The 135836-nt window shown below is 39.9% G+C and overlaps 5 protein-coding genes and 1 long non-coding RNA gene across 8 annotated transcripts; 4 read left to right on the plus strand and 2 right to left on the minus strand.

Moving 5' to 3' along the window:
* Positions 1-34739: 34739 nt before the first annotated feature.
* LOC307022567 (transmembrane protein 53-A-like) lies at positions 34740-38402 on the minus strand. Its single transcript, XM_079655398.1, has 3 exons — positions 38244-38402; positions 36957-37615; positions 34740-35431 (listed from the first exon to the last, which is right to left on the minus strand). Exons 1-3 carry the CDS (start codon positions 38267-38269, stop codon positions 35070-35072), a joined length of 1047 nt encoding a protein of 348 aa, XP_079511524.1. The 5' UTR covers positions 38270-38402; the 3' UTR covers positions 34740-35069.
* A 12132-nt stretch (positions 38403-50534) lies between these two features.
* prrt4b (proline rich transmembrane protein 4b) lies at positions 50535-74397 on the plus strand. The gene is made up of 4 exons (XM_079655395.1): positions 50535-50641; positions 57231-58432; positions 64296-64409; positions 70009-74397. Exons 2-4 carry the CDS (start codon positions 57322-57324, stop codon positions 72060-72062), a joined length of 3279 nt encoding a protein of 1092 aa, XP_079511521.1. The 5' UTR covers positions 50535-50641; positions 57231-57321; the 3' UTR covers positions 72063-74397.
* impdh1b (IMP (inosine 5'-monophosphate) dehydrogenase 1b) lies at positions 72844-90213 on the minus strand. 2 transcript variants are annotated; one of them, XM_079655396.1, is made up of 16 exons: positions 90031-90213; positions 87492-87590; positions 87232-87309; positions 82192-82240; positions 80586-80687; positions 80401-80475; positions 78217-78423; positions 78034-78121; positions 77750-77949; positions 77238-77328; positions 77011-77106; positions 76429-76572; positions 76107-76251; positions 75882-76025; positions 75708-75791; positions 72844-74950 (listed from the first exon to the last, which is right to left on the minus strand). In XM_079655396.1, exons 2-16 carry the CDS (start codon positions 87587-87589, stop codon positions 74929-74931), a joined length of 1623 nt encoding a protein of 540 aa, XP_079511522.1. In that variant the 5' UTR covers position 87590; positions 90031-90213; the 3' UTR covers positions 72844-74928. The 2 variants fall into 2 exon arrangements, with proteins under 2 accessions (XP_079511522.1, XP_079511523.1); XM_079655397.1 differs by lacking the exon at positions 87232-87309 and having other exon boundaries at positions 90031-90210.
* An 8331-nt stretch (positions 90214-98544) lies between these two features.
* On the plus strand, positions 98545-100473 carry LOC307022432. Its single transcript, XR_013803391.1, has 2 exons — positions 98545-98800; positions 99889-100473. It is a non-coding gene; the product is annotated as an uncharacterized lncRNA (long non-coding RNA).
* Positions 100474-103337: 2864 nt separating this feature from the next.
* On the plus strand, positions 103338-113357 carry LOC307021223 (sortilin). Its single transcript, XM_079653143.1, has 21 exons — positions 103338-103831; positions 104321-104383; positions 104694-104770; positions 104872-104968; positions 105346-105513; positions 105823-105896; positions 106121-106167; positions 106553-106689; positions 106783-106866; positions 107870-107930; positions 109434-109586; positions 110073-110170; positions 110292-110391; positions 110505-110679; positions 110764-110957; positions 111331-111523; positions 111616-111729; positions 111808-111955; positions 112049-112155; positions 112239-112356; positions 112466-113357. Exons 1-21 carry the CDS (start codon positions 103574-103576, stop codon positions 112478-112480), a joined length of 2481 nt encoding a protein of 826 aa, XP_079509269.1. The 5' UTR covers positions 103338-103573; the 3' UTR covers positions 112481-113357.
* Positions 113358-113584: 227 nt separating this feature from the next.
* On the plus strand, positions 113585-119039 carry fam3c (FAM3 metabolism regulating signaling molecule C). 2 transcript variants are annotated; one of them, XM_079653144.1, is made up of 10 exons: positions 113585-113683; positions 114387-114438; positions 114550-114654; positions 114958-114984; positions 115344-115467; positions 116501-116559; positions 116766-116816; positions 116899-116983; positions 117077-117203; positions 118286-119039. In XM_079653144.1, exons 2-10 carry the CDS (start codon positions 114423-114425, stop codon positions 118373-118375), a joined length of 684 nt encoding a protein of 227 aa, XP_079509270.1. In that variant the 5' UTR covers positions 113585-113683; positions 114387-114422; the 3' UTR covers positions 118376-119039. The 2 variants fall into 2 exon arrangements, with proteins under 2 accessions (XP_079509270.1, XP_079509271.1); XM_079653145.1 differs by having other exon boundaries at positions 113607-113692.
* The last annotated feature ends 16797 nt before the right edge of the window (positions 119040-135836 follow it).

Consider the following 135836-nt stretch of genomic DNA (forward strand, 5'->3'; position numbering starts at 1 on the left):
ACGCAGGCATCCCAGCCGCCGCCATCCCATCATGCAATCTAATTGCTAAAAGGAATGTGAGCTTTTCATAGAAATTGAATCAAGCCTACGTAGGTTTCTCTCATGCAGCTCAACAGAATCTTTGGGTACTCGTTAATGAGAAGTGCAATAGCACTCTGCAGCTAATGCTCGCATCAAAGTCAACTGCTATGATAGCTGACTGTGACTAAACAAGAAGAGATTGCCAAGCATTATTCATCATTGAGCTAGAGTGTAAGCGTATCCATAAGGGATCCATGAGAACCTTATTAAATGATGCAATAAGACTCAAATTAACCACTTAGCTACTTCATTTTGGGTGTTTATTAAAGAAATCAAAAGCTTCTGCTAATGTTGCACTAGGCTAGTTAATCAGGCAAGGAATTATTCACTGCAATTATTACCATCCAAATGTGTACTTATAACCGATCAGAGCACATTCTTGTGAGAATTACACCAAACAAATAAGTGAAGCGAAGCCAAATCAAGTTGTAAAAGCTTGCATAATACCATATCAAATGTAGGGCCATCTGCAAATACCTTAGGTTGAGTTTAAAACGCAGAAGAACAATCCTGCCATATAATCTTCTAATGCAGAGATGCTACAGAGTAAATCCCTCACAGGCTCAGACTGAGAATGTATTCTTCTGTTTACCTCTGATTGTGCAATTAAGCCGCATATTAAAAAAGGGAGAAGAAACTTACATGTATGCATAAATAAAGTACTACAATATATAAACAGCTCAAGGGGCTACACTGCACATGTGCCTAGACTGTACAATGGGCTGGGTTTTTCTACTTGCTGAAACAGAGCAGTTGCATAAGCACAGTGTGCTGTTTGTTATCTGTGTTTCATTATTGTAATGAACCAGTGTATTATGAGCTGAGGCTGGATGGGTAGTGACCCTCGCTGCGGTGAGCGCTCGGGTGTTGGAAAGAAGAGAGGCTGTTTCTGGGTCACCAGCTGCCAACGTTTTCTGCAAACACAGCACTGCTAGACCTCACCAGCTGTTTTCTCTCTCCGTCTCTACCCCTTCCAACTTCCTCTCGTTCTCTCTGTGTGTTTTCTCTTTTCCCGTTCTCACTACATGTTTCTGTACGCCGTTCCCAGATGCTTGCCTGCGGCTGGAGGGAAATTAGCTGTCTCCTCTCTTACGACAGCCGTACTACTGAGTGTCATTTTGTTTGCATATTCATAGAAAAGAGATAAGTGGGAGTTAGGCAGGTCTTAAACATTAGGAAATATTGATCATTAGGGAAGGCGGGGGGAACAGGGGCTCATCCTCCCTTTGATTTTGGCTGTGGTGGTATAAAGGAGGAAGGGTAAATCATACACTCAAAGAAAAATTTGATTACTCTCTACCGTCTGATTCATTTAATTACCACTCCATGACCTTCAAATGAAGGGGAATGGAAAGAGGGAGGGGGGAAATCAAGAAATATAAAAAGAAGGATAAAAAAGAGGACAAGAGAGGAAGAAGAGAACGGACAGAGCAAGAATGCAAATGAGAGTGGGAAAAGATTAATTGGACAACAGTGATAATGCTAATCCTACAGTAGTTAAATATGCATAAATTGGATTTAATCCATGGGGCGGCAAAAGCGTGCCATTTAGACTTCATGCTTCTGTTTGAAATGCTAATGCTTGCAGTTTGTGTGGCAATGTGTGCCTACCTTTTTTGTGCTGTTGTGGGCCTTGTGTCTTTTATTCTATCCTAAAACATTCATGTTTTTTTTTCCTCTACAAAAGGACATGAAAAGGATTTGAGAGTGCAACTGTTTTGACTCATGAATATGGTAAACAGTGTGTAAAAGAAGGTGTGAAGAGAGAAGTGAGTTCTCGAATCAGAAGTCAAATGTTTTTGTTGCGTAATTGCGATTAAAAAGCGTCCTCCATGACTGATGAGAGGGCTTTGCCAGTTCTCGCAGGCCTGCACTCCAAATTATATCTTGATCAATATGTTCTGAGCTCCGAGCTAATCTCTTTATAGTCCGCACGTTCACTTTTTTTCTCCAACTTTGTGTTTTGGAGATAAAAGATCAAACAAAGTCTGTTACGGGGATTTACGAGCGGAGGTCACACAAACAGATATCCACGGCACACACTTACAACTTAAAGTAAACTCTCATGTGCTAAGATTCACTAAAGTCCAGCTAACCCACAGAGGAATGGCTTCACTGACACATATGATAAAGCCGTACAAAATGATGTGAGGCATTTGATACGTTTGCGCTCTACGCGGACACACACATGGAAAGAGGAGATAGTAACACTTAAAGGCAATGCCGCTGGATAACTTGAATTTAAAAACAAGAGATCAATCAGGTCAAATGTTATGATTTCACACACGCGCTTTGAACCAAGGCTGGGAGAAAATGTTAAGCACTCTGACAGCTGCCAATATGCCCTTGAACACACTTCACACTCAGTTCAGTGAATCTACGGGGAACGGTAACAGCAAAGTACAGCAGCCCCAGCTCGCCAAGCCTCCACTGTTCAACAAAGAAAGGAAGAACTTTGGTCTTCAGCAAGTCAATATCTTCTGAAGCTCAATCACGTCCGAGCTCTCTGATCCTGAGTAACCCTGAATATATATATTGAGATTTCCCAAGGCAGTGCACTATGGCTGTCCTTTTTTGTGTATTAAAAGTTTCGGACTAAGTTTTATCTTACTCGTCTTAAATCTTTAAAGGAAGACATCAACCTAAAAGCCCCTGGATGCATTCATTGTGACTTTAGTGACGTGTGTTTAGTGTGAGCAGAATGATTGTGTTTGTTTAGCCCAAGAGAGAAGGATAGAGGTGAATGTATAGGAGATAAAACATAGGTTCATGATGATAAAGGCCAGACGTGTGTCCTTTCGAAACTGATAAGCAGAATTGAAATAAAACGTGTTGTCGTGTCGTCAGCGGGCCGTCCGGCCGTTCTGTGATTCTGCAGAACACACAGATGGCCAGTCCGCCCTTACCCTGTATTCCACCGGCGGTGCAGACGGACCCGGTGGAATACAGGGTCTACCGCGTTTAGGAGCCGTTAAGCAGAACCGAAATGGTGTATTTTGTATGGGTACCCGCCGGTACCCGGCATTTTCTTATCAGTTCTCATCTGGAACCGAGTTTCGGTTCCCAACCCTACCTCTAATCTCTACTAGAATAAGATAAGTGTGCATGTTTGGGTGTTTTAACACTCCTGTAATGTACCTAATCTTGATATCCTTTTCATTACAGAGCTGGGAAAATGGTGTATTGATTAGATTCCGATCCGTGCACGTCCAATTTTGACTGACTTTAGTTCTAATGTTAATGTTAATTTGACTTCAACCCATAAGTAATTATTGAAATGAACTCTAAAATGTTCTCAAGATTATGGATTAGTGTTCCACATTTATTCCACTAATTTGTTTTACAATTAGGCCAAAGGTAAAGAGAGACATTGATGACCTTGTGTCCCTTTTGTTGGTAAGTGGTTCCATTTGGTCTATGGCCTTGGACGGCTTCACTAAAAGTCACCCAGTTCTGCCCTGCTAGAGTCCGGCGGAGTGCAGTCACAGAGATGCTATGGCTGCTTTACATCACATTAATGGTCTGGTCCGAGAATGGACACCATTTACAGTTTGTTTTTTAAGGCTTCATACTGATATGCAGAGGATACCTGTATGTTGGCGAGCTGGTAAAAAACCCTACTATTGTTAAAATAGGCTTAATGTCAGGGGCCTCTTAATGTCTAGTTCTACATGTATTCACATTATATAGACAATGTTTCCACCTAGTAAAGTTAAAGGCTGCACGAAACTCAGGCTACAATACAACCATTCTGTTCTGTGCTAACAAGTCAATTGATAGATTCTCATTCTACATAAAAACAATTAGCTTTTATTGTTTCTAATGATAACGTCACCTTAAGTCAGGGGTCGGCAACCCCTGGCACGCGTGCCAGCATTGGCACGCGGCACCGTAACCAGTGGCACACTAGGAATAAGTGGAATAAGTGTGCAAAATATTTAAATTAATTTTCGGATCCTGAATGCCAGAGCGCGTCTCCCCGTTACTTGCAGAAGGAAGCCATGCACGTAAGGCAGCCCCGCTCTCTTTATCTCCAGGTGACTTTCTGCCGCTTTCCTCCGTGGTGCAGTGCTGATCGTTTCACCACGGAGGAAAGCACTTCACTAATTGCAGTACCCATAAGGAGCTGTACAAATGACGCAGTTTTTGCATGGCTGTGTTTATTTAGTTGAAATCTGCTCATATCTCATCGAAATAATATGCTACAAAGGGGCGGACTGACCATCTGTGTGTTGAACTTTCCTGTCGGCTCCCAGACCGTAGTCGAGGAGGGCAGAAGCAACAAGCTTCAGGTTCAATAACCCACTTTAGCTTAAATGACTGGAGAGAGGCGAGCTCTACTGGGAGGACGTTGCATTTATTTAGCTGTTCTTCTGTTTCACAAAATACATCACAGACCTGTTTTTCTGCTTTCCCGTTTCACTTCCAGAAACATACACACGTTCCCTCACTGTCGCTCTACCATTCACAAACACACATGCACAAGCCGCACCCCTCTCAATCTCTCAGGGACAGCGATCTCATCTCACTCTGCATGACCCTAATATCATAACTTGTGTGTTCTGGAGAATCACAGAAGGGAGGATCGTCCTTATCATTATGCCGTGTAAACCAATTATTTAAATGTGTTTGTTAAAATCGGCATCATGTAAGTTGCGCTGACAGGTCCACACACTGCTTCCCCGCAGCGAGGCTCCCTCAACCCCCCCCCCCCCCCCGTTGATAATTATCGATTGTTGGCACGCTGATAACATTTTTTTTTTTAAATGGCACTTCATATCAAAAAGGTTGCCGACCCCTGCCTTAAGTGGAGGAATGCAAACCTGTTTTCAAATGTAAGGTTTTGATTTTGTTTGACATTTCTCAGTAGTAAAATTACTTTTGCGACACATTTATCGCAAGAAGTGTAGCAAAAGTCAAGGCCGCAGATTCGTCGATTTATACTGCCACAGAGCAGATTCGTGAAGTTGTAATGACTGATTTGAGAGGTTGTAATAACCAACTAGATTTTTTTCAATTTTTTTTTTTTGTTCAAGTTCATTTTTCACAAGCTTTTTTTTTTCTTCTGTGACTTCAAATTTGGTTCACAGATACGTGGATATTTTATACAAGTGTAAATGTATGCAAACAAGCTCAGATTTTTTTTCTGCAAGTGCTCACATCAGGTTTTACATGCTCTCACATTTTGCAACATATCTACCTTCATACTCAAATTAGAGAAGTATAATTTAAAGAAATTGATATTTTATATTCAACATTAGATAAACACAGAAGAACCCTTTCCAAGTACCATAAGTAGATGTTCAGGTAAGTATGGCTAATAAGAATAATTGATAGACTTAATTTGGTACAGATCAGTTGTAGCATTTACGAATTAAAGTATGAATTAAAGTTTCAGGAATGTTTAATCCTTCCTTTCCAGGTTTTTACAAAAGTCTTTGAATATTTGCCAAACTTTTCCTTTTCAGATTTTGAACAATGTACTTAACTAAAATGAATGTATTGATTTGACTAAGACTAAGTGCCTTACTCTTGACTAAAGCGTAATGAAGTAAACGTAAAAGTAATCCTAAAAATTGAAGACACTGCAATTTTGCAGATAACAGATTGTCAAGGCTGTACCCGAATATTCGACTATTCGAATATTCGTTCGTTGGCCAACTATTCGGGTTTCAATTTCATTATTCGAATATTCGTTTTTTTATTTTTTTTGAAAAAAATATTTTCTCCCAAAAAAAATATTTTTTTCTAAATGTATGCTATTAATAAAGGTGAATTGCCATATTCTTATACTATATTTATACTTTTGAATTGCACTCTTAAAATGCGGGAATATATACAATCTCAGCCTGTGCTCCTGACATCGCGTTCACTCACAGTCACGAACGCAAACGGCACGCTTCACCTCGCTTCACCTCGTTTCACCCACAAAATGCCGAAGACTTCAGCTGTGTGGGACCATTTTAAATTGGACGACGGTAAGAAGAATATGTGCCAAATATGCGATAAAAAACTGGCCTACCACGGTGGCACAACAACTCTGAAAAGTCACCTGGATGCTGTAAGTAGTAGCCTAGCTTAGCTTAGCTGTTGTCAAGTTGCCATGATGAAGCTGATTTATCAGTAAAGTTACACATGATAAAAACGTGCACTTACTTTGCTTGGAAAATAGTTGCAAGCAAGCAAGCCAATTGTTTTTTATATTAGTTTTTTAATTTTATCCGAATAGTGAAAATAATAGGAGTAATGTGGGAACATCTGGGGCTAAGGCAATTATTGGCATAAAGTTGAGTAGCTCATAGGTGCATCCGGTGCATCCCCACGCATCCCAGCCATCAACATCCTCAACAGTACAGCAGACCCTACAGTTACCCTACAGAGGACAAATTTAGTTTTAATGTTTGCTAGTACTGAGACACAATAAATAAATATAAATCGTAATAGTATGCTCTTTCTGCGCTTCTGCTTAACAGCGTGTTGTCAGGTGTCTCGGATTCGGAGCGTGTTATGAAACCTTTTTGAAAAAAAATGTTATAAAAAATAAATACAAATCTCTCCGCACCGAATATTCGCTGCTGATTACTACCGAATATCCGGAGCCCGAAAAATGGTATTCGGGACAGCCCTAATCACCACTGTGAATTGTATACAGTACCTTAACTGTGAATTGTATACCTTAGCTGGATATCTTATGATCCTAAGTTTAAAATGCTTTTGACTAGTGATTGCCTTGAAGTAAATCTTTAAGCTGCAAGCTGGTTTTGATTTTATAGTTTGATAAGTCATTAACTAATGAGTAAATGTTAAAACATATTAGTTTAAAATAAATGTTTTTGTTATTATGTATCTGTGATTTTATGTGTTCATTATTATGCTTTTGACAAAAGATGCTCCAAACACTGACGAGAGATGATTTTTCTATTATGATTGGCTGTATCAATCATTGTGATTGAATGTTTTCAATCGTATTCTACTTTGTGATGTAATTGATGTACCTGAGACCACACTCAAATCTGAAGACGCCTATTGACCAAATTATTATTAGACTAATGTTTTAAGGCTATCAAAATTGATAAAAGGAGAGGAACTGTTGGGGAATAATTCTCCTAGATATCCACCTTTTGCCCTTTGACGTTTATGACCAACCCTGACGTCTGTTATCTCCCTTAAGGAAGGGGCTGCTTCAGCCATATGTTGTTGTTCCCAGTTTATGACCGGGCAACTCTCGGTCACAAATGGTTTATTGTTGTGGGTACGCTGGAACACTTCCTTCTTGGGGTTTGTGGACTCCAAGGTGTGAAATCTTCGAGGCCATAGGCGTCAGACGCAAGTAATTCAGTCTTCCCAGCTGTTTAGTCTATCTCCCCAAATATGTTGATTACTCTCTCAGAACTAGTTAAAAGGTCTATCGAGAGAGAGGCTCTTCAGAATTGACATGGCAACTCTACCGTGAAGTCAGAACCTCTGACTCTTTGACTTGTTTTGTGAATTCTCCGGCCAAAGCTCCTAAATAAACCCATCCGTGTTTGACATCAAAGCTCCAGCTCTCCCTGTGTCTCCTTTGAGTTGGTGACTCCTCCTGCATTGCTACACAGAAGTTTCCCCCACAAAACATTCCTAAATATTTCAAATTTTGGAACCCGTTTCCATCAAAAGGACAAGCTTTCGACATTCTTGTGCACAAATACTTCCTGAGCTAGCAAAGGTTACAGCTCAGATGGAGAAGATGTTGTTAATGTTTACAACTCATGCTCACCTCAACGCTGAAAAATGAGGCCGGTATGGTTCAATAGAAGAACGAGTTCATTCATGAGACTACTCACAACAAGGTCTGTTGACTATCTTGAGTATCTGATTTCTGGAAATAGAAACTGCTGTTGAAAACAAGTTAAGTACCATCTGGTTCCATTACATTCAAGAGATCGATACAGAGCACTACAAGGGGGAATCCGTCGATCTGAGGCTGCACTGTACCTTTAACTAAAGAGGTATCCCTTTCAAATCCACTTCATCATGCCATTTCCATTTGCTCCACTTAATCACAAAAGCTACTTTAAAGAAGCTATAATAAATGTATTTCAATTATGTGAATTGTAAGAGTGATGTAAAGAATGAGAGCTGTGTTCCTCAGAAAACATCATGTACTGAACGTTTCCCTGACTGCTGTGTAATGTTGCTAGGCACACATAGAGTACTGCAGCAAATGGCAGTGACAACCACTACTTTGCAAATGAATTAAGGCATCACAGGAACAAACCAGGACCTTCTGTAATAGCTATTGTAAAGTGGAAAAGACTTTAGACAAATCAGTCCGTGTGAGAACAGCATGAGGACAGGAAGAAATGACAAAATCACACAGATGAAGAATAGGAACTAACATGAAAGTTCTGATGTAACAGGAAGGATGAGGGAAGGTTGGAATTAGGGAAAGACGTGGAGGATGAACTGTCAAAACCACATATGCTCCGTCACCATGAAATCCACTCTCTCACCAGCTCCCTTTACCGCTTTATCAAAGTTTAGCCTGAGCGATGCCCATTTTTTTCATAAAAGTGCCACTTTTTATATAAAGCTCCTAATGCTGTGCTCTAAGAATCATTTCTAATGTATTCTCAGCAGCCCTGCTCTGCCAGCCAAGGCTATTACAGGAAAGTCAGGATGATGTGCTGTCAGAAACCAGAGAAATAGATGTCATCCGCAGCAATAAGCTGTAATAACTACCGTCAAATTATTTTCAGGGCCTAAGTCACTTTTCCCTCATCTCCACTTTGGCCCTGGCGCCTCTTTTGCAGTGTATCAAAAGCTTATTATCATAATTGCATAACTACCCATATAGCATTTGAGATGTTGAATTGAGGCAATATGCCTCTTCTCATCATTAACATACAAGGAGAAGACTCCCCTAGTGCACACAAATCCTCCTCTTCATGTATTTTCTCTAGCATACATGTGGTTCTGCAGTGTTCACGTGCACAGTCCGCATGTACTGTACAGCAGGCACTTAATGACTGTACTGACTCTGCTTGGCATTTACATTTGCCTCTTTTCCTCAAGAGGATGATTCAGGTGTGTTTGTAAAGGAGGATTAGTGAGGGTGGAGAGGAAGACACTGACAGAGGGAGAAAGAGGGAGACCGAGCACTTGGCTGTGTTTAGGGTGTCTCACTCTAGTTAAAGTGACATTTTGGTGAGATGTGCACTTTCCAAAAGCCCTGTGGGGGTGCAAGGGGCATGCCCAGCCATGCCAGCCCTCTCTGTGCAGTCACACTGTACCCTGACACTAAGCACAGCAGGCAGCCAAGGCCATGTGCCCAAACACATTATACTCTTCCCTATCCAACACTTGAATTAAAACACATTCATTTTATAATACCTGACATAAATCTAATATACACACACGGACCTTTATCTGCTGCACAGTGAGATTATACAATTGTGTCTAGCGCTGCACGATACATTTGTTTGTGCATCGTCACTGCAATTTGCAAAAGTGGGATTGCAGGCTGTGCAAAGTCAAGTAAGTTCAATTAGCTCAACACGTCATGATACAGCTTCATTGCTGCTACGACACTTCTCATTTTCCAAGACTAATCTACAAGAGGAGTATGTCTAACAGAACACAATTTCCTCAGATTTAAGGGTTCTGGGAACTGAGAGTTTGTGGGTAGCGAGTGACATGTAAGCTCTGCAAACCACTAAACGCGCTTCTTATTAATCAATTCATCAAACAACCAAAGCAGGCCTCGCTGTTCATCAACCGCCGGCTGAAAATGAGCAGGGAACAGCAGAAAAGCACGGAAAAGAGTAGAAAAAAAGATCTTTGAAGGATGATCCAATAGTTCCCTTTGATGATGAAATAAATGGATATGTCCATCCCTACTATAAACACATTTGTATGGAAATATTTTGGCAAGAGAAAGGATGATGTTGAGAAAAAACAGAAACTTTGTTGGCCTGTAGTGAAAAGTCCTGTTGTCTTCATATGGTAATGTACTGTATAGTAGTGCTGCTCGATTATGGCAAAAATCTTAATCTCGATTATTTGGGTCGATAACAGTAATTGCGATTATTAAATGTGATTATTCATTGACTTTGAAAAAACAATTTTGAACAGTATGTTTTTAACTGTTGATTACCCTGAACTTTCAGTATCATTCAACTGAAAACCCTCCCAAAAAAAAAAGTATTAAAAAAAAAAAAAAGTAATAATAAAAAAATAATCGTTTTATTTCGATTACGTTATTTTCGTAATCGTTGCAAGCCATAATCGTAATCGCGATTAAAATACGATTAATTGAGCAGCCCTACTTTATAGTGCAGGGACATGTCTCTTTATGCCCTCTGGAAGTCAAAGTGAGCACTTTCATAGAGACAGCAACCACATAATGAAGGCTTTATAAGCACAGCCAGCTCCCTTTGTTCTGCATACGACCCATAAGGTCCCGACCCATGGTGACTGCAAAGTGATGTGATTGAACAGGACAGTGGTTTCATGGAGGGATTGAGTGAGAATATTGTGTGTTCTGAACTTTGACACTCTGTTATAGAATCATCTAGGGTGGATTTAGATGGGCTGCAAGGCTACAAAGGGCTTCCATTCCCTATGATACACAGCAGGCTGCAGTATTGACTGAAAACAACATTACTTGGTGCGCACAATACACACAACAATCAGCCAGTTTACAACTCTGGGCGCTAAGGGGGGCAGTATGAGGCAACACAGGTTGGGGTTAATGTTACAGCTGCGCTCCACTACCCTGCCAACAGCATTGGTAAACAAACTGCAGATAAACTGTAGCTACTCACACTCAGAAATTATGAAAAACGATTTAGATGTATTTCTGTGTATGTACAGATTAAGTGCCGATGCTATTTTGTGCTACAGGAGGGCACAAGGTATTAAGCTACTGTATGTCAGTGTCTACAGCTAATCTATTCAATTAGCTATGGTGACATTAATGTTGGAAACTGTAGCATTAGCGCCAGTCAGTTGGTGCCAATCAAAGCACATTTGCATTTCAGTTGCACGAGCCCCACTTTTAACGACCACACTGAACTTGAACGTACAAGCGAGGCATCAGGTGAGCTTTAAAACACAACAAGCGGCGGCAAGGCAGGTTCATCCATCACAACAAGGTGATTTCTCTTTTTTTTTTATATAATCAAAGCCACAGGAGCTGGTTTGGAGCCAAGCATATGTGCTGTGCTGTAAACAAGAGATTTTATTATCAACAGCTAATAAAGCCTAGGTCATTGGAAGGCACATAACGTGCAGGGTAATTTGTTCCCAACATGATAAATGGGAATACCATTAGAACAAGCTATGCATACAAGGGTATTTGATTTCACACAGACTTGGCCCTCTTATGGGACTCAAAAGGCAGAGTACTGAGGGAACCTGTCTAAAAGCCTCAGTGCTCTGAGAAAATGCATGCAAGTGCACAACCCATCAGAGTGAGCCCATTCATCCTTATGGGGCTCTGGGGCCTTTTCACCTGCTCAGTATGGTAAGTGTCACGTTATGTTTTACTGAATGAAGACTAGCCGACAGGTGCTATGTTAAGAAGAGCAGCTTAGGCTAACTCTGCAATGCTTTGGATGGTCTCTGTGGAACACAATAGCCAGCTACTGTTAAAGAAAGAAAGCCAGACGGTTCTCAATGGCTTGTGTTATCCGGAAGAACCTGCGGCTTCAAGAGCAAGAATGCCCTTTTGGGTAAAGTACAGTTTTACATTTTGAACACTGCTTATTCATTTCCTTGCCCTTCTCATATCTGTGTGATAAATAAGAAGCGTAGCTCATCACAAAGACTGGAAACTCGATGAAATAGCTATAGCCTAACGCTGCATAAGCTTAACAAAATGCACTATTACAGCTCACAAATCAACACCTACAATCTCATTTGTATAATCTGTGAAAGAAGTGTAAAGGCTTGGCCAGTCTGAACATTCAAAAGGAAAGCTTTGGTCCTCTTGTGGGAGTCACATTTGCACACTATGGCCGCTTCCTGTCCTCCATCCTTTTACCTCACAGCTGGCAGGGCTGATATCCCATGACAGCGCAGGGGTACAGAGAAATGATGAATGTATTTGCAGCTCAGCCCAGGAGACGTCCTCGATATTGGTGAGCACTGTGGCTGGCGGAGCAGCAGTCGGCACGGTGCCCGTTCTGGGCCAGCCTCTCAAGGTTTGGCTCCTCAGAGGGACGGAGTGATGGGTCTGGGATCGTCAGGGAACGTGGTGCAGTTTATCAAAGATGAATGGCTGCATTCTGGTTTTCCAGCTCTTGATCCATTACACTGCTGACTAGTTTAATCTTCAATGACAGAGAGTTACTAACAGAGTATTGATGCTCTGATACGATCTTATCATGCAGTGTTTTGACAGAGTTCCAGAAACCCTCTCCTGACATGTTTTTTACAGGGAGCTGGGAAGAATTGTGTTCTGGAAAAAGCACTGCTGCTCGCTTTGATCTTGGCAAAAAATGTGTGATTGGTCTGCCATTTTCGACAACAGCTTCCTGCTCATAAGTGGAAATATGAGTAATCAAAATGCGTCTGTCCTTCCCAAAAACGCATAAAGATCACAAGGCTGATGATGAAGACGACACTATCATAATTGAATCCTTTTAATCCAAACAGTAAAAATCAGATGTTGCAGCATTTTAAGCAGTGCAACTCTAGATAATGCTTTACACTTCAGTTCCTGTTTGTTTACTGTGTGTTCACTGTGTTTAATTTAGAGACAAACATATCTTTCAAATCCCCAAATTGTGTTCTTCAACAAAGTGTCGGAGTGTATAAACGTCAACAACAACTTTTTATGCCTGACTGAGATAGAATTTGAATGACACTATTCATGCCGTTACATCACAACGGCGTCTTGTGTAACCTACATGAAAGCTTCTAACAAATACTCTCAGGAAAACAGAACAAGCACGGGGAAAAGAATCAAGCCCAATCACCTCCAGTGTTAACTGCTCTGCAAGGACATTGCTAGGCTATGACCATCTTCTTAACGCTAATGGAAATACTTCTATGGTTCAACAAGCACAATCAAATACAGAGCGCTATCAACCTTGCAGACCAGGAATGTTCAATTTGTGCTTCTTCCCCTTGTTCTTTTCTTTACATAAGAGACTGAAGTGTATATACTGCATTCACACACACACTGGTCTAAGACCCTAGAGACACGCAGCACCCTTTTCTCTCTCCCTCGTTTTCTAATCCTGGCAATTAGCGGGAAATAATTAATGATAAAAAATGAAAAAGTTGAGGGGCAGGGAGCCTTGAAGATAGAGTTCTGCACCATAAGCATTCATTTCCCCCTCTCAAGGTCCTCAAGGTCCACTGCTCTCTGGCTCTGATCCTCGTACAGCTACTGGGGGAGGGACTGAACAAAGGCCTATTTGATATCAGCTAGCCCTCCGTCACTCGATTTACCTCTCGCCTCCTTTGTTTGTAGTTTCCTGTTTGTGCATACAACTTATATACTCCCATCTTCTTTCTCAATATCTTTCTCACCCCCTTAACAACAATGCTTTGGCCTGCAATCTTAGGGTCCATCTGAAACTACTTTGAAGGTTACAAGAGTCATCTGCTGCACCCCCACCCAAGTAAGGTTTTGTTTGATTGCCTCCCTGTGAAATGAATACAACTAGCTATCAACAACCTGGTATACATAAGAGGCCAGTTAGATGTGTAGCTGTGTGATGCAGCTGAACCTTGGTCCTGCAGTGCAGCGATGGAGCTGTGAGTGGTGGGGGGAACGGGGAGGTCGTGACCTTGTGAAGTCACTCCGGGGCCACACACAGGCGTAATGCGGCCGTGTGATCAGAGAGAAAATGCAACGTCATCGCAGTCTCTGGAGCGACTGTGATGTGATGTCTGAACAGGCTTTTTAAAATTATGTGCAGCTGTTTGTGAACATTTAGATTATCCCCAAGGAAATAAATATTCATGTTAATATGTAGTTCAGTTTGCATTTGTAAGTGCACACATGCATGTACAACAGACAGACAGACAAACAGCTGAAATAAAGGAGAGAGAAAAAAAAAACACTCCTGAGCACTCCTGCCCCCTGGTGGCCGTTTGCAGTTTCATCTTCCTGACCGTGTGAGAAGGCTGTGCTGTCTCAGTGAAAGAGGGACCGCTGTGAGAATAGTCTGGGGGTTTCGGCTTATTGCACCACTTCTTCCTCCTGAAGGGTGGCTTTGATCTTCGCACACATTTAAATTCCAAACACGCTAAAAAATACCTAGGGGTGGTACTGCTCATTCATTCATAAACACAGAGACTGGGATTTAGATCTTGAATTACAGGAAGGAGTAGGCATCATTTCATAATACTCTTGCAAGCTAATTATATTTCATTAGGTAGACATGTTCTTATGCTTCGAGTCTCACTTTGAATATTACAATATAGAGGTGTTTTAGTGCCATTGGCAGTGATCATTTAGTACAAATCTGGAGTACGCAGATACACCAGTTCTTTAACAAGCTCCTCAGATTTACTTTCTTATCATGTCTTTTTGGACACATCGGTTTTTTTCATCTAATCTAAACCACTGTACACTTTACAGAAATACAGTGCGATAACACTGATGAGCCAGTGTAAGACTACAATAAAGTACAGAAGGCAGGGAAGGATTATGACACCGTTTTGGAAACGCTTTATGAAAAACCTGTAGAAAAGTATATGATCAGATGGTTCAGAGATAACACTGTGACCGCAGTTTATGGTTTTGGCCAGCAGATGGCATCAGCAGTTAGTGCACTGTATTGTGGTGCAGTGCTATCACCCCCCTTGGTCAGAGTTCATAGTGAGGCAACTGCATTTGGGAAATATGATAGTAACCTACTTTTGTCATGCTGACCATGTCATTCTAAGTCCCAGATTTCATGAAACAAAACACATGCAAGCACACTTGGATCCCTTTAACTCAGTCTCCATCCGTCTCTACTTCAACTTTCAACTGCTAACACTCCCACACACATGCATCCCTGTCAAAGCCTGTGTGTGTGACTGAAAGAAAGAAAGAAGGGAAAATCGAGAGATCATTAATACACATGCTAAGGAGCATGGTCAAACTTGTCGGGGGGGATCAATAAAAACATCAGAGAGAGGAAGAGGAAGATTAGATATTGACTGAGGTAATGGGGTGAGGAAAAATTGCATTTGGCTAACTGGTGTTTTCATCTAGCATAATGTGGCCAGTCTAAATGGAGGGAGTATTTTTGCTTTGAACTTTTAAATATAATGCAGACTCATCATCAACATTAAGAGTGTAAGAAGTATTTAAATAAGGGGACTGCACAATCACTGGCATATAACACAGAAAACGGTAAACATTTTCCTTAAATGGATTTATAAATGTTTAACACTGGCACCATTAATGAAATAATACCCATTTAAAAAAGCCAAAGAATGCTCATTGGCTGGCATACACATGAATTTGTTACAATAAGAATTATTGTTCTTTTGGGGGGAGTTTATGCCCATGTGCCCTCCATTGTTCGTCACCCAAACTGTATCAGAAATCTGAAAATGTTGTGAAAGATACCAACTATCATTCTTTTTCTTATAGCCTCTTTGTCTTCAGGCTGTTTCTGACCTCTGACTCCCAAGTCACAGGAACACATCATCTAGTCATCTTGTTTACTGCCAACAAGATCGTCATCCCTGCTACAGTGACACCACAAAGCTCAAACTTTCCTATAAGACAAGAAGCAGCACTTTGCCAACTCATGGTCAAGCTCACAAATACAAAGATTAGAAAACAAGATGACACATGATAAGAGTCACAAGTAATATGAATGCACTCCCATGGTATTATACAAAGGAAGCTAGTCGTAAAACAGATACCGACATCAAACAGAAAGTTGCCCTTTCAGTTACAATACTGATGACAGCATACTATGCTAATATTTCACTTCTTGCAGTGAAAAAGTCAAAGCATCATAATCAAAACAACACCTCTCTCCACAACAAAAACAAACTAGGATTTATCATGGCTGGGAAAAGTGGTTATTACCCTAATATTTACATTGCTGCCAACATAAAAAAACAAAAGCAAACAATGAAAATAAATATAAAGTATCTACATACTTGACTTGTTACCTGGGCAGGTCCTCCATCAACGTTTTGCTGCAGTCATTGTGCAGGAGTCATTCATCCTACCATTTTGTACTGTATGTGAGAGTATTTGTTTCACCATCTAAAATAAATAAACAACGTTAAGTAAATAAGAGAATACAATACAATGGTATTTTATTCGCACAATATTTAGACTTGCTTTGCATGCTACTTTAAAAAATGCGTACCGGATATGTTTTGGCCTATATAGCTACAACTTAGTACACTTTAGCTAGCACAGTGCCGTCGACTTTAGCTTTAAGTGCGTAGTTACATGTGGCGTAACTTACAGTGTATACTGGAAAATGGGCTAAAGCTCACGCTAGCTTTGCTAACAAGTATAGCCATTATGTTGGGGTAACGTTAGCTTAAGTTAGCTAAAAGGTCGACACTTAGGTTGCTAAATAAGTCTGACATTTAGCATATTCTAGACGTAGGCTAATAGTAGTGCTAACCAATATGAAGTTCTAAAACCATAGCGTATCGTTGTATTTATACAATGGAACTATGGTGGACAAGGACATGTTATCTTATATTTATATGAACTTCATAATTTACCTGTCTTTGGCATTGCTGGTGGTGTTGTTTTGAATGTTGCTTGATAATATGCACTCACTTGGTCCTGGCAAACGGTTTAAATGGTCACTTCATACAAAATGTAATCTAACTTTCTCCTGGTTATAAAATATTAAGCAAAAAGCCTGAATAAATGACAAGAGAACCAAATGGAGATGCATTCACACAGGTGCATTGCACAACTAAGAAATTAACTGCCGTGCCCAGCTCTGTATAAAGAGGATTGAATATCATTAACACACACTAGTTTATTTGTATGTAGCTCTTTGGTATTTGAAGCATATGACCTGGGCCTATTTTGTTTTTAAATATAATATTGCACATTTAGCCCAAGTAGGCTTTTTTCGGTTATGCACACAGCTTACATATTTGTGTTTTGATAAACAAGTAGCCTAGCTTAGCCATGCCTATTGGCAGCATGTTAATAGGAAAAAAAGTAGGCCTTTTTGTATTGATGTAAGTGTTGTACTTTATACCTACCTATTTGTCTTTGAATCGTATAAAAACCAAAATTCCTTTATAAGAGAATTTGCCAACTTGGAGTGTGTTTGCACACATCAGCACTGTTGTAAGGTCTACACAACACCTACATTTGTTTTAGATTATCCTAAAAAAACTCATGGGGATACCAAATAAAGTCAAATTAAATGTGTGATTTTGTCAGCAGATATGTGGAGGGCCTTGAGAGACTGTAGGCCTGGCTCCACAGGTTCTCTACACAGCTTGTATTAACAGGCGTTTTGCCTACCTATAACCAGGAAGTGGTGACAGCACTTTGTTGAAATTCATCAATCAGTTATCTGCTGGTGTTGGTATTCAAACAGACCACAGGGTCACTCGTCATTGATCACTCTTCTTTGTGCAGCTACAGGAACAGGTCTCTCTGAGATTAACAATGCCTTGGAAAAAATAGAAAGAGCATGGATTATGAAAACACAAAAATGTATCTTGAAAACCAAAAGGCAAAAGGGTGTTGACTGTTTGGGTTTGTTTTATTATAATCCGTATGGTTATTGTTAAGTTCGCGTCTCTGCAGGTGTATTCTTGAAGCCTAGCTTGTTTTATTTGGCTAGGTAAAAGCTTTGGCAAAAACTCTGGAAACAGTGAATATATTTTAAGCAGATTGACATTGGGAATATTTAAGGTGAACAGTCCCCTAAAAGGGATGGTAAAACTATTTATTTATTTTGTCAAATTACCTTGGCAAAGATTGGCCATTAGCCATTGCAATCATCTCACGATACTGATGCAAACGATGTTGTTACTTTTTACCCCACTACATTTTTAACACTCAATGTTTGAGTCATTTGTTTGAGATAAAAACTGGACAATATAATAGTTTATAAGGTATTACATTGAAAAGTGGCGTTCTGCAATTTGAGTACTTTACTTCTCATACTTTATGCTTTAGCTAATAATAATTCTGTTCTTTCAGAAAGCAACGTTGACTTCAAAATGTTTACCTGCGATGGAGTATTTTAAGACCAAAGTGTTTCTTCATTTACTTAAGTAACATATCTGAGTACTTTTTCTAACAATAGTTATTATTTATTTCGAGCAACGTAATGCTGTCTAATGCTGGTAAATGTATCTCTAGGGTTAAAGAACTTACTTGCATAATATTTATTTTCTATTTAAAGGTGGGGTAGGTAATTTTGGAGAAACCAGCTTGAGTGCGCTAGAATTTGAAAATACACAGCCGGAAAAAATCTGCTACTTCCTTACAGAGCCCCTCCTCCAACACACACGAACACGCACATGACCAATGAGGGCACGAGATAAGTTTGTGCATAGATGGAAAGCTGACAGGCAGGTAGGCCATCCAGTTATTTTAGCCGGGCCGGCTAAAATGATTGGTCGTGCTTTTTACAGTACTACGGCTTCCACAGATGACATTTTTTTTATGGATTTCTTAAGATATTCATTGCTATCGGGATGATAAGAGCATTCCATGGAATATAACAAAAAGTGTATCTCAAGCTGGTTTCTCAAACTTACCTACCCCACCTTTAATATTCATTATGCAAACACATTGTCCTTGTATAAGCTTTTCAACAGGTACAATTGTTTGATCACTTAGCATTCTTTGATCACACTTTTTACAACGTATACACATTTCAAATTTCCAACAGTTTTCAAAAAGAATGTAAACATGACTTTAGTGCTCTGGGTCCATAGTCGCAGGAAGCCACTCTGTGTGGACAGCTCACTTTAAAACCATCCTCCTGCTTCATTTCCTAAGGCCATCTTCCTGTGTCTAGTTTTGAGACTTTTATTGTTTCAGTTTTGAACTTGCATATTCCCTCAAATGGAAATATGAACCCTTAACCACATTGTATAGAACCACAAGGTTTCAGATGCTCTGCTACGCTATAGAAGACTCTCTTTAAGAGTTCACGCAACAAAAATGTCAGAAAAATGCTATCTTGAAAGGATTAGCTACTGTATGAGAATGTTATTGTCTATATGGGAACCCTACATTTGAAAACTCTTGCAAGATGTTTAAGGTTATCATTGACCCTAAAAGGTTATGGATAGGTCCTTAGGCAGTTAATCTCGCCAGACTTTTTGCCATGTTCAAAAATGAAGGCTTGCCATCTAGATTTTAAAATCACAGATATGTGCCAATGACATCAGGGCTCAACAATAAGGTTTGGGCTATGAGCAAGTCAAAGGTCAGGTTGGCTATATAGTTAATCTACTGTAGCATCCCAAAAAGTAAGTAAGTAAAAGCATGCTGTCAAAGTTTATGAGCTGAAGATTAAGCAAACATTTTGTGTCGTGTGGCCGATAACCCAGATCAATTGAATACATTAATATAAAATAATGTGTTTGATAACTGCAAATAAATATAACACTCTCTATATGCACTAGTGAAAATGTATCAAGTTAAGAAAAAAACTTTGAAGCTTTGACGTGATTTTGAATTTCAGAAATATCATATAGTGCTAAAATCGCACATAATAAGACTCCTTTATTTCAATACAATGTTAATTTATGGCACTTTGGGATCCAAACTGTAGCTTTCCATATTACATTTAGAGTATTATATTTAAAGATAAAGTAAAATAACCTGTCAGAAAATCACGATCTCTAGAAAGCTTATAATCTCACAAAAAAAAAATATATTCTATATTATATCAATGAATACTATGGATATATACACACTGATGCACACTGATATTTAAGGGAATAAAAGATGAGGGTTACAAATAAAAAAATAACTTACATACGGCTTTATTTTTAAATACCCCATGAAAAATTAAAAATATTTCTGCATGGTTCAATGATGTGTGTGTTGAGATGGAGCTCAGCAGTGAAGGGTAACCAGAGAGAAAGGGGTGTGTGCATTTGTTTGTGTGCGAGTGTCAGCGAGAGTGGTGAGGGGGGGTCAGAAGATTATAGATTGATAGAAAGAAATATTTGCCAAAAACAGCCCCCAACTACCCCTTGCCCCAGCCCCCTCCCCCCTGCCTGGGGTTTGAATTAATGTGTTTCTATTTTTGGCTCTCCCGTGTTTCCAGGGGAAACCTAATGACGCAATGACGTCAATGCAGGTCACCAGCAAGAAGCAGACTGGAGGAATTGAGTGGCTTCCATTAGAGGTTTTGCAGCATTTTCCAGAGAGGAGGGAGGAGGACAAAATGGATTAAGATTAAGAAATGCACAGAAATAAAATAAATATAGACCGAAATGAATGGGAGGCAATGCGACTGACGTCTGGGAAGAGAGAGGATGGAGGGAGGGTGAGAGGGTGGAAGTGGAGGGGTGGCGGTAGCGGTGGTGGGGGGGCCCTACTGCTGCATATCAATGGGTGCCGTTCAAATTCCCAGGGATTATTGGAGGGAAAAAGGGGGGGAAGAGAAAAATGATGCGCGCTTCCTCGGATCGGTGATGACTGGGTGAGCCCATTCTATTTTTATTATTTCCTCTTTGCTTATTGTTGGAGTGAGTAAAAACAACAACCTGCGATCCTGTTTTCTTGGTTATGTTGCCAGAGAGCCATTGAGAAATTCATCCCCGAGTTTTGACTGTGAAGCGTGAGTGGCCAGTGTTTTCTCCGGAGAGACGTGTTGGTGTGTGAATATAGAGGAGCGGAAAAAAAATATTCAACTAATAGTGTCTCCGTGTTGACTTCCACGGAGTTGATTGCAATTCTTTATCATTAACCGCAGCGGTGGACGTGCTCCGTCTGCAGCCCGGTTATACCAAGCAATACCAATTCTGCATCCATCGCTATATAGAGAATGTGCGCGGAGGGCAAATTCATAGTGCTATAATTGCACATTTGGAAGACTATCCGTAATCCAAAAAATGTTAGTTACCCCATTAAGCGATTACTTGTAAGCATCGTCGTGCAACTGCAATCACTCAACAGCTTACATCATGTAGGATAACATGTAAACGATTCAGTAAAGTTTCATTAACATCGAGCTATCTATAGAAATGGAGACGGTTGATCATTATTTGCCAAGAAGAGGCTACTTTTCACTGCCGGGCGGTTGTGTGTGTGTGTGTGTGTGTGTGTGTGAGGAGGGGGGGGGGGCAGTCGTGCGCGTGGAAGAAGTAACGTTATTTCTTTTGGCGTGGAATACCGAAGATTAGCCCGTTAGTACGCGCACATGCACGAACACATATTGCCCACTAGGCAGGCTTTCAATGGCAACAAGTGCCAATTCATGCACGATCAATTCATGTTCAACTGCACACCCCGTCGTGACGCCCCGAAAAAGAGATTTAATATGGTTGTGAGAGTTGCTTTATTGAATCGTTTAGTTTTTCTGGTTGTTTCTGTCACCTTCCATGTAAATATTCCATACTCCCTTCTTTCCACAAACTGGGCTCCAGTGCAGGGCGTTCACCACGCACGCAGCCGGAGCTGGCTCCAGCACCGCGGACAGCTCAGTGTCTTTCAGGACAGTGAGAACGTGTTGTTCAGAACCACGGAGAGTGCGCTGCCTACATCCATCGCCTTTAGGCCGATGAGTAGATGCCATGCCATCGTTTTTAAGACTGATCGCGCTTTTCTGTAATGATGGACCTACCCAAGTAACTTATTTTAGACGGGTTAAGGGCCTGTATAACTGATACTGCGAAAATAAAGCCCGCTTGAGCCCTCACAGATAAATAACTAATCCAAACCCACAATCTTCCATCACAAAGTAAGCTTAATATGGGGAAATTTACGACACATTTAGAGAAAGAGCAATAGGGGATGTGACACTTTTTTCCCCCCACATATGACGCATGTGGTGAGGTAAGTGTGGCAGATGCCTACGTGTGCAGAAGGTCCAGTCTGCTGGTCCCTATCCGCTCTGGGCTTGACGTAACAACCATTTACACGCATAGGCCCCATCGTCCAGATGTGGTCGTGTGCTCTGCAATACATGCAACAAAAGCCTTTTAAAGAAAACCCTCTTTTTTATGATGAACTTGTTCTTTACTGGAGCGTGACATTTCATGGTGTAGGGCTGCACGTTGAGTGGATTTACACTCGCAGTGTAGCGTTTGATGCTGGTGCTTTTTCTAGATTTGAGTTAAGAGTTACTGTGGATCCTCGTTCTAAATGCTGATTTCTAGATTCATCATTTGAGACACGGTTTACGGAAAATAAATAAATAAATATAGCTCCAAAAAACAGATGTTTGTTGTAATGATGCAGGTTGCCACAAAAAGATTGCATGTGTAATTGCATGCTTATTCTCACAATGGTGTTTCTTCACTGTTACAAAACACAGGATATTCCTTTTCAAAAAATTGCCCTAAATTAAGAAACAAATGTCATCAGTTTTTTAATATAAAACTATGATGACAATGTAAACCTTATGAGAAGCACACCAAAGACACTAAACACACCCAGTAAAAGAGGAACATACAAATGGTGACGCCAATGACTTAATACAGTCTGAACATGTGTTAAAAGAGGATTGAATTGCTTTGTGGTTAAAGAATTGTCGGCATGTGAGAGGATATAAAGACTATATGAAATGCTTCCTCACACCATGTGTGTAACCTCTATACAGCATAAAGACTGATTCTGGGCCTTTAGCGTACACGTTGAGGTGGTGTGTTTGCAGGACATTATTTGTTATGATTTGCTTGATATGTGTGGCATGAAATGGGGTTGAAAGCAACTACCTGTGTCACTGGACTCACAGTTTTCTTCATACAGCGTGGTGCACTGCATACTGGCTCGTGATGGGGGCGGTGCATGTGGTAATTAAATGTTTGATACTTCCTGTTTTGCCTGTAGGACAGTTTGAGTTCATCACAAAAGGTAATAACTACTTACAAGCCTTTTTTTTGTTGATTTCTCAAAAGATTGACATTTCGATTAGTAATAAATTCAAGCCATTTGTCATGTTTTCCTTCTAACTGTGTCAGCTCGATGAGGTGTGGATGTTGTAATTGAATATTTGTGGTTTTGTTGCTGTAAGCAACCTTTCAGAGTTTCTAAATAGATATGTGATTTTGTCTTAAAGCTAATGGAGCTGAGTTTTGAAATATCTGCATTCAGTTTGAGATTTTTTGCTGGTGCTGTATTTTAAATACTTGAACTATACTGGAGGAAAAGTGGAATAAATTGTTAATCGAATGTTGTTCAAGAAGTCCAGATGCACCTGCAGTCCACTACAACAGTCAGATAGATCAAGGAAACTTTTTCACATAACTGGTATGCTGTCTTCCATATTTGCAAATACTGTATATTGATTTCTTCGGAGAAAGTCAATTCAAAGGAGATGAATTTTTGTGGAATATTTTTCATTTGATACCAGAGCCTATTCTCAGATCGTCTCCTGCCACAGCCGGTGCAGTTAGAGTTTGAATGTGGTGAAGGTGGAGGGCACTACGTCACATCGAGGGGTTTAACACCCGAGGCAAGAAAGAGCCTCACTCCTTTAAGGACCGGACTGTACCAGCTCACTGCTGTGTAGATAAGATCAGGTATGGTCCACAGGTTGTGTCTCATCAGGTGAGAGGACGGGGGGGAGACGTCAGCTGTACCCTAAAGTCACTTTGGCTCTGTGTTTGCAGATGGGGACATCATTTATCACATATAAGATCTAAAAAATACATCAAATATAACCTGACCTCTGGAGAATTCGGGTCTCACTCACAAATTGAGGGAATAATCAAATTGATTATGATGTCTTTGTCCAATGATTTATTTTAATATTTTTGAATGGAGAATCTGAGCAGCTCATATATTGATACTCACATCAACAACAATGTTATTTTTGCAGTTTCAAACATTTGCACTGTAATCTACTGTATGAAATCCTCATATTGTGTTAACCTGAAAGATCGCTAAAAATACATTTACGTATGTTAAATGTGAAGATAACACTTTAAAGGTGCAGTTATTCAGAAACACTGAAGTGAACCTCCAAACTGTTTCACTGCCAGCTATCGTCTTTTTTTTAAGTTAAGACCAAAATCTATCGCTGATTGAACCCTGATCGAATGTAACACCCTTTAGGACCACTCATTGTATTTCAGTAAGATACTGGTGCAAAAACACACGGTATATATCTGCAGGATAGCAGCTGATTGTGTTTCAACAATGTAGTCAAACCAAAAATCTAAATTCTCATTATGATTTCATTCAGCCAAAAGTCTCCTCTGATAAACATGATACATGAATTCAGATTGTGAGTCCAATTAATAATCAATAATATGCCACAGTTCTTGCATTAAAGTCTTGTTTCTATCATGACATGTCTTGTTTTTCCTGAAGTAGCAGTATTCAGAGTCTCTACATTTTGTCAGAGTAATCTCAGAGTAAAACATAGCCTTTTGGCTCACTAGAGAAAGAGTTCAAGCCTTTTCAAAGTGTGTGGCATCAGATGTGCTAATGGCTCTGTTTCTTTCTCTAGATGCTGAGGAGGTCACCACAACATGATGAAGTCCATTTCTTTTGTCCTTTGTGGGTCTTTTTGCGGTCTGGGCTTGCTGTTCCTAAGGCAGTAGCCAGGAAGCCCTTACCCCAAAAAGTATCTGCACTGGACTCTGGCATCTGAACCAGGAGTCACCTTTCCTCCCCCCGTCCCACCCCCTGATGGTGCAGTGAGTATCTCTCATCACTGTGGGTGTTTCAGAGTGAGGCCGCTACTCATTTGTGGCGTACACAAAGCACTCGGAAGTGATCATTCACAATCCGACATGTTCATTTAAAGCATTTGAGAGGCATAATACAGGCTGTGGCAGAAAAAATTTCTTGATCTCCAATCTGATTCCAGAGTCTTATTACGGTTAGAAACATATAGCAGGTAACCCTAACATCATAATGAACCTCCGGGGAAACACCTGTAGTATTTACTTTTGCCAATTTGAACTTACATTCACCACAGTGCACATCAAGGGAAGTGTCATTAAGCTGCGGACAAAGAAGGAAATCTGTTGTAAATATATGAAATAAATGGGGCGAAGTCTGCGAGCTAGTTCAGGCAGTCAACTCGAGCGCTTATGCTGCATTCATACATAACGCCCCTTGCCACTCTACAACCAACCACACAGAGTCTCCTTAATATGCCGCCCTATTTAACCTGACAGATATCTCTCCATGCATTGCTTGCTGCTGCTTTGCTGCAGCTAACCCTACGTCGCTGCTGCTTGCCTGCCCCACCACCACCCCAGCTTCCACCTGTAGGCTCTGGGGGTTAGATATTTAATCATCACTCATCGTGCTATGTTTATCTGTGGAGTGATGAGGCCCGAGCCTAGACGCCAAACTCAACTATATGCTGCTTCTAATAAACATGTTAAAGAAACACGTGAGTGGTCTGACTGAACTATTGTCACAGAGGAATCCATGTAGAAGCGTTAATCCTTTTCCAGTTCATACCAATAACAATAATAACGACAAATGAGCAGGTACAGACATAGACATGCAGATAAGTTGGTGAGAATGTGAGGGACTCAAGATGTGGATTTGAAAAGAAGGCTTAATTTCCAAAATCATGAATACCTGGACATTAAAACACTTCAACAGGCCATATTCATGATTTAATTTTGTATATGTTTTATTGATTTTTCCCTTATCTCTGATTTGTCTGAAGTGTGTGAAAATAACTGATGTAAATACTCCCTGATGCTTTCCACATCCCCATTACTTCAAAGGACTAATTGCTCATCAATGTGTGCAATTGCATATAATGTTGTATTTAAAAGTAGACACTTTCAAAATAAAAAGTAAATCATGGTAGATATAGTGTTATCTCTTTCATTTAAAAATGAAATCCTTATCAATGGAATTGGTACAGCCATTTGTAGAAATACCTCAAGAAGACGCATACAAAGGCTGCACAGTGAACAAATGCACTGGAGGAAAATGAACGTGTATCTCTGACGCATGTGTTACGTGATTATTAACGCAACCCGTGAGCCTTCACAATGTGGTTTTCTACGTGAAATCCTGAGGCGGTTCTCGTGCGCTGACGAGGTCACTTACTGTAACCGCATGACGTCATCGCTCAGAGACAGCTCACATGCATCTGTAAGATACATTTAGGAGATTGTTCAGATGAGTAGCGTCCCTTTCTTTCCATCTCAGCATCCTTTCAACTTGTCTCTCTTTTATCAGATGTTTCCCTCTTCTCCTGACTGTTTATTTGTTTAATCCATGTTCTGTTGTGTTTTATTAAAATTCCTTCTCTGCCATCTGATTGTTCATTATTGTGAGCTCGACATTTCCTCTTAAGTGTTGTGAATTTTTAAATAAAGACTCAATAAAATGAAGATAAGATTGTATTTTCTTATTGTCTGTGAAATATAAACCTTTCTTTCTATAGTTGTAGAGCTTTACACACAAAACATATTAATAAATACACAATTACACAAATGCAAACGATTGAAATTATAACCAGTGAAAACATTTACAAATTGAGTGTGATTTATACATTTCAATAATTGCTTCACATAAATAACATGTTAGTCTACAGCTGCTACTAAATCAAATACAAAAGGACAATGCACAGACTATTTACATCTTAGAGTAAAACTGCTTAACTAAATCTCTAAATCTCACTCCTCATGGGTGGGTTACAGTATCAAACTACTACCAGGGACATGTTTTCCAGTAGACCGGGCATCTGCATCCAATAACTGACCTAACAAATGTCTGACTGACCTTCAGAGTCCATCCATAGTGTCCCATTTGAAACACAGCGTCCCACAATTTGTGTGTCACACATCGCCCTGGGAAATAGGCCAGTGCCTCATCCCTGTCATCAGATAGAGACGTGCGGTTGGTGGATGCACTTTTTCTGCAGATTCAAACTATGCAATGTGTCAAAACAAGCAAGAAGATCATTTTTGTGAAGGAAAATACATTCAATTAAACATGAAGAGCTGTGAGCGAACACCACAGGAAGACATCTACTGGAGATCCATCGTAGTTCAAGGATATAAATAAGAAAGGAAGAATGGCCTACAGTGCTAACACATGCTCAACACAAACTGAGGGATCTCTGGGTGACTATAGCTCTCCAGAGGATGTTTTGGGAACTGCAACCAAGAGCACACGGCAGCTCAGAAAAAACATCTAATTGGTTCAGGAAATAACTGAAGTGTTCCAGTATGCTTTTCACAAACTGGACACAGAATGTAAAGCAGGTTTATCAATTAAATATGATATTCTGGTCATCTGTTCCCTGTGACGCATTCACAACAAAGTCACGGTAAAACTGTGATTATTCCATGCCTCATTTGGTGTCAACAAAACATCCCGCTGGACAAGATCGCTATTCTTGGCTTTTGGACTTTAAGAAATATGGTCTGTTTTTTGGTTATTTGTAGGTCTGGCAACAATGTTGTGTTTCCATTCACTGAGTTTTGTTACTGCTAAGAGCAACCACTTCTTTACATGAAAATGACACTTAAAACATGGTGTCGTGGTGTTCAGATCTTCGTCGTTTTACAAGCTCCACATTGGGTTTTGGTGAAAATAATATATAACTGCCATTGATTTTGACTTTGTGTATTTCTTCAACACTGCAGCTGTCACTTCTATAAGGGGTATACATACAATTCAAGACAGGTCTAGATTGAAATGTATTTCTTGTTTACTTTTCAGAAACCCTGTTTGAATATGAAAAGTGCAAACACTTGAGGTCGAGGTAACACTTAACTCAGTAGTTTATTTATTACATTTACACAAAAGACAAATCAAGTTATTAGAATTCATCTTGAGGTCGGACGATGTCTCAAACTCTCATAATCCATCCAGCAGTCAAGATATATCCCTAAGAAATAAAAAAAATAGTAAAGATATTAGTAAAAATGTGTAGAAATATTAGGTAAATACTAGTAAGAATATTAGTAAAAATACTAACCTTGTTTTGGTGCAAAATGAGACGTTAGTGTATCACCAAAGTCTAAAAACGGCTCTATTATGATTTTTTTGTTATCCCTTTCCTGTATCAGTTGATAAGAAGAAGAAGAAGAAGAAGAAGAAGAAGAAGAAGAAGAAGAAGAAGAAGAAGAAGAAGAAGAAGATGATTGCATTTTTGGAGAGGTCTAGAGCGGTTGGTCCGGCGCCAAAGGTCAGTTAGGTGCCCAGGGGGTGACCTGCACCTCTCCAGCAGCTACCAGCCCACACTCTGTTTTTCTTTTGGTCCGATCAGGATGTGAACCGGCAACCCTTCAGTTCCAGGTCCCTACAGAATGGTATGCATTGGCTGGAAAATAAATAAAAGATTAGTGATATCATGGAAGACATATACCAATTGTTTTCCAAGATTCCAAGGAACATACACTTTGACAATTAATCACTGAGCTAATCAAAAGTGTGTGTCATATCTTACCCTGAAGGAGCTTTAGAATCCTAAGTATTAAACCACAGCTATTTCCTGTGCCGATAAGTCATCACTCAACAAGTTGTTCTATGGTTAAAAAGACAATTAAAAGGAGGTCCATTCCCTTTGTATTCTTACTGGAATTGACCAAAGACGTCATTCCCATTCATTTCTCCATTCTAGTTTCCATCAGTATTTCCGTGCAGAGGGCCCATCTGGATTATGACACTGTTTGTTTTGGCAAAGTACACGTCATGATTCTTCCACAAAACTATTGACGTCGATTTAAGTTCTTGGAATACTGTGCCACTGAGTCACTGAGTTTAAAAGGGGGGGGGATAAGAAGGTAAAGACAAGAACAATGAGCTTAAAAAGAATAGGTGTAATACCATAGTCATCTCAGTGATTGAAAAACATAATTCATCCATTAAAAAAAGATAGTTGTGTGAAAAAAAGACGTTGTTGTTTCCCTCAGAAGAAAACACATTTAGAAATGTACCGAAAATAACTAGGACCTAAAATTAGCCAATGGTTCCATGTTTCAGCTAATGTACCGTTCAAATAAGTATATTAGGTGTAATTATTAACAACAGACCTGCAAACACAAAATGTCTTGAAGGCTCAATCAATCAATCAATCAATCAATCAATCAATCAATCAATCAATGTTTATTTATATAGCCCAATATCACAAATGTTACATTTGTCTCAGTGGTCTTCACAGTTTGTACAGAATATCAGTATGACAATACGACACCCTCTGTCCTTAGACCCTCACATCGTACAAGGAAACACTTCCAGAGAAAACCCACAGTTTAAAGGGGAACATGGGAGAAACCTCAGGGAGAGCATCAGAGGAGGGATCCCTCTCCCAGGACGGACGGACGTGCAATAGATGCCGTGTGTAAATCGAAGAGATAATACATTTACAACATAGGTAGACCAAATGTTTGGAAATCCATGTGTCTGTAATAAGAAAATGAATCCACGAGGATGAGGCTTAAGAATGAGTGTTGCCACACTTCCTGCCTAACAACCACTAATTACCATTCCCTTAAAACAAAATGAGGAAGGTGCATCCTCCAAAACACGTTACTCAAACTCTTAAAAGATTGCCAGGCCCAGGAAAAAGCCAGAGCACTAAGACTCCTGGATGTTGCCAATCATTGCTTCCATGGATGTTATGGCATAACACACAGGAAGTGAAGTAAATCAATACTCATAGAGGGAGGGCCTTTTTTCTGACGTGGATGTTTCTATACGACACGTGTCGCGCATGAAGCAGCCTCTGACAACAATAAACATTCCTGAAATATTTAGTAAAATGGTCAAATGTATTCTTATCCTACTCGTATACGTAATTAGACAGAACTGGAGAAACACACCATAAAACAGCAGTACTACTAGTAACATTAGTTATACATGTCGGAAAAGTGTAAGGAACGACATTCAATTAGACAATTCCTTTCACAGTTCTTCATTCCACGCATATCTCAAAAATATGATCAATGCTTTCAGAGACACAGAGGACTGTTAAAGATGGTCATAAACAAGTGCAAAACTTAAAAGATTGTACCTGAGTTTAAAATAGCTTTATTTCCTGATTCTTTATTGCTCCATTTTGTGATTCACATTATCTATTTTGTTATTTGTGCACAAAAGGTCTTAGGGTGTTTGCACTGCATGTTAGTTCAAGCTACAATCTACTCACACATGAAACAGTACAAACATATTTAAATGACAGTTAAATACACATCCTTTTTTAATTAGGGTTAGAATAATAGACAATTTTAAATAGTCTTTTATCATTGTTATATTTGGTTTTTTATATATATCTTTTTATTGGTCTTGACTTAATTTGACCATTTTATTATTATTCTCATTCATTATTTCATTTGTATTATTATTGTCTTATTTGGATTATATTTTCATGTTATTTTTATTATTTAATGGGTATTTATATTTTATCCTATTTATTGATTTGGTCTTATATTATTTTACAGAGAGGGATCACCATTTCATTGTGTTTTTTATCATACCTTTTACAGTAAGTGTTATATCATGTGTTTTGTTTTGTTTATTGCTGCATGTAAAACTGGTTGGGTTTTACATTTTGATTTGTGCCTTTTTAAAGCACATTGAGTTGCACCTGATGCATGAAAAGTGCTATACAAATAAAGCTTATTATTATTATTAGATTGAGCTTTAACAACAAAAACAGGCTTACATCAGCAGACGTGTGTATCAAGTGAAATCACCTTACATGATTTAGTGTGTTAACTTCCTGTATGACGAGATGTTGACCTGGAAGGCTCAGGTTCAGGTTTGAGTCAGGGGAGGAGAGAGGAGGGAATTAGGAATGCATCCAGAGACTATTTCAATGGGGGAAACCTGCAAAGCAGCATGTGCCATCTCACTATCATCCAGTGTTACAGGAGCAAAACCACCAGTGGGAAAACAAAAGGTAAGATTATATTATAGTTTACAGTTTATGAGACAATTATTGAGAGGATAGAAACTCTTTAATAAATGTATAATCTATTTTTAATAATGAATGTATATTTAAAAAATGTGATTTGAAATGCATGAATTTGAGTTTTATTTTGGTGTCTTTATTTATATAACTGATTCTTTTTATAGGATGTACATCTTCCTGGCTCTTCTTTATGTCTCTTTGGCGGCTCCTGGGTGCTCAAGATTTCTAACAAAGAGAAACTCCACCAGAAATAGTATACAAAGCATCATAACCATAGCTAAGATAACCCTGGTCCACATCAAGATGGTAAGGACAAAGGTTTGCTTGCAGTTATAAAAGTGGAATCTAATAAGTGTGCTTCAAGAAACATGTGGAATATTTATCCTGCTTCAGAAAGTTTAGGCATAAAATGACATGTTCTCCTTGTTTTTCTTTAGTTTCCATTGGATCCACAGATAGAAACCAGCACTCCTTCCATAGAGGGACTGACTAGTATCTGCCATGACCTCGGACATTAAGAAAATGAGCTGTAGAACCCTTTCACAGATGTCGTTGTCGGCCAGATTGTGGCTGATGTCTCCAGTTTGGAGGGAAGGGTTCGTTCCTTCGCCCTGACTATGGACTGTCCCATCCAGGCACGACCCAGAGGAGAGACTTCCAACACCAACTTCCCCGACAGCCGGCTCCAGCTGACTCTGACCAAGGTGCAGCGCTACCTGGATGAGTTTCTTCTCCAAGAGGACAAACTCAAGGTCTGCTGAGAAATCCACACTTCTATCAAACGTATGCAACGTATGGGGGGTCAGCTCCAGCTCATGCAAAGACAGAGCCGGAGTGAAACAAAATGAGGCATGGCTAAAATGCATGATCTGTTTGGTATTTTGAAAAATAAAACTTATAAATATACCTTATATAGGTATGGCCCTACAATATATTATTCAAATATAGCATGATAGGTCCCCTTTAAAGTTACTTTTGAGGAAAAGTATACGCAAAACTATTTGATGATTGTGCAATGTGAATGTTGTTTGTGATAACAATGTTTGTATAAAATAAAAGAAGACCTAAATTCAAACAAAAAGAGTTGGGTCTCATTTTGATTGAGTGTACTTATAATATATGGTATGGTTAAGGAGTTATATGACATGAATACCATTGGAAATAATTAAGACTATTCAAACTATATTTTCATTGAATTATTAATGAATAATTCAATGAAAATACAATTCGATGATATGAATGTTAAATGAAAGGTGGATTCAAATATAATAAAAGCAGTGTGAACTACTTGTACCCTGTGGTAAAACAATTTTGCATTGATTTTGACTCATAAATTCTTCGAGGCTTTCATCAAAAAACATTATATAAATATATCCAGATAAAATAGAAAAAGCATTACAATCCCAAGGGTTGTTCCTTCTCTTATAGTGTAGGAATAGCCTACAAATCTGAATCTGCAAGAAAGGAGACTGCTGGCTTGTCATACAAAAATCTGAAATGTATTTTTCTTTTTACATTTTAGTTAAATACATACACTAATACTGGCAAGTTAGCGTGAAAGTAATGAAAATAAAAGGTGGTGTGTCTTTCAAATAGAGGTGGGGGAAGTACTCAGATCTTGTGGTTACTGTGAGTATAATTGGAAGTACTAAAGTGTAGGAATAGTCCTGCATTCAAAATGCTACCCCACTGAAAGTACAAAAGTATTGGCACATAGTCCTACATATACTTAAAGTACCAACATTAAAAGTAGTCATTCTGCAGATTGGACCATTTCAGAATAATATACAGTATATGATATGTTTTATAATTATTGATGCATTAAAGCACATGTGTCAAACTCAAGGCCCGGCGGCCAAATCAGGCCCGTGGTGGATTTAATTTCTGCCCGCAGGATAATTTTGAATTACTATTAGATCTGGCCCGCCGGTATATTGCACGCACACCTTCACTCAATCCTGAGGGCTTCCTCCGCTCAGAGCCTGACCCCAAACATTGATGAACTTGCACCCAAGATGAGATGCCAAGTATCAGCCTTGAACTAGCATCACAGAGCATCAAACTGAGTTTAAATGGATGTTTCTTTTGCACTTTTTTTCTTGAAACAACAGGGCATGTTTGGTTTTTTCTTTGAGGGAAATTGTTTTTTTGAAGCTGTTGTTAGCCTGTGGAAAAATGTAATCACAAGAAATGACTGGAAAAGCTGCAGAAAGAGCCATAAGAAATTAATGCAACTGATTATTTAATGTTTAATGTTGTTTTTATAGGCAATAATTTAAGCTTTGTTAGTTCCAGGTTTAATATGTGCAATAAGTTAATTTCAATAAGTTTTGCAATAAACATTGAACCAGACCGGCCCTCGACTAGTACTGATTTTTTTATTTTGGCCCACTGTGTGGCAGGAGTTTGACACCCGTGCATTAAAGTGTTATCAAAGCTGGCAAAGGTGCAGCTAATTTTAATGAATTTGTATACTGCAGGGTAGCCTGTGAATTTACTCCAGGTGTAACTAAAGTCTGATTTAAGAGTTGATTATATTTCACATGGCCTATTTATTAAAATCTGTAAAGTAACTAAAGGTAGTAAAAAAAAATGGGTGGAGTAAAAGTTAACAATTTACCTCTGAACTGTAGTGGGGTAGGAGTAGCCTACAAAGTAGTCAAGTACAAGTAGGCCTACCTAACAATTCTATTTACTTTTTACTGAGTAAATGTACTTAGTTAATTTACACCACTGCTTTCAAACGGTTATTTATTCACGGTCTATCAAGTGTAACCCTTTGAGTGAATGTCTGTTAAATATCCAACCTAAAACTAATGTCATCTTGGTTTAGTCAACAACATGCTAGCTAAAAACCAGCAGACATTTTTAGCTAGCATGCTGCTCCACGTCATATAGTTGTCTACGTCACTTAACACTGTCTTTAGACATCCATGCTAGCTCATCATAGCAAGCAGCAACCATAATCTACATTTATGTCTTTAATATAACACCACCAGTTAGTATGAGTGCTGACGATACACTCGAAACGCACATCTCTCCACAGGTTCATCCGGGCCTCACATTAAATGCAGAAATCCACTTGCAATACCAGTGTTTCAACAGCAGATGTCGCCATTTCCTACTGTATCATATGCTTGGAAAAGGTGAACCACAACACAAGCGCTTTAAGTGCTTCAGAAGGCCTACCCAAAACCCTTACGTTAAAAGTTTACAATTCTGCAATAATCTGAACACTCACCTTTCTTCTATACAACTGGAACTGGTTGCAGTGTCGGCCATGTTTCCATCACCTGCTTGCTTCAAATTCACTTTTTAAATCCAGTTCAGGTAGTAATGGATACACCTTCCTGCTGCCAGCTGACAATCCATTGCTGCCTTATCTCCCTGGCCTTCAGGCTCTAGCCCTTTCTTGATCCCCCGGCTTCCTTTATTTTTTGTTTGTCTGTTTGTTTTGTTTGTCCACCATGTACAGCGACCTTGGGTCCCTTGAAAGGCGCTATATAAATATCATTTATTATTACTATTATTAGCTGTCCTACATCATGCCTGTTGAAAATGGCTTGCTGCCTGACCTATTATCCCTCAAGTAACAAAATCCCACCATGCACTGACTATCTAAAGCTGCCTTTACCTTTCATATACATTGGTGTCGGGAAATAAAACACGGGTGACGAGAGGTTAGGAACAATGCAATGCACATTTTAACTTTATTTCTAAATATTATCTTACATTTTGTGCAAAAACCTGGTCTCTGATATCAATGTGCAAACACAGGTCGTTAAAGAACACTTCTTGTGCAAAGCAAGCATCTCATGACAAAAGGCTACTCAATCAATAGTTAAATAGTGCATATCAATTTAAATATATCCTTAAATAAAATCTAAACTAAACAATACAGAATGCTTTACAAGGAGTCAAAATGATCTGTTAAGTTATACTAGTAAATCATGCTACAGCTTTAAGATAAAAGGATCAAAGAGCATTGTCTTTGAATACATAAAAAGCAGTTTACATTTTTGCTTTGAGGGAGGAAATAGGCAGCAAGTTCAAGAATTTCTCCAGCGTGGACAGGTAGTCTTCTCGGTGGCATCGCAAGTGGGCTGCATGTTTGGACTCCTTCCACTTCATGCTCTCCACAGTCATACCCCTCCTCTTCCATCGGTCCATTAACGTTTCCATGTCAGCCGAGTTGCACAGGGCGTCGTTTTCACTGAAGAAGAAAAGTGCTGGCGCAGTAATCGGGATGTCTTGGAAAACTTGGATGCTTTTTTTGTAGAGGTCTGCTGTGTGGGTTTTAAAGAGCCAGAAGTAAAGCATAGCGATGTTTTTGACAAAGCTCTCTAAACGCGGCACGAGAGTCTTGCCGAGGCCTGAAAATAGAGAAAGTAAAACATCAAGAGGGTTAATATTTAATAATAAGTGGTATTATTACATAAATATATACAACATATTACTGTATGTGGCGAGGTTTCAAACTTCAATACTGCTGAAGGTTATGGGCCACAGCTGAAATGCTTTCTAGTGTTTTTTTGGTTTTCTTACATTTCTGAAGAATTTGCCACATTTAAAGTATGCTGAATTAGCCATTAGTGGTCCCTGTTTACAATGGTTGAACACGCAACCACCACTGGGTTACGTTGAAACTGAAAAAAACTTAAAGGTCCCATATCATGCTTTTCCGGTTATTACCCGTCCCCTTGTTTGTAATGTACTGTAGCTTTTTCTGCATGTAAATGGTCTGGAGAGTCACAAACCCTCAAAGTACACCCTGCAGGAAGTAAAACTCTAACACAGAAAATACCTGTCTATGCTGCCCCAGAACGCCTCGTTGGAGATTTTTCTTATTCCATTTTTTTCTTCCTGGTCATAGTGACGTACCGGTCATGACGTAACGGCTCCGAGCTCCTCACACACACACACACACACACTCACACTCACTCACTCACTCAGCCTTATCTTTTCTCAGCCGTGGTACTCCGCGCAGCTTCACCAGCACAAACACACACTCACCCAGCCTTATCTTTTCTCAGCCACACACAGCTGTGAGTGTGTGTGTGTGCTCAGGCTGAGTTCCGCAGTGTCTCGCTGTCTCGCAGACCCCACACAGCAACCAGGAAAGAACACCAGTAATCCAGCTCACACTGTCCGCTCCTCGAGCCTCAAAGGGCGGAGCAGCGAACCCCGCAACGTCCCGCCAACACGGCACCCAGACCCCACGCAGCATTCAGCATTGGGGTCATCTGTTTGTCATTACTGGTGTCATGTTCTGGTTGCTAACAAACGCCATTGTAACACATAATCACTGATGTTCCGCTGTAACGGTGGTGGACTCATCAGAACAGAGTCGGCGAGCTGACCAATCAGTCCACAGTGGGCTCATAGGGACGGGGGGGGGACGGGGGGGGGGCAGGAGCTCCAACAAGCCGTTTAGGATAGAGAGTGAATACACATACTAGATGAGATTGGGATTTTGGAACATTGAACAATGTAAATCTATTCTAGTAGACCTCAACAATGGAATTATGATCAATAGAAATGGCCATGAAATGGGACCTTTAAAAATGTGAAATGTGTGGGTAAGTTCTGAAACCTTTTCTACAATTTTAAGGCCGATTTTGAAGAGATTATGATATACTGACATATTTAAAGTCATACTAAAGTTTGAAATAACATGTTGAGTCTGTTTTAAAATATGCCTAAATCGTAAAAAAATATGAACACCATGTCCAAATATTATAACTGAACTGATGAATGTATAAACCGTTTGCACACACTCTAGGCAGCACAGACACGAGCAGCCACAAATAATTCCTGGTCAGCTGACAAGTTAATTATTTAAAGATCTGACTGGCATATCCCACGAAAAGTAACCTGAGGAGAGGGACACTCACTCACCTATCGCCATATTCTCCAGACTCCCAACCACCAGGCTGTCATAGATATGTCCTATCACCCTCTTGGCCAGGCCTGCATGTTTTTCCTCTCCCTCAGCAATGTGGGTGAGTGTCTGTGTGAAAGTATAGCCCCCGATGGAGGAGGCATGGACCAGCACCGCCCTCCCTGCAAACTGAGGCTCCTCCAGAACCTTCAAAACCTCCATCCCGTAGTCTAGCCCCCACCGAGGCCACAGGAAGTGCATCACACTGCTCTGGACCAGCAGGACATCCAGGCCCCGGTCCACGTAAAGGTCCCGGTACCTGGCCACTGCCACTTTCCGGGCACCGAGCCAGGAGAAGAAAAGAAGAAGGGGCCGGGCAGTGGATTCAGATTGTGATTGGGTGTTTTGGGAGGAGGCAGATGTGTGTGAAGGAGAATCTGAGAGCAATGGAGAGGATGAGGAGGGGTCTGCGGGGGAGGGGTCACTGAGGGGCTGAGTTGAGGGTGATGGGGTAGAAATAGGGCAGTGTGCAGTGTGCAATTGAGATTCTTTGGCAGCAGATAATTTCTGTTCCTCTGCCCCCGAGAGTGGAGCAAAATAATAAGTTATGCCCTTGCTGATCCTCCTGGCAACGAACTTTCCTCCGTCGACGTGATCAGACGGGCATATGTCACCCCTAAAGAGATATCAGAAATCAGAAAACCTTTATTGGAATGGGTAATATGCATTGTTACAGCAAAGGGACAGTGCAGATAATAGGCACAAATAAAACAAGACAATCATTAAATATAAGCACATGTTGATGAATAAACTCAAATATGTAGGCTTCACATCCACGGTAACATTTTATAAAAGATTAAAACAACTGTCAATTTTAAAGAATTCCCACACAAATGGTTATTTTGTAATTAACTTACGATTTCACTACACATCCTCCTGAGAATCAGAACATTAAATATTGCAGTTTTGTTTGGCATCGACAAAAAACTAAATATAATTTTATTTTTCAATAATGTCACTGATCTCCTATGTGACACGTCTGCTACATCCATGATCTTCATGAGTTTTTCATTTTGCCTGGGGGGAAAGGTTAAAATAGATCTGCTTTAAAACGTTTCAACTACAACTACCAATGGCGATGCAACAGGAGAAATAGTCCTCGCTGATTATAAATGCGTATTGCAAAAATCATAAGCGGTTCTCGTTTTTTTTAGGCGGATGTAGAACACCATCAGCTTCGTCCTTTTTATTTAAATGCTCATGCAAGTTGCCCTTGATATCAAAGCAGAATATAATCGTGTTACCCAGAGGAGAGCAGCCGGTTTCCCATTCTGCGGAGTTACAATGTCCCGGGCAGCCCTGGTGCTCCTGTTCGCCTGAAAATGAGTTCGGTCGGCCGGTCAAATCTTCCGCGGAGGAGCCAGCTCGGTGACGTATGAGTATGAGCTGCTTCTTCTTCTTCGTGTGGTTGGTGCTGTTTTATTGGTGGTTGACAAACAACGACATGCTGCTTTACCGCCACCGTCTGGTGTCTGGTAGATTGGGACAGTAGCACCAGAGTAGCACTAATAGAAAAAAACAATAAGAACTTAAGAATGAATTCAAACTACCTGATGCTTCAGTCTGTGCTTTAATACACTCTAAAAGTATGTCGTAGCCTCCTAAAAGTAGCTGCCTCTTTTGAAATATGATAAGCATATTGTTTTAATCCAATAGTACCATAGCAAAATATCAGTCATTTTAACTTTGCATCATGTCTGCTAATGTTGTCCATCAGTTATTTTGAATTCCACGTCTGTGTCTTTACCCAAAACATAGCAATACAGAGTTATTTAGGCTAAGATAGTAAACATTTTATTAGTGGAGCTTAAACAGAGCTTACGCTTATGCTATTCAAATTTCACAGGGCCTCGTGTTCGGAAAAAGATATTACTGTGGCCATACCCTCATGAAGTCACATTGGCCTGACTACCCTTCATCTAAACAGGGAAACATAATAAGGTCATGTACCATATTTGTTATGACCTACTGATAACTGACTGCAATACAAGTTAGTGCCACTAGATGGAGCTAGAGACTAACGCAGAGGATTTGATGACTTCCAAAGTCACTTTTTGGGCCTCGTGGTGTTCATAAGTCTTAATTCACATCCTTCCCTCGAGAAATGTTAAGAATTAGATAGTAGAATTCATTTTGTAAAATTAAATGCATTCCAGAAATGCAATATATTTGCTATCTCCTTATTATTATCTTTAGCTGCCCAACTACTCAAACTCAAAGATTTATGTAAACTTTGACCCTGCTAACTATTTCTAGGATATGTCTTTTTTTTAAACTGCCTTTAAGACATGTATATTTTATTGTCTCAGAATTCCTCAAAGATTGATAATTATAAAAAGATAATATTCTATAATTCCACTTTGTAAAGTGCCATACTTGATCAAATGTATTTTCGCCTGTTATTCTTTTACCTTAGTTGTATCTGTTATGTCAATTTCTACTATTGTAAAGAGCAAAAGAAAAACAAAAAATCCTATTTTATAAAGGTTATTGCATAATTATATAATAAATCGGCCATGTCTTCATCCATTTTCCTTTTTTATTTAAAACGTACCATTTGAACCTGAGATACTGATTGCATAATCTGATGTTTACAGTTCTTTTAGATCATTTCAACCAGCAAATGACTTTTTAGCTGCTGTAAACACGTCCCCTTGTCCACATTTGGATGGCTCAGTGGGAAGACACCAAACCAGCAAACTGGAAACATTAGGCACATCAACCTGTTTGTGATGTACCTATCTTATCCCTGATGCTTTTTTTGAGCTCCAGATTGAACTTTAAATCCCCTTTAGAATCCGAAATATGTTCTTTTTAGACAGAATCACATACAGTATATTAAATGTATCTGAATGTAAGAATATGAATCTTGAGTGAGGTAATTAAACCATCAATCAATCAATCAATCAATGTTTATTTATATAGCCCAATATCACAAATGTTACATTTGTCTCAGTGGACTTCACAGTTTGTACAGAATATCAGTATGACAATAAACAGGCTTTTATGGCTGTACCATTCTATCAGCTGTACAATTTCTACAGTTCTTTTGTATCATTTTATACACATTTTCCCATTAGCAATTCATATTATTCCTAACCTTGGGATTTCCACTTGAGTTTAAAATAAGGTTTAAAAAGGTTTGGCAGCGCAGCATGAGTTTTCAGAGTTATGTTATTTGCATTACGCTTACATGCATGTTACTGTTTTTCTTTGTGGCCTTCAAACCACAAAAATGTCTTCACTGAAATCAGCGTCACTTCATCAGTACTGCTGGCTGTAAATGTGAACCACGGTTGTCATGACAGTGTTTTGTGTACACTAGGTGACTGCAAAATGGCTGCCATAGTTGTGATCAGGTCTTTCCATTATTTCACATACAGGCAGCAGAGGCAGTTTAAGGTCAGCACATTCACTCACTTTCTCTTTTTCCCTGGATATATTTTCTGCAGTCATTCCAGTTGGGACTTGACTTGCTTGTATCCTAGTTATGTGTTGTCCACGTAAACATAAGGTTGTTTTTTAGAAACCTGCACACACATTAAATACACATTTTGAGGAACCTTCTGGCTGTATTCTGTTAGAAACCAATAATTAAACAATCATATCCAGGTTTCTGATCTGGCCTGGTCAACTCTTTATATTAGCAGTTAGTCAACAAAACTAAACATTTAAAGGTAACCAAGCTGTATTTTCTTAATGCATCCACATATTCACCATGGTTGCTAACTTTATCAAAACTAAGAGCTGAAATAGAGCTAAGGGGAACTGCGAAGTCTGTTGACCCCTTTTACTTTCCAGTTGTTAGCAGGGTTAGGAGGGTTACTTTAAAATGTAATACATTACAACTAGCTTTCTGAAACAAATCTTATCTTACAATAGACAAGACAATAGATAGAGGTAATAGAGGTAATGTAAACCTAAAAAGAAGAAACCAAGATATTTAGGATAAAATGTGTTCTACATTTAGGCAAAACATACAGAGCATAAACAAGTGTTTTAGTTTAATATATATTTAAAATAAAGAATAGCCTAAATGAAAACCTAAAACAAAATTCAGACAGTATACGTCTACCTACAATATATTCATCATTATTGATACATTACAAAAATGTACTTTTTTTGTCATCCGCCTCTCCCCAAGCCTGATTGTAAGCATAAACATATTTATCCAGGTTTAGTTTCAATAGTGTGATTAGTGTGTGTGTGTGTGTGTGTGTGTGTGTGTGTGTGTGTGTGTGTGTGTGTGTGTGTGTGTGTGTGTGTGTGTGTGTGTGTGTGTGTGTGTGTGTGTGCGTGCGTGCGTGCGTGCGTGCGTGCATGTGTGCGTGTACAACAGTAAAAGCCGGACGTTTTCTCTGCCTGGCTCAGCATGATTACTTTCGGGTTCAGTCTAGCAGGAAAAAGTTTTAAAACTCAACCCTGGCCTTAGAGGCCACGTGCTTGTGTTACCCTCAGCACTGACCCCCCTCTCTACCCCCACCATTAACATTAACCTATTTAGGACCCCCCCCCCCCCCCTCATCCCTGCTGATCCTCTATACATTTCCCCTTATCAAAACGCTCTCTCCTAGGAAGAGAAAGCCTCCATCACTCTCTTCTGACCCCCTCTCAGCCCCTCCCCCATATTGCTGCCGCACAAAACCCCAGCCTTTCCTTTTTGCATTGTTTCACTGTGTCCCCTATTGTCCGAGTAAAGAGAGAAAATAGGGAGGGGGGGGCAGAGAAGAAAAAGAGGGGAGGAGGGGAGAATGTGCCCTCTCTGTTCTCTGGGCGGGGGTCAACCCACATCAGGGTGTGGAAATTCCATTTCCTGCTTTTCTCCAAGACTTTTCCTTTTACTCGTCTCTTTCCTTATCTCTGTTAGATATTCTCCTGGTATTATGTGCCGTTCTAACCTGATAAAACACACAGAGCATGTCTGAAGCATTAAGACACACACAGGATTTACTTTAATTTCATTTTAGTTTGTAGGGGCAGGTGGCAATAACACCATTTCAGGCAATCACAACAAAACCATCTGAATAGGTATTTCTTTACCCAAACTACAACTCCAGCAATTTGCAAGTTTATGGTTACTCATGTTTTCAAGGCCTACCGAATTGTAATGAACCAAGAGCAAAACACTCTGGAGTTCTGCTTTTATCCAGCGTATTTTTTCCTTGCGTTCTTCAATGCTTTAAACGTCTGACATTTATGGTTAAGGAGGTAAAGGGCGCAACTCCATCGGCTTAATTTCTACATAATGGACTTATATAGTATAATATAGTACTTTGTGAATCTACATGAGGCATTAATTTAAAGCGACATGTTTTGCAAGGAAGTACATTTAATCCCAATATTCACTCTCCTTTTAGCTCTAATTCGGTCTCCACCATCTCCTTAAGCATATGTTATTTAGTCTACAGAGGCGTACAGCCTTTCACTAAAAACACTGGATACAACATATTGATTACAGATAAATATACAATATACATTTTCCTGAACAAGCAAGAGGCAAATGACACAACACCAAGCATGTTCATCCAGCATTTCTTTATCCCTCTTTCTACTTCCCCCCTTTCATCCATCTCCATCCATCTTTCACCCTTCTCCATGTGAAGTGATTTGCATTCATAACATGCTTAGTGCTGATGGAGCTGATGTGTGACACCTGTCCTCTGAGGGAGGAGCTTTTTTTAATCACATCAATCTTCCTTATTGGTATGGAAACCATGTCTAATCCCCAGTTGGTACACAGACTAATGTATTAAACATACAGTCATTGATTACATATGGCAAGCCAACATCTTAGAGGACCCCCCTCAAACAAAATCCCATTTCAAACCTCTGGCTGCCATTTTGTATTTTGAACAAACTTATTCTATTCCTAATGTAGGTGTATCACATGTTTGGAGGGAACTTAATTGGCAAGAAAAACAAGATAAATTCACAATCAAATGTCACTATTATATAATAATGCTACTGTCTGTGTTTAAAAGCCACCAAAGCTAACAATACAGCAAGCTAGTAGCTAAGACGATGCAGGAAATCCAGAGGCATATTGACTGGGGACAAAGATAAAGCCACTGGGAATATGTACATTTGTCTCAAACATATGAAAAGTTATTTATACAATTAAAATGACAATATATTTACTAATTAGGTTTTTAAAACGTCCATGGCCTCCTATACTCTGAAAATGTCACACCATTCGAGGGCAGCAATGTTTAACTGCATATATATATGGAACGAATACCATGGCACTATCAAATATTCCAGCCCAGTCTAACAAAAAAACGTTTAATATCTACGTTGATCCAGAGGGCAAGACATACTATGTTCACAAGTAACCCTCTCAAAACGTGACATGGCTACAAGCGAAGATGGCATTATTTGTATCTGTGTATCCCTCCAAAAAATACCGATGATTTCTCCACCAAGGTCATCTCTGATCCTCATCTAACAGCCATATCAAATCTGCAGGGAAAGCTGTCTGGGAACACATTCATAAAAACACGCCAGTAGTTACACACACACAGCCCACGTTATCAAGTGTGTATTGGATTTTTCCCCCAGTCAGATTTTCTTCATAGATTTTTTTAAAGGTTAGATTTACACCGTGACTGCTGCCATGCCATACATACAGAGATCAATTCATAACGCTACTCAGTCAGTATTTACAGTGAATGGTTATTACTGTATGTGAAACCTGAAACTTCATTAACAAGTATTCATTGATGTTAACAAATGGTAGAAGAAAGGCATGTGACTACAGACAGACAGTTAAAAAAAGATAACCCTTTTTAGCCTAAGTATACAATAAATTGGGTTCCTGAGCTTGCTATTGTATTTTCCTTTCAGATTAGAGGTCCAGTAAACTATTGATAGAGTCTATTGTTTTGTTTCTCTTTGACCTTCACTATCTGCCATTGTCCAGCACTTTCCGTTAGCTAGAGTTGGCAGAATGTACATGGAGAGGACATTAGTGTGAAATCACACACACACACGCACCCACCCACCCACCCACCCACCCACACACACACACACACACACACACACACACACACACACACACACACACACACACACACACACACACACACACACACACACACACACACACACACACACACACACACACACACACACACACACACACACACACACACACACACACACACACACACACACACACACACACACACACACACACACACACACACACACACACAGAATGCTTAGTATTCTCTGGGCGACTGCAATCAGCTTCACAGTGTCCTCAAGACGTCAGACAGACCTGAGAAACCAAGAAAGGTTCCTTTAACACACTGCAGTCCAGGGTCATTCGGCACACTGAAAACACAGGAATATGTGTAAATGTGCACGATACAATCCACGTGGGATGTCTTAAATTAGAAGTGGAAGTGTTCAGTATTCCTGCCGGATAGTAAAACATAAATACTTATAGCAGGTGAAAAGCAGTGGAAACAAATAAGCTAGTGTCATTAGAGCTGCAACTAATGATTATTTCCTGATTGATAAAATGTCAGTGAGTACTGTGGACACTTTTGATAACGTTTTCCCGTAGGTCAAAGTTATGTGTTCAGATCATGGTTCAGATGCTTTGTTGTGTCAGAGTAACAATCCAAGACCCAAAGATGATGAATGATATAAATAAGCCAAGTAACAAATCCATACACTCTAAAAATGAATTCAGGCGACCTTTCACCTCCACTTAATTAAATGCACGGTTGCAAGATCAAAATGTGAGTTCATTGATTTAGCTAAACATTTTAAGTTGCAAAAATGTATTTATAAGTTGTGTTGACGTAATAATGTTGGTAATTACATCAACTTAATATTGTGTCTAATTTGAACTCTGATTTCTGCGTTAATTGACTTAAAACAAAATTCAAGTTGTAGTAAGTAATGCATTTGGCTCGATAACTTAATTGTTCTACACCTTGAGTTAAGGATTTCAAGTCCACTCCCGCTCAACATGCCTGGACAAGTTCCGACAGTTAAGACAAATATACAAAGGACATTTTAAGGTGAGTGTCATCTTTTGTCATTCAAATACAGATAGCCTTGTAGTTGCACTGTAGGCAAATTGCTGTTTGACCAAAATTAGCAGCCTTTGAACTGTGAATAGTTCTGTGAGAGGATACAAAGTAGTAGAGGCTAATGTGAGAATAAAAATACTTTGGTTACTATTGTGATATCGCTTTTTATTAAGAATGAATCTCGGTGAAGCAGATCAAGGACATGCTTCTTGAGGTAGGATTGTTATTTAGAGTTGTCATTGAAATGCAAGTTGTTGGCAGTCACCCATTCAGAACATATTAATTTAGGTCATATCCCTTTTTTTCCTTTTTCAAAAATAACACCATACAATTGAAGTACGCAGAGAACTATAGCTATCCGCTGCCTTGTCGTGTACCTTGGAGAAAAGGAAGAAGACCTTTTCAAGGAGTTTAGCGACGTAATTAAAAATCTTGAAATAACATAAAATCCATGGGCACAGTGTAAAAACACAGGACAAAAGCACTGCTCTCTGTCAGTTACATTTTGAAGCATATTGCACTTTTGGCCACACACATATCAATAATATCTTAGCAAAGTTCAGCATGGATAGGTGTTGACAGCAATGGCATGGGAAAAGGATTGTGTAAAATTTGAAAAGTGGCTTCTGCTCTTCACTTAACCAGTTCATATATTGTATGGAACCTGCAAAAAAGATGAGAAGACAAACTAAATCTTGCACGGTTGTGATTGACCAAATCTGTCCACATGCATTTAAACACTAGGCAAAGTACTCAAAACCACCTCTGTGTGTCTTTAGGACCACATTGCCATGATGACACACACATGCAGACTCAATAGGTGAAAACAATACCAGCGTTGCTTTAGCAGCTGGTAATAATGGCTCTGAATTCGCTAAGAGTGAAAGTTTAAAAAGTATGCAATTACCTAATTCATTATCTCTTATGCGCTAACCTATTATTTATTGTGCTTCAAAAGGACATGAATATCGCCTTCATCAGTGACCGGTCTACCCCAGGATCTGACCATACGATGGCAACCATCGTGGTGGAGGGAAACAAATGAATGAGCAAGCATTCTGCGTTAAATGTGTTCATACTGTTTGAAATAATGACTGTCGGCAGTGTAAACATTTTTGTTACTTATTTTGTTAAATTGATGTGTGTGATCTGCAGATTGGTTCCATTGAGAGTTTGTTTCTGTAGCTTTACAAAAACTTTACAGATTTTACATATTTGGCACTGGTTTTAAATATGCAAAGGCCTCTAACTTCGATGTGATGGCAGCATTTATTTGCTGTGTCCCCATTTCCCATGGTAATATGGCTAATGTGTTTATTTATTATTTGCGGGGCAATTTAAATTTGTGTTATTTATCTTTTTTTTCAAGATTTAAATGAAGCTCAGCGCAAGTTCTTTCAGGAAAACTGGGTGTATATACATTCACTCCGCAGCTGCATATAATCAGCTCATCACAGGCGTTCTCTTTAACCTATTACATTTCACCTCATTCTCCAGCAGCCAATCAACGTGCTGCAGCCAAACTATAAAATGGTTCTCCTTTGTGATTTCAGGTGTTCATGCACCTTATCATATGGCATGTGTCAATAAATGTTCAAACTAAATGAATGATTGAAACATCATGTGTTGAAATAAACAACTGCAGTTCAAAATAAAAAGTGAATTGCCTAATATTTTTGTTGTGGAATCAATTAATTTCTTTCTTTAAAAGGCAAAAACATAAATAAGCTAAGAAAAAAAACTATTGAATACAATATATTTGGAGCAACTTAAAGGTGACCTATCATGCAAAATGCACTTTTGTACGTCTTTGATACATGAATATGTGTCCCCGATGTTCCAGGGAACTCACCAAGTGTCAGAAAACACAACCCTCTCTATTTTCCTCCATACCCAAATCTCTTAAAAAGGGGCTGCAACGGATCTGATACAAACTGATCCAGATTTGAACACTTCTGTGACGTCACAGAAGTGGCGCTACGGCTATTGGGCCAACTCCACCAATCAGGAAGAGACAGCCACGGACATTGCCGTTTGAAAGCGCTGGAGACGCTGTAGTACATATGCCAGGCCTGTAGATGGTGCTGTTCTCACAGAATCAGCCCATGCAAAGACAGTGTTAAATGGAGCGAAATGAGGAATGGCTAAAATGCATGATCTATTTGGTATTTTGAAAAATAAAAAGTATAAATATGCCTTATATAGGTATATTCATACACTATATTATTCAAATATAGCATGATAGGTCCACTTTAATTTATAAATGGTTGTCAATGGTGTTTACAATGATGGTAATTAAGTACATACAACTTAAAATTCCTTTTAAATCATATGGTAAAACTAGTCGGAACAACTTAATCTTTTGAGTAATCAACTTCAAAACTAGTGTTTGTAATACCAATTATTAAGTAAGTGGTAATTAAAAACACCTCTGATATTAGAGGAAAAGCCTTCTCCCCTGACTCAAATAACTTGGCTGCTTTAAGACAATTTCATTAGAAGTTGTCTTAACTCAATAAACATTGACGCAAACTGTTGCGTTGATTTTCTTTGTTGAGCCAAAGCATTTGTTTTTAGAGTGTATTCGAGGGACTGAAATCATGAATGTTGAACCAGCTCAGTGATTAATACTATGTACCACGTATACTCCCAGATGCCATAAACTTGGCTCGATTATGAAAAAACATAAGCAGATCTTATGATCAGACCCAACATTATACTTAAAGACAGCTTTGGAATGCTAATGTCAAATCAATAACAGATACACAGTCCCTGATAAAAAAAAAAGTGTGCTCAAGGTGACAATAGGGTGAAAGGGGCATTTCTGGCTCAAATGATAAATCAATGAACAAAATAGTTGCAGGTTAATTGTCTGTCATTTATTTGTAGAATAATGTATCTATTTTTGTTTACATTAATTGCCATTTTATTATATTTGGTGGTGTATCCATTTTGGGTTTTAAAGGACAAGTTACAATTCTATGAATATATGACACACTTGTGGGTAAATACATGTGTACAGATCATGATAAATGAAGTATATTGTATAACATATATTTATTATTACTCTATTATCTTCCAGTTTTTTCATACATGTGTTCTATACAAAGACAAAAAAAGACTTATGAGTAAACAGTATGAGGATATGAATAAACAAAGACTGACCCTGGCCTAGACTAAAGATCCTTAATTAGAACAAACATCTATGTTGCTAAATCTGTCCTGAGGCGCAGTTTAAAGACCATCCTATGTTTGTCCCAAATATATATCCTACTAAGAGGATTTCCATCTGTCCTGAGAAGGAGAATTGATTTCACCTTTCATATTCCTCCCCGCAGTCTGGATGGAAGCCCTTGTGTCTAAAGTTATTGCAAAAATGATTCAATTTCTTTTATCGCATGAAACCAGGCTTGAAACAAACCTTCTCTAATATATAATGTCTAAATTCTTCATAGCTAGACGTCTTCTGTATCGATCCCTAATACATCTCTGCTTTTGAAGGTCAGGATAATAGAGCATGCATCCAATCTGAATCCTATCATTGTGTATAAAAATATAACATACACAGGTAGAAGAAGCTGCCATGTAGCAAGAAAACAAGTCTTTTATCTCACCAGGGTAAGAGTAAAGGTGGTAAGAATAGCAAGGACACTCAAGGTCAAATATGTTATTAAGGAGATGTTGCCTGCGCTGGCAGGACTGAGCTGAGCTGGGTGGGGGGGGCTTCATCACATGCAGGACCGCTCAGCCACTGTTCAGGAAATGATGTTTCCTTAGGCTGAGAGTTCTCTGATTGTTTCTATATTTAGGTAATTCCTGGGGATCATAGAGACAAAGATCTGGGGAATATATGTGCACAATAATAACCCCCAGCATCAATTGTATACCTCAGATCGACGGAGATAAGTCATTGTTTGTGTCAAACTGTATCAAAGGTGAATCTCTTCAACCTCGAGTAAATAGCTGGATGACGTGAGTAGTTCTGTGCCTCGGAAAGCCAGGATGGAAACTAATAAAACAGATGGTTTAAAGGAGAAATGGGTCCTGTTTTGGTAGTTTTGGCAGCCCCATGTCATTAGGAATTGTGCTGATATTGGAAAATTCTGTTCCATACGATTATAACCAACTTTTAGTGCCAAAACAGGAAGTTGTTGTGCCAGATACACAGCATGGTGGAATACTGTATAAGCTACTTTCATGCATCAGATGAGTGTTTTCTCTCTAAGATAAACATTTATATAAACTGTAACCGTAGCCTTTCCCTAACCTTAACCAAGGTACATTTACCAAAACCAAGATTATCCACTTATCTCAGTAACCCGTCACAGATATTGCAGAAGGAGTGACTGAATATCATTCTGGGTTGTACACCTATGTTGATGTGGATGATGTCAATACCTGACCCAAGTTGTTATAAATTAAAATAAACCATTAAAGTTTGTCTTAAAGGTCCCATGTCATGGTTTTCCGGTTATTAACGATCCCCTTGTGTGTTATGTTGCTTTTTATGCATGTAAACGGTCTGCAGAGTCACAAACCCTCAAAGTACACCCTGTAGCGAGTACAACTCTAACACAGAAAAGACCTGTCTTTGCTGCCCCAGAACGCCTCGTTGGAGATTTCTCTTTTTCCATTGTTTACTTCTTGGGTAAAGTGACGTATTTCGGGTATAGTGACGTAAAATCCGCAGAGCCGTTACGTTTGGACCAATCCGCGGACTTCCTCACACACACACACTCGGCGGGACGTTGCGAGGCTCGCTGCTGCGAGGAGCGGGACATTGAGCTGGCTCACTGGTGTGGGGTCGGCGAGACAGCGAGACACCGCGGAACTCAGCCTGGGCACACACAAAAACTCCCAGCCAGGCTGCGGGTGTGTGTGCCCAGGCTGGGTTTCGCTGTCTCGCAGGCGGCTACTGGGCTCACAGGGTGGGGGGGGGGGCAGGAGCTCCAACAAGCCGTTTAGGACAGAGAGTGAATACACATACTATACAGAGATGCTGTATGAGAAAAAAATGTGATTTTGGAGAATTGCACAACGTAAATGTATTTTAGTATACCTCAACAATGGAATTATGATCAGTAGAAATGGCCATGACATGGGACCTTTAATATCAGGATTTTTTCCTGCGGAGTGGATTTGTTTGCAGAGCCAAAATGTCAACATCAGCATTCTGGTTGTATAGGGTCAAATATAGTACTTGGAAACAGCTGCATTCAGACTCAACCAGCTGACAGCGGGTGTGCAGATGTGTGAAAGCTGAAAATTGTAACATTCAGCATGTGTGTTTGCCTGACACTGTTTTTCAGTGTCCGCAACACCGGGCGATCTCCGCTAATGAACAATCTGCTCGCTGAGGTGTGACCAAAGGCATTGTAATGGGAGCCACACAGTGGACTACTGATGCAGTGAGAGAGAGAGGGAGAGAGAGAGGAAGAGAGAGAGAGTGGGAGGGAGGGAGGGAGGGAGGGAGGGAGGGAGACTGGAACTCAATTCCACACAGACGAACGTACACTGGCTCAGTGAGACGGTCTCCTCTGCAGAACACACACACACAGCTGGCTCTGGATTGTGATTCTTATTCCCTTCATCTGCAGGTACGTTTCATCTGTCTCTCTGCATGTGTGTGTTAAACAGCTGCTCTGCATCTACTGTAAGAATAGGGATTTGGGGTCTGACTCGAATATGCATGCTGTTACACGCTGAGAAACACAATGTAGCTGCAGCTATAGGTAAACCCACTGACACACACTTACATGTATTTCCTTACAAACATGTAATGTGGTTGATCTAAATTCATTGATACACATTTGAAACAGGGATCAGAGGAATCTATTGGCAAAACTAAAATGTGTACATTGGGTGTTCTATATGTTAAATATGTCATCTGGATAACCCATCTGTAATTTTGGATAACACATCTTTAATTTTCACGTTATTCCTATTGGATTATGCAATCATATCCATCCATGTTAGCATAAGGATGTACGGAATGTTTTGATGTCAGCAAAACAGTCAAATGCTCTTGCAGGCATTGGTTGTTTATGTGTGTGTGTGTCTGTTTATTTGTGTGTGTGACTGGCCATTTGCATGTGAGTGCAGCACACTCCCACAAGCGGAACAGCGGAGCCCGAAAGGTGCTGAAATCCCAGGGATTAGCAAGACGTCTTTGGCTTCTTCAGCTGTCACCATGGCAAAGGCAGCCAGTGGAACGCCTGTGTTTGAGAGCGTCTCTTGTAATCAGGCATTCATAAGCTATAGGGCTAACACAAGCATTAGCTCGCCACTATTAATGTCATTCTAAAGCATACATGGGAATATGTTTGATCAGTGCTCAAAGCGGGGGTTCAAAGAGGTGGAGTATATGAGGCATGGAAAGTGTAAGGAGAGCCCAACTGAACCAAGAAAAAGGAAAAATGGAGAGAATCAACAAGTTTCTGACCGCACTGTTGATGTTACTGGAGGAGTTTTGCATGTGGAAATGGGATTTGTAAGAGTGCATGTAAGAGAATCAAAGAAGATTAGAATAGAAAGGCATTCATCTTGTTCGTAAATAGCGTGACTCAGGATGTTTGGTTGGAAAGCTTACCTGTTGGAGTCGTGCCTGTGATGCTGCTTATTTGACCAGAGGTGTCTATTATTGGACACAAAAGCAGCAATAACTAGAGAATGCAATTCCTGAAGAAATTGCTAGGGGGAATGCTTTATGCTGAAATATAATGTGTAAGAAGAAAGTGAATAATCAGGAATATTTGGATGACTGAATGGTTTCCATATGAATGAATATTAAGTTAAAAAGTAGCATGAAACTCCAAATGTATAAATAATGTTAAAGATGTAAGGCTTTGAATGTAGAATGTTATTTGTAGGAAAAGTTGAAAATGCAAAAATAAATGGTGAAATAGTAACATTCGGCAAATTTTATTTTCAAAAACCAGAACATTGGGGAAAAAAACTATATAAAACGTTTCAAATCAATTACTTACAAATTATATTCAGTAAAAACATGAGTGAAAATCTGTCAAACAATACATGAAAAAAACTATATAAAACTGTTTGAATCAATTACTAACAAATATATTCTGTAAAACCACAAAGTGAAAAGGTGAACAAAAATAAAGTAATTTTTGTGAAAGAACAAGTGATAAAACAACTATATACAGAAACTATTGTTCATTTGACACTTTAAAGTTCAACTGTTTAGGGAGAGATTAAGTTAGCTAGCAGCCTAGCAGCGTTAGCCCGTTAGCGCAATGCTAATGGGCTAAGACTGGATACGCTGCTAAGAAGCCGTTTCCTTTAATGTGTAAATGAATATCAGTTCTCACGCCAATAAACAGTCTATGAACAAACTCAAACGGTGTGTTTACTTTTAAAAAGAGTTCATTTGACACTTTAAACTTCAGGTGTTTATGGATATATGAATTTAACTAGCAGTAGTCAGAGCAGAATAAATCTCCCGGGTTTGGTGTGACGCATCTGCTAATATTGATGCGTTCAAGGACACTCAGAAATGCTAAAGTTACCGATGAAGAGCGCTGGAAAAGAGACTAAATTAGAGCATTTTTTATATTTATGTTATATATTTGTTTAATAATAGAATTTGTTCACAGTGTACAAATGTGAGTGGTCAGGATCCATTATCAAAAACACCGTCATGCATAAAGACTGACATGCAGAAAGAGCCTTGAACCATGTCAGTTGGAGTGATGACATCATCGTGTTCCATTACACAGGTGTTTGTATTTGAGCTAATGAGGCGTCCAGAGATCAAAGGTTTCCATTGTTCTGGATGAGAGATAAACCTCTTACATGTGAACGTTTTGTGGAAGAACCGTAACAGATATCTGTGAAATTTCAAAACGTGAAGCATGTCAAGGAGGTTGAGTATCTGAAGTGTAATTTTTGTGTACTTTCGGGTTAATAATGTGGCCTTTTTGGCAGTTTAACTAAAGGTGTGCGGCTGCTGCTGTGAGGAAATATCTGCCTGAAATTACAATGGGCTTTAATGGAGACATGTTGAACGTTTTTGTCACTTCACGCTCTCAAGAGGCACTTTGTTTAATTATTTTTGCTTAATTATTTGTCATTTTTCAAGCTAAGGGATGTTTTCCTACGTTTGTCATGAAAAATTATGTCTCAGGAATGTAGGGTTTGGGAATTATGGCAGTTTAAAAAAAATATATGAAGGCAAATTTCAAACTGTCCTCCACTCTAACTCTGACATCACGCACTCTGCCTTAACGAGCTGCACAATGTTAAAGTTCAGATGTTAAAAATGTGATGAATTATGTGATGTATCTCTGGAATTATGAAAGTTATGAATGAGAAAAGTAATAGCCATCGATTCCCAACCGAGCTGAACGTTTTGATGTTTGAACGGAGTTTCTGCGATGTTAAATGCGGGAGAAGAAGCGCGGCAAAATAAGTCGGCGGAATAATAAACTTTTCGTGCGTAGAAGAACAGTTAGTTGGAATGCTGTTAACAGCATTCCCACTAAATTACCAGGGACTATTGACTGAAGCTGGCTGCATGATGTCTGTGTGGGGGTCTGTTACAACGCAGTGAGGGTATATGAGAGAGAAACCACTTGAAAATGGTGCCAAACAGTTCACTTGGATGGGGAATGATGTAACACAAACAGCAGTGAGAGAAATGTTACCAAGACAGATATAAGAGTGCAAGATCCTCCTAAAGATGTTCAAAACTGTGGATCTATTCCTTTAAAATGTGCGAAACAACACATGTCTGCTCTTGTTTTTGGACAAACTAGCCAGTGGAAATGTAATATCGCAAAATATGGAGGCCAATAATACGAGGGATTCATTTTAAATTACATTATTGATATTGCGTGTAAAATCTCTAATCAATCTTTATTGATATGAACAGTGTAGTGTTATCAGTAACAATGAAGTTAATGACCTGTTAAATGATTACTGGGACTGAAAGAAAACAAATAATACTGTAGTTCTGTCTTTGAGGACATTTATCATCTTAAATTCATGTTTTCTTCTTGGTGGTTTCTGCCCTGGCCGTATTGACGCCTACATGGATTGATAGATGGATAGTCCGACACTTGGGCGCTATATTAAGCTCTTAAACACTTCATAAAGCTCTTCAAATGTACTGCTTTACGCACAAATAAACCCCTGCTGGCTTATAGCGGCCAGTCAGATTGAATTCCTGCAAAATTGACATCCCTGCGTAGCGTCAAAGTCAGGAGAGGACAACGGGAACAAAACGTTGACTCCTTAGATGGGAGATAGAGCATTGAGATGTTAAGGAGCTGCAATCCAACAGCACGTGGGAGGATGTAAATACAAGTGCACCTACAGATTACCATAGGGATAATTCTAGAGTGAGAAGTAGTGCTTGTAAATATGCATGCCCACACAGAGCATTCAGAAAACTGTCTCCCCAAACAGCAGCCATTTGCAGGGAGGTGAATTACTCCATTATCCTGGACGGTGCCATTGATTCACACGCTTATAGCAAGTTTGTTGAGTAGTAATGACATGGTCACACCGTCACACCGTCAATCCGTCTCCAATTGTGACTCCCCTCAGTGGAGAGCCTCTCCATTTCAATCACTCAGGAGCGACACTCTTATTCAGTCCTACACCTTTCCGTTTCTCTCCTTTTCCATTCTCAGGCAATCCAATTTTCATCTTTCTTTCTCGTTAGATTTACTACAGTGGCCTTAATATGCTCTCACAGGGGCTTGCAACTCTGCCCTCGGACTCATTTAGAAAAGAGGATTTTCCATAGAGAAATATGTTACAGCAGGTGGGAAGCTGATTGAGAACAAGATGGCTGATGGTCCTCGGAGAAGTGAGAGAGCTGGGGCTTCTCACAAACCCACACACACACACAGACTCAATTGGAAGGCAGGAGTCTGTTTACAGAGTTAATGAAAGAGGCTCTGGCATCAAACTGAAATGAGCATTAGGGAGACTGCAGCAGAGTTGACTCTCCTTGACGACCGATGCCTCAACTGCATGTCAATACGGAGTCTTTGTCTCTCTTTCTCTCCTCTATTGCCCTTGTATTTTGCTCTCTGCCTTTCTCTCTACTACAGTGTCTTTGTCAGGAACAGCCAAATAAACGCCAGTGAAATAATAGAGAGGACTTGTAAATTCCCAACTGACACTTTTTATAGTTCCTTTCCACTTGCTCAAACCAGACGATGCTTCAACCAGGAGGCTTGTTTTTGATGTGGTGACGAGGGGTGTCAAGAAAGTTAAGTGGCTATCACTGTACATCTTGTGTTAGCTTCACTGCTAGTAATGTTATCAATTAATGCAGTTCTAATGGAGTAGTGGGACATACAGTAGCTAATGGTAGAACACCCTTCAAAAGTGATATATGCTCATGATTATTAATGTAAGGATATTCTTTATTGGGGCTTTAATAGATAATTATAATGTTATGATCAATAGTTGGATTAAATTCTAACAACTACAGGCGGATAATCTTTGATAAAGTGCCAGGATAAGATGAGTAAGCCCTCGCCAAAATAACAAAATAACTTGAATCTAATTTAAAAAAAAGTAATAAAAAGCAATGTAAATGCTTATGTTAGTGGAAAGAATGGGATCGACACATCCTAAAACTGTTGTTGAAAATTAAATGTCCTGAACTTGTAAAAGTGATACTGGAGTGAAATGTGAGAATGTTAGCAAGACAAAACTATTCCCTCTGTTTAAATAATTGATCAGTTGTGCATCAGATCGACAAAAAGGCAATCAAGGATAAAAGATCATTTCCCCCAAGCTTCAAAACTAATTATAATGTTTCTATAAATAAACTTGGTTACTCAACAAGACATCTTTCCCTTTTGCTTTAAAGGCAGCTTTTAATAGTGTATTGGCCATTATGTAAGCAATCATAAGTAGCTGGCAACATGTCTTGAAAAAGGGAATAAAGTGTGCATGTGTGGGTGTGTGTGCCTTCCACAGAACAGTACATGTGTGCGAACCAGTATACATGCTCTAACATGCAGAGTCAGATCTAAATTAATTTACAATCATATCTCTGTACGCATCAAATGTGACCAGGTGCGGGCTGGTTGGTGCAAGCTTGAGGTCGGAGCCTATGGGTCGGAGTTATCCAAAGACAACCTTACTTCATTGGAAGCTGGTTTTCATGTTGTTTAGTCAAAATGCTAAAACTGGAGAGTGTGTGGGAAGCTTTACGTTTGACCGCCCACAGGCTTCATATCTCAGCATCTGACTGTGCAATGGCTAGTTTCATCCCTCTAGGTGGGAACAGAGGGGGAGATGGCAGGCAAAGATTCTGCAAGCAAGAGTCTCTGATGGTAGGGACTGATTGATCTTGTTGATGGATACAAAATAAAAAGCTATAACTTAGAGGAAGATAGAGAGAACTGGCGTGGACTAGGTCATAAATAAACTTGTCAGAGAAGAACAGAAGATGGAAAGTGTAAAATGACACTCATAAAGAGAGCATGATAGAGAAGCAGGAGAGAACTTCACTGATGGCAGATTTCAGTGAATATTGATGTTTTATTTGCCCTCCCACACAAACAGATCTTTCCTTCCGCTTTAAAGAACAAATAAATCCGAGATTGAAAGAGAACAAGGCCGGAGCTGGGGGTTAGGGTGGAGGGAGTGGGGGGTGTAAGTACAGCTAAGGCATACAGGTTGTTGTTCTCACAGGGGAAATTCCTTTGGTGCTCCAGTTCTTTCACTGAGGCAACAGACTAGTGATTTTGAACCTCTCTGAGCTCCTCTCTGTGTCTTATGTTGGCAACCCGGACCCTAATTCTTTACTAACCTCCCCCCCTACCCTACACACACATTATTTATTGACCACTCCTCACTGAGTACTATACATTACGATGGTAGTCTTTTAAGTTTCAGTCTTCTAATTGGTCAGTCCTTGTAGCCGCCCAAACACAGCAAGACAGCATGACATAAATACTGACCTCCACATAACGGGACACCACTAATTGTGGGGTGTCTATAATACCAAAGTCTTGTTGTGATTTGAGGAGGGTAAGATATTGTTTTAGCTTGTTAACTTAGGCAGCGTGTGATGGCTGGCATAGTTTCTATGCTTGATTTACTTCAGCTGAGAAAGCAGGTCGCAGTTTTCATCAAATGTAGCTGCCTGAGAGTGAATAAAGTGTGTCACCAAGTGTCCTGTGTGTTCTTGTCTTTTAGGCCATTTTGCCGGAGAGCCAGCCAAACCCGCCTCAGGGAGCAGGGGAATGGAGAACACCATGTGAACGTTCCGTACGCCACTGTCGCCAGCATGCTTCGCCTCCTCCGGACCTTGGCTTTTTGCTTCTGGTGTTTTTTGCTACTTCACAAGCAGGCTGTGGCTGACGAAGAGGGCCTTTGGGGAACAACGGCATCAAGTGAAGACCCACCTTTAAAAAAAACAAGCTCCTACTGGTGGGCCCCATCTCTGCCAAAGCTTGATTTGATTCCCTCACTACCCGAACTACCCAAGCTACCCTCACTACTCAAACTACCCTCACTACCCTCACTACCCTTCCATATTCCTTACTTATCCGGGAACAGGGACAGTAAGGATGAGGCTGCCGCGTTGACCACAACCGCCAAAAGTCTGACAGAACCAATCGATCCCTCGCAAGACAACTCGGGTTCAGGCGAAGGGAGTATTCTTGAATCCTCTGATCCACCCATCACTTCCACTCAGAGGTTCCTAACCAGCGTGACACAGATAAGAACGGACTCACTTCCCACAGGGACATCAGATTCTCCACACAGCAGCGTAGCGCAGAGCCACAATGACACTCTTGTTTCAGACTCCTACTCTCCCACAAGCAGTTCTATCAGAAACACTCTGTTCACCAACAGTCCCACCAGCACAAGCACTCCTGGACAAAATGCAACATCGAGGGGCACCCCACCAGCAGCAGGGCCCAGCATGGGTGCCACTACGCAACACCTCCCAGAGGAACACACTGATAAAGAGGAGGCGGAAGATTTTACAGGAAAGATATATTTGACGATAGCTCCAGAAACCACAGTACCCACTGTGTTGACATGGGCAGAAGTCCAAACCACAACAACAACCCCAGGACTGGTGGAGACCACACTGACAAGCACACACTCTCTGAGGCATATCACTCCCGCTACATCCTCAGAAACCACGTTTGTCAGAAAACCACTAGACTCCACTGTTGGTGTTACCCTCCATGCTGGAGAGGCCACGATGACAGAAACTCTACCCACCGAAAGTGAGGCTTACCTGGACTCCTCTGAGACCAGGTTGGGGCCCACTGAGGACCAGCCGGGGGTAATCACCACTGCCAATGGGATCGATCACAAATTAGTGCCAAAATCCATAACAAGCACAACCCAGAGCCAAAGGGTTAACTTCTCAACAGCAGGAGGTAAGCAAAGTTAAACAAATCAATGGAGGCTGGATTGACTCTATAGATGTGATCAATCATTGGAAGGCAGGTTTTAGGTGTTCAATAGCTGGCTATCAAAAGGCTACTAGCAGTTTGGTTCGATCAATGACATTTCTGACATGGTGCGTGGTCAAAGGGCCGACATCAGCATAAATCTAGATCTTCTTGAAACCCTGTGAAATTGGTGAGTCTAGAATCAACATTTACATGATTGTAAACAATGATTATGTGTTGGAATTTCTGTTTGCGTTGCTTGGACAGAGATTCTTAAAGGTAGAGTTTGATATGTGTTATTACTAGGAGGAGGATTTATTGGATGGATATTTATTTAGGCTACTAATCCTGTGGGAAAACAATTTTAGCAACATGACGGCTTTCAGGAATGGAAGTTAATCCAAAACATAGCAATCAAAACCATCAAAATGCATTCATCTTTTATTGTATTTCCAATTCTTGCTTCCCACATACTTTGAACTATTTATTAAAATAGTTATGGCATCAAAGCCTGTTGTGCAAGGCTTCTTTGAGTGATGTGTTATTGTTCACTTAGTAAAATGATCAGTGAGTCATTTGTACCGAACTGTTAACTATGAATTTAACAGTGTATGATGAGTTTTAAAGCCACAAATACAATCCAACATTGCTTAAAACCATTACTTCACTGAATGGAAGGAGAGGGTATTGGATTGAAATACCGCTCAATGGGGGTTTTGTTCCTCACAGAGCATTAAAATGGGAAGATGATGATCTAAAATAGCTTCTGGTAGCCAGTAGGTTCCAGGAGTCTTTGACACGACATTGAGGCAGTACCTCTTTCTTCAAGGCCCATCCCCCAGCACTGGTGGCAGTCTGGTGTCTGTATGCCTAATGAGCCTTCAGAGGAAGGGCCTCCTCCAGGTACAGATGCATTTATCATGTAGGGTCAAAGGTCGGGCAGGAAAATGATGAGTCGATTATTCTAAGCCTGAGAGACTGTGTCCGTATGATAAAAGCATGATTGTTTGGAGGATGTTTACACAGAGTAGTGTCTGCAATATGTAGGGCATATTGGTATTTTCTGGGTGCCTATAAATTAGCTTTTGCCACCAAATGGTCCATTTATATCAGTTCACATACATATGATCAAATCTAACAGATAGTGCCTAAACCATAGTGCAAAAACAATAACGGACCAATACAATTATATGAAATAAACAAAGTGATCCCCAAGTTTGCCATTCAAAATAAAAAACTATATTTTTACAGTTGTAAACCCAAAACGGAATCACATATTTTCAAAGCCTATTTGTCAATATTTTAAATAACGCTTAGCTTATTGCTAGAAAATATATCTTGGAATGATCGATTTAGTAGTTCATCTGGAGCCTTCAATCATATGACAATATCTTTCTCTGCGGACAAAGTCCCTGTCTCATATGCGATACGTTAAAAAGCTTGAGAAAAGCTAGAAAATATACATTGATATGAGATCGTCAATTTGAGTTTCAGAGGTCAACTTTAAGACATCCGCTTTTAGAGACTTATAGATAGCAATCTATTCTTCACAATAAGTAAAGTAACATTAACAGTTAATTTGCTTTAAAAAACAGGTTGGAGGGGAATATTTTCTCCCAGTGCTGGAATGCAAGCTTTTGAGATCTCCCACTCGGCTTTACTCTGATTGTTTTAAAACTTGTGATGTTTTGTCTACCCAGTGTTGTGTCTGCACTTGTTTTCAGCTGTGGCATACAGGAAAGACAAGGGGTTGGGGCTGGTGGGGGGGAGGGCTGCTGTGGCCGTGTATCAGTATTCCAAGCGCACACTCAGCGAAATCACCTCCTCTCCAGTGGGACCATCGGCTCGCCAGTCGCTGTTCATGGATGCTGAACATGCTTCTCGCCATTTAGTCTAGTCCCTCCCCGTTCCCCTCATCTGCTATTTTTTGCCTCTGTACAAACACACATCCCTGTCACTTTTTTCCCAAGGACAGACGGCTATGGCTGCTCTGAAGGGTGAAAATGTCCTGACAGGGATAAGGGAAGCTTCTAGTCAGCCATGTAGAAATGAAACCCATTAAAAATATGGTGCATTTACACATCGTAGTAGTCTGCTTGGTATGGACTCTTACAGTGTTTAAACACTCCCACCTTGCCAAAGGACATAGGAGGAGACGATTATGAAAATGAAAGCGTGGCACCCCTGCATTATCATACATTATCCAAAAGTGAGCATTCTGTATGTGTGCTGTGATGTATTTTAAGCTGCACAGGGTGAATCACTCCCCTGCTGGAGGTGTGGAACATCTTCATCACGCAAACAGGTTTTCATTGATCGAGAGGGTGTTCACCATGTGGCGATGCCCTTGAGAATGCTGTCAGGTATCTAAAAAAACAAAAACAGCTCTGCATCTGTTTCCAGTCCTCCACTAAAGGACAACTGATAGCAAGGGCAATAATGAGAGAGAGCAGAAACACAACACAGAGGCTGTGATGTGGGGGCTGAACATGTAGGCTTTCTAAACCCTCGCAGATAGCCACTGCTGTAAATTCTCTTCCAAAAAGCTTTCCTTTCTCCTGCTCCTTCTTTCCCCTCCTCCCACCCTTTTCATTACTGTATGTCGCACTAATAAGCAGCAGCCTCAACACACTCCATTAATACGTGCAAGGATGAATTGACCGGAGAGATACCAAAAACCTAAAGCACAGCCATTGATAGATACATTGATTAAGGAAATGGATTTACATGCAGATGCACATGACATGAATATCCGATGCCCCAGTATGGAATTGACATGGAAAAATTGCATTAATGCTAATGGAAAGCTGGGGTGACTTTATATTATGTTAATATTCTCGTAATGACTCCTTTAGCCGAGTCCATGACTTATACAAATCTGGATGGATTTAGTTTGTTTTTCGGATTTCACATACAAATACGCAATTATAGAACAATAGGGATTATTTTTCACCTCTATTCATACTGGTTTTTAAAGTCAGAGGGTGTAATGCAGTTTGAAAATCCTGTAAACCCCCTAGTAACTATCCTAGAACTGAACCAAATTAGCAACAGCATGATGACATTTTGTGCAATTTTGGATGAGTCCTAATCATTTTTCTTCATCTGATTACGCGCTTCCGACTCTCTAATGTACCGCTATCCAAGCCTTTACTCTTCTGTGTTATCACTCTAAGCTCAGGGTGTTTGCTACAGAGCCGCGCACTCTTCACAAACTCACTCGGGGCTTACTGTACGCAGATAAAGAAGAGTGTAATGGATTCCATCGTCTTCTATTGTTCCTTATTTCTGGAAGCAAAAGATAATGAGGAGCCTCTGAAAATGTAAACACTATGAATAACTACCGTGGTTAAAGGGCCTTCGTTACTTCAACAATGTTGCCCACTGTGGGTGCCACTTTAAATTATAGTTTGGCAATAAGTGTGATTGAAACCTAAATAAAAAAAATAGGAACAACAGACAGAACGTCATACTCTAAGGTCATGAAGGCCAAATGAAATGACGTGGTAGTTAAACTAAATCAGTAAAATGACAATTCAGCACATGTGTAATGATGAGCTGTTCAGCAAAACCTCTCATCTCTTTTTGCTTTTATTTACTCTGTCAGCAGGGTCTCTGTGAATAGCCAGTCGTCAGAAATGTTGCTTGTGATGTGCTAAAGAGTTGATTTCCATCCATGAGTGAGTGAGCTCAGTTGCTAGGTTTTGACAAACATTATCGTCTTCCAACAATTAATAAACTGAATAGCGTGATTGTGGCTTTTGTGTATTTTGTGATGTGTGTTCTTGCAGCAAACACTGGGACTCATTCCTTAAAGGTCCCCTATTATACTATTTTTCAACAATAAATTATAGGTCTCAGATTTATAAAAAGAAATGTCTCTTAGATGTTTGGCTCGAAATACCAAACAGACCATTGTAGCATGCCATAAACCCCTCTGTTTCAAAAGTGCCGATTCTGTATCTGTAGCTTTAAATGAAAATGAGCTGCTGCTGGCCACGCCCCTCTGTTAAGTTATTGGTTTAAAAAACACAATGGTGCTCTAGGAGGAGATTCAGATGATAAGGTGGGCGGGTGTTACCTTGGTTGGTTATTGGCAAATTGATGCACAACCCAGAATCTGATCAGCTCATTTTCAGACTGGTTTTTATGTAGATGGATCAGGACAAAAAGAGAGAGAATCTTTGTTCCTGGAACTTTCAGAATCTCTTAACACAGAGGGGACACATGTTTATGTATAAAATACATGAAAAAGTGGATTTTGCATTAGGTGACCTTTAAAGGTGGGGTAGGTCATTTTGGAGAAACCAGCTCGAGTGCGCTAGAATTTGAAAATACACAGCCGGAAAAAATCTGCCACTTCCTTACAGAGCCCCTCCTCCAACACACCTGAACACGCATATGACCAATGAGGGCACGAGATAAGTTTGTGCACAGATGGAAGGCTGACAGGCAGGTAGGCCATCCAGTTATTTTAGCCGGGCCGGCTAAAATGATTGGTCGTGCTTTTTACAGTACTACGGCTTCCACAGATGACATTTTTGTATGGATTTATTGTCAAAGCACTTCAGATATTCATTGGTATCGGGATATTAAGAGCATTCCATGGAATATAACAAAAAGTGTATCTCGAGCCGGTTTCTCAAACTTACCTACCCCACCTTTAAGAAAATGATGCTCAAACTGGTCAAAAACTCCACAGGGCACCTTTACAATTTTCAAACGACTACGAAAAGTTCTGCAAAAAAACAAAACCCAAACTAAACAATCTAACTTACATTTCTTATATTTTGATATATTGTATCTGGCTCAAAATATAGCAACAATAATTTTTCGTGAAATAAACTGTGCAGGTGTGTAGACTTCCAGCTGTTTGGAAGAGACTCTGATTTGAAAACTTTGAAAACTTACAATGAACTTGCATTGCTCTAAGCATGACCTAGATTATACCAAACAATAATAACTTGCAATGCCTTGTAGCTGTGTATTTCATAACTCATTATTCCTGCCACTGGCCTATGCCTCTGCTCCTTTTATTCAAATGAATTCTGAAGTTATAAGCTAGCACTGTGCCTGCTGTCCCAGGCTTCATCACTGAGTCAGCTCTTCCCATCAGATTCACTCACTGAACATCTCAACTTATCCAACATTCATTTATAACTGTTGTAAAACATACATAGGCTGTGCAGAGTGCTGTTTGTGAACACATATTTAGCGAGGGAACCAAAGGGGAAAAGAGAGTCTTTTAGCCATTACTTTATGATTCTATCTGTCTCTCTCTGTGATCTTTACGAGGCAGGTCTGGGATCTGGATTTGTGATGGAGCAGGATGTACACACACACACACACACACACACACACACACACACACACACACACACACACACACACACACACACACACACACACACACACACACACACACACACACACACACACACACACACACACACACACACACACACACACACACACACACACACACACACACACACACACACACACACACACACACACACACACACACACACATCCACATCCATCAGGATGTCAATGTAATTAGACTACAGAGGGCCAGACTACTGTGCTCTGGATGACTGGCTACAACTAAGTGGGCAATAGGCCGATCCATTTGACAGAACTGGGTTAAGAAATGTAGTCCTTCCGTGTTCTGCGGTGTGAAATCTCAGACTTGCTGTGAGCAGAGAACGCAGAGGGTTTACATTTTCTTTTGGCAAACTGAAATTTGCTAATCCGCTTTAGGACTACTTAGAGCTACAGTATTGTGTCCTTTAAATAGCACAGGCTTCGAGATCGCTCATAGGTTAAATTGCATTTGTTTTCCCAGAGCTGCCAGGCAAGGAGGATAAGGAGGATGAGGAAGGTGTGGTTCCTTCAACATTGGCAGACGTTTCCACGCCATACGCTAAGCTGCTAACAACTTCCCCGCCACAAAGCACAGGTGAGCGAACAAATCCCCTGAGATGTAAACAAAGACTTAATCCAAAATGTGTTTGCACTGCCATACTGTTAGGAGGCAGTGGTAAAAGGACTGCAGGCTGTTTGTTTTATAGGCTGTCCTGTAGATTTTTCAATATCTGTCAATCTGTCAGAGGACTGAAAGAAACAATTACCCTGCATCTTTTGCCTGAAGCCACTAATTATTTCCAACGGGAGGAGAAAACTGCTCATTCAAGCTGTGAGAACCTCTGAGAACAGAAGAGATAGGGAACTATGCCCACAAAAATGTCTTTCCCATGAATAATCTTTGATCTGGTGACAATGGCTGAATTTAAAAAACTGAAAACACAAACAAGTATTGATTTAGCTCTGGCCAATGACAGTAGAGAGCTTCAAAATGAAGAGTTGCTGCAATAGTCAGTTTCAGTAAATAAAGTATAATTTATTCTGTTTTGGAATCTATTCATTATGGGAGGGTGACAAATTGATCTTATTATAGATGTGTGATTTATTACTGGGTTAGAGATCAAACATACATAAACATTAGGCAGAAAAAATCTTATATATCTAGACAAAATCATAGAAAAATTCAATATTTTCATTAGTGAGTGCATTTTCAGGCACCTAGAAGTTTTACTACAGTAAGCCTTTAAAACGTCTTAGAAACATATAGTTCCACTTTCATAAATAGCTCACTATTTTACTACGATAAAAAAAAGTGTTCTAATTTAAGTAAACAGGGCATTTGTTAGGGACTATTTTCAGGAGCGGAGTGATATATGACTTGCACTTTTGTTGGTGTATTGTATGTTGGATTTGCTCAAAATAAACTATTGTTATTATTTCTGGGGAACAATGGAGGTCTACCCTAACTCCTTTTTGCTCTAATTACACAAAAAGGATCTCATAATCCCACTGGAAAAATGTGGTATGCTCTCAAATGTCAAATCCCATGTAGATTAGTCCATCATAATGAATTTGACTTCCACTCAACTATGTTTATTAAAATATCTACTTTCGGCCCAGTTCGCAGGAGCAGATGTAACCCACATTACCTTGCCCAGAATAGCAGATGTAATCAAGTGACTTTCAAAAATAGACCTGTCAAATGTGCCACTCGTTAATGACGGGGCGCTACGGGGCTCTGGGTGCTTCACAAGTGAGTGAGTGAAACAATAATGTTAGCAGTCAGCCATTTCAATGTGTCCTGCCTGAAGCTAACTGTTGTTGATAACATTCAGCACATGACCAAATGTACAGTTATCCTACCACCCTCCCATTTGGCATAACAGACCAATAGCAGGTGATTCAGCATTTACTCAAAGAGTTAAGAAAGCAGATGAACCCCCAACCTCATGTGTCCAAACCCACACAACTGGCTCCTACTCAGTATTCATGAACTTCTTCATTAGCTCCTGCTAAATGGCTTTTTCTAATGTGAGCCAAATTGAAAATGAAGGCAATCAGTTCAAACCTACATGTGGCTCTCAGTTTCACTCCGCAGAATCAATCACGCAGCCAATAAAAAATGAGTGCGCGAGGTTGTTAGCAATTTAACATCAGAAGAATCCTTCACCTTTATTACCTCGGCTGGTCTACGGATTAAGGTTCTTTACACGAGAACTTTTGAAAATGACTAGTATCTGGTTGTGTAATGTGTGAATGCTCGCTTTCAGATTTATCTTTTATATCGTGTGCTGTTGAGCTGTAATTACAGAGTAAATCATCTTAAAACAGCTCTAGGATCTCCTTTAGATCTATCCCGACTAATGTATCAAATATTCATCGTAATCTTTACACTTCTTAGCTGCAGCGCTTATGACAGAAGGACTAAAAGTGAAATATTGCCATGTTGATCATATGAAATCTTGATGTAGGATGTAGAGCCATGCTATTGTAGACTAGCTTGCCAGGGATGGCAACCCCGAGAGTAGGTCTTTCAACCACAAACAATTGCATGGGTTCACACAAAATGCTAATGATACTAGCTTCAAGACACGCATTACAATTTCTTTATGCGCCGTAATCATCTCAAAATTTGATTTCTCCAAAACTGTATTTTAAGACCAAATACTTTCAAATGACTTATTACCTTTCTATCACTCTTGGCTGTACTCTGTGTTTTGTGGTACTTTCTGTTAGCATGCACTATAAACACTATACCTGCTAAACATCCCCCTTAAATGCTAATGCTATCATGGCTCAACGTACTGTTTTTACTAGATGCAGCTTCACTCTCTTTTAACTCTGCTTTTGGTCTACCATCCTAACTCCTGAGGGAAATACCTGGTTATTTATCTGCTAAACGCACCACTATGTTCACTAGCCACATTTGCTAATTGTCTGCCATTTGTTGCTGATAAGGTATATGTAAGATAGACTCAGTGGAACTAAAGTTCCAAGCCTTAAAAGATAACATTTAGACTTTTTACGAGTTAAAATGACATCTCAGTTTGTCATCAGGCACTTTGCTTTCAGGCTGTGTTTCTACTGTAATGTGTGTGCTATCCCTCACATGGGATACTTGTTACCACAGGAATGTGTCAGATGACCGAGCAGCATGCAGTGGAACGTAACACTCTGATCCGTGTACTGTAGTGACCACATACCAAACCCCGTCCAGGCTGCTCGGCCAGCCCCGCATGCTCAGATGTGACATTTATCGACATGAGCGAGGCAACAAAACTTGGCAATAATTCAATACCCGTCACGTTTTCCACTTGGCCAGGCTGGCATGCAAATGATCACTATCGCCCTGGAAAGTAAACAAACAGACGAATGAGTCAACCACTGAACCCATCCTACTTTATCAGTGGACCCCACATTCGCCATTCTCTCAGCTGTGTGTTTGTTTTACACCTCAGCCCCATTTCCCACACTGCAGCTGTCTGTTTTGATGGGATGACATTGTCAGTGCACTCACACAGTGCAGGTTTATTTGAGCACTGACATATTTAATGCCCTCATTTAAAGCTGCTAATGTCATAACTTTCAACAAGCTTAAAAATAGCTTCTCATTTTCTCAACATGACACCGGAGTATCACTGACATGGCTTTCAGGCAGTCTGTATGAAGTCAATATGCAGTGGCCACATTATTACATCATTGAGTAAAACGTGCTGTTATCAATGACTCATCTATTGGTTAGTGCCCATACAAGCGGCAAGGCACTAGGTATGACAATGTCGGTCAGTGGGTTGGTCCATCACTGATCGATTTGAAATATCTTCTGGATAGATTATGACTAAATTGGACATTCATGCTCACCAGATGACTAACTTTGGTGATCCCCTGCTTTCCTGCTAGTGCTACTGTGATGTTGACATTTGGAGTTTGTCCTTACATTTCCATAGCTATATTATAAAATATATATTATACATATTAATACATATATGTCAATATTAATGTTGGCATTGTCAAGAACATGTTACCATGCTGGCATTAGCATTTAGCTTGAACAGATTTAGGGATCTGCTAGCATAGCTTTAGACTGAAAGATCATTACGACAATGATACACAAACTATCTCAAAAGCATTTCACTGTTGCTAATGATTATTAAGCAGGGTTCAATTAAAAAACAGCCCATCAATGCAAAACCAAAGAAACTCAAAAACTCATCCATCCTTGTTTTTCCTTAAGGATGTGATTTAGCTTCCAACGACAGCTCAGGATGTCTAAAAATATATCTGCTGTGCTGCTACAGTTAAAGAAGACGCATCAGCAGCTGGAAGTGAATTTATCAAGCTTGATGTTTTTATCACAACCTGGGAGAGTGACTCAGCTCAGATGGTTAGGAGACGAATGAGGGAAACATTATAAAGGCTTTCTTATCAACAGGCAGACAACAGACAATGCCAGTGCTAAAGCTAATGCTAAAGCACTTGTCAAAATCATCTTCCCCTCTTCAGGATCTGTGGCCGGAAAAGAGCAATGCTTTGTTCACTTGGGTACTTGAGTATAGCAAATGTCAACATTGAACAGGCATGCAAACGCACCGGTAGACACTCCGATATGAGTGCACACAGACACAAATGTACAAGAAACAATTATATAAAACAAAAGTGAAGGGGCTTTATGTTGTTTTAATCATTTACAGTGATGTAGAGTGCTTAAAGCAGGCACCAACCATTTCGCCCCCCTCCCTATAGAACATGCCACATGTTAGATTTAATGGAAGCAGCAGCTGCCATCGTCTGATCTATAGAATTGGAGGAAAAAGCAGAATAACTAAAGCATGAGAAGAGACTTCATCAGGGCAGTCTACAAGAGTGAAAAACTTTCCGTGTTTAAAAATAACAAACCCACCTACATGTATGGGAGTTTTCCCTTTTGAGGCAGCTGTTCAAGGGAAATCATAAACAAAAGAGCAAATTAGGGAACCCGGATAGGGTGGGATGGGAAATACAAGAATATATCTCAGAGAAGTACATTAAAGGACAGATGAGAAAGACTTCAAACAAAACTCTAAACCACAGAGATCCCACTTTCAGATTTATTTAGGAAATTATTTAGACATCCTCAATCTATACATCAAGATTAAGGGGTTTCTGCGGTGCTGATGTCTGCACATTTAAGTTCTTTAACTGGCACATAACGTTACCACTGGATATAATCTATTCCCCAGGCATTGCAGGACATATTTATACCCCTTGAAAACCCTAAGAGCTGAACAAAGTATTTATCTCATACACATTACAGCAATATACGTATTAATGTTCAATCTGCCTGCTGTGTGATTTACTGTGCTGTCAATTTATCAAGTTCATTTGTCCCCGTCTCTGTGGTACACAGCATCTGTCTCTTTATGGAGAAGTGATTGCCTCTGATCTGCAGCAAAATGACTGATGAGCCTGTGTAGGTGCAAATGAAGGATGTAAAGTTATAATCTGCATTTGATTGCCTTTTTGAAAAGAACCATTATTAGACATATTCTTTTCAGTAGTTAGAAGAAATCTTGTTTGTGTTGACGGTGATGTTTTAAGGAAAAGAACAAGGGCTATGATGTGAAACTCAGTGTAAGGAGACAAGGAGGCTACATTGTTTTCCTCTTTTTGCCCATATGTGAAGCATTATGCTGTGTGAAGTGACTTGTGCTATATCCTATGCAAGTCATCCTCCAGTAATTGAACTTCAAAAACAAATACGGCTCAAATGAGCTTCGCAGGCGTCTCTTTAATGTTCACGCAAACACATATTCCCCTTAATTTCCAACGCTAAACCATTTCCTTTGCAGTGCAACATGTCTAACACAATCATAATTAGCTGTACGCATGGAAACTCCAGATGGCTGACGTAATGCAAGAGAAACGAGCTCTGCGGTTCTGAGTGGGCTGTTCTCTTACACACTCACACACAGTTTGAAGTTGCCATTCTACAAGCCTCTAAACAGGATTAGCACATTAGGAGGAAAGCACACTTTCACCATCTTGGATCTGAGCCAACTTGTTCTCTGACTAAGATAGCTTGAATGTTGATTAAATGCTTCTGTGTAATCTCATGAGTGGACGATTAATATGCTTTTAAGTGAATTAAAAGTAAATGTTTTAAGCTATAAGCATTTGATAAATAATAAATAAATGTCTACTTTATGTTTCCCTAGAAACTCCAACTTTTACTCAGGACACGGAAGACTGGATGTCCAACGAGGGGTACAGTGACTCCACCCTTCTTCCAGACTGCAATCAAGAGCGCTCCGGGATCTGCAACCTCTCCGACTGGGACTTCACAACCTCCTCGGACATCAAACCAACACAAAACACCACTGTCACCAACCAAACTGACGAACCCTTCCTGATCCCAGCTCCACCAATGTTGGTGCCGCTGTACACCGACTGGAACAGTGCCATGGCAGCTTGGGGCCTGGCCTGGGATGTGCATGTTTACGGTGCTGGCTGCATCTTTGCAATGCTAACGCTAGCCTGTGCACTCAATCTGCTCTGCTTGCCACTACGATGCCCATCCGGATGTGGTTACTTTGCCCTGGTTAGCTTGTTTCTACTAGCTGCTTGTTGCACAAGATCTTTCTCGCTCCTTTACGATGCCTATGGCCACCAGGACCTCCTACCCTCCACAGAGGCATCACTAATACTCTACGAAGCACCGTTTCCCTGTTTAACAGCGGCCTTCGGTCTGGTTTTCCTTCTCCTATCCATGCGCTCGAGAATGCAGCTCTCGTACTCAGCTTTCCAGAGACCCTGTTTCCTGGCCTGCCTGGTTGTCCTGCACTTTGGTGCCGCATTTGGACCAGTGACCTTACTGAAGTTCTACACTCAAAAGCCTCCCCATTGCCTCTTTCTGGCACTTATCTCCCGTGGAGCCTTTGTAGCACTGGCTTCATTTCTATCTGTTGCCTATTTTGTGTTCTATATCTACGTGCGGGCAGATTCGAAACACATCTACCACCTGAATAACACATCTCCAACGCCCGCTGAGCGCTACAACCGCTGCCCCTTTGCTGAGAGCCGGGACTGGGATCGTGCCGCTTTAACAGTCTGTATGTCAGCATTGTTTTGTTTAGCTTGTGCAGGACTGCAGTTATTTGCAATGCTCAATGCTATGGGTGTTGTAGGGGGAGAGGAGGTCTTTCACCCTTGGCCATGGTGGGCTTTTCAGTTTAGCTGCAGACTGTGTGAGCTCGGAGTTTGTCTCACCTTGGCCTTGGTGGTTGCACAACCAGTCTACTGTTCTGACCACCTCCCAGCTGCCGGGAGCTGCTGGACTGAACTGTTGGCATCAAAGTCGCCCATCATGCCTGGGAGCTACCAGTGGACCCTGAGCCAGCAGGAGAAGCTTGCAATCGTCGATACCATGGGGCTTGGAGAACTAGAGAGCCTTCCTCTTTACACCCTGGTGGATGAGAGGCTTGGTAGCAGTATGAACGGCCTGGACCTTCTCTACCACAGCAACCGGGCCTTGGCCTACCGAGACCAGGACTTGGATTTGGACTTCAAGGGTTCAGGGACTCCTGCAAATGGAGGAGGCAGAGACCCCTCAGGTGGATCCTCGTTTACCAGTGACTCCACCACAGACCTGCGACCGCCTTCGCCAATCAACCTGCGTCGCAGCATAGACGAGGCACTTTTCAATGAGGCCCTCTTTCCTATGAGCCTCTTTAGCCCTACTCGCAGCAGTGATCTATCAATAAACAACCACTGTTCACTTCTAAGCAAAGGGCTTTGTGATCCTCTCTCAGCTGACCCTGGCCTTTATCGGACCTCTTCCTGCGTGGAGATGCCTTCTCAACACTTGCCCTCTTGCACCCAATCTCAGGGAGACACTCTCGTAGGTGCTCCACCATCTCCCTCCCTGTCCTCATCCACTGGCAGTTCTTCTCCTGAACGTTGGAGGGGCAGCTCATCCTCTTACTCCCCCTACCGTGAATCTTTCGGAGGCTCCTTGCTGGTCCTCTGCCCGAGCTCAGGGAGACATGCTCAGCAGATTCTGCAGCAAGGGGGTTTAGGCCATGGGGCATCCTCTGGCCACCAGGGCCACTCTGACCCACTGAGGAACTACCAAACACTCGGCGCTGCCTCACAGGAGAGCCTGGACCTGGACGTGTCATGTGAAGCAGACCGATCCGTTCAAGAGGAGTTCATCAGTGTTTGCAGACAAATCGATTCTTACAGCATCTGCAGCGAGACTATCGATTTATAAAAGGACAGTCTGGTCAAACGGTTACACAGAAGACTCATTAAGAAGGACTTTAGTAGGGTGACTGTAAAGGCAACCTATTTGGTAGTGCATGGTAGCTTTTCCATACGCCATAAAAGACCAAAAGCTGCCAAATTTACATTTTTGGATGTTTGATGAACTTTCTTATGTGGTCATTAGTGAATGTCATTTAAGGGTCTGTGTGCCAAGAATGTCAAAAGCCAAAAGGTCATTTGTAACTTTTTCATGTTTGATAAAGGCTGGTTTGATACAGTCAGAACAATAGTTACATTTACTGAGAGAAGAGAAGAATTTATTTGTACAAATGTCTTTATTGCATTCCAACATTCCAATAGATAGTACTGTGAATAAAACTAAGCACTTATTAATACTACTGAAGTCATATGATTTCATATTAAGCTGAATATCATTGTCATTAAATCTAATGTTAAATAATTGGAATAAGAGTTACGTTTCTATAAATGCTCCGTACCAATATATGCTACATCTTATTTGCAGCTCTAATACAGCAGTGCCCTCTACTGGTAAAACCTACATCATGTTACCTTATCCTTCTACATGTATCACTAATGGACCGTGCTTCTACATACACTGACAGCATCTTCTTTGGACCGGCTAAATAATTTATTTATGTTCAAACATAACTTTGCTCGGCACATTGTTTAATAAAGTTTGTTTTATAACATTTGGTTTATTTTACTTAAGGTGCAGACACATCCAGCAGTGTGACTGCAGCACATGTTCAATAAGACAATAATCCATACACAGTTTGATTTTTTTTTATTATTTTTGTATCATATTGAAAGCAACAGCAACTTTCTTTTGTTGAGTGTTATACTGTAAACATGTTCCAAAGTGATATTCCTCAGGAACCCATTATGGATTTGTTGCATTCTGAGTATTTTCCATCCATCTAAAAAGTAGTACTTATTGTTTTGGTTGTTGGTTGCAGAAGCTCCTGTAGCTTCTTTGCAATATATTGAAGCTGAAATCATACAAAAGTGCAACACTACAAAAAAAAAAAAAAGTACTTTTTAGATGGACTCACAGGGCTCAGTACAAACATGACATTTAAAAAACCTGAACTATCTCTTTAGATGGGGAAACTGAAAACAAGCAGCAGTCATTTCCAACTGGATATAGGTATATGTTTCTCCATATATTTAAATTGTACAATGTGTTTGCAATTTAGGCAAATTGCAAGGCTTTTGTTAGTCAAGGGGAACCTGTGCAGGGTAAGGTACATTAGTATGTTAAAGAAATCATATCAGCTCCTACAATCTGGGACATTTTATAAAAAAAAAAAAAACATCTGGCCAAAAGGACATCCAGAATGGGAATGTTAGAAACGCCTACTCTTACATAAGCTAAATGAGAACAAATGAAGCGATGCTGTTTCAAAGTAAGAAAAAGAGGCAAGAGGAAGGGTAGCATTAAGCTTTTTCACTGAGCTGTCGTGCAGCCTGTAACCATCCCCGTTTCAAGGTATATCTCCGGTAGAAAGAAAAAAAATACATCAGAAACAAAGTAACCCTTTCACTGAGAACGTATGCCACACTGTGAGAACTGAGGAATGAGCAACTGACAAGGTAACAAGCGACTTCTCGTGCCAATTTTGGTTTTGAAATTACAAAAGGAAAGTGTGAAAGGAAGTGTAAAGACACTTGGCAGTATGTATGTCATTACAATAAAGCAGAATATAAATACAGCCATGTTTGGCTTAGTGAAAAAACAAACATGCATATCAAAAACATTTCATGCTCAATTCAAAGCCCCCCAAGACTATACAGGTTTAATATAAAGCTTCTTTTATCTAAAAGTATTCAAATTACGGGCAGAGTATATGAACCATTTTTGATTGATTTATACGTTTTAGGTTCTTTCGAACATACCTGATCTTTAGCTTTTTGGTCCCTTCCATGCTCAACATATGAGCAATGTGCATGGAGATGGGACACTGACTATTAGTCAAGAGGTTGTTGAGGGGGAAATTCATGTCCAGAATGTGGGTCTGGGTTTTGGCTTTTGATTGTAGGGGACAATGGAGGATAAAGTCAACAGGATAATCTTCGCAGCTTATGTCTCGTACCTCGGGATCCACAAAACAGGAAGTAAACAATATGCAATGAATCAAAAGCAGCTACTGTACGTTAAGTAGCCTTTACATTTAATGACTTAAAATGCTCAAAAAAAGAATTAAGATTGCCATGATGCACTGACACACTACACATAGAAAGTGTTTTGCCTTGTTTTTCACATGTACTGGTGTGTTAAGAGCTATGATGTGAGGCTTCAGAGGGAGGAGCGTGCTGTAAGCGTGGATCCCAAAAAAGCCAGATAAGATGCTGATGTGATTCGCAAAATGGCTGTTGTAGACTCAATAATAATAATAAGACAAATAAACGCAGTGCACCTTCACTTTCTTTGTCCCAAGACACATTTGAAACTATGACAGTCAGACACGCACCTTAATCCACCAAACCCACACGCAGTTCCTTCTCTCACCCCCATGAAGACACAAAACACGCTAAAATGGGATCAGCCACATATTCAAGATACAGGTGTGTACGTGATTCCCAAAAAACTCAGATGTGCCAATCGAGTGCAAAATCCCAGGTGTTCGGAAAGTCGGGTTTCAGTTTGAAGGCTCTCATTTTGCTACTATGCCTCTTTCCTCCCAAAAACAGCTTGTTGGACTCAAGAGAGAGTAACGGAGGATAGTACGGAGGAGAGGGCAGAGAGGGTGTAGTGGGAGGTGCGTATTTTAACAGAAGTGGCAATTTAACATTTGGTCACTGTTAGATTGGATGTGTCAGGTGCCCCGATGATCTGCATTCCATCCCCCCGCTCAGTAAAGCCGCTTCTCGTAACTGTAGAGGCAGAGAAAAACCGTGGAGAAGTTAGCGCTTGCTTGATTATAAATGTAAAGTATTTCCGCTACATGTCCATTAACTGCGTTTATTCAGCAACCTAGTTCAACATGTTTTCTGAATGCTTTCGCCATCAAACTGCTAAATCTGCATTTGCACAAAAGTAATGGACGTGTGATAACAAAGTCTGGGGACACAAAGCAAGATTTGGTGTAACAAAAGAGAAGCTTGCTTGTGTGCTTTTAAATCAAGTTTGCTGCTAGTAAAGTTAATAGTAATGGAATAGAAAATGCCAACACTCCCTGTTGCATGGCCCCTTGTTGTCCTGTAACTCAGGGGGGCTGTATTTTCTTTTTGCAGCACAACACCTTACAGGCAGTAGAGTCATTTTGTAGGAAAGCGGTTTCTTAGCAATGTAATAAAGAAATAATCTATGAGAGATGACAAGGGAATCACAGTTTAGAGCTCCCATTCCTGCTTCTTGGACAGATTACATCTGCCCTCAATGTAGCAACAGCTTCTACAATTCGTTTTTGCTCTATTTGTAACGGGGAACAACAATTGAATAAAGCAGATGATAATAATAATAACGTTAATGATAATAACCTTAAAATGTAAGATTTATTTTTGCATGATCCCGCCAGTGAAACAAAACAGATTACATGTTTTGCTGTCCCAGAAGAAAATGTACTTAACTTAGGTCTACTAGTGTACGATTTAACACAGAAAATCATGTTATTGTGTGTTTTGCACTTACGAGTGGAGTCCATGGACTCCTCCCTCCACCTGTGCAGACATGGTCCTTTTTTCGAACTTCAGCTCCCCAGAGTACATCATGGAACTGAGAAAGAAAGAAAGATAGTAAGACACCATGAACAAAAACATGTTAAAGCTTCCATATTATAAGCAGAAACTCCAGCTAGCTACTCACCGGAGAACAGAAAGACTCTTTGCCCCAATGTCCTGGCAGCCATGCTGGATCCCAGCTATCAGGTAGGGTACAAACTTGTGGATAGAGCCCTTGTCTTGGACCGACCCTGACACCCCCTGGGCCACCTTCACATTGTCACCCTCACTGTGGAAGCACATCAATCAATATTCCTCCAGTGTCACCACAGCATGGGAAAAGCTTTCACTACTTTTAGCCTCCACATACCTAAAATAGCGTTTCTGGCTGCTGGTGCTCTTCTCCATAGCGTCCAGGGAGCCCATGCCACGGTACTTTTTCAGCCGCACACCGTCAGAGAAGAAGTACTCCCCTGGAGCCTCAGTAGTCGCCGCTAGCAACGAGCCCATCATAACTGGAGTGGGAGACAGGAGAGAATTATCGGTCTGATTACACAACCCAATCATTGCAGCAGTGATAAAACCACTTTGTTGCTATGAAGACTGGATGTTTCAAAGATCAACACGAATAGACGAGGCATTTTTATCCCACACGGTTACAACACTCCATGTCAAAATCTTTCAGGTCTCACCAGTGGACGCTCCGAGAGACAGAGCCTTCACCACATGGCCCACAGTCTGAATGCCCCCGTCAGCGATGACTGGCACCCCGAACCGCCTGGCGTACTCTGCCACCTTGTACACCGAGGTCCCCTGAGGCCGCCCGCACGCCATGACTAGAAGGTAGGGAACAGATTTGATATGAGTGCCATGGCAACAGATGAGGAACAAAACAAGCACATTTTTGGGGAAAAGATAATCTAAAATTAAATGTAGCAGTTAAAGCGATTTAACTGGTGACTAAGAGTTATTTCAGGTGAAGTATGTATTTTCTATTCTTGTTGGTGAACGTGACCCAGTTTGAGCAGGAGAGGCCTGTCCCCATGGCAACCCAGAATGGGGCCTTGCTAGATCACCATGACAACTAGGAAGATATTCTTTACTGTTAGCAACCGATAGCCTTTTCTCCTCACTGCAGCTTATAGCCAGATTGATAAACGGCACGGCAAGGATTAATTTTCTACATTTTGAAATATGCGATTCCTTATCTCAATTATTCTTCTTTAGTTCATGCAATAACAGTTTATTTTAAATAAAGAACAAGAGCTGCTGACCTTCCTGTGTGATGCAGATGGAGCCGCAGCCCATGCCGACTCTCAGAGCATCGACACCAGCATCGATCAAATTCTTGGCCTGGGCTGCTGTAACCACTGAAGAAGAAAAATAAAGTGTCAGTAAATGTGCACCAAGAAGCTCAGCAATTCAATGAGTTCTATGCGTACAAATCAGAGTCTTTGCATAAAATAATGTCTGTATAGGAGCAATAAAGACACAAACTCACCATTTCCTCCCACTACTTGCAATTCTGGATGCTTCTGTTTAATATAACTTATCATGTTGATTTGATACACAGAGTTGCCTTGTGAAGAGTCCTGGAGAAGCAAAACATTCATGGTTTAAACACAAGGACGTTAGATTAGACGATTAGAGTATTCAAATGTCTCACACAGATAAGACAGGCTAAGGAATGCATACAGTGTGGATATCACAGTAGATGCGTAATTCCCACAGACAAAATGTTGCTTATACTTACTGTAAATATTGATAATACCTATACATGAGTGAATTTCCGGTTTTAAACAAAACTGGCTTTGACCTTTCCTTTATTTTTAATCTGTTCCGAGGTATCATATTTATTGCACTGCCCTACATTGGGTCTTGCAAAATACTCTACCTCACTTTCTCTTTATCAGTTGATCAAAAACAGGTATTGTTATGCAACATCTGCTCTTACACACAAATACCTAGTAGTAGGAAATACATTAACCACATTTCAACCATCAAAACACCCACCAGAACAACCACATCCACTCCGGCCTGCACCAACAGGTCCAGTCTGTACTTGTCGTCCTCCCTGGTGCCGATGGCGGCTCCACACAGCAGCTGTTTGCGTGGGTCTTTGGAGGCCAGCGGGTAGTCTCTATTCTTCTTCAGATCTGTCCTGGCAATAATGGCCACCAGCTCGTCATTATTATTTACGATGGGAAGCTTGCCTGGTAACAAAAGAAATTAGGTAATTAAATGTCATGATAGTGAAAAGAAAAGCTGCTGTCGCACACACATGCACTTTTATTCACCTTTTTTACTGCGCTGCAGGATATCATTGGCCTCCTTCAGAGTAACACCGGCTGGGGCCACAGTCAACTCATCCCTCTTTGTCATGGCCTTGGGGATGTTTGATAAGAAACAATCAATAAAGTGAAACATTTTTAAACGTATGGATGTACATAAGTTAGTTTGTTATTTTATTAAATACACACCTCTTCCAGAGACTTGCCGTGGTCTTTCTCAGAGAGGAAGTCGATATCTCGGGAGGTGACGATGCCCACCAGTTTGCTGCCCATTTTGCCCGTCTCTGTGACAGGAATACCAGAGAAGCCATGTCTAACTTTGGCCTCAAACACATCCCCCACTGTGTGGCGCGGACTCATCACCACTGGGTCTGTGATAAAACCCTGTTCAAACCTCTGGAAAACCAAGAGAGAATAAACAGAATTATAATCCATATGATTTCCCCTTACATTGTGCAAAGCAGCACAAAACACCACACACAATACAACAGAGTATATGCAGGAATCCTGAAGTCAAATGTAATACCTTTTAAGACCTTTTTTAAGACCCTTTCCATACATTTTAAGAACACTCATCGCAACTTTGAGTTCTAACCGGTTACATTGGCAACACACTTTACTATATTGATTGTAAGATAGCAAAACTAAACAGAGTGCAGACAGACTACTGAAGCCTCCTCTCCACATGAACTTCAACCTCTCTGTGAAGGTCAGGTTTAATGCAGTATGCTGCTTTGTTGCTTCTGTACTCTGTGCTCTTTCATTCCAGTAAAACTCCTCAGAAACCATTAGAAACCAGTATTTGACCAATAAACAAAACAATTGACAAAACTTTGAACTATGAAATATATTAAACTTTGGTGAGCTTCAGCGGGGTAATGCCATATAGGAGCTCCCTCACAAATACCCAGGGGTTAAATAGGGCTGGGGCTGTCCGGGGCAAAGCCCTGGCACATAGGACGATGCTCTGACGTCATCACCCTCACACATTTGTCATATGTTAACAAAAAAGGACTAAGACTTTTCTCGTTCTTAATTTAGACTATATTTAGGGTCTATATGTGTTGACTTTACTTTAAAATAGCAGATCTCTGTGACCGGATATAGTTTGGCTTAGACCCCAGCCCCACAAGGACGCATACGGTAAAACGCATACGCAAGCGCAAAAAAGTATTCCGTTCATACGCATTCGATTCATTAACGTGTCCGTTCACACTAGACCGCTGGAAATGCTGGAAACGATGTAGTACATATGTCAGGTCTGTAAGTGGCGCAGCTGCCGCCACAAAATACACCAAAAGCAGCGAAGAAGACCCCGGAGCATGGTTGCCATGGTTGCCCTTCTGTTTATTCTCCGCGGTGGACGGCGTGTTCTCCTGCTGTATCTCTCAGGTAGTCCACCAGCAGATGAAAAACACCCACCTCTCCGCCTCTTCCAAGGGACGAGGGGACCGTGCGGCAGAGTTTCCGTTAAAAAAATGTTCCGCCGGTCAACATGTCCGTTAAAGTTTAAATCTTCCGTACAAAATTAGAAAAGTGCCGGTCAGAGGTCTTCTTTGTTATTTATTGAGCTTTAAAACAAATTGATAACGACTCTGTTCTCTGTATAATAATATAATAATATTTAATAAACCGTGACTGCCTCTCTTTTCCTCCCCCTCTTCTGACAGCCCAGCAGCAGCAGGAGACGTGGGGAGAGGGAGGCGGGCTATTTCATCGTTATCAGAAAATGATCATATAGGGCTTACACACGGAGCCGTTGGACCCCCAGAGCGTTGCGTATGCCGGTCTACCCACCTTGGGACCCGTTACCGTAGTCGTTTAGTTCCTGCCTCCCCCCCCCCCCACACAGAGCGGAGCAAGGCAACGAAACTTAAAATAATAAGCAGCATTTTACGGCGCGCTATGCATGGGGCCGCCTTGAGGGGGTTTCCCGACATGTCGTTTCAGTAAATTAAAGGGTGTTTCATGTTGTCGTTGCTGTGGACCTTCTTAATACTTTGGAAAATGCCGTTTAATACTTTTTAATAGCCTTAATTTTCACTAAATTGATTGATCAACTTTTAATACTTTTTAAGACCGCCCGCGGACACCCTGTACAAACTAAATAGAAAACAAAAGTAGCAAAACAAAGACACACAAAACAATTACCATAACCTATACAGGGACAGTACAACAAAACAAGAATGGTCAGAGGAATGGTTCATATGAAAGTCAAAAAAAAAGTTTGATTAAAAGTACTTAATTTAATCAGTATACATATTTTAATTCGTACCAAATGCTGATGACAACAAGAAAATATATCATACAACTAAAACTACAAATAATATTTAAGAAAAAGTCCTTTTTACATGAAGGATGATCATAGTTTACCTTGACCTTGCGGACCTCATTGGCTTGGAATTCTGGTGTGCAGTTATGGTGAATCATCCCAATGCCTCCCATTAGCTACAAAATAAATGAAAATGTATAATTGAATTAATTTCTAAATAAAATTGAGCAATATATTTAAATCTGGGCTAAATATTTTAGCTGATGTGGGACAAGCGGTCTCTTACCGCCATAGCGATAGCCATAGCTGACTCTGTAACAGTATCCATGGGGGAGGAGATGAGAGGAGTCTTTAATGTGATCTTCCTGGTCAGCGCTGATGTCAGGTCCTGAGAGACAACAAAAAAAGGAGAACATGCATTTTATCGTCTTAGCAAGGAATCTTTGGTCATGTTTGGCATGTTAACCACCAGGGGGCAGACTTTACTCACAGACTCAATATCATGTACAATTGTCTCTTAAGGTGGTTATACATAACTCTGTTTTGGGTGACAGTTAAGGTCATGGATGCAAGTAAGGCCAATACAAGCAAACTTTAAAACAAAATGTAAGTGAGAGCGTACAGAATGTAAGCTTTAGTGTCTCATTAGGTTGTGAGCAAAATCAACTGTGTGGGTCATAGAAAACACAGTCCTTCCTCTCAGAGACAGAAACCTGGCTAAGCGTGGAAAAATGTGCCACTCTTGTATCTCAGCCACATTTAACATCAACATCTTACAGACTCCCACAACAGCCAACACCGGTTTTTGCTATCTTCAACTGTGTGAAAAGAATTCCTTGCACATGGGAATGACTTCTGTGGTGTCCAAGCTTTTCGTCCTTATCTGTGGCCGACATAAACTAGGAAGGCTTTTCTCAGGGGTTCATGGACACGGCAGAGTAATTACCTAACACCACATGTCCTTTAACGAGTGCACCAACCTGCTAAATTCAACCGAGAGTTAGGAAAACGTCTTTAGAACATCACGATCCAGGAGGAACAGCAACAGGCACATGTGGCCCTTCTTCATGTTTCCAACACCTTACACGGTGCACAAAAGCTACATATTATTTTATTCATTGTGACACGGTCTACTGAGTCTTTGTGGGAACATTGACTGCTCCGTTCAAAGTGGCAGCCAAATGTGGAATCATTTGTTATTCAAGCTTGGATAGACTCACTATCCAGTGGAAAAACTAGGGCAAGAAAAAGACTCTGTTGAGACCTTGACAACACGGCAAGGCTGACAAGCATCTCACGCAGCAACCAGACTTTCTGTAACTCTGAAGGAAATACACAGATATCAATTAAATTAAAATCCACTGAGATGGACGAAGCAGAAGAGAGGGATTTCATCTAAAGCTCAGAGATTAACTCTCCCGTCATATGCGGAGAGAGGTGGATGAGCAGCCGAGCAGACACAGATGTAAACACCAGGGTGAGGGAGCAGCCGCTGGGTGACCACATCGGGCAAAAATAGCCGGGCAGAAGGGAGAGGAGGGATGATGCCGCGGTTTAAAAAAAGAAAAAAGGGGGAGAAAAACAAGAGTATTATTGAAAGAGCTGCCATTATAGTTGAGGTCTGGAGTAAAGAGGTTTGTTTCTATAAAAAGGCTCTGTAATAAAGGCAGATGGTTAAGGAAGTGGTTCTGCCAAGAAGGCTCTGTCGGCTGCCACATCATCACGAGGGGAGCGGAAGAAAACTGAACAAATCATTAGCTTGTCCTTTGAAAGAACCAGGAGGGTTCTTACTCAGATGTGGCAGATACTTGCAACAATCTTCTGCCAAAGCCACCAACCCTATGTGCCCTTTTGTGCTCTCCATTATGTCATTCACACATATGTGTACTTACCACTTCGTCCGAGGTAAAGTCAATGAAGCCAGGTAATATCAGGAAGTCACTGAAAGACATAAGCAAAACGTCACTTAGCATCTCTGTGAGAATACGAGCATCCATTAAAATACCAAAAGCTAAGGAGCCTTTCATGCTTAATCAATCATGAACAATGTAATATATTCTGCTAAATATCTCAAATAAAAACAGAGAACTTAATAGTTTTCCAGCTCAAAGGGTTCATTCAAAAGTTGACTGTGCGAACTATTGAACAAGATTGTGTTTTAAAGAAGGTTTGAACCACATTACTGATTTAGATAACATAAGTTTACTCATTAGACATATATGTAGTTTGTCATTACCTGATCTCTTTCCACTCATTTGCTTTTGTATACCAATTTCAAGTAGTAAGCCAGAGAGCCTGAACATAGTGTTGGGCAGTCTTTCATGTCTCCTCATGGTTCTCAGAGTATTGCTCAGTGGCTCAGTATAGACACTGATTGCGTCTTGTACTTGGTGAAAAGCTACAGTCGCTCTTGCTCAGCTCTTAGACTGTATAAACAAAATGAGGAGGGAGGTTGGGATGAGTGGGAGTACAGGAGCTAAACACAGGAATGGTGAGTTTGTTTTCCAACCAGAGTCTGTACGCATTTTGTGGGTTTTGCAGATTGGTGTGAAAACAGGGCAGGGAACACGTGGCAAGACGGAGGAATAAGGGGGGCTGTGTGTGCCACGTGAAGGGTTTTGAGGGAAACTACAGAGTGGGGGTATGTGAAACAGGTAGACGGTGAGCATTACAGGTGGACAAAACAGGATATAGATGACAGATCAAAGGAAAGAAGAGGACTGTATCAGTTCTCTAGTGCCTCAAGTGTGGTTGGAAGTAAAGTCTAAAATAGTCACACAAGTTCCGTCGCTAGAAGGGAGGAGTCCTGAGTGTTTGTTCCCCTTCACTTTAGAGGCCAAAACATCAACATTGAGACGACCAGGAAGTCTAGCACACATCTGCTAGTGTTTAGCAGCAGCCACAAACCTCAGCTGCACCTACTGACTAAGGACCAGCACTCCACCAGAGCTCATTCATTTGAATTCTAAAGACATCACTGGCTTGGTGATGCCTTATTATGGTTTTTATTTGAATGTAGGCAAATGTGTGATGCTAATCGGTAGTGTTTCAAAGTACAACCAGAAGGCACACCTGAAACATTCCTAATTGTACCGTTTTGCTGTCTTTGCACTGGCATAACAATCAATAAACCTCAAAGCTTTTTTTTTTTTTGATATGAAAAAAAGGTGTGAGCTTGGCATGCTAAGAGATGTTACTCATTGGGTGAATCCCAATGAGCATCTGCATGTCTGCCTCTCATCGCTTTCACAAGGTTTCAGCTGACTATTGTTACCAACAGATAGCAGCAGCAATACAGTAGCTGACAGAAGGAAAACAACAGTCAGAAGTATGTGCTCTTATCTTAGGACAGCCCTACCTGTCAGGTAATCACACAATTGTGGTTGATATAAAATCATTATTTAATAGGCGTAGGGTGGGTTTTGCCTCACTTAACAATAAGGCTTTAAAAAAAGTGCGACAGACTTTATGGGTCAATAAAGGATACAGTACGTGATTAGAGTAAGCTCTGGAACACTTTGAGCCAACGGATAGAATACACAGTATGCAGATGTGTAGCATAGAGTGTATGGTTTTAATTATATGGTTTGTTTAGACTTGTGTGAAAGACCCAATGTTTAACCGACAGCCTGAGGCTTGTGTGAGTGTTTCAAAAGAGGCACATTTTAGATACACAGATCTTAAAGAGCCTGTGACAGCATCCCAACAACTGTTTTGCAATGAAATATTGGGCTACTAGTCATCTCGAACCGTCAGTTTAAAAAAGAAGGTGCGATACCGTTCCGATAAATATCAATAATTTCAAACATCGCGGGGAAATTCCTTCGACTCATTTTGAAGTTTTGGGGGAAACCGGAAGTGACGTCAATGCGGGAACGCTTCACTGTGCGGCGAGAGAGCCAAACACGGACAAAGTGTGTTGTCATGCGTAGAAATAGTGAATTACTGAGTTTAGGCACGTTAATAACGTTTTAATGAAGTTGACTACAGTATATTCATATTTGTCAGTGCTTTCATGTCAATGTGGCGAACATAAAGATAAATTATCGTGGTGAAGATGATGATTAAATTAGGATTATAAAATCGGTAGTGAGAGCAGCTGAATTTCCTCCCGTAGGATGCGATATAAAAACAAATTGATTATTTTTGTAGTTGTAAACTCAAGTGGATGAAACTACATTTATTAGTGCTTTCATGTCAATTCGGCGAACATATGACACATTAAATGATCGTGAGGATGATGATTTAAAAATCGTTTGTTTGAGCCGATCTGCATTTCCTGATGAGAAAACAAACCGATGCTTTTTGTAGTTGTAGTGCACCAACATGGATTAAACGTGTGTTTTTTTTTACCACAATGTTGGGGAAATTAATGGATAAAATGCACGGATTATTATTATTATTATTATTATTCCCACTCCGATCGGGACACTAGGTCCACCGTTTCCCCGCAGCGAGGCTCCCCCCGTTGACAGTTTACGTGGGCTGGGCTGGGTGCAGTGGCGGAGTGGCCATCGGGACGAATCCCGATGGACCGGTACCGAAGTGGGCCGGTCGGATAAGTCACTAGCACATCCCCCACTCCCCCCGTCCACAATTTATTAGCGGTACCGAAGTGGGCCGGTCGAGAGTCCCAGGCTGATTTTTAGTCCCAGTACACCACTGGCCACATGACCGTATGATCGCCCATATTGACGCACCTAATTCCTAAACTTCTAACAGATACAACATAAACCGATCCTTCAGCCTCATACGAGCTCTCAGTCACGTTCAAAATTAAACGGTCATCGCTGTCTGAGCTTGCTGTTGTGTGAGCCATCGTGCGTTTACATGCAGATGCTGGGATCCTGAACGGTGCAGCTGGAGCGCTGTGCCCGCAATGACGTCACACATAATTTGACGGGACTTGAAGAATCCCCGAGAAGATCCAGAAAATGGTCAACATTGAAGGGCAGATTAATGGTTATCAAAGTACAAATATCCAAAATCAGTTCAGTAACGGTTTTCAAGTAGGGTTGGCAGAAACTGACCATGATCAAAATCAATTATTCGGCAGCCCTGGCGAATAATAATCGATTATTCGACCAATCTTTAGTCGCACCTGTGAGGGAGAGGGGGGGTGGGGGCGGTGTGTAGCGTGCTGCAGCAGCACTCTGCTCTGCACGCAGGCTTCCTCCAAGTTTACAATAAAACAAACTGGTGGTGTGACCAATGGCCATTTACAATTATTAATACTATTACTATTATTAGCATTAGTCTATATTTTGGTTGAAACTAAGCCAGAAAAAAAAAAAAAAAACATAAATAATAATTAAAATATATATAAATAAAATCGATTTTTAAAAATAATATTTGATTATTGAGACTGTAACGAATATTCGAATAATCACTGGCATCCCTATTTTCAAGGGGACAATCTTTACTCAAATTGATGGGTTTGGATGATGGGGGAAACTCGTGTCACAGGCTCTTTAAGTAAACACATTTAACAGTGTCCAAATGTGTTCACTACACTTATTTACAAAAGGTTGAGCTAAAAGCTGCACTGACGCTTTTAGGGTTATTTTAGGAGTATTGACAGAACTACACAAGTTCAGAAGTACCTCTGATTAAAAAGATGTTAACAATCACACCCAGGACATGATTTCTGCACCTAGTTGAAGGTCACAATACAACAGGAAGCAGTTTCTCCTACAAAGCTGCCTTCCTGTGTTTCACTTTCTCTGGGTGGCTTGCTTCCTTTTCCCTCTACTAAAATCAAAACAAAAGAGAAACTAAAAAGATGTAATAGTAATAACCTGCCTAATCGTTTTCTTAGATACAGTACCTGTGATAGGATTTAAAATGTTGATCAAGTCAACGGGGAGTTAAGATAAACAGGAAAAGTAGTCCGAAGTTTTAAGCAGTCGACCTTATTCCAGCAGCATCCCCCAATTCCTCCTGCATTCACATGATGTCAATTCCAGCCATCATGTGCGCAAACCTCGCTTTGGTCGTGATGCACTTCATTACAGTGTGGAAAGAATTACACGCGGACACACTCAAACGCCATTACGTTTTCTATTCAATTAGCTTCTGAAAAGCAACAGCAGCGTGATCCAAGCAAATCATTGGTGGATTTTTTTAGCTAATTAACCTCCCCACTGAGCTTGAATTGCTTAAATCAAAATTGTGTTTTGTTGTGCAGACGACAATGCAGTATGGAGAATTATACTCCATATATTTCATATTGAGAATTAAATTGAGTCATTTTCAGGGAACGCTGAGAGGGCATCTTAAGCATTGATTGTAGAAGTTATAGAGGTAAAGAAAAGTGATGTGGGATTCAGGAGACAGTTTAAGAAGACAAAGGCATGCTTCTTAATGTCCAACAACCACTACAATTCAGCTGCACAATGCTTTGCTTCTTGTTATTTGTGATGGAAAAAATGAAAGGGTGATAAGAAGGATTAATGAAGAAAATCATGTCAGTCAAATCGCATTATGAGTTCAAAAAGATAGATTATTCCTATTTGTCACCAGAATGCATACCAGAGCTGAGTGAGGTTAAGTAAGAAATGAGAAATTAGTAACTCAAAGCAAAGTGTGTGTAAGAAAGTGCATGAGCTGTTCTGTCATGCATGTTGCACTCACAGGACAGGTCATGCACTTTGATGGTAAGTTGTAGTAAAATAATGCAATTATGTTCACTGGAAGCAAATTTGATCCCCATGACCAAGATCAGGTTTATCATTGCAACAAGCCCTCCATTTACATTCTGCATTCATGCACTATTATGACGCCAGATTACATTTTTGGCACGTTTTATGTAAGTCAAAGTAAAGGTGCTTTAGAAGGACTGTCATTTGCTTCCCCTTTATGAATATACTTTTTGTAAAAGGATTTGTAACAGCACAGTTTCAAAACAGTTTTAAGATGACTGTTCTACTCACTTGTAAGTCAACCCATCTCCTTTAGAGCATAGCTCTTCAGCCGTATGACCATCGGCGACAACGCACTGTTGGTCAGATCTGCTGGTTCAAAATGTGTTGGCCATTACAAAGCACTGCTTCGCACACTTCACCCACCACTGCGCGTAGGTGAGGTTTGAAAATAAGGAGACCTTACTTTGAAATAATTAAATAATTGTACTTAGATTTTTTCGGAAAATCAAATTAACGTTTGCATTGCAGAGAATGTGAGGGAAACGTACTTGTATGTAAGGCCATCTCCAACCGAGAAGAGCTGCTGAGCTGAGAGTCCATCTTCAGGGACGTAGCCTGTCCCACCGCTGATTAAGTAATCCGCCATGCTGACAAATGAAAAAGAGAGGCACATTCAATCAACTGTGAAACCCAAGATGTGTAATTTAAGTTAGAAAAAGGATGCTCTGGAAGAAAACAATACATCCACTTTGAAGACAGAGCTTTGGTGACCTTCTGGCAGGAAGACATAACCATAGCAACATCAACACCCCCCCACCCAGCAGCAGGTCAATGCGCCTGTGTGAAAAATGCATCTGCTTGTAAAAATAAGACACTAATAATCCGGCAATAAACATTTAATGAAGGCATTGTTTTTATAACTGCTGCAGAGACACAATTGGAAGAAATGTTATTTAACATTAGATCACACAAATACAAGATAAGCAATATTCAACTGTGATTTAGTGCCAAGATCCTTTCTGTCTCTACAAAACTGTTATTAAGACAAAACGTGCGCGTGAGGGAAATTACAGTGCAGTATTCCCCATGTGTGGAGCTAAAAATGGTCGGTTGACCCACTAACACTTAGTTGAACCACTATAGCAAAAAACTGTTTTAAAAAAGATAATGGTAAAAGCTTATCAGGTGAAACATTTACTACAGAAGAAATAACTAACCTCAAAATGTAGTATTGTCTGGACTTGAGCGGTGTAATTTAGATAGTGTCCTTGTAGTGACCTACATCACGTTATCAGTAGCTAGCAAACAGCTGCTTGCACCTCCCTAGTAAACAAATACTTCAAACCGGTCTTTGATGTGTATACAGTGAAACGGTGACGCAACACCCTTCCTAGTGCTGATCCCTGTACAATATCCATGCTAGGATCCCACATCTGTCACCTCAGGAGCCCTGGCGGTCAACCATTTAGTAAACAGACATATCCACAAAGCAGCACCTAAGCATTCATAAATGTCGTTTTTAGAGTTGGTTACATTTATTGTAACTCAACACCAAGTACGATCAAGCAAACCTAAATGCATTGGTGGAAGTACATTTACTCAAGTAATGTCCTTACATAAAAACAGAGGTACTTGTACTTTCCTTGAGTATTTTCACAATATGCTACTTTATACTTTTACTCGACTACATTTTGTAGGCAAATGTTTTACTTTACAGATTTAATTACTAGTTACTTTTCAGATTTAGATTAAAAATATATATAAATTAGCTAATACATAATGATTATAGGTTGGGCTACACAGTAGTATAAAGTCATTAAAATAAACCCTACTTTTACCAACTGCAACATTAAAGTGATGAACACATAAATGAATCAATATTTTTTATAAAATAATTGGTGCTTAAATGGGCCATCCTGCATTATGAGTACTTGAAGTATATTGTGTTACCAATACTGTTTAACTTTTAGGTAGTAACATTTAGAATGTAGGACTTGTAATCCTTCCACCTCTGCCTAAATGTAAATAGGAATAATCTGGGAATCAGTACACCAACAGTAAAGGTTGAGATTTTGAGAGTTCAGTACATGCCGAATTGAAGGGTGGTTATTGTTATGTGCTTGGGAATCTTAAAATATATTTTCAATGCGACAACATTTTTTTAATATACGTAGAAAGTATTTTTTGCGGATTTTTGAAGGTAGTTTGGTGATGCGTTCATGCGCAGGTCTGGTGTCATGCCACCAGAATGTGTGCATGATGATAAGCCTATATTTAACATTTTCGAAATACGAAGCACGTGTGGTGTAGAGTATTTAGCGTAAATTAACAAGAAAATACACCGTTAAAAGTAACACGTTCTTAAATCATCGCATTAAATAATTACATGTTTGCATGGTCACCGCAAAAATAGCTAGTTAACACTTTAAGCCCTGGCCCCTGGGTAACAATGCCTGTGATGTTAGCTAACCGGTAGCCTGAGGATTGGATAAGCAGTCACAACAAACAACTAGCTGGCACATGCTGTGATGTACATGACAAATAAAAAGTTGATATTTTACACAAATATTATATCTTCACAAACGACACCCAGTTCACCTCATATAATCCGTTACTAATGTATTCATAACTTACATGACAACGTTAACATTTAGAATAATTTTAAATTGTAAACCGGTTATATACAATCCCCAATTAGTGCTACTATAAGGGTCCCAGCTGCTGTAGGTGTTAATAATCTTTAGATACATGCAGTCCGCAGACCAGAAAGGGGCTCAGTGCAGACTGCAGACATGTGGGAGAACCGTTAGCATTTAGCATTAGCAGCTTGGTTATTTTTAGTTTGCCAACGAAAAACGCTTCCTCAAGACATTAAAGCAAGGTTGGCTACACTTAAGTATATTAACAAGTGGTATACACCGTGTAGCATCTTAGCTAGCGTAAATTCAAACATATTTTATAACCCGAGTACGTTTAGCTAGCTAACCTTTTTGGAGCTGATGCCCACGTTGACCGAAAGGAAGCAACTTTCCAGCTGTGAATCTACAAGGGGGGGGGAGCGATAATAGAGACAATAATTCCTTCTACCTCGAAAGACAACCTCGATGAAAAAACCTTCGTGGCTCCAAGATGTAAAAGTAGTGGTTGGCAGTAAAGTGAGTGAGAAGTGCTTGCCTGCTGTCGCTGCAGACAGTGCGTGTTGCTGTTATGTACTAGCAGCAGCAGCGTCACATCCCCTCTCCTCCTCACTCAGAGGCGGGTTTAACCCTCTGCATGTTCCTGCTGTGAAATCAGCCCCAAAAGTATGAAGCCACAGTTAACCACGTGGAAGTGTTGCTGATGAATGCTGGCTGACCGGTTCATCAGAGAAAAGCTCATTAAGTTTAAGTCTAAGGGCAATTGGAAACCAGAACATGTTGTTAGAGTATGCGGTAAGATAAAAACATTTAAATCCAGAGGTGGGAGAAGTACTTAGATGTTGTACTTAAGTAAAAGTAGAAGTACCAGCGTATACTCTGTTACGAGTAAAAGTCATATATTCAAAATGTTACTCAAGTAAAAGCACAAAAGCATTAACATCAAAATATATTCAAATGAGTAAAAGTACTCATTATGCAAATCAAGCAATTTTATAATAATATCTATATTATATGATTTGATTATAATTATTTATGCATAAATGTGTTTATCAAAGCTGGTAAAGGTGCAGCTAGTTTTAATGACTTAAAGCTTATGAATGTAACTCCATGTGTAACTAAAGTCTGATTTAAGGGTTGAATATAATTCAAATCATTAATCCAAATCTGCAAAGTAACTAAATATATTTAATAAATGTAGTCAAGTAAAAGTATATTATTTACCTCTGAATTGTAGTGGGGGAGAAGTACAAAGCAGCAAAAAAAAATTGAATACTGAAGTACAGTACATTTACCTCAAAAGTGTAGTTAAGTCCAGTACTTGAGTAATTGTACTTAGTTACTTTACACCAGTTTAAATTATATTTTATCGTTGGGGATTTTGGCAGAAGTACTGTATAAGATTACTTTTTAATTTCAAGTACATTACTTAATTGCTTTTATCATTCATCTTTATCCTTCCACTACATTTCATAGCGGAAATATTATAATTTTTACAGATAAAAAGGCACTTACTTTCTAATGTTGACCTACCAGCCGTGTCATTTTATAAAACACTATACATTGTCATGGATTACTCGTAGAAAAACTTATATCCATAAAATGCTGCTTACCTGTTATGATATATAAATAGTTATTATCCAATATTATAATATATTACATATCAATGACAACATATTGCTGCATAATGAATACTTTAAAAAATATTTAATTGAAAATACGTACTTTTACTTGAGTAGCATTTAGAAAACAGAGCGTTTACTTGTAATGGAGTACTTTTACACTGCGAGGTTGCTAATTATGAGTAAGAAAAAAGAACCTCCATTCCCATTGGGGTCAGGCAGTTGGAAGCAAAAACTTCTCTTTTTTGTATACACTTTTTGCAAAATGTTTACTATACTTTATCGATAAATATTCAGTGAAACATTAGTGGGACTAAATGGTAATGTGAAACTTGTAAAAACGTTTCAATAGGAAATCATGTGGCTAAGCAACTATCACAGATAAAGTGAAATGGATAAGTGTGCATTGGTTTTCTTACTGCCATTACACCTTCCATGCCCTAATTTTCCTTGATTTAGAGAAATGTCATGTGAACTTAAGCAGCGCTGTCGGATTTCTAGTCACATGTAGATCATATTAATTTGATTAAGTGTACTGACAAGCTAGCACCGATCACATTTGATTCACATGATAACAATTGCAGGAGGTGTGCAGAGTAGCCGCACGAGGAACAAAATGTCTTGAAATAAATCAAAATGATTTTCCCTTTTTGACTGTACGGTGATGGTTATAAAAATGAACTGCGTCATAAATTGTGAATCCCTAGAAGTGTATGTGCTTTCATTTCAAAGTACTGCATTAGTTAAGGAAAGAAAACTAGTACAACCACAACCAAAAAGGGCACATTGGGTCACAGAGCTCCTTTCATCAGGTCATGTGATATCTAATGAGTAACGTTGGATTTATGAGCAGTAGTCTTTTAAGAATACATCCAAAAGCTGCAATCCCAATTATGCTCTACATGAGATAAGTTTTGTACAGTCATATAGATAAAAAGCATTGTCTCTTCCAGCTACTGCTCATTGCTTGACTGAATGCCAGCATGCAGCTTGTCATCCATTTGTCAGCCACATAAATGGTTGGGATGAGCCGCTGACAGAAAATCATGATTACTTTCTCACAACTAAAGATATGGCTGTCGTTATCTTTGTATCACCTCTGCTGCAGCTTCACGGAGCAGAGTAACATGTTTCATTATTAATAAAGCTTTATGCGCAACAGCTGCCAAATATGAAAGCAAATAACTTGTTATCACCTCTTTCATTTATTAGGGCTCGCTTAACTGAAACAGCCCATTACGTAACTCTTGTACTACTGGCCTTTCTTGTTTGAGGATTATTTCTTGAAGGGAAGTTTCACTGATTACATTTCAATTATTGAATGCAATAGAGAACCACGTGGTCTTTCCCGTAACCTAATATGCTGCACAGTTCTCTTGTTGTATTAAGGTTGTTGGATTTGTCTGCCAAGGTGACTCAGGGGAACTGTTTCCCACTCCATGTTGTTTCAAATTAAATGTGGGTCATTGCAGATATGGGTCAGTGGTTCCTTTTATGCACTGTAGTTATTCTGAGTAGTTGATTCAATCTTTCCTCTCTGCAGCATGCTGCCAACTCCTGTCTTTTTGTTGCATCACAGAATTGTCACAAAGGGCAGTTAAAAATAGCAACGGACGACATTTTCTTCTGTTTAGCAATTGCTACTAATTAAAAAGAAGTATTAAGGCCTACAAACAACTAAAACATGAGTGTCATCATAAACAAGGAGTTTAACTTCAAGCGCATTTGCAAACTGATCTAAATGCAAGTGTGTGCGGACATGTAAACTGACCCGATGGCATGCCAGTCATTTACATGTGCAGCATTATGAAGGCACAGCCAGTGAAAGTGAATCACAAAAGCTAAACGATCATTGTCTTTTTATTTCACATATTGTAATGAGGGCTGTTATTACTTTAGCACTTTTTTTTCATTTCAAGTTTTGCTTTTGCACTTACATTTTCATAAAATCAAGACTAATCCTTTTAGCTGTAAAATCTAAAAAGAGTTGGACCTTTTATAAATGTGTTTACGAGCTCCTACTCTTCCTGGCAATAAATGAATCCTGCAGCAGGCACATTTGCAATCAAAACTGTGTTTACAATAAAAACAAACAGGTATATTTAAACCTTTTATATTGTTTTAGATGCACCCAAAGGGGGCTCAAGCTACATAAACCTTCTCAGAGACTCACCTCTCTGGGCCTAGTCCTGCCTGGATGCGTGTGGCACTGTATCTCTGGGCTGCAGTTTCATGCCCATGTCCATGTGAGGTTTGCCGGACAAAGACTTCACATCCCCGGGGTGAAACGTCGGCACATGGGGGCTGAGTTTCTCCAACAATTCTCCGATAATCCTTCTGGCTCTCCTTCGCTGCATCTGCACCAAAGTGCTCATGACCATACCCCTCCATTGTCCGTCCAAGGTCAGTCTCTGAATCCAGTGCCACCGTTTGCTTGCTCTTCAACAGAATTTCAGTACAAATATCCAACAGCTGAAGGTTACATCTGTGTCAAAACAGTTTGAATTCATATGAACTTCTTAGTTTGGCTCAAAAGAAGCAGGTACAATTTGGAAAATGCCCACTTTTTTTCTAAATATCCTTATCTGAATTCTAGTGTTTGCTCTATTTACTTTCAAGAACAGATATGGAGCTTAAGAGGTGTTCCCACACAGAGCAAAACGGAAAAAAGACCAGTCAGGCTCCTCCGTCTGCCCGTGCTCAGGATGCACCTGCCTAAAAAAGACACCAGCCACCTCTAGGCGTGTCAGTAGAGGGCGTCACCTAGGAGATTCTCCCACTGAGAGGGTGTCACCGTGGAAATGATGCCAGCAGCAGAGCGTTGTTGTGGAGAGGCTAATGTCTTTGAAATCTTGAAGGAGTTTTTCTTTCATGAAGGCAGAGGGTATAATGGAAAGGGTATATGCACCCTGCACAGTGTGTACACGCAGGATAAAGCCACTATTGCCCTGAGCGCTTCTCTACAAGTTGAGTGCTACTGAGTGCTCCATGAAGCTCTATGTCTTGCTCCCTCTCTATGGGTTAATCCTGCTTTCTATTGGTGGCACCACGTCACTTTCACAAAGAGGATTTCAGAATTAAAATGAACAGGAGCGGAGATGAGCTCTGCGAAGAGAGCAGCACATTTTCACAGCAAGACCATTACTGTGGTGGGTTATTTTTATCCATCTGAGTGGGCTCCATTAAACCAAATACATGCAGCAAACCTAGCATTTCTGCAATTATTTGGGAAGAGTTTTTTAGGTACCACTCTTAAATTATACACTTTGTGCAGACCTCACAGAAAACGGGGGTGTCCAATCCATTGCTGAGTGAAACTGAGGCTTTACAATGAGCTTATGTAAAAACCACCACAGAGGCCGAGGTTAGCCCCACATGCTAATACAATGTACCTTGACGCTGCTAAGTGAAGCTTGCACCAACGTGTCAGTGTTACATAATCAAAAGAGTACACCCATGTTTTTTCTTCCAGCACCACCCTGTTGCACCCATGTCAATGGTTTCTTTCTAACATCAGTCATGAATGTTAACGTCTGCCTTTGTGGGATGTACAAACAGTAGGGAATATATAATAAATGTATTTACTTATTCAAAATTCATGTTTCTTTTGTGCAACTTGTCCACAGTTTAGCTAATGGAAAGGATTCCCCTCCACATTCACAGAGGTGTCTGTAACCCTGCTTAAAGGGATCACCTCCAGGTGACAGACTGTTTGTGACAGTTGGTACGTTAAGATGGAAAATCCTCTTAGGCCAGCCCTCTGAGGTTCCCCACTTCCCCCACTTAGAACTATCTTGAACACATGCTAACGGAAACCCCTCACCAACACAATGCAGATAACAGATCAGGATTTACTAAGATGGAGACACTCTAAAGTAGCCTATATAGCACAGACGGATAGACAAACTCCTGCTCCGAGGGTGGACAATTGCTGCTGTTGTACCTTAAAATCACGTTATCAATGGCATTACATGCTTAGTGTCTCATGAACTCAAAGGGATGGGAGCACACTCATTTCTTATATGCATGTCGTCAGGTGGTGCACAGTTCTTCCACTCATTCAATTCAATGTATCATAATAAATGTCATGTGCAGTGTGGATAGTCATTGGCTGCGACAAATCAGAGTCATGCGATTGAACACATGGGTAACCATTGCCAACAAAGGAGCAATCCTTAATTGTGAATGACCCCTGCAGAAACCTCAGGTCAGATGATCTAAAACTACAGTAGACTTGAAATCAATTTCACGTCAAACTCTAATAAAGCAGAGGCGTCTATGAGTAATCAGCTAGAAATACAGCTAAGTGACTAAAACCCCTTTCTATTATGTAATGAATTAAAATACAGGTATAATGTCCTGAAAGCTTGTTGTGGGCGATGTAGAGAGTAAGAGAAGTAACTATGAGCTGTGCAGGAGACAGAATAACAGTATTTAAGTCAAACTTGATCTAACACATCAAGATTAGTTCACTCGTCATGTAAAGCCTGAAGAGATCAGTTATATAATGTAATCTGTGGCTGTGGTGAGAGCTATGTAAAGTCAGAGAAACTATAAAGGGCAGCCTGAGCTACAAAAACCCCCCCGGGCAAAAATGTGCAGTTGGTCCATCGCCACCTATCTCGGTGAACGTATGGGCTTCCCTGTATTCACCATTAGGTACAAAGCACACAAAAGACTGCATGGCAGCCTTATTTACAGAGAGAGAACATCAAGTACTCTAGCATGTGAGAGAGTTTGATTAAATACAATATATGTAAGGTAGAAATATGTAAACTAGCGTAAATAAAGTCTTAAAAATGTATTTGGGCTGTTCTAAAAGACAGCTTGTCGCAGTTTCAATGTTTTACACAATCCTCTCCTCCACAACTTCTTGTCTGGTGTCTGGTTTGCAGCCAATTACAAGAACCAGCCTTCTTAAATATATTATTGAGTCTGCTGGTGTCACCAGCTCCAATGCTGCAACCCTAGCAGATTACTTCCTCTCCTGATAGAAGATTTCCAACATCATGCTGCACAAGTTAATGGGTCTCAAGAAAATAGGCTGTTCATACTCTTTCCTTTGTGATGGCTGTTCTATTTAAGTGCCCCCATAACCCACAAACTGACAGTCTAAAATTGAATGCATCCTTAAATAATGTTTAAGTGAACATGTGAACACTTTTTTTTTTCCATTTAGCTGCTGCAGTTTCAGGGTCCTTGTATTGTCCATGATAGCTCACTGGCACACTCTCATGGCTTACTGGATCAACACATGTGCTCTGGCTATTCTGCCTGAAACCTGTGATCTGAGATTTTAACTGTCACACACTGACATCTAGTGGATGCAATGTCTTATTGCCCAAAACACGGTTATCATTTCCTGATTAAGGGATTTCTTTAGGTGCAGATGTAGACTTGTTCTGCACAGATTTACTGTATACTGATGTATTTGTCAACTTGCTGAACATTAACCCAGATCTATTTCTTATCCTTGGACAGCAACTTTGAAATACTATAAGTGACTACCACATAAATATATTGCATTTTTTGTTAACTATTTAATTTAAATCACCACAAAGTGCTAAATTCTTCAATTTTAATGATCAACTCAAAACAATTGGATGGACACTGTGTCAAATGGTGTCAAAACAGTGATTCATAGTCTAGTGATTTGTATCCTTTCAATTGTTTGCCTATTTGAAACACTGCCAACTTTTGTCTAGCGGTAGTATCTTATTTATTCAAATGGATACCGTTGTTTCTCATTCAGAGTGAGCTCCTTAAAAGCAAGGCAGTGAAATGAGATACAAAAGGAGTTAATGTTTGTGTGGGAACAGTCTGAACTTTTGGCTGCCTGTCAATTTCTGGCAGTGAAAACTAAGTAGGTCCAGACGCTAAAAGCTCCTTACACAACTCCAATTCTTTTTTAAACAGGAAATTCACAAGACATGATTTTCTGGAAATGATCCAAAATGGAGAAAAAGGATAAAGCAACGCGCAGAGGAAATACATTGATAGTCATTTCCAACTTAACAGCCACGATTCAGTCAAATATTGCAGAATTCTCAGCTATTTTGACTCATACTTCTAGGAATGTTGCATTGAAAGTTTGGAATGTGCCACGGGTACAAGAAAGTGTAAGGTGGTAATTAGTCATAAGGTCTTATATCAAAGGTATAGTGTTGATTTATGAGTTAGTTCTAAATCTGTGCTATTATCCTTCCAGTGATCTCTTGGCAACTGGTTGCAACCTTAACTGGAGACTCGTCAGAAACTGTGCTGAGCCTCAGGGGAAGTGAAGTCATGACGGATAGAACAGCACTGCCATTTTGCTCTGCTCATTGGGGAATTTTCTGGAAATTCCGCTCTGGCATGTTTACAAACTGGAAATCCCTAGACTTTATTTTCCCTTCAAAAGGTATTGTCCTGACAGGTTAACAAAGAGTGGATCCTGGTGAAGGAACAGGTCTGAGCGAACTCATCCAGGTATGTGCGTGACCAAAATGAAACATGAGTAAACCTCATGCTCAATCACCCTTCAGCTGTGAGTCACTGAGACAATTTCTACGGTTAGTGCGTCAAACATATTGCTCAATACTTAATTTGTCCAGAAATATTAACCTTGATTAACCTTAATCAAATGAGATACAATCTTATGACTGGATACAAAATGAGGATGTAAAAACACGAGGTAGATTTCATGAGAGACCAATGGCTCCATCCTCTTACCAGTGGGACGAAGAGCCATGGAAAAGTATTTCTATTTGAGTGTATTCAAAGATATTACTATCATGAGATTCCATTTCAACAACTACGCTTTTTAGTGGATTTTTATAAACATTTATTGTCCCAAGAGTATACATCCTACTGACAAAGGTGACCCCCTGACCTTTGTGCAGCTTCTTCCAGAGGTCACAAAAGGATGTTACAACTTTTGCGTTATTATCCCACCCCCAGATACAATAGAGTGTTATGACATTTTGTGGAGTAGTAGCAGACTCAGGCTTTCTGAAGGGCAAAACATATTAACATTTTCATAATGAGTACTTTTACTTTTGGTACTTTATTAAGTATATTTTGATGCTGATACTTTTGTACTTCTACTTGAGTAACATTTTGAATGCAGGATTTAACAGAATATCCTGCACTCTGGTACTTTTACTCGAAAATATAAGTAGCCTACTTATCCCACCTCTGATTAACATGCATTAATACATATAATTCAGTATGCTGTGTCAGGTTTGTGTAAACTAAAATGACAAAATAAAACGATGAAACCTCTGATAGCTCCATTAAAGATTGAAATGGGCTTGACCAACCTTAGGGGAACTCCCACCGGTCTTTAGTGTGACATTCAGGAAATGCTGCTACTTAATGGTGAGGTCATGATACCTCAGTGCCTGATACACAGCATAGAGGCGGCCGATAGCAGCAGTAGGAATTCAACTGCCGTTGGATGAGGAGTTTATCGGCGTATGAAGAAGGAAACAATATAATTTTTTTTACCGACATTATTCAGCGGGTCTCTCTGATGCTTCGCTGTTTGTTGCTGTTTATTCATCCTACCAAAAGAGAAGGAAAAATAAAACACCACATTTTAAATCAGCCGAACTTCTGGTAAGTTCTTATACTAACTAAAACAGCAGGTCTCGTTTTAGTATGGTACCAATTAAATGACAACATCGTAATTTAAATTCTCGCTACGACATGTTGTTTTGTATTATGGTTTCGTTTCCACAGCCATGTGCTATGATCAGGCTATGATGTGATGCTGCTGTGATTAGTGACTCGAGATTTTAGTCGACTTTGTGTACTGTAAAGTGCAGAACAAAACTGCCAAAACTCTTGTTACAACTGTTTCAGAGGCGGATATTTTATAAATAAGAGTTACTGACTCCTCTGATGTTTTTAAGAATAATCAGAGTCGTGTGAATTTGACATACGAATATTGAATAGTAGGCTACTGGCAGTCATTTTTTTAGACCTTTTTTTGACCGCAAGATTGGAGTGCAGTAAATTACTGCACTCCAATCCTGCTGTCAAAATCTGATAAGACCGACTTTGAGTTGCTTTTCAACCTAATGTGCTATTTCCTGTTTCTGTGGTCGCTTCCTTGTGTGATACGCTTTCTCCATAAACACATCCTTTCTAACAAATCCTCTAACAATTCCTGTACTTAAAAATCATTGATTGAATTAACATATTGTAGTAGATGTTATCCAAAAATATTAGCTGAAACGTATATGTATGACTATTGACTACTTTTGAAAAATGTGAATATATTATATTACATTACATTATTACATTACATTGCATTTAGCTGACGCTTTTATCCAAAGCGACTCACAATAAGTACATTCGACCAGGAAGACACAACCTTGAAGAAAACAGAATCATATAAGTACATCAGGTTTCATAGAGCCAACAATTTCAAGTGCTACTCAACTGGCTATAGATAAGCCATTCCTTTATTAGTATACAAGTGCTCTGTTAGCAGTTCTTTGTTAGTAATTCTATCGCTCGAAGTGCTATATATATATATATATATATATATATATATATATATATATATATATATATATATATATATATCTATTCAGAGTTAAAACACCTCCTAAAATCCCCTTAAATCTATAATATCAAATACTGTGTTGTGAGTGTAAGTGTTATAATCCTAAAAACTGATCATTCTTTTTCTTTTGCAGACAGCCTTTACAACAGGAGCCATGGTGGCAGCAGTCCTTAAATTGTATTTTATTGGAACGGCTCTGAGTGTCCTTGCTGTCTTTTATGTCATCGTGGACTCCTTTGGTGGTCTGATGTACGTCCAGGACGATCACTACACAACAGACCAGCAGACACAGAGACAGATCTCTTCGGATCAGCAGACACAGAGACAGATCTCCTCAGGCCTCAACAGGAAACGATAACCTGTGACCAAAAACATTGACTAATAATGAGAACCTTGAGGTCACAATGAACTTTTGTGGCAATGATTGTCCAATCGCTGTGGATTATAAATATCCTGCTTCCATTCCTAAGTATGGACATCATGATAATGTCTAACCTACAGGACGTGTACTGGATTAGACACTTGTCTTTGTTAGAGCAGCTCTACAACCAATGATACATGTAACGGCACTACTGAACAATGATTTGCACTAAAAATTAGAGTTTGTATATTTATTATGTGAAATTTAAGAGTTTTTTTTTTTCAAATAAAGTCATTTTTAAATGTTTGAAATGTTGCAATGACTACACACTACAAAATTAAACTGTCTTATAATGCCTACTAGAGTTTGTTGTAATGTAGCCAATCAAAGATAAAACCATTTCAGCAGTGATTAGGAACTACAGGTTGAGCCTTGCAATATGGCTAAAGGGCAGAATACAATAAAATATGCCTTTATTACAAGCAGGAACAAGTGTGCAGAACATAGAGTAGTTATATCAAGTTGAAAAACTTGTCCAGTCATGTTTGTTTGTTTTGATTCAACAAATACGCAATATCTCTGGTCTCAAGACAGTTCATGAACTCCAGTAGACAAGTAAAGCAGCCATAACACCAGCTCTGCCTGATTTAGAAAGCCCCCTTTAAATGTAAACGTGCAAAAAATGGCCAAAGAGCTGACAAGTTGTCGGGAAAAAAAATCTACTTTCCAGAAACGTTGAGGCATACAAAAAAGCGATGTATTGCGCCAATAATAACAATTCTATAGGGATTATATGGGTCCTCGGCTCAGACGTCAGTGCTCAGGCCCTAAAAATGTGAGGCTTTTCAAAAAGAGGTCTTTACCCCATGTCATTAGCTGATTGTGCAACAGGAGCCCTGTAAGTAGAGTCTGGATCATTGTTCCTGCAGTCTATGATTAACAATGAATCAAATAGATGAATCTGTGCATTGTGAAAAAGATGAAGCCACAGAAAATGTGTATACCTCAGAAGCATCAATCTCATTAGCCCTGGACAGGCTCCAGTACGTCCAGAACTCTGCAGCCAGGCTCCTCACCCGCACTAAGCCCTGGCAACACATTACCCCCACCCTCATCCACCTTCACTGGCTCCCGGTCAAGTCACGCATCCAGTACAAACTCCTCCTGCTAACTTACAAATCTCTCCACTCTCGAGCCCCTGCATACATCTCTGACCTCCTTCAGCCCTACACCCCCTCTCGTCAACTGCGGTCCTCCGTCAACGGGCTGCTCTCCATCCAGCACTCCAAGCTAAAAACCTTTGGCAACAGGGCTTTCAGTGTTGCAGCCCCCACCCTCTGGAATGCTCTCCCCACTGCTATCACGAAATGCCGACTCTCTGGACACTTTAAAAAAAAAACACAAACACTATCTGTTCACCCGGACCTTTGGCCTCAGCTAAAATGCAGTACCCACAAACCGGTTATTATTTTTTTTCTTTTCTAACCTGTGTATCCTTGTGACTATTATTATTTTGTTGTTTTGTTTCCCATTGTAAAGCGTCCTTGGGTCTCTTGAAAGGCGCTTTAAAAATTAAATTATTATTATTACGCCAATCTTGATTGGCTGTTGATGTTGATGGCCACGTTAGGGAATCCACCCAACCTTAAAATAGCTTGTGCGCGCCATTCAAAATAAGCCCCTCTTCTCGCTTCGTATCAGCAAGAAGGGTTGTCTGGTGAGACATCTCCCTCATGCTACTGTTCTCATTAATAGCCTTTGTTCAATGTCTCACTATGGGATATGGAGACTCCCATACTGTCAGACATTCTTATCTCAAACAACCACCAGTAATGAGACGGATGCTTCTGAGGTATACGCATCCCATTATGAGACATCGAAACGAATGCTATATGAATGAGAACATCAGTGACATCTGGCCCTCTGGAACATTTTAGCCTATTTTAACTTGTGTTTTAATTGACTGTATGGTTCAGTCTCATTGTCCTCATCAGACCCAGCTATTATACTCATGAGCTGGTGAAAGGAAAGTGAATACTTTACTTTCATTACATTCAACATGTTAAGCATCTTAAAACAAATTGTTACCACAACTCCTCAAGCTGAACTATGTTCATCACCTCTCTTCTTAAATGAGTCAGTTGCTTGTTGCAGTCGACTCCCTCTGTCCGTTGACTCAAAGCTACATTAGTACATTAGCAGTATTAGTCAGCACACCTGGGCGTCCGGTGTCCATGCACAAAGAGTAAAGCAGCAGTCAGGCCAACACACAACTCCTGTGCCTCCCTTTGTTCTAATTTCTTTTAAAACACAAGGCATGTGCAGCACACGTCCACTGATCAAGTCCCTACACCTCTGACTTCATTTTGTGTAAATTATGAAACAAGGCCTTGGGTTAGGCTTTTAGTGTTGTTTCTCCATTAAGTTGATTAAACATTCAAAAACAGTGGAGTTTTGGCAGTTAGGCCTCCATTATCTATTATGTCCTGAGGGTGACGGAGTGTACCAACTTGCTTTAAAACGTGTTTCACGATCAGGGATGCTACAGTGTTGAGGTTCACACACCAACAGAGACTAGTCATTTGCGTGTCGACATTAAAAGACATGACGTCATTGAAATTGCATCTCATGTATTATTTCAGAAATGTTCAATCTTAGATTAAAATGTGGAACAAATAGTAACCTTGTGTTACTTAAAATGATCAGCAAAAAGGTGTGGTAAACAATAAATGTTTTGAATGAGCTACTTTCACTTCAACCAGTGTTTTTTCAACCACATGTTAACATTTTTGAGCTTATTCATTTTCCATGTTAGTAGTGTAAAGTAAACTGTCACAGCTGGGTTTCCAGAGGAGCCTGTGGCAAAACAGCTGTGCTACATCCAAGCACAACTCATATTACTGTTTGGTGTGTCTTCAGATTTCTTAGTGAGAAGTGGCTTCACACACCTAAGTATCATCATTTTGGAAATATATTGAAACCGCACTACAGGAATCATAAACCATATTATGTCGTGCGTAAAAGCCTAACCCCGTCAGCAGGGAGCGTTATGTCGAATAAGTGGCGTCCTCTAACGTTCAGTGGTGCCAACTACAAGGAAGAAAACTTCTCTGATATGCTGCATTCACGCCTCCTTCAACTTGCAAGAACTTCTCAATTTGTGCTTTTACGCATTCGTTTTTCTATTCCAACGTATTATCTCACAATTCGTCTGACTCCCACATCTCCTTTCTTGCATAGGTTGCAAACGGCAACAAGGTGCGTTTCCATCACTTGAAATGTAAATCCGTCTATACGTGCAGGTCACCTGTATGCGGGCAGAAACACCTGCTGGTAGAGGAAGCAGCACTTTTTATGTCCAAGCACGTCCCACCCCCATTAGCTGTTAGAGCTCAGCACAAATAACCGAGTTTCGGCTGGCATCTCGGTCACTGGGATACTTATTTTCGCATCGGATATGATCTGGAGGCTGGTGGTCCTCGGTGGGGTGTACATCCTTTTCCTGGGGGCTGAAGGCAGCAGCCGCGAGGGGAAGACGGTGACTTTCAGCCGGACTCAGCAGGATGAGAGCCAGGGCCAAGGGCGCGCACGCCAGAGGAGGGACACAAGAAGCTCCTCCGGGACCCCCAGGCCTTTCCACGGTCCTCCTTTCACCTCCTGTCGGACCCCGCTCACCCCTGACGAGCACAGGGTTCTGGATGACAATACGCAAGAGGTGAGGTGTGTTTGAGTTAAATATTGACATTAATATGAAGCTAAGGCTTGGTGCATGCATAGGCATGAGACATTTTCATTATACATTTGCAATAGGCTACCTTTAATTAGACATGACAAATCAATTTCAGAGCACATATGAACTTTTTCTAGGACAAAAAGTTATAATTTTTTCTTGCTTCTTTTACATGTTTGCATTGTTTCAGAATATCTAAATTAAGACGTTTCTGAAAAACCACAATAACGTGAAACTGTAAAAGAAACAAGTGGAGCTATTACACCAACAATAAACCCAAGCATGATAATGATACTAAATAGCAACTGTTTAAAATAATAAAATTACTGTTTGTTTATCATGTTTCTCAGCCCATTCACTCCATTTGCCATCACAGGAAATGGGCATTTTGTATTATTTAATAAATTTATGAGTTCTTTTTTTTTACTTTAGAGGAGATGCTGTTACATGATTATCTCTTCATCTCTTTTCCAGACAGGGTTTAACGGGGATGATGGCTCCCATGTGATTCTCACATGGGTGGGCGATGGTACAGGGGTGAGTGTCTAACAGGCTACCAGAGGTCAGATCATTGTCATCAACATACCGTGCTGTCTACTTGACTCTTTACAGAGACGTGTTTGGAATGTCTCATGTTTGGCAGTGTTTGTAATTTCTTTATTCCTGAATATTCTATTTCTGAAGTTGTTCTTTCAAAAATTGGTCTGAAATACAGTTTTTGTGCCCATATTTAGACAATTAGACAAATGTCTACTCAGATTGAAATGATGACAATCTTCATACTTGTCTAAACTAGATTACTATATATTTTATACAATTATTTCAACCACATTGCTGCATTTCCTAGGTCGCCCTGGTGCTATCGACGTTTAGTGCTCCTATAGATTCTTTCATGACCGGAGGCTCCTCACGACTTTACCGAAGGTGAGTAAGGATCTCATACGATATAAGAAATGTCATGAGCACCACATCCCATCTTGATCAGATCTCAAACATACGACAAATTGTATTTTCTTTCTCATCAGCACGGATTATGCAAAATCCTTTCATGACATTTCCCATCGGATCAACCACACCTTCATAAGGGAGGAGTTTGAAGTCAGTGTTGGACCTGGGAGCTCCGTAAGTCAAGAGTAGGGAACCCGTTGTGTGAGAACTTAGAGTTTGGGGAACCAGACATGTTGACATGAGTGTTTGAAATTGCCTCACAAAAAGTGTGACGACATCTCTGCTGTCTGATGATCTGGTGCCACAGCTTCTCTAAACCACCACCACTAGTTTAGCCTTTTCTGTCCGCAAAAGTACACCCACACACAATATTTATATTCAAAATGTGGATGTTTTTAAACATATTTTCTGCTTTCTCATTATACATTTGGAATATTTGTGAACTGAGGAAGGTTTAAGCAGTGTTAGAATGTGAAACTGTATTTTTCTTCTGACATACATGTTGCTTTCTTACTACCAACTTTGCATGTCATGTCTGTTTTGATTGACAGGTGATACTGACAGCAGATATACCAGTGGTGGATCACCCAGGAGGGATCATCTTTACCTCCACGGACGCCGGAGCGACCTTCAAGTTCATCCAACTTCCCTTCCACCTGGCTCAGCGAATCACGTACCACTTCCTCAATCCTGACTACCTCGTGGCCCTCAGCATTGATGTTAGTCACACGACTTTATGTGGTGGTCTTCCTTGCTCTTTGTAAAATACTGGGCATTATTATAGCATTATTCCTCCCCACACCTTAAAGGGATGGAGGGTGTCGTTTATTCTCATACTGATATTCTGAACAATCTGTGCTATTGTATTAGCTGTAAAGTGTCTCTACTGTAGGCTATTTTTATTATATGTACAGCACTTTGGCTCGACCAAAAATCGTTTATAAATGTGCTATATAAATAAAACTTGATTTGATTTGATTTGATTTAAAGTAAAGGTAAACACTGCTCTGTTTCTTCCTGACTTCCAGGGCGGTCTGTGGCTCTCTCTGGACTTTGGTGCCAAGTGGACAAAAGTGCACGATGGAGTGCATTCCTTCTCATGGTGAGAAACAAAAGGCAACAAAACCACACACACCAAATGACAGGCTCTAAAAGAAAGCAGATGTTAGAAGAACCATGTTTTGTAAAGTTGTTTGGCCAGTCACACCATTACAGTTTTCCTTTGAGAAAAAGTATATTATACATGCAATGTGTTTTGTTCTGGCTAAGAATTTAAATCATCATTGTTCATGTTTGTGACCTTTTTTAACTTTGTTTTTCTATAAGGGGGGCTGGCATTGATATGTTCTTAAGCTTCAGTAGAGAAGACACAGGTAAGAAGTTATATGAATATAATATAAATCCAAAAAAAGTATAAAATGTAACCTGTTTTTTTACCTGATCATAAATGTTTTAGAACATTACAACTTAAATACCAAATCAGAGAAAAGAGAAAATCTGCAACACGCCAGCATAAACATGATTAAAAACAATAGATACATAATAGATAGAACCTGGGATTACTGCATGCATTCTATATTCGATTGAAAAAAGGCAAGAAAAGGTAATAAGCAATCAAAAACAACATTCTAGATTTGTAGTTTTCCCCTTTCCCTAAAAATAAAATGCTCGATTAAATGAAATCACAGCGAAATATCTGTGAATAAGAGTCCTGAGTGTCTCATTTCCTGACACTAAGTCTTCTTCTTGTTGCCGCAGTTGAGACAGATGAGAGGGGGGATCTCGTGCTGAAGAGGACAACAGATCTGGGGAAGACCTTCACCACAATCCATGAAAACATCTTCAGTTTTGGCTACATCGGAGCCTTTCTCTTCTTCTCTGTGATGGAGGACCCGGTAGGTTATACTAATCTTCTTGTGTACATGCATATTAGTTATATAACCAAATCACATACGATAAAAAGGCAATGATGCATTCTGTCCCCCCAGAGATCTCCCCGTGTTATGTATTTCTCATCAGACCAAGGAGAAACTTTCAGTCGGGCGCTGCTCCCCTCAGCCTCCACTGAGCAGGTGAGAAACTATGCATACTGTCAGAGACTTTAAATTACTCTATATATATAGTCATTAAAGGAAAACATTTTTTTATTTCCTTTCTATTCTCATAAGATAAGATGGACCTTTATTGATCACCGTAGAGAAATTCAGTTAAGAAAGAAACACAGATATTACACATGGAATATACACAGGTATATTAAGAATAAAGTAAAAAAAAAAATAATAATAATAATAAAAATGTATTAACAGTATGAATAGAAATAACAAAAATAGCGTGACTTAAATTCTGATCCAGTGAATGTACATATACAGATATGTGAGCATCGTAAATATGTATATGTTAATATTAAAAAATGGCCACAATCACCAATCTGATTTACCTCACTTTTTTAATATCAATGAAGCCCAGAGTATCAAAATCTAAACTCTTGTTATGAATTCCTAGTCAGACTAGTGTTTACTTATTCTTTGTATGGATAGTTCCTGATTACAATCATCATTTTGCCAATTTAAGACTATTTTATGTAGGCAACATTCTGCTATAGCTACTTCTGATATACAACATTTATTATTTGAGAGTCTTGGCTTTTGACCTTTTCAGTAGTATCAAAAGATTATAACAAATGCTCTGCCATACCACAGGGAATGTGCAGATGGTAATATAATTATACCTTAGTCATGTTTCTCTCACACGTTGAGTCATCCTTGGTGTCTGGAAAGTTTTAAACTCTCAGACATGCACATGCTTTTTATAGTTATTGAGGTTGATTTGTCTTGAGTAAAAACATTGATGGCAACATTTCCTTTTTTCAACACCAACTGAACACACTGGCGAAACACCCACCCACATACACACCTTGTTTACAGCACAAACACACAATCTCTCTCACGACGATTAGCCAAGGTTTTTGGCAAAGATCAAATTAGTCATCACAAAGTTGTTTATTCATTCATTGCAATTACAGACTTTCTCACCCGCATGTGCTCTATAACTCTATATACACGCGTGTGTTTTCAGTTCTACTCCATTCTGGACGGAGATGTAGATATGCTCTTCATGCACGTGGACAACCCAGGAGGTAATACTTTTTATGAAACAAGCTTAAAATCATGCTTGACACATATTTGCAAATGTTGTGAAGAAAACAGGGCATTATTTATGGCTCTCTCAGCCCCTTTTGTTGTCATGGAAAATGTTAACGGTAAAAGCAGGACTGGTTTTGCAAGTTCTCTGTGTTGCTGACACATCATTCCATCATACTGAGAGTGTTTGTACATACAAGTCCAGCGTGTTCCTTTAACCCTCCCCCAGCTCGCTTTCTTATTCACGTGTATTTCGGTTCCCTTTCTCATATTTCTAATTATTTACTTCCCTGGCAAGTACTCATACAGTCAGTGCTGTATGGGTTTAGGTGAAGGGACTTTTGTACTGCTGAGATAAATAGGGGGGATATGGGGTAGAGTGTTTTATCTTTTGCTGGGATGAGGGTGTAACACACACACACACACACACACACACACACACACACACACACACACACACACACACACACACACACACACACACACACACACACACACACACACACACACACACACACACACACACACACAGACACACACACACACACACACACACCCACACACACACACACACACACACACACACATTCATGGCTTTAGCTGACACGTTTGTGAGCTTCACACACCTTACATATGATTGATGATGACTTGTTGTTATTATGCTGATGTTTGTGTGTCAGCGATTACTTGTTCCCAGGTGCTTACTCTCTTTGAAGGTGACACACCTCACCACATTTAATTAAGGACATTGACCTACGAAAAGTGCACTCCAAAAAAAGAAGAGTTAAATCTCCTGTTTAAAATGAGACCAAACTTTTCTATGGATGTCATTTTTTGAGCCTCAACAAAAGTTAACAGACTACAGCTGATTGCTAAAAATGACTAGTGTTACGTAAGCAGTAGTTTTCAAATAACCACCATGTTGTACCAAAAAACCCCTGACTCACATTTCCAAGACCCTATGAGACCCAAAGGGACTGTGTGTTGGATTTCGTTTGAATGAAATAAAAAATGAAAGACTCCCTTGGGTTTGGTATGTGAAACATTTGTTGCTCGCCACAACCTGAGTCATAAAATGCTGTTTTACGCTGAGGCCGTAACATATTTGGGGGCTCGTCATAAGTCTGTCTTGGGCAGGTGCCAGTTTGGTGGTGCTACTTTTTACTTGCTGTTGTGAAATCAAGTGTGGGAAGCAGTAGTTTTCCAAATAACCACTTTAGATGAACATGCAAAGTGTAATTTGAAACGTTGAACCCTTTACATTGATTTCCGAATGTTAAATGGTAAATGGACCGCATTCATATAGCGGAACAATGCTGAAAAAGCCAATCTGAAGCCTTTGATAAGAGGGCACATTTTGAAAGTGTTCTACTTAATAATTCCTGACGTCTGCTTGGACTGCCTTAACCATGTATTTCCATTAAACTAAATATGCTACTGGCTAACTTCGACCCTTGTGCCTTACTAAAGTCTTCCTGCGGTTTGCTGTTTCCCCACAGACACCTTCTTTGGAACCATGTACACATCAGATGATCGCGGTATCTTATTCTCCAAATCACTGGAGCGCCACCTGTTTGATGGGCACAGGAAGAGCGACTTCACCAACATCACTTCACTGAGAGGAGTCTACCTGACTAATAAACTAGACAAAGGTAGGGGTTTTTTGTGTGGAAACTAATGTAATTGCTCAACTAAAAAAAAAAAAATATTATCCCTTTAATGTTGTGATCCAAAAACTATTACAAATGCACACAATGGGTGACATGTTCCTTGATCAATATGAACATGGGCAAGTTAATCCATTGTTTTTGTACTGTAAATACTCCCATCAAATGTTTATTATTCCACCAGTACTTGAAAAAAGTTCCCCCAAAAGCAAAATACAGATGCAATACTTACTTATGTTGAGTTAAGTTTGTTAAGAACTACAGTGCACAGCTATTTTGGGCCTTTACAAATATGAAAAAGGTTATTTTGTAATGTAAACATTGCTGGTTTTCGTCCTATAATGGGATTTTTCGACAATAAAAAAAGTACAACAATGCCAGCCTTTCAGCTAACCTGTCACACAACCATTTAATCACTTTTTTCAGTTTGAGAAAATACTGAAGTATTACTTTCATGTGTTTTTTTTGCAGATGGCCGTATAAGATCTGTCATTTCCTTTAATAGAGGAGGGATGTGGAGACAGCTTAACAAACCTGAGAATGTGGAATGTGAAGATCAGGTCAAGAATGTATGTTATAATCAGAGAAAGAGTAAAACCCGGTGTGCCCACTTACAATACACTACGTGTTGACCTTACTATCGTACAGGTTAGTCTGTGTCACTGAACCATCACATGTGTTTTTTCCCAGTGCAACCTTCACATTCATGGAGAGCACAGTCGTAGGAACCGCATCGTTCCCATGCTGGCTCTGTCTGAGCCCACTGCTATCGGCCTGGTCATCGCTCATGGTAATTCAACAGTAATGCCTTTTCTTTACCAATTATGACAACATTTGGATATGTTGGGTAACTTGTTCTGACTCTTAAGTTATAATTATTTTGTGATCTTCTCTCTTCTCCAGGTACTGTGGGTGACTCTCTGTCATCGTCGCAGCACCCTGATGTGTTTGTCTCCTCAGACGGGGGTTATAACTGGAGGGGGACACTGAAGGGTCCTCACCACTACAGCATATTGGACTCTGGGGGTCTCATTGTGGCTGTGGAGACTAAGCGTGAAGGACAAGTCAAGACTATCAAGTACTGAGCGGATCCTTTGACTTTATGCCCACTGAAACCAGTATTATTATTATTCTAACATTTGCTATTTTTTCTTGTTACCAGGTTCTCCACAGACGAGGGACAGTGCTGGAAGTCGTATAACTTCACCGAGCAGCCCTTCTTCTTCGCAGGCCTGGCGTCTGAGCCGGGGACTAAGGCCATGAACGTCAGCGTGTGGGGGTTCAGGCCTGAGGAGGACGGCCAGCCGATGTGGGTGGTCGTGACCATCGATTTTCAGAGCCTCATTACAAGAGAGTGTGAGTCAAAAGGCATTCTTTACAATATCTATACTCCCCCCTGCTCACATATATCACTCCCTGGGGGTAGGTGCGTCAGCAGTGAAGTGGAGCCTTATAGAAGTTTCTCATTACGGAAACTAAACAAGCCATGACCTGGGACTTTCCATAGTCAAATGACTAAGAGCCTGTGAGACATAAAGTAACAGTTTGTAGGATGTGGCTCCATCTAGTGGTGCGGTTGTAGATTCTTATTTTTGCCTATTTTGGCCACACTTCTAGTAATGTAGCATATGCATTACAAGGGTTACCTGGTTTGGAAATCCACTTGAAGTATTGCCAGGTCACATACAACTACCCTCTTTTCTTTGTTGATGATGCTTTGATTCTTCAGGTAATGACCAGGACTATGAGGAGTGGTTGGCTCATGCTACAGACGAAGGAGACTTGAAGAGAAAGGGTTGTCTCCTGGGTGTCAAAGAGACCTACAGGAGGCTAAAGAAGAAATCTGTGTGCAGAAATGGCCGAGGCTTTGTGGTTAGCAAGAAGCAAAGCCCCTGCCTGTGCACCAGAGAAGATTACGTATGGTAGGCCTAAGTCAATTTTTTTTAGATTCTAGATATCATGGCATACTCAAACCCCAAATTTCATAGAAAATAATCCCTGTATTTCACAACAGTGATTACGGCTACTATCGCCACGTGAACACGTCAGAGTGTGTGAGACAGAACGCTGGAAATAAAACGCTGGAGCTCTGTCTGAATGGAGAGGAGGACGAGCTTCTGACCGCTGGGTAATAACAGTCTCTCCTTTTTAAAAAGAGGAAACAGGAGTCCTTTACATGCTCACACACGTCTGACTGTGTTTGTAGGTACCGTAAGGTCCCGAGTGATCGGTGTGAGGGGGGATTCAATCTCCAGCTGGCAGTGCAGACAGTCATCAGACCCTGTGGTGTTAAACCCAGCCTCGGACCACCACCTACCAGGTCCCCGTCTCCAATCACACACTTTGACACAGCGGTCAGTTGTTGCTCTAACGAATGTGTGTGCGCACCTTCAGTTGTTCTTGACTTTTTTTTTTAGGAAAATAACAGTTATTGTGTTTTATTCCAGCGAGAGAGGCTAGTTTTGATCCTGGTGTGTGCCGGAGCAGGAGTCATCGTGTTGGTAGTTATCGTCTCCGCCATTATCGCTGTCAAAGGGGTGGTTCAAGGAACCAGGTAGCCACACACACACATCTGCATGTCCACCTTTATGCACCCAATGGTAGTTGACCACTCTGGTTTCATGTCCCCATCTACAGTTCCCCAGTGTATCGTTTCTCCAACCTCCGGATTCAGGATGAAGATAACAGCATCACTGTGGACCTTGAAAGCGCCACCAGCAGCAACGGCACAGTCTGCCCGCAGGACTCAGACGACGTAAGAGCTATTATCACTTATTCCATAACTTTTTATATATTGCTTTTTAACTTGAAAGATTATGTAATTTTACCATGTGTATTTATACGTTGTTGTTCTTATTTTCCAGGACCTTATTGAATGACACGTGACCCATTTATATGGATTCAATGAACTTTTCAAATTCCTCCAGCAGAGCTGAAAAAGACTGCACAATGCCTTTTGTTGGAATAATGTTTTACTCATCATGGAGGGTTCTAAGGATTGCAGGACAAGCATGAGAATGTCTTTATTTATTGAGCTTGCGCCATTTCACTGTTTTATTTGCTTAATCTTATGATTTGTGCAGTTTTTTTAAATTGTAATTTCCTTCTCTGTTTGCACCACCATTTACTTTCTCTTTTAATGTGAAAACAAATGAATAATGCTAAAAATGTGCATTTATATAAAAAAAAACTATTGTTATATGTTTCTTACAGTTAAATACATCATGATGATTCTTACATTTACAATAAATCTCTGGGTCGATCAAACAAAGGACACTGGAGGCGCTGTAACGCCATCCCATATGCTTCGAAGTGAACAGAGAAGAAGAAAAAGCAGGAAGTCAGGGTGAAGGAAACAAAGATCCCTTACTAGTAAGATGTCTCACTCGTAAAAACCTGCCCACTCTTACAGAGAGTCAGAAAAAATTGAAATAAATGAAAGAAATGTGCATGCGTTTGCGTTAAGGCACAATTTCACACAAATAAACATCATCACACCAACATCTTAGCTTGAGCCTCACAAATAGCCATCTGCTGACCACAGCAGCAAACACATTTACACAATAGTATTAAAAAACAAATAAGGCTAAGCTGCTTAGCATAAGTTCCCATATTACCATAATGCAAAGAAATACTATCACATTAAATGAATACATCTGTTTTTTTTCACAGTTGTATATTTGTCAAAAAACTGTTTTTACGTGTTAACAATAAAAAATGAAAAACAAAATTAACAGAATAAAGGTTTAAACAACATCTACCCGCTTTGAATGGAAGAGAAATTGTGATAAAGTGTTGTTTTGGTTCATCGATATTATCTAGTATTTATTTCACTTAAATATAATGTTTTATTTTTTTTAAATAAGGGTTAAAATCGTGTTCTTAGATTCTGCTTAGAGCTAGAAAACAATCAAACAAGAACCTACAGAACTGCCTGTTTGTAGGCTCTTTGATTTCTCCGACAGAGTGGAGCATCTTCCCGCCTCTTGTCCCTCTAACATCTCAGCTGTCATTACACGAATCACTCACTTTGGTTTCGTGAACTGCACCGAGTATTCGTGGTTACCGTGGCAATTGTACAGGTAAGCAAGGTGTGACCCTCATCCTAATATTACTTTTCAACGTATTACTTCAAAATGATTTATAACACTACAATTAGAATCCCGCCGCTGGAGTTCTTTAGGTTGTAACTTAGCAAACGTAGGCAGAGACGAGGAAGTTACACTGCAGTGAACGTAACGTCACTTAACGTTAAATGCTAGTGGATGCTAGTTACTAGTTAGCATGTTTAAGTGTCGCTTCAGCGCTATGTACAATATGATACAGCCAATACAGGCTAGATAAGTGCAATATAAAGACCTACTACAGTGTAATAACTCATTCAAGGAAGCTAAACTGACTTCAAAATACCCTACTAACTTTCTGTTGCATTAGCAAATCGTATTATTTAAACTATTAGCAACCAAAGGAAAGTCATTTTATGTTAATCCCATTGTATTGGTTAATGTCACCCTATTGCTATTGGGGAGGACATTTAGACATCACAACTTTTGGAAAATAAACCCTTTTTTTTCTAAAAAAAATTATTTTCTAGTTTCCTGTTATGTATTGGAAAAAAACAGGTATTAAACCATCAATGGTACATATTGTTATTATATGTTTTTTTCATCAAAAATGTCTATTACCTCATTATCTAACTATATTGTTGACATGGTTGTGTTCATTTTGAGTTGATTGCTAATTAAAAGGGTTAATTGTTGCAACCGTAACATGTTTTCATCACAGGTTGTTTGGTGTGTAAACATCTGACTGAAGCCAAAGATGGTTAGGGCGGGTGGTAAGTATATCCCCCTTTAAGAAATACAGCATACGCCATAGTATAACACGATGGAAAGTATTTTGTGGTGTTTCATAAATGTTGATTCATTTGTCTATCTTTTTATTGCAGGTATTTTGAAGATTGCGGCCCTCGTATTTGCGTTTCTGCTAGCTGTCTTTCTGGCTTTTCAACTGCTGGAGATTAACATGGACTTCAATCTGAACAATGTGATCTGTGAGTAACATTCGCTGTAGTAAAATCACAACGTTCAGAGTTGGAGGTGCTCCAACAAAAGAATGAAGTGGGAGGGTTATCAGTTGTTAAGGAAACACGAAACCTGTTCTAACAGTTATTGTGAAGGGGGAATTTCAGTCATTTCTCTAAGATATGCCCTTGTGTTTCCTTTTGGTTGTGTTTACATTTCACAAACCAAATATGTTATTGAGGCAGTAGTCATACAGAGCTGCGTTTGAATGAGCATTATTGAGCTGTCGATGGATAATCTCCTAAAAACCTATATACTTTTTTGCTTTTCAGCGAGATCTATGCCAGTGAATGAACCATGTAAGTATTGTGACATTTGTATTATTTCCTCTGTTTGCTTGTTTGTTAATGTCTGATACTTCTCATACAAGTTCCTCCTTTTTTTGTTTCCTTTTTTAAATTCTTTCTATACCACTTGATGCAGGAATGGTAATAATGAGCCTCACACAGATAAAAGAAGCCCTGCACATTTGAATGTTTTGTTCTTAGCTTAGTGCTTTAGTATAAATACTAAAGATTCCCTTTGGTTAAGTAAAGGTTAAACCGTTGCTTTTTATTCTCCCTGTGTCTGCACCTGTTTGTGTATAGGTGTATGTGATCCACTTGTTACCTGACTGAGCTACCTGGTGCGTGTTGTGTACTTTATTTTTCATTCACAGCAATTAAGCCGCTGAAGTACAAGTGTGGGATGTCCAAGTTGTGTCCCGCTGGACACTTGGCCTTCAAGATGGCGAGTGGAGCAGCCAGTGTGGTCGGGCCCAGGATCTGCCTGGACGACAAACTGTACGTGAAGTCACGTCTTAAAACCTTCGCAAACACAGGAGCACATATTTGACTTCTTATGTTTGTGGATTATGCTTAAACTAGGTTTTATTTGTCATCAAGATACTTTATTGATCCCAATTTGGGAAATGTGTCCACCACAGAAGCATAAATGAGACATTGCACATCAATGAGAAGTAAATGAAAATATTAAAGATATACATAACAGCAGTAGAAGATAAACAAAATACACAAACATATATACATACCAGTAATGTAGGATATCTATAGAGTATACATATTGAATACACAATATAAAGGCAGTGTACATTATGCTTGTCCAGCCTATCAAACTCCCAAAATGTAAACATTGAATACAATATACACTTTACAGTTTACATTTGAGTTAGCAGAACAATTACGGTTTTCATTTCAATTTGAATCCTCGAGGGACCACTTTAAATAAAAATACGAATGAGTGAATTTGTGATTTGAGTGGGATTGAATTAAACAAAGAGCAAATCACTAGTTGAATTTGTTAACCTTTGCATACTTCTTGTCATAGCTTTGCATACTTGTCATAGTAGCTTATCCACATAGCCCTAGGTGTGGTTTTCTTTGCAACAGCTTGGTTTGAACTTCTCAAATGTGAGGATTTAAAGGTTCTCATAAAATAAGGAATTGTAAAAACAAATTGAAAATATCTTGAAGATTAAATCATTAATTTCTGAATAGCGAAACATGACCAACAATAACACAAACGTAAACTATAGTACATGAAATGATCATGACAGTTCTCATTAGTTGCTGCCTATTGTATTTTATGACATTTTTTAAAACACTATCCATTATCAAGTGTTCAAAAGTTCCTAAGACCTAAAGTTTGATAAAGATGGCAAACTGATATGCACCAAGTCTAGGAACATATCTCTTCATACACATGTATTGAAACAGTTTATAACACAATAATGTACCTCTGAGGCATGACTTCATCACACGTTTATATTTCAAAAAATGTGTTCTCTTCTCATTGTCATCCTTTGTTTTATGCTAGATTAATGAGCGGAGTGAAGAACAACGTGGGGAGAGGAATCAACATCGCCCTGATAAATGGTAACATTATCAGAGTTCCATGCCTCGAGGAAACTGCTGCTGATAGCAAATCAATACTGCAGCAGTTCAACACTAGTGCCACGAAAATATGTAGCCATTTGATTTGCTAAACCTAGGATAGACAGCAAACCACCTCCAAGATTGCGTAATATAACTATGAGTTTAATGTCACATTTGCTTCAACCCCATCTATTTCTACCCCACAGGGAGAACAGGGGACCTTATCAACACAGCGTTTTTTGATATGTGGGGTGGAGGTGAGTGCATTTGAAATCATAAAACAAATATATACTGTATAAAAGCATTGTATTAACCATCTTAATTCCCAACCTTGTGCAGATGTGGCTCCGCTTATTAAGCTAGTGAAGGGAATTGAAGATGGGACGATCGTGATGATGGCCTCCTTCGATGATGCTGCAACAAAGTAAGTATTCTGTTTAGATTCTTGTTGCCTAGCTGTCTCTATTATCGGCTGGGATGTGGCCGTGACATCATATCTGTCTTCTTTGTTCTGTAGACTCAACGATGAGGCCAGGAAGCTCATTGCTGATCTGGGAAGCTCCATCGTCAGTAACTTGGGATTCCGTGATAACTGGATCTTTGTAGGAGGGAAAGGCATCAAGACCAAGAGTCCATTTGAGCAGGTAACATGACCCACACATGGTTACATCTACTGGGCACTTTGAAAGTAACAACAACAGTATCATTTGTCTGGAAACAACTGTAAATGTTGTAATTACAGTTTCAAAGTCTCAAAAGTCTCAAAAATGCTGCAACTACTGTCACAAACTGGATGAATGTGAAGTATTTTGTTAAAGGAGGATGAAAGCGTAATTAAGGAGCACTATTGGAGTGACTTTGATGGTTATTGGACTCGGGATTAATTCATTTGGATTCCCGCTGTATGAAGGAATGAAAGGACGGCGCGGAAGTGGAAACAATTCACAAAGGGATTAAACTGTTTAAAACACATGCTCAAAGTAAGCCGGATTTTGCCGATGTGTTTATGTGGATTCAAAAGTTGTAAATAAAAACAAACAAAATGGAGGAGAACGATCTGATCAGAGCAACTGTGACAAATAATCCAACTGAAACCGGCATGGGCAATGACTATGTTTTAAAAATGCGCTTATCCAGAAAAGCCTGGTTTGGACACTTTACGGGCAGAAGAAACATTTCTATTAAAGAAAGAATTATACATTTGTGTCTTTTCATGCCTTTAATAGCTAGTAACTTGAATTGTTATTCAAATTAATTAATCCATTATTTTTTATATTTTATTGTAATGTAGAGACAAGGCTTTTAGTGACAACCTGGTCTTGCGTTACAATTATATGTCAAAAAAAAAAAAAGTCTAAATATGATATTTGGCCTCAAATCAGGTTGGGAACCACTGCTCTAATACACAGATTGAAATATGTAAAACACCTAATAAACCCAATGTATCAGAGGGCAGCCCTGTGTTTAAACTACCTGGAGGAAACATCCCATCCTGCAGGCAATATGATAATGACTGTGAGAACACAAGAGCTGGTGAAATCCCAGAACACCTGGGACTCAGAGGCTGCTGCTGGCCTTTCATTAGTGTGGTGCTGGTTAAAACAGCCCCTTCACATCAGCTGGCTGGCAGTATCATTCATTATTTCTGTCATGGCCTGTCTGATCAGGAGACAGTAGCCATTGGAGTTGACGTTACAAACGATGTGTGTTGTGTTTCCCTCCCCAGCATATAAAGAACAGTGCAGACACCAACAAGTTTGAGGGATGGCCCGAGGTGCTGGAGATGGAAGGCTGCGTGCCTCAGAGGCAGGACTAAGGACCACCACCCCCCCCCCATCCCCTACACCTCCCATACATTCCCGTTCCAATGAGACTCTTTAAGTGGTTACACTTGTTTGGGCGGATAAAGGTCATTCTTACAGCTCTCACCCCAAAGCTTCAACCGTACCTACCACAACAAAGTCACTCGCTGCTGTGAACCCATTCCTCCGTATTGAAACCATGATGTAGTCTGGATTCAGTGGTTTGGAACTAGATGGTAGAGAGCACTGATTTAAAGGGAATTACCTTTGATTATTGGCTTACTATCGGTGAGGCCCAAAGACTTGATAGTGTTGCATTATTGCACTGTTGCCGAGGGAAATGAAGCCACATTTCCTTAACCTGTCGCCATGCCTTAATCTCATTTTCTTATTCCTGGTTTTTAAACAAACATGACTTTTTGATTTATGCTGTTCCTTTAAGAGTTTGCGGTAAGAAAATTATTATTAACAGGGTTTGAAGACGTCATGATATTAAACCAAATGTACCAAATTCACTGTGAAATTTGTAAATATTTGTTTAGAGGAGCCTTTGAGAATATAAAGACCCTAACTAAATGAACGTTGTAAAAATAATATAATTTCATAAAATAAATGATATTGTTAGCAGTGTGTGTATGTGTGTGAGTGGATTAAAGCATTATTTCTTTGTGCCTTTGAGTAGTACTGCTATGTCGTTTCGTATTTGCATTTACAGCACAGTAGACATCGTCATTATGCAAACCGAGCAATCAGTACCTAGGAGTTAATCATTACTCTGTTTCATCTTGCCTTTCTGTCAGCCACATTCAAAGAAGTCAAATCCACACCCTGTGTTGTTCATTTGTGTAATCTAATCTTACCCACCTACCAGTCTTACTTTGAGTTTATACAAAAGCCTTTTAAGCAGTAGTACTTCACAGCTTTAAGAAGCAATTTTGTAAAGTAAAACAGTCTGTGACTCCTTGTGGTTTTTTTTCTTAATACAAATTTATAAAACTAAATGTCAACTAATGAGCGGCATTTAAAGGTTGGCATTACCATCTTATGGCTGAACCATACTTATAATTGGCAATCAATTAAATTCATTTCAAACACTTCTGCAGCTATGTTTGTAATTGTTCTTTATTCAATATTCAGTACATCTTTTTATACAACCTTCAAACTGTAATGAGCACAGAGCAAAGGAAAATATTATTCAGTCCATAAAATAGGGCTCACCTCTACTGTGTCGTTTAGGACTCAGCTAATCTTTTCATATGATTTTCTTCAGCAGTCATTTTTAACCAGTGACTCACAACTTGTGCAATTCCTTCATCGTGTTATCCTCTACTTGTTTTAATATTCTCAAGTGTCACTAATCTGGACCATGCTGTCATATTGTGCAAGAGAGAGTCTTTATGTTGAGCAGCAGAGGGCGTCATTGCCTTATTTAGTTTTGTGTCCTGCTGTTGTTCCTAGGCTACCGTATATGTTTGAAGTTGTTTCTTAATAGATCAATTTCTATGTATTTCATTAAAGTCAACAACCCCAGCACCTGATTTTGCTCTGTAAAAAAAAAAAAAGAAGCTAAATAAGAACTTGGTCTTATTTTAACACTTTAACATACGCCAAATATGAGTGTGTGTATATTATGTGTGGGCTTATATGTATGTGTGTATCAGTTGAGAGATTATGAATTATGTTTACGATGTCCTTCTGTGTTCGTTTATGTACAGTTTGTACATTTGACTTTGTATCCACTTCCGCTACAACTTACCATAACAGGATGGACACAACCTACGCAAAAAGCTCACACAAAGTCTTTACTCCCCCTTACTCAGAGTACGTTAACATTCAATATCTCCGCCCTCCATTTACACTTTCACATAGCAGTAGACAACTCTGACATGTACTTTCACTATCATTTGGATTATTTCTGGTCACAAAGTACACGACTCCTCTCAAGGTTTGCCAGTGGTCTGACCTTCTGATTCCCCGTCACAGAGCTCTTCATTATTCCCACTAAATGAAAAAAAGGTGCCGATGCTCCCCCTCTGATCTCATCGGAGCCCCTTGCACGACATCCCTCTGACATCCCATATCCCCATGTGTGTTTGTGTAAGGAAGAGCATTTGTTTGGCATCTGTTACATATAGTTTATACAAAATATTGCATGTGGCCCTTTATGCGTGCAGTTAGAGAGGTACATGCCTGGGATGCTTTAAAGTGTGTGTGTGTGTGTGTGTGTGTGTGTGTGTGTGTGTGTGTGTGTGTGTGTGTGTGTGTGTGTGTGTGTGTGAGTGTGTAGTGATGTAGGCTGAATCTCCTCTCCTGTGTTTCCGCGAGAGATGAAGTGTGGGAGTGTATCGGCTCCAGCTCGTCTTATATAAGACACGCTGTACGGTGCATTATTTATCAACATATATTCCGTCCCATAAACCTATGATGATGAGACATCCCGTGGGAACCTGAGGGCAGAGCTGCACAAACGCAGGAGGACTATGAGGGATAGCGGGCTCACACGAAACAGGAGAAGGGGGTGATTTTTTGTTTTCCTAGAGTAGAAGAAGTTATTTTCTTTCTCCCCCTCTCTCTGCATGCTTTCCAAAATAAATCTGTGCACAAAACAAAAGAGCTCGCTCTCAAAGAAGCTTAACTTTAATTTGCTTTGCCTCGATGTGACCTCTGACCCCTTACCTCTGCCCTTTCCGACCCTGACCAAGCCACCCTCCTGCTTCTGTTTGCTGCAAAACAACTCCTCAACTTAGGGTGAACTTTTTGACGTAAATGCGTTTCATATTAGCTTGGTTTTCTGTTACTAAAACACACTCAATTCTTAAATGACATACCCTGCAAACCAGATCTCTGATGTTGACTGCACAGCAAACACAGTTACTGCTGACCACTGCTTAACACATCATAATGTACACAAACTTACACAATAAACCTTTACCCTGTGGTTCAGCTGACCAGAGATGACCAAAGATGCAAACATGCATTTACATCAGTTTCAATTAAGCCAAAACATCTGAAGTGCTGGCGCATTAGCTTCAAACTGGCTAAACCTTGTAACTGCAACCATTTTCTTTTTTTATTTGATGGCCAAGATGCAAAACAGGTGGGTTTTCAGTTTATGACACAATATGTGTAGGCTCTCAACTGTCCTGATATTAATTTGTCTCCGCACGAAACCCAAGAGGCACTTTATCCACCTCTGCACCAAACTTGACTCAAACATGACTCATACACTCCATGTAGTAACATCCTACACAAAGCCCACTGGTGGTCAGAGGTGATATTGCAGTATAGTCTGTTCTCCTTTGAGTGTTTTTGCAATACACCTTCTGGTCAGCAGTGGCAGCACTGAGCATAAAGCTGCTTCCTCTCTCTAGTCGTGAGTGAACTTTGCAGCTTCTTTTTTGATGCATATATTTACCGTGGTTATTTATCTGATTGAACACATCCAAAATAAGTTTGCTTGTCATGCTTAATCAGTTTGTGCAAACACTTTTATACATGCGTGGCTGTAGTACATTCATTTGGGTGACACTTGGCTAAGATGACTTTTCAGGCTTACAATTTGACATGCTTCAACATTGATGTTATGACAGAGATATGATAAAGAGGTATTAGATAGATTGAGACTATATCAGACCCATTTTTTCCCAAACAGAATGTTTTCTCTCCCAAGAGTTTTCTTTTTAGCATTATTTTTGTAAATATATTCTTTAAAATCTTCAGTTTCCCTCTGATATCCGTCCAGGCCATAATATGTAATGTCCTGGATCAAGCTTACCGCTGTCCTTACACAAACATATCTGAGAGAGTCTGTAGGCTGTTACCACTCCTCTAAACTATCTCTTATCAGATACTGGACCCCCCCAAAAAGAGCCCGGCCCCCTTGTTTACGCCCAGCTCTGCACATTAACCCTCCCCCACCCTCCAACTTCTGCCACAACTGTTTCTTTCAAGCTCCTCAACCCCGCACTCAGGTCAAGTCTAGCCAGTGTTATTCATAAGATAAGATGGGAATTTATTGTCATCTATAAAAAGGGGAATGTGCAGATATGAAAACAGGTACAGAAAAATAGTGAGCAAACATATGGTGCAATATAAATATAAATGCTGTAATATAAATATAGGCAGTGTGGGTAAATGTAAACAACTGTTACATGCTTATAGTAATATAAAATACGCTTGTGTACTCTGAGGATAAAAAAAATCACGCATTTTCCTTGATGACTGTTCCACTAATCCACCTATTTTCTTAGAACCACCCAAAAAATGTAAAAGACAATTGCGAACAATGACAATTTTAAGTGACAAATAATCAATAATAAGCTTTGAAGGTTCCAGAAATGAACAGCTGGTAGGGGGATTATGGAGTCCTGGTTAAGACTGCACCCCCTGCTAAGACAATGTGTCGAGAGATAGTGTCAACTGGGAGTCAACTTAAAAATATCTGAACCACGCCTCTGTAGATATAGCAGGGAATGTGGAACTAGTTTTTAAATCTCCTATTTGCGTTCCGATCTCATGCCAGCTCTAATCCAGGCTGCTTTGCCAAACTTGTTTTGGTTGAGTTAGAGCTGAATCCAGGAGACAAAACAGGGCTTTGTTTAGTCACAATTCTCAACACTGCCAGTCACTGCAGATCTTACGATTCTATGCAAAGATCCAGGAACCCCTTCCCCCTTAAACTTCACCAACGACCTCACTGCCCTTGTTTTCCGCCCCACCTCCAGCCCTATAATTGCCTTTCAAACCCACGCACACACACACATGCATGCACACACACACAAATCCAGACAGCTGTGTTTAGACTCAGTGGGTATGTGGGAACTTCCTGCTAACCTCAGCACCGACAGGCTAACACCAAGCAGGCCACAGACCCCTCCCTGGACCCATAGCTGATCATATGGATCTGTTCACACAATAACAAACTAAATGCACACTCATAATCAAACTTCACACAAGGAATCAGACAGAGTATGCATGGCAGTATATTTGAAGTATTGCCCTATACGCTCAGCTTTCTGTTGTTGTTATGTTATGTTATGTTTGTACATGTGTTTTCTTTTTCTCCACCTATACTTTTTTCTAGGAAACTTAATCAAGTTTTTACAAGAAAAAAGGCTAAGCACTGAAACAGCATTAACCTTTTCACCCTTGTAATGGCCCACATGGTTCATACACAAATACACACACACAGTCCCTCTGGTTCAACAGAGCTCTCATTCATGGTCGCCATTCTGAATACTTCCAGCTCAGGGTCAGGAAGTCGAGGTTGATCTGATCCCTGCTGGTGAAAAATAGACACCTCCAGTTTTGTACACACTTGCACCCAATCCCCTCCTTCAAAGTGGTGTTTCTTCAGGTGCAAACTGCTCTGCAAAGTGTTGTTGTACTTTTTCACAGGATCATTTATGACATTGTAACAGGGAGGATTCCTATAATGTCAAACATGGGAATATAATTGTCTACAGATGTAAATTTGTTGTTTTGTATTTAAAAGTGGCACATTTGTAAATCAGTGCTAGTAGTAAGGATAGCTTTCACACAGCTTTCAACATAGCGACAGCTTAGAGCTTTATAAACAGGTCCTCCTCTATTTTAGATATATAGTCCTGCTTTTTGCAAAACTAACGGATGTATGGAAACCTTTTATTTCGATTCACTCTTTTTTTCTTGTTGTACTATTTGCTTTTTAGTGGCAGGACATTCATTCTGTTTACATTTGGACTAAAGTGCTTTTATACCTAAAGTATCTAAGCCGTGCATTCAGACATTAGAGCGTATAAAAGCTGTCTGGAAGAATAGGGTTAATGTAGCTGGCGAACTTTAACTCCCATGACCACACAGTCTGCTTCATTCATTATGCAACTGAGTGTCTACAGTCCAGACAGCCCCACTATCACCCTGCAGGCTGGGATTAGTTCCCAGAGTAATGCACAGTGCTTTTGGGCAACAGAGCACTCGCCACTCCAATGGCTATCTTGTTTGTATTTCCAGCATTAAGTGTGTACTTGTTCTAAAAGCGATAAAGGAAAACAGGTAATACATTAACCAGAAGTGGGAGGAGTACTCAGATCTTGTACTTAAGTATCAGAGTGTAGGAATACTATGTTAAAAGTTAAAGTCCTGCATTCAAAATGAACTAAGTAAACATATTGGCATCAAAAAATACTTAAAGCACCAAAAGTATTGTGCAGATTGGTCCATTTCAGAATAATATATATGATATGTTTTATAATGATTGATCATTAAAGTGTTATTAAAGCTGGTAAAGGTGCAGCTAGTTTGAATGACTTTGTATACTGCAGGATAGCTTGTGGATTTACTCCAGGTGAAACTAAAGTCTGATTTAAGAGTTGATTATATTTCACATCATTAATCCAAATCTGTATTAAGGATTTAGGTACTAAATAAATGTTGTGGAGTAATAGTACACGATTTACCTCTGAATTGTAGTGGGGTAGAAGTACAAAGTAGCATGTATTGGAAATACTCAAGTAAAGCACAAGTGCCTCTAAATTGTACTTAAGTACTTGAGTAAATCTACTTAGTTACTTTACACCACTGACATAAGCTTCATAAATAGAGCTAGGTTCCTTTTTCCTGTCAACAAGAGTTGCTGTGTGTGTGTGTGTGTGTGTGTGTGTGTGTGTGTGGTGTGTGTGTGTGTGTGTGTGTGTGTGTGTGTGTGTGTGTGTGTGTGTGTGTGTGTGTGTGTGTGTGTGTGTGTGTGCGCGTGTGTGTGTGGGTGTGTGTGTGTGTGTGTGTGTGGGTGTCACTGTTCTAGTCAAATCAATGACTTGGATAAGACTTACTACACTGTTGTAAAAGTGTATGTGGCATAGCAAGTATTGATATTATGACATGCTAAGGCACACAGCCGTAACTATGCCAGCTGGTATCGAGGGATCCGTGAGAGCAGAAAATCACACTATATTTTTCTGGCAAGCCGGTGCAGTCTTTTCCCATAAACACAGCCTCCTCATACATTTCATTGCATCAATTTGCATGTAGCATGCCCCTCGCTTCACAACACATCCTTAAGAACAGCAAACCATAACAACTGATGCAGAATTACAAACAGCACTGAGCTGCATGGAGGTTATTCCAATGAGCTCATGTCATCATACGTGCCCTCGGTGCGTTTGGAGCCAAGAAATGCATTTCCCTTGCACAGTAGTAGGGCAGACCTGCGCCCTTTTATGGGCTGTGGAGGCAAAGTTAAATCAGGAAGTTTTTTAATCACTTTCTGGCATTGTTCCTTTGTGTGGAAGGAGAACAAATATCGTCCTATAACTCAAAAATCAAGTCAATAATTTTTTTTTTCTTAAACGTTTATATTTATAGCTTGAATCAATGGCACTACCCCAGCATTTAAAGCTTGAGCAACTTTCCAATATGTGTCCCTAGATGGTTATGAGTGTGTTAAAAACCCAACCACAAAATTATAATAGCTTAAATAAAACAAATTCAATTTTTAATTATATATTTCTTAAGACAATTTGGGTTATCTACTGATAATTGTAACTGCCTTCAACTGCAATGTTCTTTGGGAGGGACTCTTCCTTGTTAAACTTTTGTTTACTATTCTGAACTCAAGGAAAAATGTGTTTACATTTCATTATTTACATTTTCTATGTACTCGAGAATAGCATAATTATCTCCCTGCCTCATAAAGTGTGTAGTTATTTGCATAGACAATAAGAGCGAGGAGTCCTTAAGATGAAAACACCCTACTCTGAAAAAAACGTAACTGTGGTTATCAGGTTCATTTATTATTGCTTTCAACTAACCTAATACAGCTATGTGAAATCTGATATTGTATCTGTAAGCGTTTAGAGCTCTATTTTGTTTGACTTTGAACCAGTTTCTTCACCAGCAGCGTTGCATGCAACCTCAGAACTATAACCAAGTGGACCGTGAAAAAGATGTGAGCAGGGGGGGCCCCAGACGAGGGTGGGGTCCTATACCCCCGGGTCTGCCCTGCTTTGTGGTGCCTCTGGAGGCGATGTGTCAGATCATGTCCGAGAGAGAAGTATTATGCATATATTCTCCATGTTCCTCTCCTACAAAGTATTTATTTGGCTTCTTGTTTTCTACTCTGTAGATTTCCATCACAACCATACAAATCACGTTATCTGTGATCTCGTCAAGTTGTGAAATCTCTCTGTACTGCAATTGTTTTGACATGCTTTCCTCCTGGAACAAAGCAGACTAAATTGACTACACCTTGTGACTATGTTTATCAGTTCTGTATATGAGGTCAACAAGAAACTATTCAAAGTGAATCACTACAGAAACAATGTACATCTAACATTATAAAGGGTTCACAACTCGCATGGTATAAGAACCAAAGAATCTGAGCCTGGACAGGCAACATGATTCCTGCTCAAGAATGTCCTCTTATTGTACCACTGCCTGTCTTTAAGGGTGACACAGAGGCTCGTATTGTCTTTTTATCCTTTACTGTATTTCATATGGGCGGAGGTACAATGATCAGATTATTATACGAGACGCTAAAAGTAACAGCGTGTGGATATTTGAGAGCTTTGATTCTCTTTCAGCCCTCTAAATGTTCCCATGCGTCAATGAAATAAATAGGGTGTGCTGTATAACTATGTTGATGGTCTGCTGTTTGTATACATATATATAACGTGGTGTTAATTCTATGGTGGTGGAGAAATTTTTCCAACAGGCACATTAAATGGTTTCCATACTAGATGTGTTTTGATGGAACAGACTACATAGTTGAGAGCAGACTGCTAATGGCGGCCATGTTGCTTTACCATTTGTGCGTGCATACTTTAAGATCCTGCCAAGCCAACTGTATACGCTGAAGGTGACGGTATTTCACAGTTTCCCCCCGCTGTACAAACGCTGGACTGTCCGCTGTGGGTTTTCACTTCCATAAAAAGGATGCAGGTGTGTGGCTGTAAGTTGAACCTACACCTCATAGGCCCCGACACAAACCCACATAAACACACACACACATATCCTATGGGAGGTGTGTTGCCAATCTATCCCAGGTGGATCTTGGTAAAAATAACTCAGGGTTTTGCTCAATCCCGAGAGTCTTTGAGTGTTAACACAGCTTCACACCCCTGAGGTCCATAGTTGTTTTTATCAAATGGGAACTGAGTAGTAGTCTTCAAGTGTGCATGTATGCAAAAATAAACCCCAATAGAATCAGAATTGCTTTATTAGTCCCACAGCAGGGGTAAAAAAAGCCATGCAATAACAAAGAATAAGCTAACGTATGTAATATAGAGAAGAGAAACACACATTAGTAATAATAGCATACAAATAGACAAAAAAGTACACATCCATGGATACAAATGTGTACCTATGTCAGATATACTTGACATATTAGGTGTTGATACATTATAAGAAATATTGGGATATTTATAACAATGTGGCTTTTACATATAAAGGTGAATATTGCACAGTATTGCAAGAAAAGTGTCACATTTTTGCACAATATTGCAAAAAAAAATTGTTTAATTATTGCACAGTATTACAAGAAACGTGTCTTTGCATGCTTTGTTTTGGAATTTTCCCACCAGATAACTCACGGTATTGATAGTGAAAGAAGTTGCACAGTATGCAACCTTGTATGAAAACAATTCAAGCTTCAGAATCAACCTTCATTATATCTGTTTGTGCGTGGGAAGCTTAAATAAAAAAACTGGATCTTTTAGAAAAAACATTATTAAACGTTGCAGCTGTCTTGACTCGTATTAATTCGTCAGAGTTTTTTTTAACACCAAGGTCACTGAACTTTAAGTGGGTGTTGCAATGTCTATCCTCAGGTAACCAATGAGAATCCTGAATTACCTGGTGTTAGGAGAGCAGGGGTGGGGGGGTAGGGCTTGTCCTACCAAAACAACATCTTGTTATGTGACAGAATGTGTGCCAGGGGGTGTGTTAGAGGATGGTAGTTAACAGGATTGATAAGGTGATCGAGGAAAACACACTCTCAAGGTTATTGGAGAGAAGACAGGGTGTGTCGTGAAAAACAGGTTCCAAATGAAGTGTACACATGCAATTCTGTGGGTGTGTGTGTGTTTTTAACTTATATGTGTACTGTCTGTGTTTGGGTTTCATTGTCTGCATGATTGCCTGTGTATATCCACCACCGCAGAGCCATGTGTGTTTCATTTCAGAACCGACACAATCCATCTCAGATCCTTTTTCATAACATCTCTGATCTCTGCCCCTCGCGGCAAATGGCCTCCCATGTTACACGAGCCGCGAGGAAACACAACACCATTTGGCCCAAAGCTGTCCAAATATGGCCCGCAGCCCATTTGGTCATGCCTATCCAATGACTTGAAGGCTAGCACAAGTAATTGTTCATCATGTTCCTAATTCAATCAAATGCAATTTCGTTACAAGAGCACAACAGAGACAGATGACGACTGTCCTCGTTTCCTTTGCTCTGTCTTTTCAAACCATTCAAGTGTTTTTTCAATGGTGAATGTAATAACTAACAGAACAACGTGTGCAAAAATGCTAATATCGGCCACGGACAGAACACCCTCTGTCTCTATTGGTTAGGCACGGGGAATGTTTTGTGAGCCATAGAATCAACTCTACTTGCCTTTATTATGTGACCTCAATATCGTTTTCTCAGCCATTGTTCGAAAACCCCCTCTCCCACTCTCTCCCTCCCGCAGTAATCTGCGTCAGTTTGGTGATAATTATAGCATACTGGAAGTGATGTGGCTGGCTGTAAGCACTGCCTCTCGGGGAAAAACAGCAGGAAATACTTCAATTTTTCCTTTCTCCTTTGGGAGACAAGGACTGTGTGGGTGACTTTGGGGGTGCGAACAATACACTAGCTAATCTCCTGGCCTCTAATTTTCTTGGTTTCACTTCCTGCCAAACAAATGGGCTGCCAGGGTGGATGTTCACTGCTGTCATAATTGTATCCCCTTTCTTCTTTTTCAGTTAAACAGTCAGGCATTCACATGCTCTCTCTCACACACACATAAAATAACTAACTGCCCACTTAACTACTGTGAGGGGAACAGCCCTAATGGTTTCCAGTATGAGTGTGTGTGCCCGCCCTGTTCTTACTGTCTGCAGCACATGTATGCATGTGTGTCGATGCTCTCTAATGTTCTCAATAGTCTGATCCTGTTACGCTAATGGTTGAAGCCTTGCCATCCTTTAATGGTGTACTCTGTTCACCAGGGACAGATGGATGACACGGGAAAGAATGAGACGCAGACACAAACACACACTGAGCACTATCATGTCGCATGTGAGCACACACATGGATTGTATGAAGAAACAAAGCAACACATCTCCATTACTGGGGACTGTTACTTAGAAGTGCATTTAATCATGTCTTTCACTTTACCAGATGTGGCAGTTTAAAGTCTCATAGATCTTCTTCCTTTTCATATCTTCCTGCCCTCCTCTAACCAGAGCGTGTTATGATTTGATAAGACAAGGGCATGTTATTTCTCAATATGGTTACCTCCAGTATTCCACTACCTTCCTGATTTAAAAATATAAGAAATGTATTATTTTGATGGTGATTTTTAACCATATATGATCATGTATTTTTACTATTAGAATAATCAGCAAGGTTAATATTATCTTAAATATAATATGTAGTAAAATCAAAAGTCAATGTTGTAACATTACTTTCACTGCTGGCTGTTTTGGCAGCACTGGTTGGCTGTTCAGGGCTGGTGACATCAGAGGATGAAGTCAAAAAAACTATTTTTCTTTGGTATAATTACATTTTTGGTTTGATTGGATTCCTTTCTTTAATAATGACAGAAAAGTATAAAAATAGCTTTTGGATTTTAAATGTCCTTTTCCATTTCCGCCTATTCAAGTGTGTTTATGTATATACATTACACAAATGGTAAAAGGTTTTGGTATTATAGATCTTTTTTAATAGATCTTAGAAATTGCTGACATTCTGATCAATATTTCCAGGGATACAGTACATGCAATAAGTCCAACATGGATCCATTCAGAAGAGCCTACATGTTCACTAAGGCCCGTAATTGGAAAGTTCTAAAGATCTAGAAAGTGTAGTAAGAAAAATGTAACCAACCATCCGTTTCATAAACTAGACAAATTAAAATTATTAAAAAACATGGTTATGCTTTGTTTAACCTCAGGTAGGGGTATTTCAAAAACAAAAGCCTTTTTGGGGGGTTTGTTCATCTACTAATGCAAGAGAATATGCAAATACTAGGATCTTCAGGGATGTACTTCTTATATAAGAATGTTTTTCTAAAGTTTTGCAAAGTAGACTTTTTGGTTGTCTTTTGCACACTTCCCCTCTATTCCTATTTTTAACTGTGCAGCTCCCCTTGCCTAAGAGGAAGAGAAGTTCATTGTTTATGTGAATTTGCTCACAAGCAGTTGATCTCTGTTATGAGGGAGCAGCTGTGGCTTGGAGGTTAAAGAATGGGGGGGGGGGGGGGGGGGGGGGGGGGGGGGATTATCGTTAAACAAATACTGGCTAACATCCAAAGTCAGGCCGGGGAAATGTGGGGAAGAAAGTGTAATGCTGTCCTGTCCTTCAGTAAATAATCTTAAAATCCACTTAATTAATATAATCCTCTGTTGCTTCACTGCAAACACAGTATACTATTATTTCAGTCATAATATCAGTGGGTGGTATTAGTGTAAAGCATGAGACACAATCAATGTGAAACACCATATCACAATCACAAACATCAATAAGCTCTTCTATTTTGCAGTATTCCAGAACACTTTGTGGTCCAGTGTCTTGGTTTTGACCACTTAAGCAGAAATGTTGGGCTGTGCAGAAATAATTATCTGTCTTTTTTCTTGCTGACGGTGACGCAGAGCTTATAAACAATGCTTTGCTGCCAACCCTGCCCAATTTAACAGTTTGACAGCAAGTTCTAACCTATGACCTGTGCTGTAGACAGAAGGTGCTACTCCTTTGGGTTTTGGCAAATGTTGACGTTGTTACCATTTTAATGGAGACGCTGGAGGGAGGGGAAGTCTCCTCTAAGGTCATAAAAACTGTTTAAACTGAAGGGAGACCTACAGCACTTGAGCTGATAAACGTTAGTCTTGTTTCGTGTTCTGTGAGCGTCACCACAGGCTCATTTGGAATCTGCACATACAGGTGGTTGTACATACAACGTGTCCATAGGATAAGCTACATATCTCGCTTGTGTCTTTGTCTCCTAAAGAGTGGAGTTTATCAGGTGTTAGCGAGCCAGAACGGCATTGTTACAGGCCGTATAAAAAGCCCAGGCTCAGCGTCCTCAGCAGGAGATCATTGTTACTACCCTCAGATCCTGGCTCACAACATTACAGCAGACTTCACAGGAACAACTCAGGAACAGAAGACAGCAGAACAGGACAGAATATGATGCACAGGAAAAAAAACATCAGAAGAAACTGACATGGACTAGAAATTACAGCTAAATGTAGAAATTAGTGTAGGAAGTCGATAGCACTTCAATGCTACATTAGCCGCTACTAGCATAACATACCCACATGTAGGTGTTTTGATCTGGTTACTATTAACTTGGGAACCCATTGCAAGTGGTTTAGTTGAGGCATGACCTCGTAGAGTTAAAAACACCTGAATCTCAGAACAAACATGTCAGTAGCTGAATTGCATTGTGGGTATTGTCTAAACCAGGACTCAGATATACATTGATTTAACAGAATGGGTTTTGGTTCAGCTGCATTTAGTTTTATACATCAGTAGAGTGTATTTATAATAAAGTTCGCAAGTATCGTCTTTCCTACAAAATGCTCTTGCAAATTAGTACTATATAAATGTCAATTCTAGGAGACAGCCTTGCATTGCGAAACAGATGAATATATTATTTTAATAATAAAGCTCTGGAAAGCTATCTCAGGAGCATGCCAACACAAGTGTCCGTCGAAAGATTAGAAGCACTTTAACAAGGTTACACATGCGTGGACAAATGGTAGATGAGCAGCTGTGGCTCTTTGGTAACCTTAACCTTTGACCCGCCTGAGTGTGGTTTCTATTTCTGTCCTCCTGATCGTCCATAGTTGCTGACCACAAAAGGTCTTGTTTGTTTATCAGCACTTTCCGACCCATGTTTCCATTTCCAAAGAGATAAGCCTGCATTATCAGGCTACTTTGACTCATGCAGAAGTCTTAAAAACAGATCCTCTCTCTGTCAGTCACTCAACACACACACTATGTGAGCCCCCGCTGCTATCACAGCTGTGGCGAGTGTGCGTCTGTTTCAGATTTGGAAAGGCTTCCTGCTAATCCAGTTGCTTTGCTGATCCTCTTTCTATATCCTTTCCAAAACACCTCTCCCATCAATTAATTCATAATCAACCCATCATGATTCACTTGTATGTCCTTATGAGAAGCAGCATTGTTACATTTGGTGAAATCTACCATGTTGTTATTAAGTTGTTATCAACCCCTCCTCTTTATAGCTTGTATAACAGGTGGGGTTGGTTCTTAGTGATTATGCTGTTAGAACAAACAATGTAGTTAATTTGCTCAGGGAGAATGGCCTGACTTACTGGAAAGTGGATTATTTGTATTGTGTGAGATGTGGAAAACTCCAGCTGGTTTATTCTCCATATTTGATCAGAGTCTAGACACGAGAAGTCAACCTTCATCGAGATGTAATGCTAAAGACAATACAAAATATGCAATACACTAAGCTGTTAATGCTTTGCAAGTAAAACCTCATTATGTACGGTGTAAGCTTACTGAAACATCTTTTTTCTTTAAAGGAAGTAATAAGGACCTTTCTCTCCAATCTTTTGTGGAGGAAAAGCACTTTCAGCTTGAAATAGTAGCTTTTGGTTGTTGTTTCTAAAAGGATTTGTATCTTCTTCCTCATCAGTCTCATCCAGCTCCCATTCCCACACACTGTCTGTAATGAAACTGCTCTCATACCCTTTCATTCATCAACTCCAGAGGCATTAAGAGTAATGGTAATGAGGTTATGGGATGAAGTCTGCTTCTCCTTCCTTCCCCTTTCCCAACACTCCCCCGTTATCCATCTCCTCCTCCCTGCTTCCTATTACACACCAGTCCCTGCCTCTGAAATGGAGTGAATCTCAGCGGTTTAATTACTTTTTCCTTCTTCCTTCACTCTTTGCAGACTTTAACAGATAATGCCTATTTTATTAAGGTTTGTTCATTTGTTCTGATTCAACACACAACAGTACTATCTCTTGTGGGGGGAACCATGAACATAAACTGGGGCCTACAGGTTCAAAAACGACTTTAAAACAGGTTCTCATATTAGAATAATTACAGAATATGTCATAAAAATTGTTTTGATTTTCCCATTAGTGCCCCTTCACCTATTAGGAAATATTGGTTCTGTCCTATACTCCAAAGGCAATTCAATTTAAATTGATTTTCAGAAAGTTCAAACTAAAATGCCTTACAATTTATCATTTCGCAAAGCTATGTATCTCTACTGTTGTTACACATACCTTTCTAATCTGCACATTTAGGCCCATGCAGTTTGCAACGGTGCCAAATGCATCGCTCAAAATGTATGGTATCTTTTTTAAACAGTGTCCCTTACTTTAGAAAGAGGCATTATGAGAAGTAGTTTCAGACTTTTATTTCTTTCACACATACCCTTTTGATGTTTACCATAGAAAGACATACTCTCACAAGTAACTCTAGTTTAACCTGGAACTAGGGTCAGATCTCTACCAAGGCCGTTAGTGTAAGAGAAAAATAATGTGTGTACCTTTGGTATCCAGTAAACAACTGTAAGAGTGACATTTTGGAAGAAGCAGTGTGGCGTTTGTTTTTATGAAACAACATTAAGTGCGGCCAGGAAGTTTTCCTTGGCTTTGATCAACGAGAGAACAACCACTACTGGCTGCAAAATGACTATTTTCCAATTGCATCCAACATTGATGGAAGAACGAAGATTAAAGGAAAAGGCGACCTTATTAGATACTAAAATTAAATTGACTAAATCTTTATGAGAAATTCACTGGAAACAGTCCTTGTACAATAGATGCAAAACAATACAAATATTTGGTATATTTTGTATGCAGCACATTTCTCAAAATATATTTCCCCTCCCTCTTGAGAAGCCTTCTGTGTTTCTCTCTGTTTTGTCGTGAATATTGTCTTTAGGGGCACATGCAAATATAATCCATGAGAGGGAAAGACACAACACATCAAATCATAGACAATGCATTTGACTGACATACTGTTCTCATTGGATCACATTGCCATCCCTTTCATAACCAAAGATGTTAAGCTCTGAGGCGTTCTGTATTGTAATGTATGTAAAACCTTCCTGGTTCCTACAGAACACGTCCTTGCATCAAGGTGAAGATGTGTGAATTGCGTTAAGGTGTGTCTGTATGAAATCAGGTTATTATTGAGATTGGAGGGCGGTGCGATCATGGAGCTGATTGCCAAGTGCAAGTGAAGAGCAGCGGAGATTGAACACAAATGTAATTTTCGACATATGTAGTGTGAGAGAGCTGATCTGAATATCTCAATCAGGTTATGTTGACCCGCTGGCTCATTTTCCCCATTTGCAAGTCTGATTTCTAGCATGTGAGCATGTGCACTCAGGCTTTATGGGTAAATGCAGTTATTTCTCGGTGCGTCTGTTCAATTTCCGGTTTCAACATGTCATCGTTATTAGCATGGAGCAAGGTGTTATAAAGCTTGAGTGCCATCTGTTTCCTTATTCCACGCTACCTCCTAACACACAATTAGAACGTTAATACGCATTTGTCTCAAAGCTCACTAATAAATCATTCAATACATCCTGGAAACAATGAGTGTAGAGGTAGTTTACTGGTAGCCTTTTTCGTCATTTGAAATCAAATGTACTTAAAGAAACCATCTGAGAACGTTTCATGGGGTAATAACTGGTGTAAAAGCTCACAACTCACAGATATAAGCAACATGGAAGGATGTTTAATAAGTACATGCTTCTTCATTTTAAGGGTTATTCTGTAAGGTATAAAGAATAGAAAGCACTACTTTATGGTCCCCTTAAGACAGAAAACCCCTCGTTTAAGATCCTTTGTCTTCCTCTTCTTATAACCCTCTTTTCTCTTCTACCTCGCTCCATACATTTCCTCTTTTCTCTCCAAGGCACCATCTAATTAGTGGTCGGATTGATAGTTTGGTTAACAGGCGTAGCATATTCCCATGTAAGGGACCTATCTTCCAAAAGACTGCCCCTGTGCATGTGACTGACTGCAAGGTTAATTTAGAGGACCCCTGTGTTGTAAGAGGCCCCCGACGAGGGGGCCTCAGATAGGCACTTTCAGAGCCTATCTGAAGTATGACAGGATGGTTCCTTACTTATCAAAGAATGCACCTTTCTCTCCCGTAAGCATGAAATAACTCACTTGGCCTGGTTGTTTTCATCTCTGAAGCAGTCCTAGTTTCTGTGAGGTAGCCGAAAGAGAGTTTCCTCTTTCAGGAAGTGTGGGGATTTTTGTTTCAATAATCCCGCTATGGTTTGT

This window comes from Notothenia rossii, assembly GCF_949606895.1.
Source record: "Notothenia rossii genome assembly, chromosome: 10".
NCBI classification, from domain to species: domain Eukaryota; kingdom Metazoa; phylum Chordata; class Actinopteri; order Perciformes; family Nototheniidae; genus Notothenia; species Notothenia rossii.

Coding starts and splice junctions, on each gene's coding strand:
- fam3c (XM_079653144.1), top strand. Junction 114,655..114,957: donor CAATCTGAACAATGTGATCT/GTGAGTAACATT, acceptor TTTGCTTTTCAG/CGAGATCTATGCCAGTGAAT. Junction 115,468..116,500: donor ATCTGCCTGGACGACAAACT/GTACGTGAAGTC, acceptor GTTTTATGCTAG/ATTAATGAGCGGAGTGAAGA.
- prrt4b (XM_079655395.1), top strand. CDS start 57,322: ATGCTTCGCCTCCTCCGGACCTTGGCTTTTTGCTTCTGGTGTTTTTTG. Junction 58,433..64,295: donor TAACTTCTCAACAGCAGGAG/GTAAGCAAAGTT, acceptor TTGTTTTCCCAG/AGCTGCCAGGCAAGGAGGAT. Junction 64,410..70,008: donor TTCCCCGCCACAAAGCACAG/GTGAGCGAACAA, acceptor ATGTTTCCCTAG/AAACTCCAACTTTTACTCAG.
- LOC307022567 (XM_079655398.1), bottom strand. CDS start 38,269: ATGGGAAACCGGCTGCTCTCCTCTGG. Junction 37,616..38,243: donor AACCGGCTGCTCTCCTCTGG/GTAACACGATTA, acceptor ATATCTCTTTAG/GGGTGACATATGCCCGTCTG. Junction 35,432..36,956: donor TCTGGAGAATATGGCGATAG/GTGAGTGAGTGT, acceptor CTCTATTTTCAG/GCCTCGGCAAGACTCTCGTG.
- LOC307021223 (XM_079653143.1), top strand. CDS start 103,574: ATGATCTGGAGGCTGGTGGTCCTCGGTGGGGTGTACATCCTTTTCCTG. Junction 104,969..105,345: donor GTGTTGGACCTGGGAGCTCC/GTAAGTCAAGAG, acceptor TTTGATTGACAG/GTGATACTGACAGCAGATAT. Junction 112,156..112,238: donor GGGGTGGTTCAAGGAACCAG/GTAGCCACACAC, acceptor CCCCATCTACAG/TTCCCCAGTGTATCGTTTCT.
- impdh1b (XM_079655396.1), bottom strand. CDS start 87,589: ATGGCGGATTACTTAATCAGCGGTGGGACAGGCTACGTCCCTGAAGAT. Junction 80,476..80,585: donor CTATGGCTATCGCTATGGCG/GTAAGAGACCGC, acceptor TTTATTTTGTAG/CTAATGGGAGGCATTGGGAT. Junction 76,252..76,428: donor GTCTCTCGGAGCGTCCACTG/GTGAGACCTGAA, acceptor CTCCCACTCCAG/TTATGATGGGCTCGTTGCTA.